This window comes from Strix uralensis, chromosome 5 (genome assembly GCF_047716275.1).
Source record: "Strix uralensis isolate ZFMK-TIS-50842 chromosome 5, bStrUra1, whole genome shotgun sequence".
NCBI lineage: Eukaryota > Metazoa > Chordata > Aves > Strigiformes > Strigidae > Strix > Strix uralensis.
The window spans coordinates 88,312,633-88,456,811 of NC_133976.1; the positions used below are offsets into that span (position 1 = coordinate 88,312,633).

A 144,179-nucleotide genomic window follows, 5' to 3' on the forward strand; every position below is an offset into this window, starting at 1 on the left:
TTCAGGCAAAAGACAGATAAGAAATTATCCCCTTTTCTGAAGGGGTATAGAGCTATTAAGTGACTTAAATCTATGCAAAAAGCCTGTAAAGGACATGGAATTAAGCCAGCCCATTATCTGAGTTCCAGCCCAGCAATCTGATCCCAAGACTAATCTTCATTGTAAAGACAACAACAGTGCCCTAAGAATTCCCTCCAAATCCTGATTTCCAAACCCAGAGCTCAGAGGGCTGGGATTTATAAAGGGAATGCATTTTGAAATCTAGCTAAAACTCTGCCTAAGACTAACTATTTGCTTTCGGAAGGGAAAAAAATAGTTCATCCTAAAATAATGAGGAAATAAATATATTCTGGAAGAGTTAGCAATCTTAAAGTGAAAATGCTGATGTGGACCCTCAGTAATAGAAGCGTAGCCTCCGATACCTCCTTTTACAAAGGCAGCTCATGAATACTGAACTTCTGGCAGGTTTGTCAGCCCGCAGTTCCACGGCTGTTCACACCCTCAGTTTCTCCTTCCCTCCCTCCTCTGGCTTTGGCAGAGCGTCCTGGCAGTTCCTCTCCTAGGTAGGCAATCCTGCTGTAGGCAGGCAAGCAGCCAATTTGCTAATCCAATTATGCAACACGAGACCTGAGGGGTGCATCATTTGTGAAAGAATAGGCTATTTTCCTTATTTAATTACTAGCCAAGTTACCTGCCTGAAGAATATTAAAATGTCAGTGTAATTATGACCTTGAGATAGTGGGTCAAAGTGAACTCCTTTCTGCTGATCACCCCAAAAAGTGGCTTCTGAGGGCAATACAGAGGAGTAAGCAGCAACTTGAAGCCAGGTAGGGGATTTCAGGGAGATGACAGCCTAATTCTGAGTCTGATGAAACCAGTCGAGTTTAACCATTGATTTTGACAGAGCAATGAGGCCAGCACACAGCATCAAGGAGAGTTCGTGTCTGCTTGTCTGCAGTATCCTGGAACCACACAAAACATTTGAACCACTTCCTAGGACTTCTCTCAATAGTTTGGGGAGTTCAATCATTTGATATAGTCTCCACCCCTCAGAGATTCCTTAATCTGCTGGAAACAGGCTGGAGCTGAGGTCCTCCAGGCCCTATGGAGGGACTAGGAGCCAGCTTGGATGACCCCAGCAGCTGCTCCCTGGAGCTCTTCTCCGCATCACCCTCCTGCGAAGGGTGAGCTGGCAACTAAGCTGCACCAGCCCAAAACCCATCAGGTGCTCTGTGGCTTTCTGAAGCCTGCTGCTAGTTAATCAAACTCCAACCCAAGTAGCTCTAACCCGAGTGGGATTTTAGGAGGCACAATAGCGCAGCTGCTTTCTTGGCACCTTCCACCCTGTGCCCAGCTCGAGGTGCTCTTCCAGCCCCAGGCACCATCTCCTCCTTCGCAGGAGAAGAACACTCAAGGAACCTGCAAACCACAGAGCACAGCAATCTGCTGCTGTTACTATCACACCACGTGAAGAGAAAGGGCTGTCAGAAGGCTCTTCAAGGCAAAATGTATTTATTCCCCTTTTCAAAGTGTATTTTTTCCTTTGTGGAAAAGTGCAAATGACTTCCATTGTAAACCAAGCATTTTATTCTCCTGGAGAGCACGGCGGCAAGGATTTGTGTACTATTAAAAAGGCTGCATGTGTGATTTGCAGCACTGCCAGCTCGATTGATATCTGAGTTTCTGCTCCCCGCCTCCAAATTTTGGTACTTAGAGAAAAGTTCTGGAATGACAGTCACACCTCTGCAGAACAGAGCTTGAAACAGCATTAAGAGCTTTCTGACATCTCTATTTCCAAGATGTTTTTACAGCATATTATCCTAATAAAGCTCTGGTTAGAGATGTAGGGACAGTCCCTTTAGACAGGTGTATTTTCATATACTCACATGTCTGTATGGTGGTCCTAGAAGAAGGTGGCCCACAGCTCTTCTGTCACCACAGCTTAGTGGTTCAGATGGCATCAGCAATTTGTTTTAGTCAAAAGCACTATCAAAACCAGCTTGCCAGGAGCTAATTGAATAATGGAAAGTCATTTTCCCCATTTCTACAAAAAAACCCCTCTATTTAGGCAGCATTATTTGCAGCCAATTCTTCTGCTACTTCCAGTTGCACTCCAGGGAGCTGGATTACTTCTCCCGAGCTCAGCAGCTGTTCATTAGGTTCATCTCCCAGTTCCTTTCACTTGCATTAATGTTCACCCTGCAGTGCCAGATGACAGGAGCTTTAAGTGCTACCTGTTGCTCTGTATTATCCCTCGTAGGGTTCTGGAACCTGTCCCAACCAGGGAAAGAGCAGAGACCTTTTGATTTTTGGGTTAGGATACAAAATGCCACAGCTTATCGGAAGAAAGGAAGGGTGGAGAGGAACATCTGGCATACGGGGAATGCCCCCTTGGGACAAAGCTTAAGTATCACTGGTGCACTGGGACACTGCCACGTAGCAGCATTTGAAAGCTGAAAGCCATCACTTCATAAATATATTTTAGCAAGAACCTGCACTATTCTTGATACACATTCTTCTTTTGTAATCACTCCATGACTTGTCTCTAAAACCACATCCCTGACTCCTCTGCATTGGGATTATTAGTAGAAGGATCACAAATTGGGGTAGTCTCACATCTGTGCAGTGTTTAAAGTCACTGAACACTGGGCTTTGATTGCCTGCAACTACAAACCAGACCTGCACAGAGGCTCAACGCACAGAGCTCGAGTGCAGCTCTGCCTACATCTTCCTCCAGAGTCCACAGTGCCCCCAGCCACGTCACTTCTCGAGGAACGAGTTGATGAGAAACGTCATCTCTGAGGACAACAGAGAGAGATGGTGGCTTTCATAGTGAACTTGCTACATCACCACACCCAGTTTTTCAGCTTATGGTCATATCTGCCTGCATATTTTAACATAAACTTGAAGGAGAGACAAAATGCCACCCTGTCACCATTGCAGTAGGGAACTTAACTCTGACTTCAGATTTTCAGGCTCTTCGTAGCAAGCCTGCTGAGTTTATAATGTTTTCTTTAATTAAAAAGTAGCCCTGAAACTGCAGCTTGAACCCCTGGAGTCAGAATACATCTGCTCCTTCTGTAGTCATTACCCCAGCAGAAGAGCTTTAGCGCAGCAGACAAAACACTTTTGTAAATACAGTTGCTAGCAGAGGCAAGTTTAGTTCAGCAAGCTCTAAACCACAACAGCAGCAGAGCTCTTCCTGTTCCATTACAGTATCACCAGGTTTACTTACCTTAGTTGAAGTCAGTTGAGATACTCCTCATCCTAAAGAGGCTCAATATAAGTCTTTTTTCAGCTCAGCAGATCATCCCAACACCTAACAACAAGCAGTGAATCCCCCCAGGGCTGAACCCAACTTCCTTAAATACTCATCAACCCTATCACAGCTGGTAATCACAGTTTTGGGGTCAGGGTGGAGCAGGGCAGGGCTGGGTTTTGCTTTGCTTTGCTTTTCTGCCCTTCTCCAACACAGCCCAGGTGAACAGGCCTCCGTCTGTATCTTCTAAAGAGTCTACATGCTAAGCCTACGTTAGCTCTTCCTGCTGCTAGAGCTTTGACCTTAAAGAGCCCGCTTTAAGAGTAAGAGTTAGAAATGTAAAGGCTGGACTGGAAGTGCTGGGCTGCGATGCCACAAGGACACTCCAGGACAGCTGGTTCCCCACGCAGCATGTGGAAAGGTGACGTGTCCAAGAACAGGCTGGTACAACAGGTGCCAGGCTGCCTCCCCCGGCCAAGAGAAAACACTGAAGATGAGACTGTCTCCTAAATCCTGCTTCTCTTTGAGGTTTTCCGAGGTGGCTGTGAGGAATACTCCTGTCTTGAACCCTAAACAACCTTTTAAAGCAGCCAGAAGAGGATTTTCATTCACTAGCTTCATGCGTGCAAGGTGGGAGAGGTTAGTTCCTCACCAGCATACCAGGGGATTCAAGGTCTCCTGTCACAGGGGAGGGGATGAACCTCACCAAAGCTCAGGTGGGAAGGGTCCTAGCAGTTCCCTTTCTCCTTTCAGCTGAAACTCTCCTTAAATATTCCCCAGTAATTAAGTAAGCTTATGACTCTTACCACATTTAATGTTCTTTAAAGAAGGTGTGCAGAGGCCTTGATCCACTTTATTTTTTTAATTTTCTTGTAGGGATTTGAATCTTTCTTCTCCTCCCTGCACTTAGAACAAGGCTGTGGATACTCTTTTTCTCCAACCTAAAATTCAGGAACGAGGGTAGAGGCTGAGGGCACCAGCACAGGAGCTTGTAACACTTTAGGACACTTGGAAATGACTGGCTCCAAGTTCAGCAAGACCTCCTCTCTCCAGTGGTTTGCACAGGGCTAAACGTGGCACCCAACGTGCCTTGAGACCGTGGGCTCATCGTGGCCCCCCAGATAGGGGAGGGTGTTTAAACACCTGTTGGTAGCACCAACCAGTTGGCAGGAACCTGATCAACCTCAGAGGTGAGGAAGCTGCCAGCACGCTCAGCCCCATCAGGAGCGAAGTACTCCTTTGCACATCCAGAGGGCTAGTTAGGTGCCTGCATCCCAAGTTGTTTATTGGATCTCAAAGATCCTCCCAGGCACTGGAGCTGCTCTCGCTGAGGGTACGTTCTGCTGCTTTTCTGCACTTGGTGCTAAGTCCCTCCGCACTGGTTCTGCCCCACAGCGGATGGTCCCATCCAGGCATGTTCCCCAGCTGTTAAGTTTCAGACTGTTGGGACATCAAAGCAATTATTTATTATCTCTGTGTGAAAGAAACTTTTATGTATGACCTAACTTCAGTGCCTACCTGTAGGGGAGCCTGCACAGCTGAACACGCCCAACACAAATAAGCAAAACAGACACCAAACCCCCTGCCTCATTTATGGGGCTCCTTCCTCCACTGGCTTCTGAAGTTCTCAAATCTTGGTGCTACAGGGAGTCTGCACATCCATCCGGAAGCTGAAATCTCCAGCAGTGAAGCAGGGCAGTAGCAAAAGACTGAGCTTACACCTTCCAAAAGATCAAGCACTGAGGCCAAAGGAAATTAAGGATCAGAAGTGGGGCCTTGAGCCTAGAAATGTAATCAAAACCTGGGGAGTTTGGCAAATGTTGGGGTCAGCAGTGCAAGTGCAGAGCGAAGCTGGAGAGTCCTTGAACACCTGAGCTAAGTGCCAGATGTGCCAGGCCGAAGCGACGACCAGTCTCTGCCGAGCAGCTCAGGAGGTACCGACTGACTCTCTCCTCCAGGGAGTGGAGTGACCTGAAGTAGCTCCTTCTTCACTGCAAAACCATCTGATCAAAAATCTGTCGTGCATCAGGATTTCTACTTCACCTCAGCATCTGTAAAACCACTCTCACACCACCATGTTACTGCGAGGGAGAATCAAGGAGCTGGGAGGGCTCAGGACGAGAAGAGCTGCAAGGTTCACACTCCCCAAATATCAATACATAACTGACAGCATATGCATTATTGTACTTCTTCAAGAATATAAATATATAATGAGGATTTCCACCGAGAGGCCATATCTTTATTTATTTAGGAAACAAGTAATAACTTGAATTCTACTGGGATCTCTCCACACAATGGATGCTCCAGGAGTTGACAGCACTCAGATTTCCTGGAAGTGCCACGTTCAGAGCAAATTAACACGGCCTTAAAGGCCAGTTTCAAGACAACTCTCCCACAGACACAAGGTACTGGCTGTGAAACAGAACATGAGACATGAGGCATTGCGTGACATCAGGCAGCACATTTCTGTTTATTTGCCTTTCTTCAAGAACTCTAACTCACTATTAGGCAAAGGAGTGCATACAAGCTGTACAAGAAAAAGATTAAAAGAGACTTCTTTATCACTTTATTCTGTGGCACAAAGGCCCACAGCCTCTGGGGTTTTTTGGTTTTTTTTAAAAGGGTATGTTTTTGCTCTGGCTGAGGTGTTACAGTTCAAGAACGACCTGCCGTCTACAGGAAATCTCTTGAGAAAATTAAAAGTGAACACAGCTATTTGCTAGGCTGTTTTACTGAACAAACACTGCCAGCTGCACTAATAGCATTTTACCAGACACTTGTCAGCTTGTGTAACCCCTAAGTTTATAAAGACAAGAGGAAATCTGACTGCAGAGCAACGGGGACAGGGAGAAGTGGCCGGAGTTCCTTCCCCCTCGCAGCAGATTCCCGCCTGCTGTAAACTCGTGTTTGTGCACTTCAGTACAGCTGGGATGACTTACAGCAGAGGTTCTGACCCAGACAGAGAGAGCTCGCCCACAGTCCGACTCAACGCGTTAGTAGCTTTCATATATAATATTAAAACCCAAGGTTTGTCTCCCAGTGTCCTTCACATGATGCTCTGTCTGTTGACATCCACATTGTACGCGGATGAATTGGAACAGCCTCGGCCAAAATCAATAAAAATGCCTTCAGAATCGGAGTCAATCGACTCCAAAATCTGATCTACTATGTTCTCAGGGCTGGAAGAGGGAACTGGTATCAAGGAAGGGTCCCTGTCCAGCTCAAAAGACCTGTGTGGGTCGTCCATGGAGTGGAAGAGTCCTTTCTGTGGCTCCGCGGTGCCAAGTTTGCTAGAGCACTGCACCGACCCAGCGCTGGGCCTCTCTTGCTCTCCCGACAGCGAGCTCTTCGTGGCTGTCATGGAGCTCTTGGAACCGTTGTCCATGATAGTGGTGAGGTTGGAGTAGCCCTGGAGCTCCAGGCAGGAGGTCATCTCCGAAACAGAGTGCCTTCGGATGCCCGTTCCGTTGGCAGCCATGCCCTCTGTTTCATACTCGGCCACTGGCGTCAGCAGAGGATTGTTGTAGCTTTTCGATCGCACCACGGGGTTCTTGGCGAGGATGTCACCCGATTTCGAACGCCTGAAGAACCGCTTCTCTGTAAGCAAAGAAAGATCCAGAGTAATATCTCCTATTTTCTTGGTACTAATAATTATGAGTGTTCAAATGAAAAGTCGAGGCCTGAATATTCACGAGCTTTTCTTGAATGACAGAAACTTTTATAAAAGAATACATTTTGCTGGTTTTGTAGATCCATAGGCTACAGGTTTCCCAGATTTCTTTCAATTTCTTTTAGATTTTCTTTAGATTTCTTTTTCTTTGAAGACCCCAAACTTACCTTTGCAAACAATAGCCAAGATTCCCTTATATTCGTACAACTTCAGCAGATGGAGTAAAGCAGTAAATATTGTGGGAGACCTGATATACAACTGCAAAGACTTTCTTTAGACGAGAACAGAAAGTGCAATTCTGTTCTTGTTCAGGCTATAAAGGTCATCTCTGATTTCCAGTCGTTGAAATTTAACTTTTCCACCCACCCTGGGAAAATCAAGTTTCTTCAGATTTGGGGCACAAGGATTAAGGCAGGCAGTCTTACTAATAATTGTGGAAAAATTTAGATTCAAAGCGTCGTTCAGAGACCACACAAGGCAAGAGCACTGAGAGTGTTTGGAAACATTGACTGGTCGAGGGCAGCACCCAGAGCAACCTTTTTGGGGAACAAACCTGCACTCCATCCGGCAGTGATTGTTTGAATGCTGCTGTTAACCAAGGGGGCTCTTTCCAAAGAATGAGCAGCAGGTGGCAGCAAGTCAGCACGGAGATCCTCCACCAGTGGGTTAGGGCTGGAGTGCTCTCCAGCAGCTCCATCTTTTGACCATCGTGCCAACTTTTTGCAGACCCCAGTGCTCAGACTCACGTGTGCTAAAAAATAAAAGTGGTGTGAACAACAGGTCTCACTTTTGAAGCTTTCTTCCTGCCACTCTCACTTTGCCATCCCCATGACAGGGGCACGGCTGGAGAAGGGAATCAGGTTACACTCTGGAGGTCAACCACAGCCACTCCATACAAATTCTCTGCTTTCAACCAGGGTGTTGGTATAGGTTCCCCTGCAAACCACACAATTCCCTTTACAAATGCCAGTCTCTTCTAAAATTATAATTATGTGCTTACCTGGACCTAAATTCCAATCACATGCTGTACTGCTGTAACAGCCATTTTCTGTACTTAAGATTGTATTTTGCAGCTGTGGCTGCCTCAGCTGTGAAATCAGCTGAGCCAAGTTCACTTTTGGACTTTTTCTTTGGTAGGAGTTTGACCTGGCAAACAGAAAAGGTTCCCTGGGGCTGCCCTGCCACAGGAACTCTGGCTTTTTGGTCACACCAAGGCTTGGTGGGAAGGGAAGGCTGGGTGTACTGGTCGGACTGGGAAGAAAGGAGGTCAATGGCCTCACCAGTCCCAAGGACAGCGTGTCACAGCTTTAAATCGCGCTACCAAAATAGCTGGACAGATCCAGATGCGTTAGTTTAAAAGCAACAGAGACTTACGTACTCAGGTCCCTTGGATCCAGGTTCACTACACTAAGACCTATTCAGGGGTGCTGCTAGTGATCTACACCCCAGACCACAGCAAGGGGAAGTGCCCAGGCCCCAAAACCTTCCTATCTTCTGCAGTCGTGTAATACATTTATTTTCTAACAATCCATTTCACCGGAGATTTATTCTCTTTGGGTGTATTTTTTTCTGTCCTGAGATACAAAAACTTGTATTCAGAAGACATCAATTTGGAGGTCCACTTAAATGCTTGTGGCCTTTTAATGGCAAGCAATGAATACAAAGGAGTAATCCTGAGCCATTTTCCATAAATAACCAGCCTCTATTTATTCACATAAAACCGATTTGCTTCTTGAACGCCTACTGCAGTACAACCATTCTTCCACTCAGCTTCAAGGGAAAATCATCTACCTTATTGGCCATTTCTGACGAGCAAACAGATTAAACTGACTGCATAGAAAACACACAATTGAACTTATTTTCCCCCATTTTCTCTGTTCAAGCAGACCGTCACAGTATTTACATTAAAATACTCAGGTACCACCACATTTCCTTTTTGATTTACACTGGTAGCATCCCCCTCGCATTTTCAACAGATTGAATTACTACCTGGGATATTCGAAAGACCTTCACCTTGGCCAAATCTTGCCTTCACAGAAGTCACTGAACACTTCAGAGCTCAAAGAATCTTAGATAATAAGCTGGAAGGGACTTAAGAAGGTCCCTCACTGCCACCAGGCAGGACCATGTTTACCCACCCTGCTCCTTAGGGATGCCTGTGTACGTGCCAGGTATACAGTGCCTCTACCAGTGAAGGTTCAACAGCCTTCAGAGGCGGTTTATGTGGCATGAAGAGATTTTTCCTTCCGTGCAATCTGAATTTCCCCTTCTATGTGTGGTCCACTCTATTTTTCTTATCTCCAGTGGGATGGAGAAGAGCTTCTTACCTTCCACTCTGCAGGAAGCTTTTACATATTTGAAGGCTTATCGGTCAGTCTTCTCTAAGACAAATTCCTACTCTCTTCCCTGCTTTAAACATCCTTGTATGATCTTTGTCCACTAATTAACAGCCACTACTCAGCACTCTAGAAATGGCTTCTTGCTTCTTCCTCTTGCTGTCCATAGAGCATCCTGTGCTAAAGCTCCCTCATTAAAAGGTCGAATGGAAATGCTAAACACACTCTAGATTCACAGATTTATTACTGAGCACGGTTACGACGAGCAAGTTTCACTGTGACTTTGCACACTGCAAAGAGCTATGGCCTGAGAAAAGGAGCCTGACCACACTGCGTTAGTACTGGCAGCCTCCTCTCGTGTGAGCCCTGGCCCTGCGCAGACCAAGGTTTTGGTGAAGTTACTCTTATTCTTATTCTGTTATTCTTACCCAAGATGCAGGAAGAGTGCGTGAAGGGTCCGTCACTGGAATACAGACCGTATGTGCCCAAGTAAGGAGAAACCACTTTCTGGATCAGGGATTCCAGTTTCAAATAATCTTCAGTCACACCTTTTGACTCATGAACCCCCTGAAAGAGAAAAAACACCCAAGGTGAGCACTGTCCCCTCCAAGCACAAGCTCTCCTTGCTCACCGGGGCAAGCAGAGAGCAGTGAGTGTTTTCGGTAAGTTATACAGCGAAGGCGCACCGCGATGCGACACTGGTTTGTTCCTACAGCCGATTCCTCTCCCTGTAAGGCCAGAAAACGGGAGTCGAACCAGAGAGACTCGCCAGGGAGGATGGAGGGTGAGGTCTGTGAAAATGAATTACAAACAACCCTGGACTTTTTTTTACTGCAACCTTCTGACTTCCTGAGCGAGCTACCGCCGAGTGCTGCACCAGCGGCTGATACCACAGGGTGTCACTGCCATCTAGCAATACCAACAGGGTTAAGAAAAAGCTGGAACTGAGACTTAGAAATATTTCTTCCAGGATGTTTTCAACAAGAAATATGTACAGTGAAGAGGTTTGTATCCCTTTCCTCATCCTCTCCTGGGCACCTGCCGCTACCTAGGCAGAAGTCACATTATAACTAGCATGGTAAAATTCACCCATAGGCAAAATCTTTTGCCCTTAGCTGTTAGCTCTGCTCTTCTACCCACAAATGGGCTTATAAGGCTGCAGAGGTGACAGGAAAACCCCGTGGTACTGTAGTCCCCCTTCCATTTACCGCTGCAGCATGTGTGCTCCTGCCTTGTCTGAGCAGAGCCCCGTATACTCCTGTGTAGGATTCCTCTTGCAATGCAAAGTACATTCATATTTTAGTGTGTGCCTATGCGGACATATGTTTGACCTATCTTGTGGCAGAACTAAGATCCTAGATGTCATACTCAGCAAGAAGGCTGATCGAATTCAGCAGAACTCCAGATCTCATAATACGTCCCTGAATTATTGTAAAAAAGAAACCTGTTGGACGAAAGCCTCCAGAGAGCGATATGCAGATCAAATGAGTAAAACTACAACACTTCCTTCAGCCTGTGAAAGGATCCCGATGTTCAGGAGGTATTGGCTGCTCAGTGTGATTCACCAACCAGTGTCTATGGGTGGCTATCAGCCTGCAAAGTGTTTGTGAATGGCTTACTTCACCTCTTGGCTGCTGTGCTGACTGAATGCCGCCAGGCCTTACTTGATCAAAGTTTATGAATGGAAAATAACAGAGAACGGACAGAATTTGGATTCCAATTCTGCAGGTTTTAAATAATGAATAAAAATCTTCGGGGATGTGCTATGTCCTGTAAAACCTTGGGAGAATCACAAATCCAAGTAAGAACCCAAGGGCATATGCAGTGAATCTGAAAGCTTGCAAACACCAGAGTAATAGCTGAATGAGCCCAGAGCTGTTCAACTCATTTAAACCAGGCAAAAATCACATAGCAATAATTCAGAAGACTTAGTGAAGGTGCATCTATTATTTCCAAGTCATCGTTGGCCTCTATCAGAGAAAACATTTCAAATAACAGGAGAAAGAGTCTCAATTTTTGTTGTGTTGCTCCAGGGTTTTCCCTCATGTCTTTCTGGGATTTAGCCAAGATCTTTCCAGCCTTCAGAAGGGCAACACACCTACCACCTTATTACATATTCATGATTGCATCAAGCTTATAACCCACTGGCAAAGGCCAGCACGTTAGGCCACCCGCTCCGGGCTCCCACACCAACCACCTCCGCAACTGGTCTCTGAAACGGGATATCACAGAATCCCAGAGTCATCAAGGTTGGAAAAGACCTTGAAGATCATCCAGTCCAACCATTAACCTAACATTGACAGTTCTCAACTACACCAGATCCTTAAGTGCTATGTCAACCCTAAATATATATAATATATAATATTATATATAATATTATATAATATATAATGCTAGTGACAAAAGCCAGGGATATTTAGCATTGCCCATGCCCAGACTTTGTAGTAAGGCTTTATTTACTCTTCTGCCGTTTAAGTGGTTTTGATACTTGTGAAAGAGGGTGGCTAAATATCAACTCTGGAGAACGAAACCCAGTAATTCACTAGTACCACACTGCCCACAAAATAACTCTTATCACTAGCAGAACTGCAATGCTGTACGAGTGATAAAAGTGTCCTTGCCCAGTGGCATCTGAACACTGTCTGATTTCCTATCGGCCTTACATACCTGAACAGTTCTGGTTTTCCTAGACTGGCTCTTAGGAAGTATTTCTTTGCAGAAGGGGTTGTTGGGCGTTGGAATGGGCTGCCCAGGGCAGGGGGGGAGTCCCCATCCCTGGAGGGGTTGAAGAGTCGGGTTGACCCAGCGCTGAGGGATCTGGTGGAGTTGAGAACGGTCAGTGTGAGGTTTATGGTTGGACTGGAGGATCTTCAAGGGCTTTTCCAACTGAGATGATTCTGGGATTCTGTGGTTCTTTTGGTTTCCCTCTTGGTTGTGAATTATCTGTTCAGCTATACACTCCTTCTTCCCTGACAAACACCTCAAAAGCCCAAGCTGTATTCTGCACTGACTGCTGCTCTGGCAGGGATACAAGGAGGCTTCCAGCAGCTCTGTTGGGTTGGGGTAGGCTCCTGGGGTGAGCTGACAGGATGGAGACTTGACCCTCAAACTCTAGCTGCTGTGACACCCCCCCCCCCGTCACAGGGCTGGGGAGCAGCTGTGTTGGGGCACCAACTCACCTCGTCCCCACCACTGCTGCCCTGCAGATGCTGTTCCTGAGAGACAATCTCTTCTCTCAGAATCCCAACTCCCTAACCACTTGCATCAGCTGCTTCTTCAGTCTTGCCCTCAGCCTTCACTCCTGCTCTCCCAAGAGCGGTGCTAATCTCTACCCCCCTTTTCACTTCAACCTCTTTTAATTCCCAACCTTGGAAGTGAAGAGGCCAGAAAATACCACCTTTACAGTGTAAAACCACCCAGTATTAACCCAGCCCGCCATGGGTCGTATTCCTCAGCTCCGCGATCATCCACGGGATGCTTTTCAAAACATACTGAAAAGTCATAAACCATCTGGCATCCGCTGGAGCTGTGGTGACTCCTCTTCTGCTCTGCACCTTGGCACAAACGTGCCGTATCCACCTGTGACATCCTTCCTGTGTTGGCCATTGTTCCAGGTCTTCCTGCAGGCGCCCGATGGGACAGTTCCCTTAAACCATTTTCTCGGTGTGGAGCTTCTGTGAGAGCAGGAGCGTAACAGGCTGCAGACCATGTCCTGAGCTTGTAAAAGAGTGTTTTTCCTGCATTTCTTTCTGCTGTGTTATTTAATGACCAACATCCTCCAGGCCTCTATTTAACCAAATACAAGTACATCCCAATATTCAGTAAGATCTACCTCAGATTTCCAAACCTAAACTTTCCGTATGACCTGAATGACACCATCACTTATTTACGAGTGGCCGAGAGGAGTGTCTGCAGGCTCAGAGCAAGCTGGGGGCACCTCTGCCTGGCCACAGACCCTGCCCGAGGGCAGAGCAGCACCACGCTGCCGTCACTGCGTGCCACTCACGAAGCCAACTGTCCCCTGACCCAGAGCCAGCTGGGTCGACATGACACGGCTGGGAAGTGTCTTGACCCCAAGGTCTGGGCTTAGGCTGTCACAGGTTGGGTCATAGGGTAGAAGGCAGCCCCTGCTCCTCTTCATGAGCTTTTAGGACCAAGGCCCAGGAAGAAGGTAGCTGCAGGCTCATACATCAGCCCACAACAGGTTAGCTGCGACACACCAAAGGCAGTTAACAGAGGCAGGGGTGCCCCACAACCCTATTGAGGAAGTGGGGCTTTCGAATTCTGCAATTCTTCCAATTTCACTTCTTTAGTGAACTCCAGGCGTGGCTGGTGCAGCTGAAGAGCAGCCAGAGGGGGCCTTGCTGTGGCACTATCTGTATGCAAATATATCTCTCTGTTAATACAGATCAACAGACAGACATGTATAGACATCCCTGCAGCTATCTACATGGATATCTATATATACTTAAACATATATGAAGTTCTTTTTAGACCCCTTCCCAAATCTGTAAGTGATTGTGCTTATAAAGGCAAAAATTAGCTTTAGAGTAAAACCAACTTGGGGTTGTTATCCGTGTCACGATAGAAAATTGATGGCAGGACTTAAAAGTCACCAATAGAATAACAGAAAAAAAAAGTATTTTCCTGTTATTTTGGCAGCTCATGGTTCTTCTTGTATTTACTGCTTGATGCCTTACTAGTTTGCTATGTCATTATATAGCAATAAGGCAAAAGTCATATCTAGCAGGCTGGCTGCTTAGCTTGCAGGCAGCTGTATTGTAATTTGGAGGAAAAAAGAAAACTTGGAGCATTATCAGTAAAACAGAGACTCTACCCTTATCTTGAATGCAATATTTGCTCTGCAGACATGCAAAAATTTCCTTTAAAAGATAACTGTGACCTTTCATGAACCCAATTTCATTTTAGCAGGAGAGTTTCATGCTTCCCTGCAAGTGTGAGATGTATCTATTAAATTCCTTTCAAAGGCCTTGCCTGACCTATTTATTTCTCAATTGAGGGCCAAAATAGCTCAATATCAAATAACTGCAAGTATCTTAGTACTTTTGGAACAGTGCAGCTGCTGGATCAAATCCTCATCTTGGTCCCACTGTTTTGAAATGCAACAAGAGTCACCTCATTATCTTTGGAAGGATTATAATGTAATATTATGACAAGAGTCTGCCCTACTCTCAAGGCCTGGATAATGGGGATTTGAGTCCTGAATATGTGAATACCATTGCAAACGGAAAAGGTCTGTGCTCAGCATCAAGAACAGAGACGTGTATTTCTGAATGTAACACAGTATCCAAGTCCCTTACTTCAGTAACCTGTAATTAAATAATTTAGAAAGAGGGAATTCTATATAGTAGTTCAAAAGCATTAAAAGGACCCTATGCACTACATTTTTTGATCTGTAAATCCGTAAGCACTCCCAGAAGGGCCATATACCCTAAAGACTACGCGTTACTGAGGTGGCTACTTTCTGAGGTTACAGCCCTGTGTGCTGGAGCACGGCACCGGCCGCGTGCGTGTCCCCGCTGCTGCACTCGAGAGTGTTGCTGGAACAAACCACTCCTTGTGTTTGGGAACAAAACCCCATGAGTCAAAACCAGAAGTCAGCGAGAATGGACATTTCCATCCCTGTTAATTCCATAAGTTAACCACAAACTCTTACTGAGTTTTTAAAGGGCACGAGGCCTTCTTAGGAAAGCACAGAGGACTGAATAAATTCATCTTTTGGCACTGCTAATAAACAGATATGTTGAGAAGAACAGCTGAGGGGTTTGTAACCCCATGTAAGGCCACAGTTTCCTTTTCCAATATATAGGACTTCTCTAAGCCTTAAAGTGGTCCTAAAGTGGAGGCCACTCCAGGCAGGCATTTAAAGGTTTGAAGAGTCCTCCTCAAACACAACCTTAAAACCTGCCTGAGGCTAAGGTTTACTACTTCAATCTTTCGCATACCGTACAACAAAGATGGATTGCTTTGAAGATTTTTTAATGAACATATGTTTTAACAAAAAATACTATTAAGCCATTATCAACATTGTATGTAAGCACAGGCTACATGGCTTGCAAAGCTGCCAGAAACCTAAAGGCTGTTTTGGCAACATTTGCCACCATTTTTATTAAAAAAAAATAAATGTCCTTGCTGTATTTTACCATGGCAATAAAACAACCACAATCACAACTCTGTATCCTATTTCTATATCCTATTATACTATAAATTTCTATATCCTGTTATGCTAAATTTTAGCACCCTGTGCTTCTCCTCACAGGCAGTGAACAGTGATAGTGGCACGCAGGCGGGCAGACCTGCCACCCATCCCACGCAGTGTAAGATGTGAGCCTGCCCGTAGCCTCTGTCCCTGCGCAGCGAGACTGTTGTCACTGCACACTCCCTGAAGCTCCGGCTCTGTCTTTTCACTCATCACCATAACCAAAATCCTTTCATTTTTGATAAAAAACAACACCTAAAATATAACTGGATAGTATCAGCGCTTCCAAACGAATGCTCTGAAGTGACCATAATCACGGCTGCCAGCCCAGCCCATCGGGGAGGCGTTCAGGCTGCGAGCTGCAAAGGAGCCCAGAAATTAATCATCCACCTCCCACCACTTTTCACCTGGTGTTGGCTTACTTCACTTCCTCAGGCTTTGCTAAAAAACCAGACATGAAGCAATCCCCGAAGAATCACAGCCATAAAAAACTTTTTACGCTGCCGATGGTCTGGTATGTTTCATTAGACATCCTGGCTAAATTAAAAGTTAAATTAAATTAAAAGTTACTGCTTTTAACAGACCTGCAGTAATTTAGTGTTTTGCCGACTACTTATAAAAGGTCACTGTACAGTTTCCAGTTCTGACTAACAGCACCCATCACTAGTAACATCTAGAAATGGTGATATCCCTCAGTTGCTTTTCGCTTCCCTCTAGCACAGAGTATTATAGGACCATTTACCTAATAAATTAGTCATTAAAAGATATCTCCAGTGTCTCTGTGTGCCCTAACAACTGGACGTGGCAGTAGGAACTCCTTTATGTCCACCTGCAACTGCAGATGTGCTGAAGTACACACTCATCATTGATTAAATGATGTAGCAGTAAACTTTAGCTTTACCGCCTCGGCTGATCAGCGTGTTCACATGAGCGAGTACTGGTGCAGAAGACTGCCTTCCAGCTCAACTGTCAAACTGCTGGGCAGCTTGTCAATGAAAAATCAAATACAACAAAAGAAAACATAGATAAAACCTGCCTTCCCCCAGGCCAGAGGGGACGCAAGCCCAGCACCCTGCCAGGAGCGGACACGACACTGGGGGAGGCAGAGCGCATCTTGGTGCTTGATGTGGGAGCAGCTCTGCCACAGGGGACACACCGAGCTGCGAGCTAGATCCTGGGTTACCAAACTTCTGGACTCAGGGAAGAAAGGAGTAAAAACCAGACTTCTGGATTATATAATGAAGTCGTTTCAGCAGTCGTTACTCTTGGTGGCTTGATGGCCCCGAAGAGCAAAGTCCTCTGTCCATGGGACAGGGAGCAGCTGGGTACGGCTCAGCTCATGGCCAAATAACACACCCAGACCCTCAGTCTGCTGGGGTGTCCTCAGCCTGGCTCCGCTGGGGTGTCCTCGATGGCTGGCCTCCACCCTGGACTACCAACAAAAAGCTGTAACCTACCGCCTGCTCAAGCAGTCCTGACCTGCTGCTACCGGGAAGGAAACGCGCTGCCAGAAGCATTTACAGGGTCAGGTCCAGATGCAAAGTGAGGTCCTGGCCTCGTGTACTGACCTGTCTTAACCACACAGGAAAGGAACTAACAAATGTAACTATTTTCTGCTTGAAAGCAGCAAATTTCTCAGAGGAAAGAAAAACGCATTAAGAACCACGTTTCTTTAACTGGCATTGGGTCAGATCAATATGACTGAAAGAAACATGCAGCGGCGATAATCTGACAAAGAGTGGGTAATAACAGTTGCCCGACTACTCCCAGGGAAAACTGAAATTAAAAGTCACAAGACATACCACAAGGCAGACACAGAGCAGTATCTATAGTGAAAACACACATGACTCAGCCAACACCGCTGGTGGAGAACTGATATGGGTGTGCAAACTGCAGCGCACGCCCTGGTGACCACATAAACGGCAAGATCTGCTTCTTATTTTAGTCAAAGAGATAGCAGCAGCCTTCCTTGGAAGAGATTTGGAAACCAGTGCCCTTACTGGCCATGACTACTTGTTGTCCCACTTCGGCGCATGTAACACCTCTGACTGCATCATATCTGGCCTTCTAAAACTTGAGCAACACAGACCAATCTGTAGAGGAGCCAGCAGTGTGCCCAGGTGGCCAAGAAGGCCAATGGCATCCTGGCTTGTATCAGCAATAGCATGGCCAGCAGGGACAGGGAAGGGATATTACCCCTGGACTCGGCACTGGTGAGGCCACACCTCGATGACTGGGTTCAGTTTTGGGCCCCTCACTACAAAAAGGCCATTGAATGACTCGAGCATGTCCAGAGAAGGGCAACGGAGCTGGTGCAGGGTCTGGAGCACAGGTCTGATGGGGAGCGGCTGAGGGAACTGGGGGGGTTTAGTCTGGAGAAGAGGAGGCTGAGGGGAGACCTCATGGCCCTCTACAACTCCCTGAAAGGAGGGTGCAGAGAGGGGGGATGAGTCTCTTGAGCCAAGGAACCAGCGCCAGGACAAGAGGGAATGGCCTCAAGCTGTGCCAGGGCAGGGTCAGACTGGCTCTTAGGAAGTATTTCTTTGCAGAAGGGGTTGTTGGGCGTTGGAATGGGCTGCCCAGGGCAGGGGGGAAGTCCCCATCCCTGGAGGGGTTGAAGAGTCGGGTTGACCCAGCGCTGAGGGATCTGGTGGAGTTGGGAACGGTCAGTGTGAGGTTCATGGTTGGACTGGAGGATCTTCAAGGTCTTTTCCAGCCGAGACGATTCTGTGATTCTGTGGTCTCAGGGCAGGCGTGAAATCACTGTGAGGAGGAACCGGGGACAAATGGGCCACCAGTCTCTGCCATGTGCACCACTGGTGGCACAACATGTGCTCCCAGTTATGCTATGGGTTACATTCTGGATTGAGGTCTGCATCCCTCCATCTTCCCTTGAACAGACACGCGCACATACTTAATATAATCTAAAAGCTAATCATCTTATTTTTCCTGCTCTTGCAATGCTCACACACAAACCTACGGCAGCGAAGTTATGTTGTTGTTGAGAAGAGGTTTCAGGAGTGGTCCGCAGGTGTGTAGAATTTCTGTTTTCTCTACAGCACTGTGGCACTTTCACCGACCAAGCCCACCCTGCCTCGTGCTTTGGAGGAGACCACAGGGGCTCTCGGAGCAGCAACTGCTGCTCAAAGAGTTGAAGCTGTTCTTCTCCGCACTGCTGTTCAGAGCTTCTGCTCCTACTGCACCGCGGAGCGTCATCGTGGGAGCTTCCCGCTCAAACTGACGCCGTCTCCAGCTGATGTGCACAGCACGCTACAGAAAAACTCAAAGATCTTGCTCTGACACACCCTGCAGGAATTCCCTAGGCTCCAACAGAAATCAGGAAGCCCAAGCTGGTGGAGATACTGCGCTCCCCCAGCCCCAGCTGCCCACCTTGTTCCCTGGGAGTCAACCCTGCAGAGCAAATCCCCCAGTATTATACAAACGGAACTACATTTGGGGAGGAGCACCTGGCCTCCATTTACACATGGAGTAAATGCAAACTCATGAGTAAACTCATGGAGGTATCAGATGTGATAATGGATTCTTCTCAGCCTTTGCAATCGTGACACCAAGGGTAACACAGTGTGTAGAATCAGCCATGCAGTGTCAGACCAAAAGTTAACTAAATTCAACATTTTCTTGCTAACAGTGGTAGCAGGAGAAGTGCACGGGCTAAAAAAGGAAATAGGGCACGCTCAGTGCAGGCTTTCTTGTAGAATACATTGGTGCTTCTGGCAAATAGTGATATAAAAACTTGCTGCATAGGACTTTGCAGTAGCCCTAAAGCATAAACAATCTGTGTTAGAAATTATTTAACCAGTAAGATGAAGATGGTCAATAATTGATAGAATAACTAGTTTCCAGAAATAAAGAACCAGCTTAACTACTGAGTCCTCTGAGCAGGGGAGAGAATGGTGACTTTGGCACTTTTCCTAAGTGCTTTTCTTGTGTAGTTGCACCTTTCCTATTTAGGAGGCGAGTGCCACGCTGAACCCTTCTGCTGTCCAACAGAGAAGGATCGGAGGACTGTTGGCAACAATTATTCAGCTTCACTCTGAATGTCATTTGCAGTTAAGTGGAACTATTGCTGACTGACATAAGCTGGCGCTCCAGCCCAAGCCAGCAAGGGTGGAAACGGTGAAAACAGGTAAGACATAAGGAGAGTGATGAATTTTTCTACTTATATTGATGAAATCCTGATGTTCACAGAATCACAGAATGGCTGAGGCTGGAAGGGACCTCTGGGGTCTTCTGGCCCAGTCCCCCTGCTCAAGCAGGGCCACCTACAGCCTGTTGCCCAGGACCATGCCCAGATGGCTTCTGAATGTCTCCAAGGAGGGAGACTCCACCACCCCTCTGGGCAACCTGTGCCAGTGCTCAGTCACCCTCACAGGAAACAGTGTTTCTTTATGTTCAGACGGACCTTTCTGTGTTTCAGTTTGTGCCCATTCCTTCTGGGCCCGTCACTGAGCACCATTAAGAAGAGCTTGGCTTAATCTTCTTCCCATTCCCCCTTCAGGTATTTACAACAATTGATAAGATCCCCCTGAGCCTTCTCTTCTCTGGGCTGAGCAGTCCCAGCTCCCTCAGCCCTTCCTCACGCGAGAGATGCTCCTGCCCCTTTATCATCTTCATGGTCCTTTGCTTGACTCTCCCCAGTATGTCCCTGTCTCTCTTGCACTGAGGAGCCCAGAACTGGGCACAGCACTCCAGGTGTGGCCTCACAAGTGCTGAGTAGAGGGGAAAGATGACCTCGACCTGCTGACAATACTTCATCTAATGCAGCCCACGATGCCATTTGCCTTCTTTGCAGCAAGGGCCCACTGCTGGCTCATGTTCTTCTACTAGCTTCAATGGGGCTCAGAAATTCTGGAGGACTCTCCATGTGAGAGCTTCAAGTCCCATAAAAACGTCGAGTAAACTCTGGGAGCTCACTGAGAGGGACTACAAGATCAATTGATCTCTTCTGAAGAGACATCTGGGTAAAAAGAAATGCCCTGCCTCAAACTAACTGGGAGCAGAAAGGGGTCAAGGACTGGGAGTTTCATCCTCCTGCTCCTGCTTCTAGCCCACTTGTCTGTGTTTGTCAGGACAGAAAATTTCAGGTACTTCCTCCCCGGTTTCCCTGATGATTCATGCCACTTTCATCCCAAGCAAACAACTCAGACATTTTTTAGCCTTTAGGAAACAGACTCAAAACAGGATCAAAACTGCTTCAAGCGGGGACTTAATTTTGCTTTGTCCAAGCCTGTGTTGACTAAGCTGAACCTGATCCACTTAAACTACATGTGCCCTCTTCCCCGTGGGGGTTTCTCTGCAGCAGTCCAAAGGCAGAACGAGAAAATGTGACTGGGCTGGGGAGAAATGGGGGCCACACCTTTGCAGACTGGAACAAGCTGGAAGAAAGCAGTTTCCCCTCTCGGAGGGCTATCTCAGCCTGGTGGAGGGGGCTAAGAATTCATAATGGACTCACTTTCAGTCAACCTCTAAGACTATGTTATGTGTGTTCACAAACAGGTATATCTCACGTGGGGGGAAGTGTGGAAAGTAGGACCGGTATGTTAAGTTCTCAAATTGCTTTAAGTCAAAATAACCCCTGTCAGGTTAATGATTGTATACTGGTTTACAACCACGGGAGGCTGTGCCCTGTGTGTTACAGGTCCATTCTGGGGCACCAGTATCTTTTTTGCACATGTTGGACAGATGCAGCTGCACAATTCATGGTTGTATCATTATGAGCCCTCGGTAGCGTTGCCTCACATTTTTTTTCCTCTCGTCATTTTATCCTAAGCCACTGGTAAAGCCTAGAATATCTGAAGGGTTAAATCATGTCTTGTCTCATCTCTGCCTCCTGCTTTTCTCATAGCAACAGTGTTCAGGGGAGGGAGAGGCAGAGAAGCTTGCCATTGCCATATTGACAGAAGTCAGCACTTCAGATCCCTGTGACTGCCTCAGAAATAAAGATCTTGTCATATTCCCTTTAATCTCCAGCAAGTGCCAAGTTATGTCAATGTCAGCGTGAGAAGCTGCTCTGTCTCTCTCTTTCTTTCATTGGTGGCACTGAGACACAGACAAAAGATAAGGAAGACAAAACACCCAGACACGGTTTGTGTTCAGCTGGTGAGAGTTTTTCAAATGGCTTGGCTGCAAAAAGATAGCAATAGGATTTTTCTTTCCCGAAAGGATCAAACACTAAGAACAAGCTAGTCTTCTCCTGACCCACAGAAATCCAATGTATTATTTTTCTTTAAACTGTTATTAAACATTTTATATGAGACTGCGAAAGACAAAGCAGGAGATGAAGACTGAAGATAAGTAAAAGATATGAAGTGATTAGAAGTAAGGAAGTTACTCTGAGGCTTACAGTGCTTAGGGTCCTGCAGAAGCTGAACAGCCAGTTTGCTAATAAAGATCCAACAAAAATAATGGTATGCATTTCTGCCTTTCGTAGTCTCAGGGCCAGAGGTTGTCTGATTCCCACCTAAGTGACTCCCCTGGGCACAGACAAGAGCTGCAATCATCTCAGTCAAATAAGCTAATGCGACTTTGAAACAACCCACCAAATGAATCTATGCAGAGCTGAGTGTCTTTGAAGAGCTGTTTATGGAATAAATTGGAGCTGGAGTTAGTTTATCTGCATTTACAAATGCTTTAGCACTGCCACATGACACTCAAAGGCAAACACACACGCGCACGGAAGCGTGTGTGCAGCCCCATGTGGAGATCACCCTGTGAGTTACCAAATAATTAGATGTGATCTTTAATGTCCAAGAGAATAAATCTTTTCATTTCTTTTTAGGCTCCCTCCTGAAGTTCTTGCTGATCTATACACATTAAGCTCATCTAACCTTGCTGGGGAATTGATGACTTTTAACTCTGAGCATTGAAGTCTTTTACCTAATCTTGGCTCTGAATGTTTTCTCATTTAACATTTATTACAAGAAAATCCATCTTGCATTTATTTTCAGGTGGGTACTCAAAGAGAAAAAAGGATGGCAGAGCCCTCCCTCAGTGCATCCAGGCTCTTTTGAAAAGACATCCAAGAAACTCTTTTGAAGAGCTGCAAACATTAACTTGACTGCTGTTACCTACTTGTGAGGATTTCTGATACTGCCTTTCAGAGCCACACTCCCCTTTTAAATCATTAATGAACATTCATCCCTCAGCATCCTCCATGCTGCTTCATCCTTTGCAGGTGACTGAGTCTACGCCATGAATTTTCTGCTCTTCTGAAATACACTTGAATAGACTGAACAGACATGTCAGCTGTGCCTTCTGGATTTTAGAAATTTTTGCTATTTCTGGTAGCGACACCATTTTCATCACCAACAACTCATCCCTGTGAGCCAGAAAGCAGCACATCACCTCCAGAGCCCCGATCTCGCCTGGCTTACGAAGGCGCGTGGTTCAGACCCCACCCGCAGCGGTGTTTGCACACAAAACCTGAGTTTACAGCCAGAGAGCACTGAGCAGTGCACTCCCCAAATGCAAACAGCACCCAGTTAGGGATGGGATCGCAGGAGTGGCTCTGAAGGACCAACCTTCCCTCCTTCATCGTCATCACCCACCCGGGACGTGCACACTGGCAACCCCACGCTCCGGCAAAATCCAGCAGCATTCAGCAATTCTTGCAACAGCTACCTGCAGTGGAAACCTGTCTGGTTGAAGCCAACAGATGCCCTGACTCACCTCTTGTCGATACGACCCTACGACTAAAACAAAAGTCGGGTTTTTTTGGTCTTTTTTTTTCCCTCTCCCCTCAACGCTGGCTGGTGCTTTAATTTAATATCACACAGCCACCTCCACAGCCCAGGCCTTCTCCTTGCTTCTGTTTTAAATGTTAACAACGCAGCTCCATATATAACCATATTCTAGAGCTTTTCGAGCAAAACTGCTTCCCAATTCCCCCTCTACTATACACAGGCTTTAGCAGAGCTGCATTAGCTTCAAACTGCCTAAACATCTGTCCTCATGTGATTCAGGCATTTTGAGAAACAATGGAAATACCCCACTGATTCTTCCAAGGTTTTGTTCTTTTCAACTAAGCAAGGAAACCACAAGAAAGGCTCATGAGTGATACAGGAGGAATGAGGGATGTATTTTTTTTTCTTGGAGCTGAACAAGCAACCCGTAACAAGAGGACAAGAAGAATCACATTGCCTCTAGAGGACATCTAGACCTCTAAGGCCAATGGTGTATTATTTGTTGTAACATCACTTGTAGTATGTTTGTCTCCTTGTTTCCTTCTGCTCATCTACTTTCTCTTGCATCAGGCTGCACAATCTTTAGTGCCAACTCATATTTTCATTGTGTTTATACAGTGCCTGGTGCATGAAGGCTCTTGCCTACCCGTGCTAGCAAGAAAGGAGGCCTGGAGATACAACCAGTAACTGAAGCAACTGACAGCTCTGAGCTGCTCAAGGAGAAGAAATTTAATTGGTTTTATGTGAGAGCCACTCCAAGTACAACAGCTGCATTCTGCAAAACACCTTTCTGACAGATTTCAACCAGGCTAAACGACAGCTTCTCCTCTTGCCAGCATCTGCTGGATTGCACCACTGAAGCGCAATCCCCTGCCTAACGACTTCAAACCGGAGGCCTCTGGATCCATTTGGAAGAGCACATGAGTGAGGAGCGGTCCCCTCCCCTCCCTGCACCCCTGGTTTCCCCCACCCCACCTCCCAGCGACACTGTGGCCAGCCGGTTCGCTGGCAGCGAGGCCGTGACGTGCCGGGGATGCTGGCCCTGACTGCCCACACGCCCGACTCGCAGGCACGACCTGTCACATCGTCGTCACCTGGTGCTGCAGAAGTTTTGCTGCAACCACCTGGTAGCTCACTGGGAACAGGAGGAGGCTCCCAACAGATAATGGTTTAAATCAAATAATGTAATCTGAATCCTGCTCTGTCAGGTGACTGTTTACCTTTTAATTGCTTGTAATAATCAGGCAGGGGCAAGTTAATGAATTTCACAGTATGTGTCACGTATTACCATGCCACTTAGTTGTTTCTTCTGCAGCAGAGCTGAGGGTCAGGCTGTGAAATTCCTGATAGAAGACAATTAACCCTGTCCACTCACCATGGGAGAAAGGATGCCTCCGAGAGACTCATTCAATCTCTCCCCTCTCTTTTGCAGACTGCAGCACACAGGCTTGTTATTATTGGAAGAAATGCACCACAAAGCAGTCACCCTCTGCACAGGTCCCTGTGCCACCAGCCTGGCACACGCTGTCCCCATGGGCTGGTGGTTCTGGCACCAGCAACCACCGAGCAGGAGAGGAAAGGCCTGGGGATGGCACTTGGGTAGCACTGCAGAGCAGGAGCTTCCACACCTTTCACAGCTCCTTCCCTTCTCAGTGCTCCTTCTAAGGAGAAGGCAGAAGGTAGAACATTTTATATAATTTGTTTTAATCACCTTGTTGGCTTAGATAGAAACACGTCTTCCCATAATAACAAAATTCTGTAACACAGACAGAAACAAGCAAACACCAAAATCCCAGGAGAAATCACTCCTGATGGAAAGCAAACAGCTGCCAGAGGCGCTTCTAAACAATTCGTTTACTCCTTTCTAATGACTGACAAAGTTGCCCATCACATCGGTGTGAGCGAACCGCTACCAGGGGACACCGCTGCGTGTCCTGGCGCTCTGCAACTGGCTGCCACTGAGTCTCGACCTGGTTTATGGGCAGAGTCGAAGTCAGGAGGGGGAACTGAGATCAGAGAAAAGAGCTGCCTGCAAGGATGAGCTCCCGGCTGTCCTCCATGTGACTAACACGACACCAGCTACTTCTCTGCCTTCCTCCCTTCTGCTCTGTGGGAAAATAAGTTGGGGTCGGGGGAGGACGAGAGTTAGAAGGCAACATTGGGAAGGTAAAAGGTGGCGAAGCAGCCAGCAAGATGATGGGAGAAGCAGCGGTGTGACCAGCAACCACCAGTGTTCAAAATCCAGCGAGCGCTGCGCAGCCCCGTGTCTGCTGCAGGAAAGGCTCAAGAAGCAGGAAAATGGGCACGAAATCTCCCAGCAGGAGGCTTCCCCACTAGCCCTGTGCTAGACCTGTGCTAGCCCCGTGCTAGCCCTGTGCTCAGCCAGAACGCTCCAGGCACTGCAAAGGCAGGGACAGGGTGGTACCTGCACAAGGGACTATCCGAGCCGCTCCACACCCAGCTTAGATCTGACTGGAAACCACGTTGTCTCATCTCTGAAAACCATGGGGAAGCTCGTGTGCGCATGTACCGGGTCTGGCTGAGCCAGAATTGGTTTTCCCCTGTAGCAGCCCTCATGGTGCTGTGTTTTATGCTGGGAGCTGGCAGGGTGTTGATAGCACACTGGTGTTGTGGCTACTGCTGAGTGGTGCTTACACAACACCAAGGCTCTTTCTGACATTTCCCCCCCACAGTGGGACAGGGTGGGCAAGATCTTGGGAGGGGACACAACCAGGACAGCTGACCCCAACTGACCAAAGGGATATTCCAGACCGTATGACGTCTGCTCAGTATAAAGCTGGGAGAAAGGAGGAAGGGGGTGGGGTCACCCTTGGTCCTCCGAGGAAACCACTATGCGTATTGGAGCCCTGCTTCCTGAGAAGGCCCGACATCGCCTGTTAATGGGAAGTAGAGAATAAATCTGTTTTCTTTTTTTTGCTTCCGCGCACGGACCTTTGCTTCGCTTTGCTTATATTAAAACTGCTGTTGTTTTACCCACAAGGGTTGTTTTGTTTTCCTATCTTATTTTCTTTCCCTTCTTTGCCCTATTGAGAAAAAAAAGGGAAAGGGGGGGAAGTGATAGAGCGACTTGGTGGGTACCTGGCATTTAGCCAAGGTCAAACCACCACAGCACAACACTACGGAACAGCCCTGCACAGTCTTTCTGGTGGAAATGATTTTTGCTGTTCTTCTCATGAGCAGGGCCCGGTGAATCGCAGCAGGATAGAACAGGAGGTGCTGCACTGGCACAAACTGTTGGTAAACAAGAAACTGTTGGTACAGAGGGTGTCTCCAACAACTCGAGTGGGTGCCCTGTGGGGGGGAAGTGGAGCGAGCTCTGCGGAGGTGGGACAGTGGGCTGTTTCTCTCCCCCTCCCTCCTGTTGTTGCCCAGAGACAGAACTTGCCAAACTGCGCAGGTACTAGCCAGAGAAAATGAGAACCTTCTGGAACAACCTACTGCACACACCTAAGGAAGACTATAAAGGCAACACCCCACGTGTGTCTGTGTCAACCCACCACCTACGGACCAGGCTGGCTACTCTGCAACAGCACGGGATCCAAGGGTGGTGATTCCCCTTTTCCTATCCCCTCTTCCTCTTTTTCCTCTTTTTGTGCTTTCTCTCTCTTACATATATTCACGAATATAAGTTTTGTAGGAACTGAACTGCAATCAGGTGATCATTGATGGGTTATGAGGAAAACAGTCTCATGGCCAAAGTGCCTATATTTGTTCTCTGGACAGTTATCAGTTGACTGTTGCCAGCTTGCCTCCATTCACTTATTAAAGCGGTCAGTTAATAAAGTCACCAGCACAATTGTTCCTCGGAGTCATTGTGGTGACTCGGCTCCCCCTGCGGCTCTGCTCTTGGGGAATTCCCAAGATTCACCCCCCTTGTAACCCACCGTGAGGGACGAGACACGCACCAGTGACCCCAGCCCCAGCACTGGCTGACCTTGCTACCTGCATGGATACAGCCCAGCCACAGAGAGCAAAGGGTCCTCCCCTCCTGTGCCGGGTGTCGCCGCTGCCATAGCTGGTGGGTATCACCCACGGTGCTGGGAGCACCTGGGATGGCTCCCTGCTCTTTGGTTGGCCATAACAGCCAAGAAGTACTTGCCACCTCCCAGGGACCCCCGGCTCTGGTGCCCTGGGCGATTCAACAGCCGCAATTCCCTTGTGGCTTTGTCTACTTGGGGACACTCAGGAAAATGAAATGATAATTCACTAAAGAACAGAAAGCTGTTTAGATAAAGGGTGCTTAGGCCTCTGATGTAGAATTGAAGTGTCATTAATTTAACTCGCCTCCCTTCCTACCCCTTTAATTCTCAGAATGAGTGTCCATACAGAGTTTTAATGAGGTTTAATTAATCTTCTTTAAAAGGTAGCTTAGATTAACTTTCTTATGTTCCCCCTGTAGACAACCCATGAATTACAGCATTAAAGCACCCTGCCTCAAAGGATTCTTGCACCATGGGAACGTTTCCTGCTCAGAGTTGTTTAACAGTCAAAATTTCTATGCTATCTTTTATGCCAGTTTTAGTGTGCTGGCCCAAAAGGGTCCACAAAAGACATTTGCACAAACTAATGCAATTAGTTAAAACCTTCTCCCTCTTACTTGATAAAAATTCTAGGGTCTGCAGGGACATTCTAATTCAAGTTAGGAATGATTTTACTGATTTAACTCTATTTTGTTATGGATTAAGGATTTGCCTGCCAATGAACTTGTACTGGTTTTAATAGGTCAGTTTCATTAATGGAGGCAAACTCCAGGGGACAGACATATATTTATCACAGAATCATCTTGGTTGGAAAAGCCCTTGAAAATCCTCCAGTCCAACCATGAACCTCACCCTGACCGTTCCCAACTCCACCAGATCCCTCAGCGCTGGCTCAACCCGACTCTTCAACCCCTCCAGGGATGGGGACTCCCCCTCTGCCCTGGGCAGCCCATTCCAACGCCCAACAACCCCTTCTGGACAGAAATACTTCCTAATATTCATATATTTGAGGAAAGACAACCTGGTTTCACCAAGGTTAAACATGTATCTAACTGACTTGAGCTGAAACAACTCACGCTTAGGTTGCACAAGTAAATTATCGCGGGCTAAGGTAGTCTTGGGTGCTGTAGGCAGCAGGGAGACAGTAACTCCATGCATGTCTGTTCTAGCCCCAAGTGTTGAGTTCTTTAAAGGAGGACAAGCAAGTACTCTCACCTCCCCCAGCGGAAGGCAGAAAACGGGCAGTAAGAGCAGAGGACACAAGGGACAGTAACAGCTTAACTCAGGGCACTCTAGACAACTGCTGCAGCGTTTGGCCAGCTCCAGCTGAAGCCGTACCTTTGGGTAACTAACTGGTGTCCTTCACTGAAGTGACATCTTACTTAACGTGAGGTACTCCTAAAATGCACTGTGAGCATCCGCCCAAAGGGACTCTGCACACTGCAAATTGCCTTCTATAACAATGGTGTTTAATTGGTATGGACAAGGTTATGGGCACGTTCCCTTGAACACTGTCTTCCTGTTAAGAGGAGGGACAAGATGCACATTTGAATTACTATGCCACGGTGTTCATGAGACAGGTTCACATATAACAAAGCAAAACAAGAACATTTTATGTTGCTTTCCTGTTTTTCTGAGGGTTACAGAAGTGGCAACGTGTAGTGTTGCCAAATACTTTGAGAGGTAGTTTTGAAGGGTACTCGATTTCCAAATTAAATCTGTTCCTTCCGTATGGCAATGGACTTCCATTGGTCTTAGGTACAAAGAGGGCCCACGAGTGCAGACCTTTCAAGGTCTGTGATGCAGAAACACGGGCTGCATTGAGTTACTATTGAAACTGCCCCGTCAGTCAGGCTTACAGAATGGTTAAGAGCAACCACACTCGTTCCCCCTATCTCTGCCCCTAGAGAAAACATACTTGTGGTGAGCCATGAAATAAGTGCCAGGTGGAAAGAGAGCTAAAACCATTATAGAGGGAAAAGGCATCTGATGTGGTTTCCCTGCTTAACTATAAACCTACAGCTTGTAAATGAAAAACAGATAGCCACCAACTGTCACCGACTCCTGCCCTCACCAGGCTATGGCAGGGGAATTGCTCTTGACTAACACGCAGGCGAGTGAAGGTGGTGCCTTGGTTAGTACAAATAGTGTACGCAGCACTCCTGCCTGGCGCCGTCGGCCCACCGAAGTATCAGCACCGCTCTAACCTACATTTAGGCCTTTCTGGTTCCCCTGCACTGCACTCAGGCTACTGCTGCTGTCACTTTTTTGAACTCTCTGGTCAGTTCCCAGGTTCCTGTCTCATACTCATTAACACGGCACATCCCAACCTGCTTGAGGCAACACCCCAACAAGTAGATGAAATAGTTCTCTCCTTGAGGCAACACCCCAACATGTAGATGAAATTGTTCTAACATTTTTGCCACTTCCATGTGGAAATGATTCCCAGCACCAGAAACCTAGCTCAATAATAAAAACCATATGAAGACATTCAAATTCAAACATGACAACTACTCCTCACTAGCAAAAAGGTCAAGATTTTCTTTCAAAAAGATCTTCTTCCTACAACAAATGAATGTTGTGCCTTGTTAAAACTCATGGCAATACAAATTCATCCCAGGATAACACAAACCCCTGCCAGTTTAATTACTGCAAACTGCACTTGCTGATAGAGACAGTAAGGCAGGATATTGCTTAGAAGTGTTTTTTCTACAAAATATTCTAAGGTGTAAATCTTGAGGGCCAGATTCTCAGTTCCACATCTGTCAACACAGAGCAATAGAGGACTCTTCCCTTTGTGTCAGGCAGTGCTCTTGCTGCAAGATTTCTTGCCTGACTCCTTACGTGCCCATGGGGCTGATGCAAATGAGACAGACAAGCCCACCCTTTCACCAGGAAGGAAGAAAACACATTTATGCACAACCCAGGGGAAGCACAGGTTTTTGATACGGTGATTTATATTTCAATAGGGTCTACGATACATTTATTTATTGATTTCTACTTTTTGTGTCTTATAAACCAGGAATTCAGAAAAAGGTGAAGAGAAATTAAGAGCACGTTGAAACCTTATGCCCACACCCCTTTGTTCAACCTGTGCTTCAGGTCTAAGAGACTTAGTAAGACCACCTCTCAAAAGCAACTGCCAAATCCGAAACCCACGGCCATAAAGAACTGACCCCAGTTGACACACACTGGAGCGTTACAGCAAATCTGCTGTTCCACAGGCAGGACCCTGCAGTTTTCTGATAGCAAAGGTTGTTTTGCTTTTAACCACGACGCTGCCTTTGGTTTGCTATGCGGCTGCTGGGATGGAAAAACAGCACTCTGCATTTTGCTTTCAGCTCTTGCAATGTGCTTTTCCACCCCTTTAAAGTGCAAGGAGCTGAGCCTACATTTAGGAACTTTCCAGAGATAACAAATAGGTCCCACTGGGCAGTCTTATGTATTTATTTTGTCTTCCTTTACAGAGAATGACAACAGGCAAGGGAGTTCAAATGAAGCTCAGAGAAGCCAAAAAGGAAACCACAGGTTTTATTTTTCTCTTCAGAGTTTATGTTTAGTGAGGCCTCATCCCTCAGCATGAGATATATTGTGCTGTGCTCTTCTAGGGGTTTTAAATACCACAGGTCACCCAGAGAGATTCTATGAACTCAAATAATCCTGATGTTAACCAAAAGATGCAGATAAACACTCTTTAATTCTTCTCTTCCAACTCTCTCAGACCTCAGGAGAGATACCTGGAGATAAGATGTTCCAGTTTCAGTGGCAAAGGTCTTCTCTGACAACATGCTTTGGGGAGTAAGTCAGATTGTTTATCCTCCGGTGGTAGATTTGCTCTCTTTGGTTCACAGATCATAAAGAAGAAAATTATTTTCTAATCTCTCCTTCTGTTTATCCCTCTCCCTCCACCTTCCTAATTTCACCCAAAGAGAAAGGTCACCGAGGCAAGACTGACAACTCCGTGTAGTTACGTGAGTTCCTGTGCGTCGCTCTGTGCCCAAAAGCAGTTTTAGTTCTTTTACTTCTCTCAGTCACGACTCTGCTCTTGAAGGCCCTGCAACTTCAACAGGAGCATTCTGGAGGCACTTCAGCTTATGTTGCCTATAAGCAGCCACAAAGGATTAACATTTCAGTTTGTAACTGGGTCAGACTATGCTGGCAACTGGAAGTTTGAGTGGTACAAGGCCCTTCTTCCAAGGTGTGATAAAACTCCCACTGACTTCTACAGCACAGGAATATCACTCCTTCCTCCAGTTCTGGGGGACTGCTGCTTTCCCGATAGATTGCTGGTTTGTGATTAGACCAGGTTATAGCACTGGTGAGAAGCAGCTCTGCTGGATTGGAGAACCCAAGTCTAATAATTAACCCGAGGACTAATTTCTGACCCTCTAAATGGAGGGTATCTTACAACAGAGCTTGAGATGTACAATCTGCTATTACAAAACCTGTAACAGAAATGGAGGTTCTTCTTTCCCTCAAAAAGCGACTGCATAGAGAAAAGATTTTCCTTCCCCCCACCCTTTTTTTTTTTTTTTAGTCTTTGATTTCTTAAACACAAAGAAATTGAGATATATTGGGCAAATTGTGAGGTATGTGTCAGGTTGGGGACCCCTTCTGCCCAATGTCTATCGTCTCTCATGTCACTGCATGCCAGAGGACTGGGGTGGGTGCTGTACCACATGCTAGGGTCTTAAATGCATGGCTGGTAGGCACGCTGCCAACAAACAGCTTACTGCGGGCAGCAAGAAAGATTTGATGTGAAGAAGGAAAAATCAATCACTCAAACAATGAAGTAAGGGGTGCAACTTCATTTCAGTTCTTTTATTCAGGAGGTCTTCAGCAGGGACTGTTTTATTCTCCTGGCCAGAGCACGGCCAGCTGAGCAAGCAAGGAATGTGTGCGACTTGCACTAGGTCAGTCACTTCACAGAGGTCAATGAAATCACTCACATGCTGAAGCCAGCGAAGCTAACCCAAGCTCAGGTAAAACGTGTTCTTACTGAGCTTTGCCAAATCAGCACCCGCCTCCTGAAAAAGTCCAAGGATTGCTGCAGCTTCCACTTCCTCTTCAAAAAGCTTCCCTTCCCCTCCAGAAGGAAAGTGTCTTCTCCTGACAAACTGACCGAGCTCTTCTCCTACACCATAACAAGCTAAAACATGAGTGATACCAGATGCACCCTGCATTAGTTACCGAATCTCTGCCGCTTTAATCCAGTCTAACAGGACAGACTGGTGCGTGTCAGCATGGGCCTTTTTCAACCTGTGACCTTCAGCTAACATTACAGCTGCTGTCCTGAAGAACACGACCTACTCCTTAATTACGTAACACAGCTGCACATGGCTGTCAAGGACAGAAACGGGGAAACTTAGCACCAAGTTCAACACGTGGTCCAGGGTCGACATCATCAGACTCATCTTCTAGCCACTGGAGTCTGCTCCAGTGTCACTGAGTTTGTTACAGCAGAGATATCCACCATAGGCAGAAATAGGGATTCGACAATGTCCATGTCAAGACATCATCTCTCAGGCTGGGAAATTCACACACAAACGTCCACCATGTGCTCTTTGAGCAGCTGAATTGTTACGTCTCTTCAGTCCTATTCACATGTTTGAGTTAAAGTAAGTCAAGAAAATTCCATTATCATGCCGCAAATGTATAAAATTTGCTTTTGTCTGTGACATTTGAGTTTGGGAAAAAGACTTTGCTCTGAAATCCAGTTACTGACTAACACTGCTAAGCATGTAAATAGCTCATTCCGAGATCTTCCTCTGACCTTTTCCTGTCATTTCCATTAGCCTTTAAACCACACGTTTGGCAGAGCTACTGCCGAGGAAGGACTTTCACCATCCCCACCCTACAACCATAGGTACCGTATGCAGGAATAAACACCGAGGGGCAAAGCCCCTCTCATTTCACTATTGATTTCCATCACCAGCTTTGCAATGAGGATGGATTTGGCCTTTTACCCTAAACAGGCATCCACCTTGTTAACACTTCTGGTTGTTGAAGAAAGCAGATTTGTGAATAAACTGTTTCTTGTAGCACTGATCCTGGCAAATGACTCCACATCACCTCCTATGAACTTTCTAAATCAGGATGTTACTCAATTCCCGCCTCACCACTGAATTCATTCAAAGCCGGATCCTGCCCATAGCCAGCACAGACTCTTATAAGAAGAAACCACAAAAAAGCTAGCAGATCTGTGAGCAACAACACTGCTGAAGCCTGGTTTCGAATGGACAGTTTACCTTGCATCTAAGAAGGGATGAGGCCTGACAGACACCCTTCCTGGGATTAATGTTTTCACAATGGTCCTCTCTCACGTGGAGTCTCAGGTGTCTATTAACACTGCTGGGTTCACAGTTCAATTATGTGAATTCTTTGATGTCTCATTATGCAGTTAAGCCCATGCTCCAGTTTTTCCCTGAGGCTCCTCTCCTCTCTCCAGACACTAACCTCCAGGAATCTTAATATCTCCGATATCGCTGTCATTGTGCCACAATCAGCCAGCAGCTTCAAGAAGCATTTGGCAAGACGGAGGCTAGGGAGAAGGGAGACAAGGGACAAGCAGGCACTCCTATCACATAAGTATCTTTTCCTGAGAAAACCAGGTTAAACACACCATTACACACTCCAACAAACGTACACTGCGATAGCAGGGGTCAAATATTATTTCTTGACCCAGCAGAGAGAATCTTACTCCTGGCTCCCTTTTCATCACTGGCCTTTAGATTATCCTGCTCTTCAGAACCATTTCAGACACAGAACTAATTCATATGGTAACGAAGGGCAAAGAAACATTTTAAGTGTGAGAAACTATATCCTTTCGTTTGCTGTGAATCTATTTGTTTATAAACAAAGTCACCAGCCAGGAAAATCTCAACTTCCTCACCCCCGAAGAATCCACTCCTGGCTCTCTCCCTCCCTTCTGCCTCATTACCCTTCTCCTCAACACAAGCTTATGCTTTTCTTTAGTTAAGCAAAAAAAAAAAAAAAAAATCTTAAACTTGCCTTTTGTCTGGAATTCCTCTTCTTGATTCTCCTCACTACTATCAAAAAACCAATAATCTAACACTGAAGGCAAATACCAGTATCCAGTCTTAATGTTTCGGTATCAACAGCTCTGACAGAATTTGGTGCCAGTGACCAAATATGACCATGATTCAACCATAAACTGCATATTCATGTTGTTGCCTACTCCAGACATGCAGCTTCATATCCAGAACTGCTAATGCAGCACCACGCAGCATTTAATGGAAGTCATGTTATTGCCACATACACTGGTCTGCTTGCAAAACCTGGTATTTAAAGGCCCACAGTTTCAAAACGAGTCTTCACTCTCTGACCCTCTGGATCTTAAGGCATGAAATCTGCATCTCTATAGTCCCTGCTTTTAGATATTAGGACCACGTTTAATTGCACAGAAGCTCTGGCATTCTGGGTAAGACGTTTTCAATGAACGAGCAAGATCAGAGACTGCTTAAGAAGACTTCAGCAATACTGTACAGAAAGGCAGATAAAAACAGCCTGAGAAAAGAAACCAATTTACCTGGAGTATTAACAGCATCTGAATAATGGAAGGTGGAACTCTGGCTCTGGAACGTGATAATGCATCTTCCAATTTAATGTTGAGGGTAATTATATTCCTAAAATGCAGAAGAGCCAGCTGCCGAACCGAGGGCTCCTTCCCCTTAGAAGCAGAAACAAAGCAAGAGGGATTATGAGCAGCGTAAAAACGAGTTCCAAATCCTCCATCAAAATTCCTTCCTCCACTTCTGAGGGATTACAAGAAGAGTAAACCTGAATGAAAAGCAAAGGAAACATAACAAAGGACACAGAGCAGCCTACAAGTCTGCACAGTGAATCTGATTTGGCTGCAGACAAAGGCTGAGTCTGGGTGTGAAGATGATGAAGGGCTGGGGAATCATACCTGAGCACAGGATATCTATGACTATTTTGCATTTTAACAGTAATGAAATGTATCATATGCTTTAAAAAAAAAAAAAAAAAGAAAGCAGGGTTGAAAAAGGGTTGAATTTTCATTATTTCTCAAGATTTTGAGTACTGGCTGGGTACTGTCTTCAAATTCTGGTGGGAATCCTGACTCAGCCCACCCTGTGGATCCTCCTTTTCTCTACAGTTTGGCAGACTTCACTATAAGGCAGGAGCAGAACTGAAGTTTCATACTGCATTTTCAAAGACACCTTTTTGCAGTTCAAGAATACCTTCTCACTGAAGAAAATCTCATCCGAAGAATACCTCGCTAGCTCTGCCTGCAGAGATTAACAGCGCTTGCCTTGCGAGGAGGTGTAAAATAATTTCTGGCATCAGGGTTTCCTCCTTGGGTATATATGGCTGTACATATATATTCTTGCTTTCAGTTGTAAGTACTGCCAGCCAAATATTAACGCTTCTGGAAAGTCTGGTATTGACTTATCTTAATTTGGAATAAAGAAGGCTGACCCAACCCCACCCATTCCATTCACTTTGTTAATTATTTATACTGAAGGAAAAAAGAAGGCCCCAAATCTCCTTCATTTGCTAATGAATAGAATTTACAAAAGCACATGAGCACCAGCTGGGCTTTTGGAAGTAACCTCAGAACATCAGGCACCTAGATCTGTTTGAAATTACATGGGACTTAGGTTCCTTTGAAAATTCAAGTAATTATTTCCATCTGAATGGTGAGGAGACTTGTGTAGCTAAATTATTTTCAAGGGCCTCAGGAACACAACAGTGAAAATGGGTATTTGGTGCAATTATCAAAAACATCTGAGTGAGTTCTAATTTAGTCAAGAGCTTTGGAAAACCAGGTTGAGAGCCTACCTCTATCTCTAGGTGCCCAAATGCCTTGAATTTCAATTATGTGGCACTCAGAAAAATCTCCCATCACGTTCTAACAGGTTTTTAATACCATCTTATTTCTATCGTTTTAAAGTTTCTACTGGTAAGACACAAGTCAATGGGTGAGGTAGCCCTGTATGTTTATAGAGGTCTTCTCTTTCCGAATCAAATTCTGTGTAAAGTTGCAGCTTTTCCACTGAATTCAGACCTCATGCCTGTAATTATCTGCAGGTGCAAATGGTAATATCGTTAACATTCGGACAATCATTTTAGGCATAAAGTCCATTTGGAAAAATGGGAGGTTTCTGAAGTTTCCCAAAATATGTTTAGGCACCAAGCTGCCTCCAAAATCTGTAGGCACCTAGGAACAACTCCAGGAGGTCACATATACCTATCTGGTACAGACTTCCTTGGGACTTAAGTGATAAAGAACACCCTGTGGCCATCACTAAATTAGAAGATTGAGCCTTCATCCCAATCAGATCAAGTACCTATTGTGGATTTCAAATTACCAGAGTCGTATTCTGTGCTCATGTAAACTGGTCTAACTCCACTGACTATTGCCGTCCACTTAGAGTAGCACAGAATTTGATCTCAGAAATGCAATTCCTTTCAAAAGTGGAGATACTTCAGAGACAAATTCATTTTGTAGAGAAGGAAATGCATATATTTAAGTCAACACAGCTCCACTTACTTCAGTTTATCATTCACAGCCTTTTTTGACTTTTAGTGTGAGCTGGCAGGAGGACTAAGCATCCTCCCCACACTCCACTTTTGTTCTCAGAGTTCCCCTTCATCTTTTTCACCCAAGCACTTCAAACCTGTTTGCATAAGTAACTTATTTGCATGACATGACTATACAGAACAGCTGCACTGGGAGGTTGGCCCAAGGAGAGAGAGTTAAGGATTGCATCAATCTGTTGATGAACCAGTAAAGTTGCTTTTTCCAGTTTTTCAAGATTCTATAGTAACAGAGTAATTTTTCACCTGCACAGGATAGAAAATAGCCTGAAGCATGGGCAGGACATCACTGAAGAAAAAATCCCAGGTTTCAGCTAAGGTATCCAGTAGTTTCTGCCCTGCAAAAACACAAAACAAACTAGTGAACCGTTTAGGTTGTAATCAGCTAACTGCAGAGACTGAAACATGGAGGTAACAACGTGAATCTGCTATTATACACAAAGATGAATCATGTACCAGCTACTATTAGCAGTATGGAATTAGTACTCCTGTCGGTGTATCAGATCATTCAGTATTTGTCTTTTCAGGTGACACATCTAATAGTCCCAGTAAACTCAGCGACTCTGAGGTTAAAGCTTACTCAGAAAACCCCTGTAAAGAATAAAGAGTAATAGCCCAGGTTACCTCCTCCTCTTCTTGAAGTAATAGCTACTCGACAAGACCGTGGAGGAGAGCAGTAGGAGGAGGAGACAGCAGGTTAAACCTGGAAGCATTCCTGCAGAGAAATCTCCCCCACCGTGCTCCCCTCTGCCCTCCAAGCTGCAAGGCAGCAGAGCAAGCCGGGTTCTGTGGAGATGCTCCACAAAGCGTCCCCTCAAATCGATCCCTTATCTTCCCTGTATCTCCACTTTACATAGAAAGTCTCACCCAAGACCTATGGAAGAAGACAATGGTGTTGCAGCTGTTTTTTACTGTAACTTTTAAAGGATGCAGACAAAACCTCCTATGATGCAAGTTCCACGTGGCCAGCAAGGCCTTCTCCCCAGTGGAAGCCTCCCCAGTGGAGACTGGAGAAGCTCTGGCCAGGCCATACAACCAAGTCAGACACCAAGTTCCTCACAGAACATTTTGTAAAACACAGAAGCAAATGCAGGAGCTGAGATCTACGGGAAGTCTGGCTTGAGAGGTGCCTGCTGGCTTCAGATCCCTGTTCCCCAAAGGACCTGTGGGACCTTGGCTTTCTGGGGAACAAAAACGCCCCTGCCCCAACTATGAAAGGAGAGCAGTGCCACTGCATGTCCATCAGCAAGTACTATGGAGAGAAACACCTCACTGACTATGAGGCGTTCAGACAAGAGTATGACTTACCAGGAAGCAAATTCCATAGCAATCAACCAATATTACTATTGGTGTCAGAATCAGATACTATTCTTAATTTTTGTATTACAGCATTACTTAGGGCCTGAGTCAGGGAACACTTTGCCCAGAATTACACACATATCACAAAGAGACTCTGCATGAAAGCATCTATGCTCAAAGTTAGCCAAGTGCCAATCCTTATTATGGGATAGTTGATCTCCCTGCATTTTAAAGCACGTCACAAACAGCACCAGCTCCGGCCTATCTGCAACTCCTGAATTATTCCTGGGTTGATGACTTTCAGTGACAAATGTGGATCACCATGCTCTACTGCAGCTGCTGGCTTGTGAACCACGCCAAGGTCTTCGTTTCTGCACCACCAGGCAGGAGTTCTCTCTGTCCTACACACTCATGCACAAGACTGAAAAGGGTGTTTTTTAAAAATTTGTCTTGCATTAGTTCACACAGCAGGGAACCAGGTCCAAAATTTCCTAGCAGCTGTAGCAGTGATAATAATAATAATAAATACTGTTGCATTATAACCTCCATATACTAGTGTCTGAAACACTGAAGTGTTTCAAAGATCTAAATCCAGTCATGAAGGAGGAGCCCAACCGCTCTATGCCTTGAGGGCAGAGTTTTAAAAAGAGTTAAATATGTTACTTGCCCGCGAGTTGAGGTTAAGTGGAAACTAAGCCCTTACAAATCTGGCTCCAGGTGTGGGCGCTGAACGTTGGTCCTTTTCAAATCCTGCTGCTAGAATTGCATGAAGTCAAATTCCCCTGTTGAGATAAACATGCCTCTACTGTCGCACACTCTTTTCATCCTGTGGGCAGCTTGGTTTGTGAAGTGATGGATCTCTGTACAGCAGCTCAGAAAGGCTGCCGAGTTAACTGCCTTTGCCAGGCAGTTTTTTGCTGGGGGCTGTGGAAGAATTCCTACGGTTTGTTGACGATGAGCATCTTTCACTCCAGGTCCTTTCAAGAATATGTTTGTTTTACCGTGTCCTTTCAAGAATATGTTTGTTTTACCGTCAGGCAAAGATCCCTACATTTACCATAAGCATTTCCAGGAAGCTGGGTTATTCTAAATGCTTATTTTAAGGAAGCACAATATAGCCAGTTTTGTGTGATGTAAAAATGCATATAGTACTTTTCACAGCGCTTCTACAAGTTAATTGAAACTTCTGAAAGAAATATAAGAATAAAAAAATCATCGTTTCAAAACAAAAGCTAAAATTTTCAAAACCTCCTGCAGGACAAAAACCCTCTAAAGTGGGCTCTGAAGTGACCTTTTTCCTCTTTTGAAAACTTCAACACCAACTGGATAGGTAAACTCAAACCACGGGATGTGGGACAACCTGAGGTTTGAGGGCAGGACCGCTGCTGCTGCAGACCCAGGAAGGGAGCCCAGCTCAGAATGGGAGCTCTCGAGATTTCTGCTCTCCCAACTTTGTCTCAGGTGTTTTGGGAGCTGTGGGGCCACTGAGTAGGGGATGGACTCTGGGGTGCTGCTGCCTCTGCTGCCAGGAAACCCAAATTCCAGCCCTGGAAACTCACATCAGTCAACAGCTAACAGAAAGCTGTCAGAAAAACCTCTGCCTCTGAATGAGAGTCCTAAATTACAGCTACCCTCTCCTGGTAACTTGCCCCTTTTAGTGAGCCGGAATTTCCGAGGATGGACTTGGAAAAAAAAAAAAATTAATTCTCACCTTACCACCATTTCTGACCAGATGTTAAAGGGCAACCACAAAATGATATACCAAATTCAAATCCAAAATAAACTTAACAGCTTGCTGAAATTTTGTATTTGCTAAACATGCTCCTACATTTGAAAGCCATTTAGTGGTCTCACATTTCAGTTTTTCATCTCAGCTTTGATCTCAAACATCAGAGATAGTATTTTTGATTTTCAAGCTAGTAAAACCAGAAAAAAAAGGGGTTGGACTTTGGTAGGTCTCTGCATCTAATTTTCTGATTTGATACCTAAAAACCAACTTCCTTTATGATTTACAAAGCAGCTATGAAGGCCTTGAGATCCTTACAGCTCCCCTGTGCTCTCCAAGCTGTTATTTCATGTAACTGAGGAATTCTGTTCAGCTTAAAGAGTCTGGGTACTTTTTGGGAGGTATTTTTTAACGTGAAATTTGTTCTCCTTTTTGCAGTGTTCAGGGCTATTGTCATCAGAAAAGCTGGGTCCCACAGCACCATCTTAATCTGATCAACTGTACTGTCAGTAATGAAAGGTCACATTTAGGATTTATAGATAGCTGAAACTAATGGAAATGGTTGTCTCCAGGCTACTGTTTAAACAGTGTATTTAGACTAAGTGGTATTATGACTGCAGCTTTGGAAAAGGAAAGATGCATTTCTTTAAAATTGCCTCAAGACTGCCCAAAGATCTTCAGGCTGTTTACATGGGCAATAATTCCTGAAGATATTCTGAAACCATTTCACCCTCTGATGACATAGAGAATCATAGAATCGTTTAGGATGGAAAAGACCTTTAAGATCACCAAGTCCAACCCCAAACTGCCAAATCCCAGTAAACCCTGTCCCTAAGTGCCACATCTACACGTCTTTTAAATACCTCCAGGGATGGTGACTCAACCACTTCCCTGGGCAGCCTGTTCCAGGGCTTGACAACCCCTTCAGTGAAGAAGTTTTTCCTAATATCCAACTTAAACTTCCCCTGGTGCAGGTTGTATGCCTACATCTAGGACACAGCGGCACATCTGAATGCTGCACAACAGCATAAGACACAAAATGAGGGTGACTGTAAAATGACACATAGGGGGGAGGTTATCCTCGATGTTTACTTCTATAAGGGGACATCTCCAGAAGGTGCAGATAGACAAATGGAGCCTTGACTCCAAAAAAGAGACAGTGGCTGACCTCGTTTATGTAAGCGTGAATCCAGAATAACTCTTAAAATAACCTACAGTGTTATTTTGGACTTAGCCAGACACTTCACCTAACTGCAATCTCGGTGCTTAGTTTTTTGTTTATTAAGATATCTCACTCTATTTTTCCACTTTTCCTTAACGCTGAGCAGGCTCTAACCGAAGGAGGAGGAGTGTCCATGCTGGAGGTCATCTTTCCTTTAGTCCCTCGCTGCTGCTCTAGGCAAGCGCCTCTCCCCGGTGAAGGGCAAGGGGAACACCAAGGCAGGACACAACAACAGACTGACACAAGCTAACCCACAGTCCCGGGAAGAGAGCGGAAAGCATCACGCTGCCTCCAGAACGCATCTGCTAAAACTCCTGCGACAGACATAGATAGCCATGCTAAAATCCAAGTTACCTTCGTAAAACCGGATCTTGTCCCTTAGGATCACCATGCCTTTTGTGAGCAGCTGATTCTGTAAATAAAATACAGACTATCTTTACTCAATTCTGTACTTCCCTACAGCCATTTCATCTCACATTTTGTTCATTCTTAACTTTTGACAATAACGGGGGTCTTTTATTTTAACAGTCAGTCATCAAAGGACTCCTCCTGTGTCCATCTTGCTTAAATCACTTGGGACACTCGTCAGATGATGATATAATCACCTACTGCTTTCAGGACACAGCACATATTCTGCGTGGTACAAAGTGCTTCTCAGACTTCAAACGGCTGACCCCCAAAGCATGTTCTCTTGTCTTAGAGAAGCAGAAAGGATACTGCTTCAATGGACAGTCTGTACTGACCACTGAATGTCTTTCCTAGTAGCTATACTGCAACAAACTTAACTGGTTTACTCGGGAAGTTCAATTTTAAATTAAAAGAGAATGTCTGGAGTCTGCTGAAAGACAGCAATGTCATACAGAAACACAGTGACTGCACAAATCCACTCCACGGCTTGGGCTTTCGCTATCTAACTATATATAGATATAAAATCTCATTAGTCAATAGATGACAGAACACAGAGAAGTCAGTGGACATCTCTGAATGGTTTCAAGGGGCTCCAGACCAGCATTTAGAGTGGGTAAAATGATTTTGCTCAGTAGCATACAACAAAATCTGATTTAAATGAAAGAAAACACATGCCTACCTGTAGATATTCAGTGAAAAAGGATCCCAGTTCTGTTTTCAATAATTGCCTGTATTAAAAAGAATAAGAAAAGGATCTGTGTAATCAACAAATCATATTAGCTGTCTACTGCATGGAAAAGGGGAAGTCACTAATAGCAAAATATTTTCATATGAGCACAAATCCTGTCAATAATGCCTAACAATAGAGCAAACAGGGTCAACAGTACCAAGACTCCCAACCAGCATTTCTGTGTGTTGAAAAATATCTGCTGTGCTCTTAGATGGCTCAGTTGCCTGAGTACATATGAAAGAAAATTGAGATTTGACAGAAAGAGGATGCTTTCCATCCTACATCTAATCCTTTTAAAAATGCTTGAATTGTTGTCCCGCTGAGCCAGGGCTTCAGTGGCACCTGGTGTTGCAGACGTGGGAGAACTCCTGGTGCTCTCTGACCATCTGTGGGGCTGAGCCAAAAACTGAGCGTGTGACTTAGGCTGACACGTTCAGAGCCGAATCAGCCCTGTCCCGCCCAAGGTGGAAAAAAAGAGCTGTGACAAAATGTTTAGAGAGAAACCTGAAGCAGGATGACATTCTGTGGGGTTTGTCGCAGGTGTGACACTCGGCCAGTTTTCACTGAAAGGGTCACGATCTTCCACTCAGGAGACTCACGACAGCTGAAGTTTCATACCGTTTCAGTGAAAAAGCAGGTAGGAATGTAACAGTTAACCCTGCCTTTCATGATCCCACTACACTAAAACCTACAAGGCAACCTCAGAGAGCAAACCAAACTCCCATGCAAAAAATCTCTCGCAAACAAGCCTCAAATTCAGAACCCGAATTCAACCTGATCCGCAAGCCCAATGTTTGTATCCAGGTAAAACTCACTACACTGCTAGAAAGCTGTACGTCATTTAAGTCCCACACGTGGGATGCTAGACGTGCTTCTCTGCGCTCAGGTCACTGCTGACTTGCATAATGACAGCTCGGACCTTATAGAAATGTAGCCCCAGCTGGGTTTTCTGAACACGTGCAAATCTGGCCTAGAGCCCTTTTGGAAACCTGTCTCTGTGTGACCACCTCAGGTCCCATGAAGAAATGAGGTCAAATTCCACTTAAAATCTAACCACACGCTTCAATTAGGGTAGTTATGTAAATTATACATTCAGTAGCATGTTATCATCTATCCCTTTGGGTTATGTCTTTAACTAACAAATAACTAATTAATCAAATTATTTAACTAGCAAACAAATACATGTCTGGTTTTAAAAGTCCAGCATATCCCTACACTCCATGAAAAAGTCTGCAGGAGCTGGAGCCATTCTTTTTAACACCAACACACTTCAGCACAGTCTCTTGAGATCTTCTGAGAGTTCAGGGAAAGGAGGAGCAGGTCAATCTTTAGGAGGCCGAAATACAATATCTTATTTATTTATCCTTAAGCACATGTCCACACTGATCTCATAGCACCCTGTGGAAACACTCTAGACATAAATGAAATAGAAAATAAACAAAAGGAAGGGGCTTTTCAGACGCCCCTAAGCATCAAAACCCTTTTCAGCTAGAAACCTGATTAATTCAGATGAACTACCTATGGACAAAAATTTTCAAAGCCAGCTCAGGCTTTGGCCATAGGTCTGTCACTGCCATGAATGGCCACTGTATGGCTAGTCCCCTGGCACGCTGTGGCAACATATGGGAGAGGACAACCCTTGCAGTGCCCTGGGACTCCATCCTCAACAGTACCTGCTGACAATCCCTTGGCAGGGGTTAAAACCGACCTCCCCCAAAGACTGTTGAAGTCGTAAAGCCTTAACAGGATGTCAATGAGTACAAGGATGCTGCAGCCAGACCGTGGCATGCTTACTGGAGGTGGAAATACACTCTCCAAGTGGTGTGATTTTTTTCTGGATTGCAAGCCATGGCACTAAAGGTTTTTCTTACTTTGAACATGGATGGATAAACCCTTTTTTGGTTGAAATAACAAGAAAGTTGCAGTTTTGAGTTCTCCTCTGGTAATTTATTCCCAGATATCTCTTTGTGTCACTATTTCAAAAAAATACTGATACTTTATGCTGACAGGTTTTTCTTAATATTCTACCCTCTCCTCAAGCTAGCAGCTCTTTGAAGTCTGGTCCTAGATTCCTCGTAGCCTTGAAGAGGTGATTTGCAAAGACTTTCTCGTTTCATATTTTAGGTTCTACTGATAATTCCTGGCATCTAGGGCAAAAAATACAAAACAATGTTCTACTTATCCAATAATTAGCCCTCTGATAAAACAAAATCCCACCACATTTTCATTTTTTCAGCTTCAGATGAACCAAATGACCAGCTTGTAGTTAATGATATGCACTGGAGTGCATCACACCAAGCAGCACTATGGCTACATTTGCATCTCTGTTTACAGGGTAGAAGAACTGACAACACAATTAATGTGCCTTGTTTTCTGAATCCCTAATAATACAGATACTTCACGCTACTTAATTAATTTCTACTGAAATAGTCAGGCCCTCAGGCCACATCAGAACACTGGTGTTTGATGTTCTCTGCACCCATATTAATCTAAAAGAGATCCACAACAAAACTGGATCCAAGACATCGCTTGCAATTTTTTCATCCTTGCTTAATTTCCTTTAACAAAAATCAGTTAGGTTGTCACCTGTCAGATCCTGGATAACTCAGATTACTGAATAACCTTATGTGGACATCATGGTGGAATCCAGGTAAAAATTGGATTAAACCTAAAAGAGATCCCTGATCAGAGAGCAGACCTCGCTTCAAGTGCATCTGATTTTGAAGCCAGTCACTTTGCGCTCCTATGAAGCTCGTGTATCACCGGTATCAGGTCTTCATTGCCTGTTTAATGACTTCAAAAGTTAAGATGATAATATAAATTCACATTTGCTAAAATATGCTAAAACAGCTCCTCACTTTTTTGTATCTTCCTGCTGCAGCTTCTTTGGTTCATTTTGAAATTAACTCTTGCAGTGTGACTCAGAATGGAAAATCTAACTCTCTGTAATATCTGTTAAATAAAATTAAATGAAGCAAATGGAAACAAGTGATTTTACTGGGTTTGAACTCCTGCTGCAAAAGAGGAAATACCACTAAAATGTGCTTTGTTTGCATCAAATCAGTATCCTGAAACTCAGAAAAGAGGCATCTATAAATATGTATTAGCTTTAATACAGGACATCCTGTTTCCACTGTGTTTCCCTTTCCTTCTTTTTCTTCCTTGATTTACAAGTGGTGTAAATAAACACTCTGAAATGACATATGGTACATGAAACGAAAAAGGAAAAAGCACTATACGATTACTACTATCACACACATGCACCAAGAGAAATACTAAGTACATGCATATAGATTTTTATTACCTGACTTCTGCATCAATCCCCTATTAAATCCCCCAGTAAGGGCTCAGAAGTAGTAACGTACAGGCCACACACTGGTGATACTCCCAGTTCCTGGAGTATCTTCTCACCTCCCGACTGTACTTCATTAGCTTTAGCAGAGTTATTCGGGAGTTACAGCAATAGGAAAGAGACTGAAACCACACACTGGTTTTCTTGGTAACAGGGCTTCTGAGTGCTACATAAGTCCATATTTAAGGCCACTTTCTAACGCCGGAATGCAAGAATGGTGTCAAAAGGCATTGGTGTAAACGAGTGGCAGCTTTTATGAGCCAAACCCAGAAAAAAAGTAAATGGTCCTGTACAGATTTGCACCCACTGATGTTTTCTTAAATAATCAGTGCACACATAATCAGAGTTCAAAGCCTCGAGACGTACGTTCAGAAAAGGAAGTTACACGTATTTGCTTGCACATGTGACACACAGTAGTGGAATGAATATACGTGACAGTCCTGAGTCAAAACAATGGTGTGCAAATATTACAGGCATAACCTAACTGTTCAAACATTTACACCTGGTCTGAGAGTCAACTTGGATATTCAGGGTTTAATTATGAAAAGTATCCCTGAATCTACTCTAATTAAAGTGGTAAAATAAAATAACTTCTTTCACTGTCCTGTAACCATTGAAAAAAGTTACTAATACTAGCCAATTACCTGAATGCTTCCACACTCAAATTCTGCCCAGTGGAAATAATGACTATTTGTTTCTTTTTATTTAGGTACTTGTGGGGAAAATGCACCTAAAACAATCATAAGGCAAATACATACTTGTTCCACTTCTGAGGTCATGTTTATGAATCAAATATTTTTGCATTCAATAACATTAACCCAAAGCTATTTTGAATTAAATAACAACAGGATTAAACCACATATTTTTGGTCTGTGTCAAATCCGTAGTTTCATAGTTAGGTTTTGAGCTGAATTTAAGGGAGGCAAAAGGGCTTTGGTTGCAAATAGTCAGGAGGCCCTAAAATGTTATCGACTGCGGTCAGCAGTAAAATGAAGCCCACAGCAGGAGTGCAGCAGCTTCTGGAAAGAAAGAGGCTGTGGCTGCACGTGGGAACGGGCATGCTTAAAAAATACCACTACCATGCCCTGCGCTAGAGACAGATCTTCCGGCTGTCGTGTGCTCCTCGCCCACTCGCGGTTTTCTCATCTGAGCTTTTTTCTGTGAATGAAGCAGGCGGGACACGCACGAGAAGCTTGACGAAAACAAACTCAAGAGTTGTCACTGAGAGGATGGACACCTTTTGACAATAAATCAGAAGGCTGTTCATGTCAAGAGGAACCAACCTCAAAGCAGCAGTAGACAAGACCCAGTCTCGAAAGCCACGCTGCACCTCGCCAAAGGCTCTCTCATCCCAGGAGAGTTACGCTGCTGATGCCTCATTTACAACAGCAGCTTTCTGGCTCATTCGAGATTTCGCAATACTTTTGTCCATCAGCTCAGGAATGAGTCACGTTGTTCTCCCCCAAGCACAGCAAACCTGAGCGATCAGCTGAGATAACAACAAAGCAGCGTTATCCTTACCCTGACAAAAAGAAATGGGCCTATCATGAGGCAGCAAAGCCCACCAAAAAATGGAAAAAAAATCACTCTGTTTGCAGTCAGCTTGCCTGTTTGGCTGCCTGGGATGTTGCAATAAATTCAGCACAACTATATTAGCAAGCATCATCATGCTGTAGGGCTTATACCCAGGTAAATAAAAGCAGAATTTGGGCACATTTCACCAAATAACATCTATGTATCTTCTATTTGTTGGTTCATACAAGATTATATTTGTCTCTGTCATATCAGCAGATGATTTTTCCTCTTCTGTCCTTCACCAGCAGACGAGCATCCTGAGGCAAGTGCATTGGGCCAGGAAATCTCAGCCCAGAACTACCATTTTTTGTCATTCAGATAAAGCTGAAGAATCCTAACTGCACTTACAGTAATAACGATCAACCATTATTCCAATAACTAACTCAAAATGATTGATGGATCATGCTAACTGACAGCCATCCTAGAAAAGCTATTCTTTATATGTCATTTTCTCCCCAGAGAAGTAAGAAATAACTGGAGAGTAAGTTTCTTTTGATTTTAAAAAGACAGAGAGAGAGGGGGAAAAGAGAGATCAGAGGCCAAATGTCATCCACCTGGACTCCTCTGAAGATATTCCCCCAATTAAAGGAACCAGACTGCACCAGCTATCCCAGACTGGGAACCACACAGGGACAGATAATTCCAGAATATCTGCATATTTTGTGGGTTTTGTCAGACTCCAGTGCCTGGATAGAGTGGGAATAAACAGTAAGGGAAAGGGAATCACTGAGGCTCTTATCTGAAGATGGCCAGGGCATGTAATAAGCTGTCTGTCCTTTGTCAGTGCAGCTTCTTTTCCACCGTTTATTCTTCAAAGCGTTGGGACAAATTTCTAAAAGGAAATCTGCTACTTTGCCCTTGTCAGTGAGAGAGGGTTTAGTAAATAGTAAGTGCTAGAAAAAGTAGTAAAAAGTGCTGTAAATCCAGATATCACCTTATCTCTTGGTAAACTTTTCTTTGCAACTCTAGCTTAAATAAACTGAATGGTAGGATTTTCACCTCTTTTTTTTTTTTTTTTTAGGAAAAAAAGTCTCCATTGTACATATCACTGGTCTGTCTTTAGTCTGTTGCGAACAGTATCATCACAATACGAGAAAGAAATAGGAACTTAAACTGCATTCCTCAGGTCACTGAGCTGACAAGACAGCTTTATGACATCTACAGCACGCTCAGCCTGTGTGGAAGTTGCAGCTCGATGCAAGGGACCACCAGGCAGGACACTATTCCTTGCCGTGTGACCCTGAGCACTTGGAGGCTTTACACCCTCCACAGATGCAAGGGAGGCACCTCAGAGCGAGGCCTGGCACCTGTGGAAGGGGCAGCATTGTTGTGGTGGACTAGGGCTGCATTAGTACAGGGGTCCAGGTTTTCCCTTCCTTAGTTTCAACTCAGTATGTTAAGACAGACTCTGAAATAATCCATCCTCCACATGGCTAAACACCTCCTCTGCAGGAGGAACCTGGCTCTCGCCAGGCAGCGAGGTGCTGACACACGTCAGCATCAGCTCTTCGCTGAGGCCAAACTGACCGTACCGGTTGAAACTACCACTGAGGAAAAAAAAAAAAAAACCAACTATTAATCCTGGTGTAGAAGTTTTCAAATGTGAGTGTTAGCAAACAGTACTGTGCACGCTGGCTAACAACACCTTGTGTAGAGACGAGTGTCTTACCTGACTCCTTCATTGAGGTTGTAAAGTTCATGGTCTGGGAGACCCTTACGCTGGAACACCGCGATTACTCCATTGTGGATACTGAAAGAAGACACGAGGAGGCATTAGCACCCGATCACACTTGAGAAGGGTATCACTTCCACAACAAGCCTAACATCTCTGCTTAGACACTGCAGGACCGTTTTAAAAGTCACAGATGGTACCCCATCCCAGATGCCTTAAAGGGAATTATTGCCTAGAAAACAGATGACATCTCTGAAAATTAGTTCTTTTTGATTTGCTCCAACTTCAACAGTTGCACACCTGTGTGAGACGGGACGTGACAACCTGAAATCGGTAATTTCAGAAAACTTAGGCTTACATATTTTAGGTGCTTGAAGTGTATGAAGTATAACTCTTAATATATTAATATATTAAATACATTTGAAAGCATATTTTTGTCTCTATGGCTCACCAGAGACAATTAACAGCTTCACTATGAGATCAGTGATGCTATTCCCAGTATTGTTGGCATATACTTGTCTGAGCTATGGTTACTTGATTTCTTTATCAGCAAATCAGCATTTATGCAGGCTGGGCACTATACCTGAACTTTAGCTCACAACTATAGCATCCCTTTACTAGAACATAATCTCAAGAATGGTTAGTTCTTTAAAAAAGAATAAAAGAAACACTGGAAAATTATGAATTTTAAGTCAATTTAACCAATCTCTCATTCATTTTCAAAAATGAAACAACAGAAAAGGGGCAATTGGTTACAAAGACTGTTTCTGATTACCACTCACTCATTTCACAAAGATTTATGCTCTTGATTCATCTAACGGAAAACCAAGGCTGTGCTGAAAGAACAACGCATCTATAGAGTTTCTAAGGAGGACGGCGAGAGAGGCAGCGATGTGCTCAGCATAAGCCAACCATCTGTCCTACCAAAAATACTCCCTTTTCATTTTCAATGTAATTTGTAACTGTGCCGCAGGCAGATGTTGCTTAAAGGTGGTGACTTTCTGCTGCAACCAGACGCAACCCAAGACAGGATTGAGACCACAAAATTCTTGAGCTCCACAGAAAGTCCCGTACCCAATGCTGTCCGTCCCTGGGGTGTATGGTCACCAGCCCCCTAAATTCTAGGGCACTGAATGGCAAAAACCTGCCAGGTACTGCAGGTACCTGACAACCACGTGCTTAACAGGGATGCCGACAGGTCCCAGGAACTTAACAAGAGTGCACCTCAAAGGGTTACTGAAATGAGTATGTGCTTCAAGATGAAGCTCTGAAATGCTCCTGAAATACACCTGACACAATTAGTGTGATGACACATCAGTCTAAATCACTGAGCTTATGTCTGAGGACAAAGGTAAAGAAATGCCGGTGAAAGGTGAGACCAAACCTGTTCCAGCATTAGTAGAAGGGAGCAGAAGTCTCCTTCCCCTTCCCTGACCCAGTGTCACCTTCATAGCCTCACCGCTTTGCCTCCAAAAGGGAAGAAGACTCACACGGTCCCTCCGTCTGTCAGCTCATCCCCACCCCTCCACTCCTGGAACCGCTGGGCAACCTCCACCGCATTCAACTATGGAGTGGAAGTTCCCCAAAACATGAAGGTCTTTTAGGTTTCAGCTGGGGTAGAAGGAGCATCTTTTAGTGACCAAAAAAATCCTGCACCTGAGTTTAGCCTTTACTCAACATGCACACAGATGCTTTAGCTTCCTGAGATCAAGAGACAAGAAAGAAGCCTTCATCTGCTCCACTGCTCCTTCTGCTGCTGCTCCATTTCCAGTACGACTGCTTTTACTGAAATGGTCATTCCCACCACTGGCAGTGACTGCAAGTTATTGCATTTCTGACTCAGTTACCCCGTGTGTCAAATAAAGATGACGACACTGACCACTAAAGGGTATTTTAAGATGCATTTATGAAAATCATAAGAAAAGCAGTGAGTGTGATTATCAATAGCAGTATTACATGTCCTTGCCACTTTTTTTCTCCTCTTCCCTCACCATCCTGCTAACTGCAAAGGGAAAATACAGATTTTGGCAAGTGGTTCTTCCCATTTAAGGCTGCATCTGAGGAGGGGAGATGACAACTTAAGGCATATTACAAAAAACACAGGGCAGAAGCCTTCCTGCTCTGCACCACCTCCCTGGGTGTCTGTCACTCTGCCTGTCCCCTGCCAGCCTGTACTCAGCAGGAGCTAGGAACACAACAACCAGCCTCAGGGATGCTCAGGAGGTATATTTAGGAGCCACCAAATTGAATCTCACCCCTAGAACATCTGAAAAGATCTTCCAAGAATGAGAAGCTACAGCATACACATCCCTCCTGGGGAGCTGGTTTTACCAGTGACTCCGCAATATCGTTTTTCAGAGCTTTGCAGCTGACCTCCCCCTGCTCACACTGCACTGGAGTCTGGTGCAACGGAGCAGCAACCAGCTTTGGAGCTCTGGAAAGCAAAATCAGGACCAGATTTGCCCATCCTGGAGGTACCAGGATTGAGGGTTGCCTTGTCTTGTGAAAAAGAGCTACAGGCGGGATCTTTGTGAGGTCTCTAGAGGGAGGAAGCCTGATTCCCACTGGCAGACAAGCTTGGTGGGCTCAGGGCCAGAGCCAGCCCCATGCGGCTGCTCCCACTGCAAGGGGATAGCATTGCAGGCCCTGGGGGGGGCCCTGGGGACCCCCAGCACCCACATTAAACCTTCCCAGGTTCACGGTAAGACAATCCCTTTCAACACTTGCCAGGAGCAGAGGGCTGGGCTGGAAGGTAAACCCGACGCTATTCCCTGAGATTCGAAATGCAGGCACACAACAACGCTGAGCGGCAGAGAGATGCACTGTTAGGAAAGCTCAGCCACATTCCTCTGTGGAAAAAGGAAATTAAAAGTGGCAGGTGAAGGGTATGACCCACTGTGGAGAAATGCACAAGCAGATAAAAATAGGAACCATTATCCTCTTCTCTCTTTCACTCCTTTGACAATATTTCCAAGGTGTTAAGCACTCCCCCTGGCACAGTGGTCCCTCTTTCCCCCCTACACCCACGTGCACAGACATAGACTCATGATCCAACCCAGCTTATTTTGGCTGGCTCAGACACACTCAATTTACGATTAATTGAAAATTGGCAGCTAAATGTCTGTAGTATACAGCGAAGCGACTTGGGTATTTTAATATTATGAGTAATATGTGAAGTACGATTAATGTAGTGAGTAAAACAAGCAGTCTTTACACGCTCTTCTGATTCGGAAATGAACTTTGCAATGTTCCCTACCAGCCTTCTGCAGAGAAGAATGACTAAATATCTCTCCTAAAAGTCAACACGCTCTCTCCCCTTCTCTCCGGCACTCCTTTCTAAACGAGGGGGAGGTTTTCTCTTTCCAGCTTAACAGGTCCGTTATTATTCCTCAAAAAAGTAAGAGAGGACAAGCTTTTTTGACAAGAACTAAGGGGGACAGGTTGAGAGCGTTTAAGTGTGTAGTAGAACTGTACCTACATAAAACATCCTGGCGGTGATCTTTTCATCTGCCTGGGATCTCCCTTGCACTAAGGGACAACTGCCTTGTCTGGAACACAAGTCCTGGCCCCGCTACGCTGACCACCCGCCCTTCCTTGCCATCGCAGCGCTGGCACGCAGGGTGCAGGCACACAGGCCCAGGCTGCATGGGAATATCGCCGTAATCTGGCCCTTCACACTTGCTCAAGAAGCAACAAAGAGGAGTCAGAATAACCAGGATGCTACCGGTGGCATAAACTGGTGTCAGGGTAATAAAAACCTAGCTTAAATCTTCTTAGTGACCTTAAGGTAATGAAAGAAACGAACCCAACCCTTGCTTAAATCAAAGTAATGCTATGGTTTCTGTGAGTGATTAAAAGCATTTAGTCAGAACGGTACAACCTTTTGGTGTAAAGAAAATCTGAGCTGCTGCTCACACAGAAGTCCTGCAAGATGCTTGAGGTGGGTGGATCACCTTTACTTGTGACTGCGACCAGCCTCCACTGAGGCTTAAGTCAATAATATATGTAATTAAACTTATATTTTAATCGTTAACCTGAACTGAAAAAGATCTGTAAACTCCCTTCTGTTACTCTTTTACAATATTTAAGTTACTAATGGGCGCTCTCACGCACTGATACTACTCTGAACACCTTCCCTGTAGTTGCTGCGTGTGTAAATGTGTGCCCAAGAACACAGCACTGCAGAGACAATAAAGAGCCCCAAAAAAGGTCAGTTCCTGAATTGCCCAAGCTCAGTACTGAATAAGGTTCCAGTCTCCCAGCAAGACTAGACCTCCCACTGTATGTCCAGGGTTAATAAATGCTTCTGGTTTGCTGTACTGTACCAACACACACATTTTCCGCAGAAGCGCAGATGTAACCTCCTACTCCTGCAGCGCTGCACTTTCTTCTGCTTAAGAAAATGAGCAATTCCTAATGCTCCCTGGCTAGTACCTTCTGCCAGAATGGGGGGGACCTGGAAGCTCTGTGCACCTGAGCAGCGCACCTTTGAAACAAGCTACAGCCACCCTCACACCGTGAGAAAAGGCAGATCTGTGATGGGATGACAGCATTTCTTGAAAGCACACCACCAATTCATTAGCCAGCTCCTCAACTGGTATGAATCAGAGTAAATTGCTGTGGCAGTTTTATTTAACCCGAGTTCAAGCACTAAGATATATTGTGCAGACACCTTTCCATTAAAAATATGCCACGGGTCACTCTTGGTTTGAAGACTATAGCTAGAAGAAGACATTCTGAGAGACCAGCAGCAGGGCAGAGGCTTCCCACGGGTCAGTGGGTGGGCAGGGAAGAGAGAAGCATGGCTAGAGCAGGCTGGCTGTAGGAGGGGAAAGCAGGACCAGAAACCTGCAGAGACCAGGGTTGTTTTGGGAGGTTGCCTTTAGAATGAAGACAGAATGTTAGACGGCTCCGGCAAGGTATTGTACTTATCTATCCCACAGTGGCCACAGATTGCCAAAAAAACCCTACCTACAACCAAGAAGGCACTCACAGCAACAAAAATCAACCCAGCAGCCTAAGAAATGTCACCTCTTTGGAGAGACTACTCATTGCAGATTTGCCTGATCCTCCAGAGGAGACGGCGGCTCCACGACTCACATGGGGAATGGCAGCTCCAGCACACACAGCTCAGACCTTCCCCACCGTGTGCTTCAGCACAAAGGGATCCGGGACGTGTCAAGCCCCAGAGCACAAAGTTAGATGCTCACTGACAGCACTCCCAACCAGCCTAACAGCGCGACTGCCAAGACGGGGAGGGTGGGGTTTATTATTCTGAATTTTGCATAATAGAAAGCCACTACCTATGTAGCTCGACACCACCAAACCCTACATTTCCCTTGAGCTGCTATTTGTCCAGGCAGACACCACTGCCTTCGGTGGGTGGCAGGGTGGCTCCCTCCAGCACTTCATGAACTACCACCCACCCCTGTTCTTTCACTGACGTTTTTAAGCAGCCAAGAAGAAAAAACTATTGTGATTAAAACACAGTTTTCTGCCAGGTCAGAATCAGTTTGTCCACAGAGTTGAGGAACAACTGCAAAGTTGGGCTCACACGTGTCTGTCTGAATCCTGACCTTCTGTTTGCTTCGACTCTGGCCATGGCTCTCCCAGCTCAGCGCTTCCTGGCCCACGTTATCCTTCATGCACAGCACGCAGATGATTTTGGTTCTCTAAAGCAGTCACTACCTTTGTACGCAAACAGCACAGGTGAAAATATCGCAGTGTTTATCATTTAGTGTTTGCAAATTCTCCCTTTTCCAGAGCTCCAGGTGAAGTCCCTGAGCAAAACCAATACTGTGTGAATAATCACACCCTGCAAGTACCGGGTAGTTAAAGGCAACATCTTCATTTTCAAAAGGGACTAAGTGAATTAGGGTTCATTTCCTCTGGACAGTTATGGGACTAGCTAATTAACAATAATTAACCTGATGGACTTGCATCAGAACCTCCTTGAAGACACCCTCGCTCCAAAATAAAACCTCATTTATCGGAATTAGCTTAATCCAATTGGGGAGAGCCCATTTTCAGCACAGCTTCAGTCCAGCTGCTACTCCACAGGCTTTCCATGAGGCCTCGACTCTTTCAAAATAAGCTTGCAGCTGCTCGTTCACTTATGTTTCTGAAATTTCCACCCAAGGTAGAGCAATCTGCAAAGAGGGATAGGCTGCAATTACACACTGGATCATACAAGTGAAATTAAGCCGGTTTGCAAAACTCCGTCTTCAAAGAGTTTGAGAGGCATTAGTTCACTAACATCACCAACTGTAAACATTACTCTTACGTGTAAAGAAGTTGAGACAGACAGGTGAAGGGACTTCCCTGAGGTGTACTAAGAGTTAATATATCTACGGAGCAGAGGACTAAGGAGAATTTGGCTTCCAATTATACCTGCATTCAAGCAAGTATAAATATGTCTGGAGGGCCACAGGGAGCAGCAGTTCTCCACCACCACCACTTTCTGTTACTGCAGTCAAGGCTGGCACGTGCTCCACGGTGCAGCGGTGGCTCGACCTGCTGGGAAGTCCCCTTCACCCTCCCCGTTCCTCCTCCCTACCCCACAGCTCGGCTCTGTCTGCCCCCCGTGCACACACACGGCCAGATGCTCCCAAGAGAGCTCCAAAGAAAGGGTCAAGAAAAAGAAGGTGATCCTCAGACAGGCAGAAATATTTCAAAATATTTCTAAATAAACACTAAATGTTGGAAGAAAGAAAATATCCCAGTAGAAGTCGTAGATAAATACGCTGGTCTGGAATGTTTTCTCCACTAGAAAAGCCTCCCTGTGATCTGAAAAAACATTCATTTTTAATTACAAGATGAAATATGGTTCCCATGACTGTAAAATTTACTTTACGGCAAGTTATTGTGCTTATTACAACCCTGTAAAAATTAGCCCAAACCATAAAACTCTTTCTGATTCCGTACGTCTCCTTGGATTTACTGCTGATCTCACTAATGTCCCAGGCATCTCATCCGTGTTTTCTTCGCCTTTCCTTTGCTATCTCCTTCATGTTTCCGTCAATTTTCCCCATTTTCTTACACCAAAGGGGATCTAAGTGCCTTTGACTCGAGGCTTTCCCCCGGCACAACTCAGACAGTACCAGCTCCTGATTAGGCAGTCTGTGCTAGCTCAGTCAGAATGAAAACCTCACGATGGATTTTATTTGCCCTGAGAGGGCCCCCCCCGCCCCCCAGCTTTCAAGCTCCGGATTAAAAACCCTGGGTTTCTCAGTCCAATTGGTTTAGTCAGCATTCAGCCCTCATTTTTCGCCTGAAGCAGTAAAGGAAGGGGGAGAAAAGGAGTTGAAGACAATGCTAGTGAAAAAATCGAAGCTATTTTAATCCAATGCAAATTCTGTGAGCTGTAACGAAACTGTATTGTTCCACTATGTTGCTGTTGGTTGCTAGTTAACGTGCACTGCCGGTGTGTTGATGTACAGATCTTTTGGGGTTCCTGGGAAAGCAAGCTCAGAAAAAGCCGTGCTCTAAAGTCTAATTTGCATAGTAGCAGACAGCTGCTCGGCACCGATTTCCCTTTGATTTAACAGCATCGAGAAGTTTTACAGCATTTTAGTTTGGAGGTGAAGGAAAGTTATCAGGGAGGAAGAGACCGTCCTTGCTAGCACTGAGTGGGACGTGCCCGCTGCACCCTGAACCCTGCGATTAGGCTCCTGCAGTTTGCCCTCCCTTGGTGTAAGAAAGCAGCAGGAATCCTCCGATATAAACAGTCTGAGGGCTGAGACAGCGCAGTGGTGGCAAAGAGGACGTGGCTGGGCAGCCAGGCTGTAGCCACACGCAAGCCGGCTGCAGAAGGGGAGCCACACATCCTCCTCAGGAAAAAGCCCACAGTGACAGAGCTGCTACCTGGCAGAAACCCCCCCCAGCAAAACGCAGTTTCAGCGGGGTCCCCGGCAGGGCCGAGGCAGCGTCCTCGCTCCACCTCGGACCTTCAGCGTGGGACCCGCAGTTTCGTGTGGGGCCGGGCCTGCTCTGGGGTTGTGCTTTTGACTTTCCCCACATCAGTTTTGATGAACTTGGTTCAAAGCCTCTTTCAAAAGCAGATACACACGTGCCCCACCCAGGCACAGCTGTTAACATTAGGCAAGAAACCAGCAGACATTTAAATATAGAACAGCCAGGCTTGGTGAGAGGGAAGAGCTCTGCTGGTGCATCGTCACTTCCTCCATCAGCAAGCTCTTACGCTCGATGTGGCACAGAACGAAACAGCACAGGCAATCCTTTCATTCGGAAGAAATATTCCCATAAACCAATGTATGGCGTGCTAGTCCTCTGTTGGGGCGTTTTAATTTTGCAGGGGACAAATAAAAACCCAACCACAGCCCAAGATTTTCAAAACCCACCTGAGATTCTTGGGGAGTCCAGGTTGAGACGCCCAGTTTGCCACACCAACATTAGGGTCTCTCTAGGAGAGCTGAACACCGACTCCCTCAAGACCAGACCCTGTTACTGATGCCAAGATGGGCATGCACTAGTGATAGGCAGAAGCGACAGTGGATAAATTCTTAATATAACTAATCCAACATCATTTAAGCCCCAGCTTTCCTGAGGATAAGCTCCAGCGAGGATACAAGTCTTTTTGCGCCTGAAAGAAGAATTACCCTCACTCTCTTCCACCCAGGAGAAAGCCTTGCACTATTAAATAAGAAAGAAAGGGCCTTCCCCTTGCTCATGCGGTGCAGCGGGTTCATAATCCGCGGTACTGGCCATAGCTGTGGGCAGCTCTTTGTGCAGGCACGCGATGCCCACCGCAGGACAGCCGCCCTGCCAGCCTCCCGAGGCGCTTCAGAGGCCCGTGTCACCAAACGGCAGGGATGGCCCGGCGCTACCCGCCCGGGGGAAAGGTGACCTGTGGCAGGAGAGCACGTTTAGGCCTGAGTTCACACCAAAAAATTGGTGGCAGGACGACTGGCGGGCACCTATTCCAGGAACAGGCAACGGGACAGTTGGCTAATTGTTCGGATGAGATGTGTGGATGTCTAGCCTGCTGATCAGCAACCACTTCTGGCCAGAGCGCTAACCGTCCTGTCCAAATTAAAAATAACAAACTCTTGCTCCGGCTCACTTAGGAAAACCCTCTGATGTGAGGATGAGCAGCCCCTCAGCCTGGAGCAAGCCCAGTGCTTGACCTGCTCTCCATTCACATCCGCCTGCACAGCTCCCTCCCCGCAAGCAAGACCTGGAAACGCTAATCCCTGCCAACAAAAGCTGTCAGCACACCATCACAAAAAGGCTTTGGGGATCGTATTCTGTCACCTTGGTTCACACCAAGGAGCATTTGACTCCCTGCTGCTTCCCATGGGGCTACTGGCCGAGTGAAACCCCAACTGGCATAAGCCAAGGTGGTCCAACCCAGCCTTTAATTACCATCACCATCCAGACCTCGGGGGCAACTCCGCGTCATACGAAGAACACAATATTTGAGCAGAAACTCTTTTGTGAACGGTGCAGTTTCAGTGCTAGGTGTGCTGCTGGCAGTAAACAACTAATTCATAATGCAGGCATGAAACCACAAATTGAGTGGTGAGAGGGACAGATGATGTGGGATTTTGTAATTATTTTTTTTGTGCTCAGAACTCAAATACCTTTCATAAACGTGTCTATAGTTCACTCGTATTTTTCGTCCTCCAGCTGTACTGCCATATGATTATAAAACATTACAAATGATGCTTTCCAAGCTGTGACCCAGGAGATGACATTTCATTTTCAAAAAGGACATAAGAATATAATTCCTAACAACTGAGAGATTTAGACTCATCTTTAAGAGTCTCACCAAAACGGTCATTAAGATGCTTTCTGAATATCTGTGCTAAGTGACACATTCTCAACAAAATATTTGCGTGGGTTTTTTTTTTTTGTCAAACTAATAAAATTCAGATGTGTAAACACAATAAAGAAAACAATCAGGGCTTATTTTTCCCTGTCCAAAGCGCACGTGCTTGCTTGCGCGCGCACGTACACAGAGATATTTGTATTAATGTGAGTAAACTGAGTAGACTTTGCGTATCTGTACCAACAACCAGCAATATATATAGATATGCAGATAAAATAATGTATTTTAATAGTTGTGTATATAGAATTTTTTTAAAACTAATAAACCAAATCAACCTCAAACGAGAATATCTAGTAGCTGGACCACGTGAAGTAAGTCCTTGTCCTGGCAGGGAAGAACAGGCTAAGCCATCTGCAGGAAAAGGCTCTTTGCTCTCAGCCTTCAGAGAAAGGTTAACAGCAAGGGGAAAAAAGCCGCTCCCGTCTTTTACTCGAACGCAAACTCGGAGACGCGTGACACGCTAACGCAGAAGCCCAACGTGCCGTCACCTTGCCGAGCTGGGAGCAAGGAAGCCCAGCCCGCGAGCCGACGGAGCGGCTACTCACACGTTAATCCCGGCCGCGGGAGCGCGGAGAGGCTACGGGGGAGTCGGCACATCGTGCGAGACCTTACCTGTTCCAGGTAGCGTTGGAGCAGGCCCGTCGCTGCTGGGTCCCCCGCTCATCCAAGGCTGCCTGCTCTCTCTTGCCCAGATCACTGAGGCTGGGCGAACTCATGAACTTCAACCTGCGAAGAGTCCTCATGGTCAAATGTGTGTTTGCGCGTGGCGGCTACAGATACACCATCCTGTTTACACACACACACACGCAGCTGGAGCAGCAGCAGCGGCAGCAGCAGCGGCAGCAGTGCGAGCAGTTCCCTCCGTTTGCTGTTCAAAAAAGAAACTTAAAAAAAAAAGAAGAGAGAACCAGTCTCTACGGAGCACACCTCTGCCAGCAAGAAAACAAACCTTTAATCAGATCAACTCTGACGTCATCAACTGTGGTTAATAATTTCTCCAGTCCTTTCAAAAAAAAAAAAAAGTGGAACTTCTGGCTGCTGCTGCAGCACTTTGAAGGGGCCCCTTGCAACCGCAGCTGCCCCGAGTGCGAGGGCGTCCCCTCCCCCTGTCCCCGGGCACCACGACCTGGGACTCCTGCTCAGCGCCGCGGCGGTGGCGTGTTCCACCTGTCGTGGGAACTGCTCGGCTCCCCCAGCGCCCTGGGGGGGTCTGCTACCATTTCTCAACCTCTCCCTCTCTGCCCTCATAAATGGAAATGAAACTGGAGGGCAACGGGCAGAAAAAAAAAAAAAAAACACCACCAACAAAAACACCCAAGCAACCAATACTGACGCACTGAGACTTTATTGGAAAGTTTCATAACTGCCTGTGCCCTGCCACGTTACGACACCGCACACACGCGCTCTCCCTCGCTCATACATATACATACGCACACTCCCGCACTCCCCCTCGCCCGGACGCACACAGACAGCCCCACGGCTCGCCCGGGAGCCTGCTCTGCCCCAGAGTGTCACGTAAGCCACAAGATGGAAAGTATTCGCAAGCAACACAACTGCAGAATGAAAAGTGCTCGGTTTCGCTTTTAGCGTTTTGAGGAATTTTTGGTGGTGCGTAGAAGAGCCAGACGCTTTGTCTTTCTCTGTCTTTTTTTTTTTTTTTTAAAATCGAGATAACAGCTGCACGACTCGGGGCATACTTAATTTCTACAAAAGCCCCAGGTGTCTTATCTTCAAAGGAAAAATCTTTCTCTCTCTGACTGCAGCACTGGAGCTGAAGGATATGCTGCTACAAGACTCCAGCCCATGCTTAGCTCGCTGTCACTCACTTGTGGTTCTGTTTAAATTCAGAAGCGCCTGGCTCATCTGCTAGGAAGCAATGTAACAAAACAGCGATTAGCTTTCTCAGAAAAGAAATTGTTTGCAATAGACTGAGCCGGAGCATAAGAGCTGCTCTTCTGTTGCTACGGCACTGGTCTGCAAATAGTCGGGTAAAAGCCGGGAGGGCTCCTGGCAGAGTCACCTTCCACTCACCGGAAAGGGGCTGCAATATAGAACCTACCCTTTCTTTCCCCCCCGCCCCTTTCCTCTTACTGTTTCAATCTGTGATAACTTATTGTCTAGATTCAGGCTCTAATTGAATTTGTTCGTGTCCAACTAATATGGCAAAGCTTACAATACAGGAGAACTGAATCTCTCACAGCGAGATCTGCCCTGTGTGCATCATTTACTGACACATCTCAGTAAAAACTGATTCCTCTCACTACTCACCCAAACTCAGCTAAGCTTATTGCATATAAGTATTTACTTCCAAAATTTATATTTGGTATTACCTCCATGGGAACCAGCTGCAGAACCACCTAGGGAAATAAATCCATTTTTACCTTGTGCTAGTTTGAGCAGCAGTGGTTTCATCCAGCTGCTTGCATGAGTGTTCTATTGATTGTCCTTCCCACACCAAAACCCCCGAGTATACAAATGAGCATCACTGTAGATGCCACGTAACGTTTCGCTTCGAAAGGGACCTGCAGCTCCACTCTAACCTGTGCACAAAGACACCGCTATCCCTGGCCTCTTCCAGATGTTTAAATCCTTCAAACAAACAAACAACAATCCACTATGTACGCAGCAGCAAAAGGAAAACAAACACAACAATATATGGCTGTATTCTAAGGAATGAGAGGGCTTCTACAGCATACAAATCAGCGACCAAAAATAGATACAGCAGAACACTGCTTTGTTCAAAGCGGATGAAGGGCACTCCATTCCTGGGGATAACGCAGCCTGCGAGGGCAGGGGAGCACAACTCCGGCTGAGCGTCTGCTGAGAGCTCAGATGAACGTGCGTCTACCCTGTTAAGTGAAACAACTAGTTAAGATAAACCTGTGGCCATATAATTCCATCTAATTTCATTTTCCTCCTCACTCAGTTGCTTTTCTGCTTCTCACTTGCTGTGAATTTGATGGGCCTTGCAAAATGTTGTTATACTGGATTAAACCCTTGGAATTTTTAACTCTTTGATCCCACAGCAGCGCCGGAGACTTTATAAACTGTACCCTGATGACGCCAGTATGTCAGCAGCTACATAATAACGTTTCATCTGCTTTCTTCCTAAAATCCCCAACTAGCTAATTGACTGAACCCAAGGAGCTGCTGTGTCAACCTTGGACGCGTCAGACAACGCTGCAAAAAGCAGCACTCTGCCTCCTCATAAAATGCTGAATCCCAAGAGAAGAAAAAAAAAAAAAGGACCTCTTTCCATCTGTATGTTGAAATATTACACCTATAGAAGTCAGACTATTTTTATGCCACCCCATCAATCTCAGTAACCAGTACTAGATTCAGAGTCAGCGCATGCACAAAACACATGGGAGAGGCAGCCTTCCAGTTTCCTGAAAAATTTCAGATTGAGGTAACAGGACGGGCTTTCGCTACACTTCTTCCTCTTTCCTATGATTCCACCAGATCAAATGTTGATTTATGAGAAAATAAATCATTCTCAACAAGGGCTACCTCCACCCATAATTACAGAGCAATACTTCACATTTACATTGTGCTGTGCTTCCACGGACATCCTTGACTTCACGGCATTCATTAATTCAGCCTGAGCAGCTCCTGGGTACGAACGTAAAAGCTGGAATCCGCACTTCGGCGTTAAGAGGGAAGAAGAGAAAGGTGACGTGACTTGCCCAGGCCACCTCGCGAGCAGGTGGCGTAGATGTCAAGAGATCCCAGGACCTCGACCTCCCGTTCCAGCACGCTACCGAGGGGATGCTGCAGGGACGGGGCAGCCGGGGACGCCTTGGGCCCGGGCGGCCGGAGGGCGGTGCAGAAGACAGAGCTCCTCACCGGGGCTGGCGGTGCGACCGTTCCTCTGTGGCCACTTGTGAAGAGAGTTGTCGCAATACAGCACTGCTTCAAGATCGAGAGGCTAAGCAGCAGAGATTGCTCGCTATTGGTCATGGAGAGGGATAAGAGCACTGACCGGACTAATTGGGAGGGAGGGGAGGACAGGGGATTGGCAGGGGCCCTCCCGTAGGCTCAATAACAAGCACTACAAGCTTCTTAAATAGAACAACTGCACTCAGCACATTTACAGAGCTGAGACTGTAAAGTACTGTTACGTTAATTCAGTTAATCCCAGCATGCCATGCACAGTGCTAATGCCACTATTTCACTCACATGAAACCTGCAGCTCAAAGGTTAAGTGATTTAATCAAAGCCACACAAGCACCTCAGTGTGGAAGGCACATCCAGCCCTACCTCCTGCTCCCTCCCTTCTCTTCCAACATCTCTCCTCATAAAAACAGGCCTGTCTCTACTAGAAACTGTTCTTTCATCTGTGGGGCCCACATCCTGCGGGTGACTGCAGAGTGAGTCCCGGAGCCGCCATGGTGCCGGAGACATAGGGGAATTCTGCTCACCTGGACTGACTTGCTATCTGGAGGCCTAAAACAACGTACAGGTACATGAATATAGGCTGACAGCCCAAGAGGATTTATGCTGTTATTACAAGACGACGTTGGTATACAGATCCAGGACCTCGTAGCAAACACGGCTTTTAAAATAATCACCAAGGGTAACTCCATAGTTACCTCCTGGTATGCCTGTAATGCCTGCAACAACGTTCTCACTGGGAGCCGTGGTTTGAAGACTGCATTGCAGCCCCTAGCAAATGCTAAAAAAAATACACTTGGTTTCAAAAGAATGAGATTTTCTAAAAAAAAAAAACAAAACCAACAAATAAAAGAAAACCCCCCATCATTTTATTCACATAACGCTATGTTCATTTTTACAGTACAATCATATAATTTCCTTACAAGTTTCTCTTTGACCATGATGAGAGGGGAAAGAAAGAAAAAAGTAACATTCATGAACGGGAGCATGAAGAAATTCACAATATATGAAATTCGTAACAAAGCTGCCAACACTATGACTGCTACAGGTCAACGTGTCTTTGGCTACACCGTTCTGCTACTGCAATGACAGGTTAACGCTGCAGCGATACTGGTGCCAGTGGGAGGATATAATCAGCAAGAGAATTTGCTACCTCAGCTTTATCCACCAGAGCTTTGCCGTGCAAAACCCAAGTCAATAAATATAAATTTTAATTGGGAAAAAAACCAAAACAAACTCGCTGCTTCACTTTATCTCCCCTCCTCTTTTGGAGAAGAGAGCAGAAATCCCTATGGAAATGCTGAATGGTGTACGCTCTGCAAGCGAAGAACAAAGAGGTGAAGTGTATCTACAGCAGAAAGGAGTTAAAAACCTCCCTAGACAAATGCACTTTAGTTTTTCATAAACCACACCACAAAACTTAGGGCATGCCTCAACACATGCCAAAGCTGAGGAATTAGTCTTCTGAAAAACCACACTTCTTAAAGGCACAGCACGTCCTGCTGCGCCAGCAGAGGAGGGGCAAGGCGGAAAGGAAGAGGGAGATGTGACCATCAGGAAAAAAATAAAAAGAGCAGGGGGGGAAATGAAGTTGCAAACCTTATGACTCATCAATTCTTCTCCTACAATATCCACATAAAGCTCTTTTATCATCAGAAAACAAAGAATAAAGAGAATACAGAAAGTATGAAACCAAACAGGCACTATTTTGCACCCTTCCCCCTCCATCCCACTGACTCTCTGCAACCTTGAGATACAGACACTCTCAAGGACAGTTTCTGCCTGTCCTTTATTGAGGCTGCTCACGGGACAAGCATTGCTTTGCTAGTCCTTTGCTTTATTTCTGCCCTCACCACAGTCAAACACTGATTTATAGGAGGGCACTTGGGCTCCCTGGGCCATCTCCCCAACCTCTGAAGCACCTCCTGTGTACTCCTGTACTTCTGTTACTAGTTGTTCCCACATGACAACAGTTGTCTCCCTTTAGGCAGAGCTGGGCTTTCTGCTCCTTCAACTCACGCAGGGGTGTTGTCTTTTGTGCTGTGAAAAAGAAAAAAACGCTCAAGACGCAAGTATCTCCCTCCTAAGCAAACAGAAGGTGACATCTAAGAAGAGTCCTTTGCTGCCAGAAAGGGATGCTCTGCCCCCCTCACCATTTCTGCAACAACACCTGCCTGTGCAGCCCGTCCTACAAAGCCTCAGCCCTGACCCGCAGGCAGCCACGGCTGCTGCAGTGCCTTGCACCCCACAAGGCCACCCGTAATCACGGGGGCCCATTTCCTGCACCTTCCCTTCCCAGAGTTGTTCAGTGGGAGGCAGCACCATGTGAATGTGCCCAGGAGACTTTCCCAGCAGAAGAGAGAGACCTGTGTCTGAGCAAAGGACAGCCGGGCTGCAGCAACCATCCACATCTAGCTTCTTTTCACGGTTTTCTGCTGCACGTTTCATATCTGGTCACTGACTGAGCTTCTCAGTCTCCTCACCTTGCTCCCTTCCTACTTCTCTGTCACCCTTTGCTCCTGTGCTCCCTCTTCCTTTTTTTGCCTTTCTTGGTTAGCTAATTCTTCCTCAGCAAAGTTTTTAAATAAAAAGGAAGGGGAAAGGAAAAAGAAAAAAAGAGACCAAAATGCTGGTATTAACACAGTGTTTGCAAACCACTCTTTGTCTGGCTCTAAGGGAAACAAGTCTTCGTCTTGCCTGTTTGGACTATGAGCTCTTCTTTAGCTCTTCTTTACCCTTTTCACTCGGTGTTTGTACTCCAGCAGGCAAAACAGGGCCCTGAGCTCAGAATAAGTCCCCAGTCACCAGCATAATCTAACGCAGGTCGTAAATCTAGCAATACCTGTAAGGAAACCTTTGCTCAAAGCATCCATGAAATCCCTTTGCCAGCAGCAGATTTTAGTTTAGAGCGTAACAATACAAGCAGTTCTTAAAATACAGCAGATAGCTAAATCTTTTATCTTTGTCCTTCAGGTGATAGGAATTAGGAGAGAATCAGGATAGGAATAAGCCTGTTACACCCCCATCCAAAATATCAAGCTTTCCATCAAATGGCAATTCCCCTAGCTTGCAGTATCGTTCCTCATTATCTCTTTATAGTTTCTGGGAATTAAAGATAGCGCAGTGATCTGAATAAGCATTATGGTTATGTTGGAGGAGGTGAGGATCAATGCCCTGGATGACAGGACCTACGGCACTGTCACCTTCCATTCATGTCACCTCCAGGGAAGGAGGTGGGTTTCTGAGCATCGGACGGGCCTGTTCCAGGTTTCACTGTCGCCCACCCACTGAATTCCCAACCCACTGCAGCCAGCATATACTCCAAGGCAAGCCCACAACTTTGCTGTTAAGTGGAAGTCAAACCTGTAACTGTGATTTAGAAAGCAAGGTCTCAAGAGTTCTGATCAATAAGCAAATCAAACGTTTAAAATAATTCATGCTCTTATTACAAGATCATGAGATAGTCGAAAATTAATCTTACAAAGTAACTGAGCTCATAACGCATATGATTTTTTTTTCTTTCCTGAGCTCTATGTGAATTCTTTCCTAAATTGCCTATCTTGCATAATTTTAATTGGATCCCAGAACACCATGACCTTGATGCAGCAGCTACAGTATCTCAGTGCTGTCTTCTACAGTTATATATGGTACAGCGCCTTCCAAATCTGTGAACCCTGGGAGATCAGAATGGTGTGCTGCGCAGTGCTATTTTTCTTATATCCAAACATTTCTGATTCAAGGTCTTCCAAGAAGGCTCTGATTGCCTTGGAAGGTCACCAAGACAAAGAACCCGCTTCGGCAACTAGCTAAGTTTCTAATAAACTGCACTGGTGGCCAGCTGTTAGTTATGAGCAATACCCTGGTTTTACACTCAAAGCCATGATACCACTGGTGAGATACTCTCTGGGAGAACGTGAGCACGGCTGGAAACACGAACCATGCCTTGAGATTACTGCCACCTCCTGTGCGTAAGTCAGGGAGGTCACTTCAGCACTGAGCAATGCAAGACACAGCTCTGCAAATTTGGGGGATCTTTGACTCTGGTGGTACTACGCTTCTGTTTCTCAAACAGTACTATAGCTCTCAGGAACAAATCCTGAAGTCCTGTAAAAGTCACAAAAGCCTGGCCTTCCATACAAATGAATTCTTTCAGAAAATTTATCATTCTCCCTTGGCATCACAAGGATATTTTTCTGAATGGAAGAATCGCCAGACAGCTTTTAAAGATAATTCAAAATTGCAGCATCTAGCTATGTAGCGGGACTCCGTAGCCTTCGGCAGAGTGGAGCTTTCATTACGAACTAAAAAATGGGGACCTTTTGCCATCTTTTTATACACACATGCTGAGACAGTCCCTGCAGACTGAGATACCGGGCAGTGGAAACAGCAAGGGTAAAAAAGGCCTTCATCACACAAATTATTTTACACTCGTACCTTTAAATCTTCATTTCACCAGGTCAGCAGGTCCAGCACTGACCTCCCAGTGTGTATCACGTCAGTGTTTTTTCAGGATGCTCTGGGAAATAAGTTATCTCAAAGGGCAGAGTGCTGGAATTTTTTAGACTCCACGGCAAGCTTTGGAAAAACTCCTTTCACTCTCCAGCTCATTAGCCAGTCTCAATCTTCAATCAGACATCAACATGACATCACTGTTTGAGTTATCATCTGGAAGAAATGCCTCGTTATCAAGAAGGTAAGGCAAATTACATTTCCTTCCAGAAAACATTTTTTTTTTTTTCTCACAAGGTAGCAACCACTAGACAACTAGTTGAGGTACTCCTCCCTCCCTAAAGTCAGCATAAACACCAGCCTCTTCAAGCTGCTGAGGGACGTGGTGGAAGAACGGAGGTGTCATTCAGAAGGTTTGTGCATCTTCAGCAGCTTTGTGATATCCTTCCTGTCATTCCTGATGAGTCCTGCTGCTCCAGCTTTCTCACTCACCAGGCTTCCTTTAGTCATTTCCAATGATCTGTTCTCCAAACTCAGGCTATATTAATTAACTTTCCATTGCAAAATAGCTCAAATTCTCTAAATGTATGGAAAACTAAAATTCCTTTTTCCCCCTCTCCCTGCTGGGACCACAAAGGTTTTAGGCTTCACGACACCTGGAGCCGCGAGCCATCCAGGGTCTTTCAGGCTTGCTGCTCTAGGGCCAGCAGTTTGAAAGCCCATGAAGACTGAGCTCCCCCACTCCGAAGCAGAAAGGTTGAAGGACCTAGCTCAAGCAAGGCTCCCAGATGCTCTGGGATCGCTGCGATCCTGGTACCAAAAGGCCTGGGCCATGTTTCTAGGATGCACAGCTCCTTCATACAGAAAGCTGTAGGCCAGGTAGTCCCAGGTTTTGCAGGCAGCACTTGCTTAAACCGCTTCCTCCAGAGCATGCTCCATTTTGGGAACATCACTGGAAAAAATAAACTGAAAACCTCTCATGAGCAGGGAAGCCTGGACTGTGGTGAGCTCCACACTCAAATCTCTGTCTCGAGTCCTTCTACGATACTTTGGCCTTTATAAACAGGTTGGTACCAAACCTCAGCGACTTGGCATTTTCAGTGAGGCAGGGTGATCGCTGAGGGGAGGATCACAGGAGGACGGATGAAGCTCGGCCTCATGGAGCAACTGCAGCCTTTGCTCACCCTGACTCTTAAAATCTGACAAACCCATTTGTGTCCGCCTACCTTTTTTTTTTTTTTTTTAATTTCAAACCCATCTGAGCAACACGCCAGGTTTCACCCTAATGATACCTGAAGGGCCGAAAACCTGAAGTGAAGAGGACATCCGGGAGGGCAGCCGGGCTGGGCGGGGCCTGTGTGTCCCCCTCAGCAGCGCGGGCTGAGCGCTGAGCGCTCCCACCGCTGTGTGCGTGGGGAGGAATCCCTGAAAACAGCCCTATAAACCACAAAAACCCCAATAAACACTGCACCAAACCATTTGTGAAGGCATGCTCCCAGGCACATTGCTTTTAACCAGATTTTAAATTTTTGACAGACCCCCTCACAACTTGTTATGGCTTCCTTCGGGTGGGATGCACATGACCGCTGCCCAACCTGAGGAGATGCTGCCAAGGAGCCATTTTGTTACTGCCTGCCAGAGGCCATGGCCCGATCGCCCCGATGCCGGCGGCAGGGCAGGGCGTGCCGCCATCGCAGTGCCCCGTGCTGGCCAGGCGCCTGCACTGGGCTCAGAATCCCAGAATAATCTCGGTTGGAAAAGACCTTGAAGATCATCCAGTCCAACAATTAACCTCACACTGTCTCCAGGGAGGCCACACAAAATGGCAGCCAGGGTGGCCCGCTGTGACCCCACTGCCTGACAGCTAGGCTGGCAGCCCCGTGACTGAAACTGCTTAACTCCCACAAACGTTTATAAATCAACCACTGTTCTGTCACGGAGAGTTTTTTTAATAGGAGATGTCCATCTTTTGGTTTTCCAGATAGCATGAAAAGGGTAGCAGCAGCAGGGCAAACGCAACAGGCAGGGCCCATCCCTGGTGCCCTGTTCCCTCAGGCAGCTCACAGGAGCAGTGGCGGGTCACTCCGTTTAGAGGGGGACAAAAATCCCTCCTTGGGGGAAGAGTCTTCCCGCAGGACACTCTCGTGTCCCTGGCAAGCAAACAGAACCTCCTTGCTTCACACTTCTGCTCTGTTCTCCACAGCCCGGCATTAAATGGGGGGCAACCTAGCGTTATGTTTTTAAGCGCCGCTTTTCTCGTTCCTGCTCTTTTGAGCCACAGCCGCCACCACAAGCGGTGGTGGTGAGGTGGGTCAGAGCTACAAGGTGTTAGCAGCAGCTTCAAACCAGCCAGGGCATCTGGGAACTTCCAGGTGGCCGCAAGTGTTGAAGGATAAACTTTTAGAACAGTGTAGCAAAATTATGCTTAGATCAAGAAAGTTGTTCTTTGTATATATTAAAGCCAAAGGCATCCCTAAATCAGAACAGGTAGGTAGCCACCTGTGAGCAAGGACATCACAGAGCAATGAGACCTTGAAGAGGATACAGTGCCAACTTGGCAAGCAAGCCCAAGGTTCATGTATCCTTCGCTGAATACCCTCATTAGAATACTAAAAAATCACACCCACAGGTCAAGAAGACCCTTACCCAGGCAAAGACCCTTCCCCTGAGCATGCATAGTAGTAGAAGCATTGTGTCAGCAGTATTACAATTGTATGTAAATTACTAACCAATCATCGTAGAGAGGATGGACTTGGAAAATTACTAACTCTGCGAGTTGTCGGCTTTCTAAACTATTATTTGATTTGGACAGTTTTCTTGCTTATGATTTTTGGTAACGCAGGGGCTCCCCCACCACGCTCCTGGTGCACACCTAAGGAGCAGCCATAGCACTGCGAGTCTTCCAGCTTTGCCATTCATCCGCTTTTCACCAGGACACACATCCGTAAAGCTTTAGTCCCTGCCATGATATTTTGGTGCTTGCAAATTGTAGGGCACCAGTCAAAAGAGAGAAACATGCAACCTTTTTTTTTTTCTTCTTTTCTTTTTTTTCCCTTAAGACTCAGAAAGGTCAGATCTGGAATTAATTTTGTCCTATGTAATGTTTTGGCTTGGTTTGTATTTATTTCAAGTGAGTTCACCCATTTCTACTGCAGAAATAAAAGGTCAGGAAACCAGTGAATTCTCTCTCCTAAAAGGGGTGAATCCCTTCTAGAGAGTCAATCACCAAAAGAAAAGAAAATGCAAAAATGTTTTGTCTGTGGGACTGTAATCACAGTTGAATGCCATTATAAAATGCACCGTGGCACTTTGGATGCCATTTGTTTCCATCAATTTTTAAGTCGTCTGTTCAGTTTGACTGATGAACACGGGGAAAAAAAAAGTAAACCAAAACTTTAAACCTTTTTGGTAAAAAAAAAAAAAAAAGCCGCCATCTTCCTTTCTGCAATATTTGCCTATGCAGAGTAGGAACCAGCACAAAGATTTGGCTGGACAGGGAGGAGGACAGGGAAGGGACAGTTGAATCACTTTATACATAAAATAAATCTAAACCAACCCTGGCCCTCAGCTAATACTCTGCATGTTAAAAAGGAGATATGTGTGTCATGATGTTGGTTTTATTAGTCATCTCATTTAGAGATTGGCTCCAACAGAAACTTTTGGATCCAGATTTGAACACTCTGAGGAAGGAGAGTATCCAGAACTGAACTTTTGACTCAGACTGGCATAAAGATAAACAGGTTTTTTAATCCAGTTTTTTGGTTCATTGACTCCATTTGGGTTTCCTTAGTTTTACCACAAGAATTTAGTGTGTACATGAAACGTAAATGGACCTAAACTTATTGTACTGGAATAAACCAAAAATTTTCACTGTTCATTTACTGTAGTGTATTGCTTCCTACCTATGCTTTCAACAGAAAATCTTCTTGGTTCAAATGTTTTGAAGCTTTTTTTTTTTTTTTTTTAAAGTCAAAAGGCTTTCCAACTCTACTGTTGGTAGCCTGTAGCGTTAAAAAAAAAAAAAAGTATAGAAGACTTGATTTTTAAAGACTGAATCCTTAATACTGCGTAACAATTATTCCCTATGAGAGGGCCAAACCGAAAGGCATCCAAAATTATTAGATACTTTGTTAAGTCCTAGTTAGGAGGTTTCATGAAAATATGACCAGGACCCACCTGCATTTAGCTACGTACTTTTGCTAGTACTTTATCAAGAAATGCTATCTAGTCTTCAACATCAGGTGCTGAAACAGTCCCATTTCAGTTCAAAAGCAGAACACAAGTTATAAAGAAGTAAAAAATAATCAATTTTCAAGCCCACATCATGATTTTTTTGTGCCTGGTATATGATTTTTTTAAGGCCTTATTTCGGTAATGCTCATTATGTAACTTTTGGAAGATAATTCAAACCTCAGTGAGGTGACTCCTCCTCCTTTGCTCAGCTCTATGAGAGTTGTTCACATTTGTGTAAAGTTGGGGAAAAGAGAGGAATGAAAGATACTATTTTCACCTTCCTTTATTTATAGCAAAATTAAATGTAATAAATGTAAGACTTCAGCTGTTATATAGTTGATAGTTATTTTACGTACAGATAGGCAAACCAATAGACAGAATACTTATACTGTGATCTACACTTTACTACTGCCTGTATTTTACTGAGATGGTAAATAAGAAATGGGAAGAAAACTGGGAATAACATTTTAAAGAATTCCTACTTTTTGACTAAATTCTCCGTAAGAGCTGTGAAGAGAGACAAGACATGACCGCAGTGACAGCAGCGTAGTAACCTGCGAGGTCAGAACTGTAAGGTGCTATTAAGACACTCTTGTGATAAAGTTCGGGTCCCTCTAGCTCGGCCTTCCATTTTTTAAGCTCATTCAGCACTAGCTGCTAGGAAATGAGGTGACGGACATCAGGAGTGGGGTATGTACTTCTCACAAGTAGAGACGTACAGGAAAATCCAGACCTCATTCTGGAGTTGGCGAAAACTGGGCACATCCAGGGTGCGCTTCATCGCATCCTACAAAGGGTATTTAAGCCTGGTCAGGAAAGTCCTGCTGGGGACGTGCCTGTTCTCTCCACAGACTATAAAGAGAACATAATGCGAGTAGTTCAGATACGGATATGATATTCCAAGCCAAAATACCTAAAATTAGATGAGATGAATGTCATCCTCAGTCTCTTACTGCCTGACTGATCATGACACAAGTGTAAATAATCTGGCATCCAATTAATGAACGTTTTACTTCCTCAAGTACATGCTCTGACCCTAGATGAGGAGGCCTTTGGGAGATGTCTTCAACTTACAAGCTCAGTTGGTATTTCAAGTAGGGAGATACTAAATTAGGAGTATTTCTAGGAGAGTCTGCATTGTGGGATTGAGAGAAAAGGGCAAAGTTTGCAGCCTTCGTGGAACAGCCTCAACAGAAAGGCAAATGGGATTTGCTGGTTAAGAGCATCTTCTGTCTACGGAATCAGCTGAAATTTTAGGGAATAGCTGAACTAAGAGTGACACCTGCTCCAGCAGTGGACAAGGAGAATTGAACAATAAATAAAAATACTGTCAGCTTCTCCTCTTTGTATTGCAGGAGGAGAAAAAAGGGAGCAAACCAAGAGTTCAAACTTTACCAGGAACTTCTCATAATACTAATTACGAAAAGATTGAGTGCTTATCAGCTGTGACACAGCAAATATTGCTGATGTCCTTTGTTACCTCAACACTCTCCTACTGTCTCCTTGTGAGCACAGCAAACACATTACTTTGCTGTTTCTGATTAGGTCCTGGCCATGCCAAGGCTTCTGCATGTGCTGGATTTGAAACCTGTGACATTTCCATGGAGTAATATGGGACTCTACACATCCAGAACGTAAAACCTACATACAACTGTTTGGCAAAGGCCACGGCCCACAGATGTAAACTAACGGGGACCTGAAACCTTCCATACGTGTTTTCTGTGGTCCCTGTTACAGTAGGACCAGACTTCTAAAACCTTTAAATTATATCATACCACAAGGAAGAGCAAATAATAAATGTAACTGTGAAAATATGCACACTGTTGGAATATAAAATTCGAATACAATGCTGCACTGAAATCCATAAGCATCCCTTAAAATCTATTATATTGCCAGTAAGTGAGAAGCTATGACTTTTGCAATGAAAAAACCCCAAGTGGTTATAAAACGCTGGGTTGGCAGCAGGCAGGCAGTGTTTTTTCGTAGGCATTGGTATTTCCAGCCAGCAAACACTCTGTCAGGGTGGTGCTAAATTGCTCAAGACATAATAACGTCTCCTTGTGTGGTGGGAACTCTGATCTGACTGCCCATCATAGTAAGGTCACGGATTACACAGTAATCTATAAACAGTTTACAGTGGGATAGTTTGCAAATGCTCTGCTAGAAACAGAAGGCATGCACATGGCTCTTCGTTTACTCTGAGGGGCAGTTATTTAGAATACCAAGAATAAAAAGTTTAACAATGAACAAAAAGATGGAGTGATCACAGTGAGCTTTTCAAAATATTTCAGTGAAGCATTACAGCAGCTTTTAATTCTGCTGGCAATGGCTGAATCCTCCTAGCAGCTGTATTTGGAGCTGCTGCTGACAGAACTCATGTTTGGTAACAGATTAGTTGGTAGGCTGCTAACTTAGTTAACAGCAGACGTGAGTATTTGCTTTAGAAAAGGTTGTAAACTTCAGGAGCAGAAATCTTCTGGGTATGCTTGAAATAACATGGGCAGAGGTAGCAGGGATCTCCCGACTGAGTTATACCCAGATTCTTCCCTCAGCTTTTCCAGAGGAATCGCTTAGAAGGAGAAGAGCGGTGCCTCTACCCATACTCTTCACGACCTGGGACTATCAGGTTCCCGTTGTACAACACACAGCTGTCAAATACCCCTCTCGCTACCGGTGCTGCTAACACACTTCTCAGGGAACGCAGGCTGGCAGTAGGTAACAACACCCCGGAAATCCTTGGGGGGACAAAAGTGCAGCGCAAATAAAAGTGATTTCTCTCCCTTTTAAACATCTGTGTCGAGTTTAAAGACCAAGCTAAACTCTGCTGTAGGTCACAGCCTTGCACTGGATTACAGCGCAAGGCCTCGGTGGGAGCTGAAGATTATAAGGGACCATTTACCCCTGCAGCCTGAGATGAGACCAAGTAGCCACCATAGCAAAATCCAGCTACCACTGCAACGAGGTAGCACGGAATGGGCATTCCCATCATTTCCCACCTGACACTAATTGGGAATAAAGCATGCAGTACCGCCAAGTAAATCACAACAGAAGTTTTCAAGGCCGAACCCTTTAGAAAAGGCCTCTTTGCTCAAAACACAGAAAAAAAAGTTGAGGCCATGGCAGAGGTTAGATTCTGCAGCTTAGTGATAAAGTAAATAAATCTTTAAGAGAAAATAAGTCTCTTAATATATTTAGAAAGAAAATTCTTTTGGAGCAGGAAACTGGCAATTGTTTTCTGAGAAAATTTCTAAGTTGCTTTGAAGAAATAAGAGCTACTACATGCGATGACAAAGCTAAAAGAAAAACAGAACACCACCAAAGACAGATTAAGCACATTTACTTTCCTTTCACATAAAAGCACACACACACACACCCCCGCACACTCTACTTTAATGACTAGCATTTACTGAAAGTGATTTCAAGAAATCTGTAAAAATTTCCTCCTTCCTAAAAACACTGTATCTCAAACGCAATTCTAGCAAAGAATATTAAGGAACTCGGGAGGGTTGTGCCAAGCACCTCTGCAGAAATAGCTGCAGCTGTGTAAGATATTACTACCGCTCAGCTGTTCGGTGCCACTTCTTGCCACACCCACATATACATCAATCATATATAGGTCATTTGAGAATTCCTCCTCTGCTTCAGTGCACCAGCAGCCGGGGCGGCTTAATCTGTTTCTGCAACGGCTGTCTGACTCTGATCTTGGTGAAGAGTATCTGAACGCTCTCATTCAGCTCCAGGTCGTCGCGATGGGTAACACCCGGGCTTTTGCATCACCCATTCTGGCTTTCTACTTCAGGGCTTTTTTCCCCAAGGACATAAAGTTATTTAGAGGCTTCTCTCAGAGAGCAGAATTTCAAGCAATTTTCTATATAGCTTGCTCACAACCCTGATTCAGCTGTAAATAGATTCACAGCTGAAAGTTCATGCATACCATTTTTTAAGCTGCGCTAAAGCTACAGGGATATAGACTGACACAAGCTGATGTTAAAAATCCTGAAGTACTGCATTGTTACTCAGATATTTTTCTATGGCAGAAAATACAGCGGGTTCTGTGGGAAATTTTGGAAGAGATGTTAACCCTAGTGAGTCCAACAAAATGAACTCTCCGGGTGTCTGAAAATGGAAACATTTTCCAGTTGCAAATAGTATTGAAGAAACATGTGCTTACCTGCTAAAGGGAGAAGAAAACAGGACTGAATAGCAAATAGGGAAGACTCCACAGCAGGTTTCCGAGAGTCACATGAAAATTCTTGACAGACGACACAATTTGGTTGGAAAAAAGTCAGCCCCTTGCAAAAAAGGCAGCTCTGCAACAGAAGATGAACAAAAAGTAGTATTGCAAATACTTTTATTCTACAAATTGTTTCTCAAGAGTCCACTAATATGCCCACACATGACACATACAGAAGTAAAGTAAGTGCAATAATCAGTGCTGTTCCACCTCATCACTGACAGAGCTAAACACTTCTTGCACTCTTCCCTTTTCTGTTTTATTTTGAGGGGAGTGACTCGTTGACACCAACACCAGGAGTTACACTTAGCACTAAAGAGGACAAGAGAGTTTCCGTGAGCACACACAGTGCAAGTGTTTCTGGGTTCCAGAACTAAGGAGGTGACAGAAAAAGGTTTGAAATGTTCTGCATGATCTGCAGTGGTCACCCTTGGAGAGCAGCTGCTCTATAAGGCCCAGAACAGTCTTAAATGCATCATTTAGAAATAGCATAAATGCATTCTTTAGGGCTTCAAATGACAGTTGTAATGTCACCGCCTGGGTCTCGAAGTGCCCAAGATGACTGTTAACACAATAAAAAACACCAGAGTGGGTATCTTGGTGCAGCACAGAATTTGTGATTACGTAACTTACAATACAAACATGTTCATAATTTAAAGCTTTTTTTTTTAAAAAAAAATCACTGGTCAATATAAAACACAATTATAAAAAAATTTCTATACACATATACACAGAGTGCAGTATTCACACACATTGTCATTCTGAGCAGGGCTCTTCACGCCTTGCACTTTGCCTAGAGTAGTACCAGCTCTAACACACTGCTAAATCTAAGTAGGAATATATAGATGTCCTTTTTGGCTCCGTTTATCCCCCGTACAAACCCCTCTTGCTTTTGTTTTGTGGTATGTCAGATCCACTTTGCAATGATGTAAATAACTGCATGTGTTTAAAAATATATATTGTAAGGTTAATCTTTCCTGTGTTTGAGAGAAGTAAGTAATCCCCTTATACTCCCACCTTTTGTCTGCTCTATGGGTGTGAGCTTCATTCTGTTACCACTTATTCTAGTCAAAATCAGAGGTGTTAGTTTAAATAAGGGTCTTGTGCAAAGTCAGTGCATTTTGACTGCAATGCGTTAAGGAGCTCAGATGACAGCCTGCAGAATGGGAGAAACTATCTGCAGCTTGTGGGCTACAGAGCCACGAACTGGTATTTTTGAGTACTGGGTGGGGGCAAGGTAGGGAAAGCAACTTTTTCAGCAACACACGTGCAGCTGGGAGACGACACGTGAACAAATCTGCAGCGAGGGACGTGTAGCAAAAGCACAAGATACGAGCATAGCACACTGGGTACAAAGATGCTGTGCCAACAAAAACCCCCCTGGACACAGCGAGGTGTTGGACTCGTATCCAAAAAACTACTCCAAGCAAAGCAAGCTGTATGGGAGTAGAGCCTTCTTGATGCAGCTGGGTTTGTATGAGGAGCATCTGCCAAAACTGCTAGAGCGGTCAGGACCTTGAGGGCTTCCAAAAGCTGTGACCAACTGATCGCAGCTGGAAGTGGATACTATTAAAGTACGTACCTAAAATAATAGGTCTTGAATTTTGGCTTTTTTCTCCTCTCTGCTTAGAAGGCAAATTGAGGAAGATTCTTAATCTTCTAATTTAAAGTATAGGAGAAATCCCACTGATTATGGACAAAAAGTGTAATAACAACTATTTGGTTCTCAAAAGATGAGATGCTCATGGGTATGAAAATAGTGTTTTGCTTGGAGATCCTGCTTTGACATTTCTATGCTAGCAGATTAAAAAAAAAATCCTCCATTTTGCCTATAACCTGTGATAATTTGATTAACCAGGATAATAAACCAACATCATAGTGCTATTCTTCAGGATTTGAGGGGGTTATTTCAGAATAAAATTCCGCTGCCTTTTTCATTTAAATCAACCTAACTTCGATGATCAAAGCTCAGCAATTCTGTCAATACGTGCATGAAGTATACCTTTTCTTTTTTTTTTTTAACTTTCTGAATTACATTTATCTTGCTTTCATCTAATATCCTCTATGAAACTATTTATAGTTCAGGGGAAAGGGAAAAAGAGAATGCCTGAAAAAAGCCAACCCCTGATGCTGTTGTACAGAAGTTCCAGGAGTCTGTAATTAAGCATATTCCTCACACCAGCTGAGCAATCAGTGTGTTATTTTGGCAGGTAAAGCAAATCAAGAATTCATACAGCCTTTTGTTATCAAGTTTTGATACCACGCCTTAAAGCAGGCATTTCCCAGGGGCAGAATTTCAGAACTGCTTTACAGTTTTCTCAGGGGCATACTACCTCCCCATCCCTCCACCTCGCTATGGGGAAAGCAGCAATACAAGTCTCTGAGGAGAATCACTGTGAAAGGCCTAAAATACTTTTGCAGATGTACCCATCGCATTGTAGCTTTAGAGACCTCCTGACCAGCATGGAAAGAAACACACTCCAGAGGTTTTTAGACCCCCAAAGCTACCACAAATCCAGATTCAGCTCAAACTGCTCTGGGCCACAGGGCAGTGTGATTTCCAGGTATATTCTGTGTGTGAGGCTCAGGAGGAAAAGCTAGTGATGCAGCTCAAAAAGCAGTTATTTTGGAATTTGTTCAAATCCAAAATGCTACTTCTGGCAGAGAGGTTAGTTGTCCAAATGCTAGAAAATATTCAAAAATATCGGGTAGACCACAGGATCATGCATCACAGGTGCATTATACATAATACATTAATATAACTGCCCTCCTTTTCTAAGTGACTGTACTTTAAAATTATTTGTGAGTGCGGGTGAAATTCATTTGTCAGACAGCATGAACTTGCTCAGTGAAGGGAGCGGCAGTTCCTTCTCAGGACTGACAACAAGAGCTGCTATAAATCAGTATTTCAGTGGAGCTGACGCAGTTGCCCCACTTACACCTACGGCTCAGCCAGCTACGGCCAGAGAAATCAGTCACACGGACTCTAATTTCGGGTATGACTGCGTATGTCTTTCAGCCCAGCCGTGAGCGGCCGGCAAATCAGCTCTATCATTTCAGTGACTGCAGTCTACAAAGGTGCAAGCCAAGAATCAACACACTGGCTGGAAATGGTGATTGCAATTAAACTACAATCAGCCTGGCAGGCTGACGTGATCAAGGCCTGTTGTGTGAAAACCCACAGCAGCACCGCTACGGACCGTTTTCCACCAGAAGATTTTAATTTGGGGCTGCGATGACCAGGAAGCATATCGATGGCTGGGAACTGCAAAGGCTTGGTCACTATTTTCAGAGTTTTGCAAGCTCGGCTCAATCAGCCAGAAGCGTGGAAAAAAGTGCATAGGAAGAATGAAGTGAAAAGACATCAATGTAAAATGTACCATCTGTACTCTTGGCTTCATTCCTCGAGTTGCATCGTGTAGATTTTCCTGTGGGCTAGCTAAGCCTTATTTCAGTCTATGAAGCAAGTGGCCTTCTGCGCTCTCGGCCTTTCCCTCCTCGGCCATTTAACAAGCCAGTCTACAACTGGTCCCAACAAGCAAGACCGTGGGGTTCAGCCTATGCTCTACCCAGCTTCGCAAACACCTGGTTCACTCTTTCAGACCTGTGAAAGATTTGTAGGTATAAAATATTTTTTCTTTTTTTTTTTTTTTTTCCAGAGATAAAAGATGTCAGTATCTCTTCTGGGCTTTACTTCCCCAATCTTTCTCCTTTAAAAAAATATTCCACTTCAATGGAATTAAAGCTCATACTATAAATTCAAATTATAACTAAAGGATGCATTCTGATGAATTCTGGCTACAGAAACAGATAGGAAAGCCCCTATTGACTTTCCCTGGGGCAACATTGTACCTCAGACAAATAAGAAGATTGTTTTTAATGCTGACTTCTCACAGCTGAATTTTTTTTGCTGACAGTCTGTATCTGTTGTGTGTATTGCTGAGTTTCTTTTCTGCTCCAACACTGACACTTAATCTCTTTTTCCATCTCTGAGGACATCAACTTATGAAGATAGAAACCTAAAGGCGGTAATTTATCCCAAAAATCTTTGGTGTTACTCTTAAAAGAAGTCAGATGAAAAAGTTATAGAAAGCTCTGCATTAAAAAGTGTCAAATTCAACTCTATGGAGACAAAGAAAAAGAACATACAAAGACCAAAAATGAAACTAAGGGGCTAATTACAGGATCAGCTTAGTCTGAAGGCCCCAAAAGATCTCCCCCTCTCATCTCAGATTATGACTTTCTCCACACTCAAAACTCCTACTTAAAACCTCTGCCCACACTCAAAACTCCAATAATTCATATTTAAACCCTCTCTCATTCTCCATTTCCCACAGACCAAACCTTAAACATAAGGACTAACGGATGGCAGGGACAAGCAGCGCGCAGATAACCGCCAGCGTGCGTGCCCAGCCACCGGTGGCGATGCTCCGTTTTGCAGAGAGCACCTTGTGAACTGGATTTCACAGCACCCCAAGTTTAATTCATATTCAGCTACGTGAAAACACCTCCCAAGCAAAGCTTGCAAATGCAACTGCATCACTGCCAGCATCTTCACACCGCAAGCAGGCTGTGAATTTAATTGTGGAGGTAGAACAGTAACACATTTTTCAAGGGGTGACTACAACTTAACAGACAAAACAAAAATCCTGACAGCAGCGCCCCTCAAATTCATAAATGTCTTTACAGATCGAGATTTTTACATCCTTCTGCACTGCCCTGGCTCTGCTTTAATGAAAATGATAGAAAAATATTCAACATTTTCAGCAGGAAAAGACTGGAAAATCCTATTCATAACGTGCACCATTTTAAGCTAAATTCATATTTGATGTATTAGTGCCTTGGTTTTACAGGCTGCCCATTTGCAGGTCTCACTTGAAAGTCAACATCCCACAGTAATTTCAGTAAAACATTAAAGCTTCAGATAGCTCCAGGAGAAGAGTTTTTGGGTGGGTGAACTGGACACTAAAAATTCCCTTTGAACTTTCCACGGGCCGTTTCAGGACAAAACAGAAAGGTGTCTCCTTTGCTTCCATTAAAGCACTCAAACTCATGAATTTTTGAAGCAGCATTTGAAGGGTTTTACTGGGAAAGGGTGCAGTGAGTGTAAACGAGGGCATTTTGGAAGAATTTCACTTGAGCACCTGCTGCGTTTCCTTTGCTGGCTCAGTCACTTTAGGCAATCTCACGGACAGGGACTGTCAGCTCCGACACCCCTGTAGTTGAAAACCAAGCAAATCCAGGCAGGACTTTTTTTTTTTTTTTTTTTTTTTTTTTTGCACAGCAGCCTGGCACGATCTCTACAGCAACATTTCTCAAAAAAAGAGGCATTCTCCTTCAGCTGCCTTTGCTTTTCACTAAAATGCCAACATGTCTTATTGGCCTCCTTCCTCCTTCCCAAGAACTGCAGGAGATGGAAAACCAAAAAGGGAACCTTTCAATTTGTCTTCCTATTTATAAGCAATCGCTGTGCGGCGGGAAGGTGCTGCCCACAGCCATCCAAACCCCGGCCCCTCTCCCAGCCCAGCGCTCAGCCTCTCTCTGCAGGGGTGCCAGATCACATTTAAGGCAGCTGCTTCTGAAGCCGAGGTGAAAAACATCCGCCGTGAACAGGAGCTTCCTATTAAGAACAGCAGCAACCCTCTACGGAGAGATTAAAAGACCGATGGATCCCGGGCAACTGAGACTCTTAACCAGCTCAGGGAAACATATCTCAGCCTTCTCAGCCGACCCTTCGCTCCCTGGCACGGCCAGCGAGAAGCAAGCTTTGAAAGAAGCAACAGGAGAGGGGGAGAGAGGCACCGGACAGCAAAGCAGAGCCAGAAGCGACTTCCCATGCAGCGAGAATTTAAAGTCTGCATGGCAAAAAGAATGACAAGGTCACAGCCCACAAACACCCTTGGCAACTTTATCTGTCTCATTTCACAAATCTGTAGACTTTGCTGGACGTGCTGTAAGGGCCACCAACACCAACACGGACTTCTCCGCTCAAACCACCAAGCTCAGCACCTTTCAGGCACACACCAGAGCAAAAGCCACTCGCGCTTCTCTATTTTTAGAGCAAAGCTGGGGTTACTTATGGCCACAGTACGGATAACCAAGCCTAATGATGCCAGCATTGCCTCCAGATTAGAGACATATGCATGACCTGTAGCAGAGTGTTACAAGAGATGCTCACAAGTCCCTGGCTGCAAAAGAAAATTTTGGTTGGGTGGCATGGATTAGGAAAAAGGAATGTGAAACTCCATAATTCTCAGTTTCCAGGATCACATGACTGCTGAGGGGGGAAAAAAGAAACAACAAAACAAAACAACAACAACAGATAGTCTGATCCTTACACAGGTAGTTCTCTACAGTCATACACCCTGAAAGCAGAATTAATTGCCAGTTGCACTGAATAATGTGAAGGAAGAGAGGGAAAAAAAAAGAAAAACCAAAAGAACAATAAGTAGGCAGTTCATCCTAGGGTCACTACAGATGGTTTCCGAGATGGTGAAGAGAAATTTAAGAAACAACGACACTAGCACCCCTTCTGCCCCTTCCCCTGCTCTACCAAAGCAAAGCTGGCAGAGGGAGCGTGTTACACTCTGCTTTTGTGCAAAATCCAGTGGTGTCAGCTCCACTGCCAGGGAAGGTGAGGTGCCGGGGAAGCTGCCAGATGCAATACTGAGATAACTTTCTGCTCCACCAGCCCTGCAGATTTTGAAGAAAGGTAGCAAATAGCTGGAGGCAGCGACTTCTTATATTTCCTCTGACGTTTCTACTACACTCTCAGACTCAGCTTCTGACTATGCATGAGACAGCAGCTGCTTAGTCAAAAGCTTCCCAAGGAAACGCAGTAACACGAGAACACAGCTCCCCAGCCTGCATCTGCTGCCGTTCTCAAAGCGGGTACTGCTGCCTGAACCCCTGCAGAATAAAAGGGGGAAAGGATATGAAAGCAGTTTTGGGCTCCTCTCTAGTGAGGATGACGTGCCTGGACAGCAGAGGATAAACTACTGTTGGGAGAAGACAGCCCCAGTCTCTAATCTCTCCGTTGCCAGAGTTTGGGGGATGTGGATGTTGGGCTTGGACTTACCCAGAAGCTGGCAAGTTCATGTGGCTCCATCGATCCTCCACCACTGAACCAGCCCGAGGCGAGATAAACTGTGCAGCAGCGTCAGGAGTCGGTATGCCGGAGGCAGTGCATAGGGAAGGGTTTATGCAGGAAATAAACTGACTTCAAAAAAAAGGATGTGAATAGAAGCAGCAGCAATTACAGAACTATCACAAAAAGCACCTGGATTCAACTCAGCTGTGTTTCTGCCATCAATAAAGTCCTACAGTGCAAATACTGGGGATGTAAAAACTGTCGTCCCATCAGCAACTCTCTAAACAGTTGTGAGAGACACCCTGAGCCTCTAAACAACATTCAATTTCTCAGTGATGACTCGAGTGCAGAGCTATTCTTGGGGATTAACAACGGCCTGAATGGTCCTTCAGGCTCAGGAAGGGACACTTGTCAGTGACCAAGCTCTGGAAAATCTCTATGATCATTCGGAACACCAGGAGAGGAAAACAGAACACAGTGCTGCGCTCGGTTTTTTTATACTGGGTACACAAGATATTTTTCTATCGATGTCAACAGATACTGGATCAGGACCCAGGTGGTTGTGAGACCACCCTGAAGAGCCTGCAGCTCTTGGAGAGGAGAGGTGGGCTCCACACACCTTGCACGGGGGAACCCATTTTTTTTTTTTGCTTTTGAGTACTGAGATACCTTGAAGTCCACGTTTGCCTGTTTTCCATGTTTTCCACAGCAGTTGATGCAAAATATATATTCTTAATAAATAAAAGGAGGGCATCTTCCACATACCCCTGGAGCTGGGACTGCCACAAACCATGCAGCCCCAGGTAGCAGATGGAGGTCCTGAGCTAACGAAGCATTTAATCACATCCTTAACTAATTTTAAGCACAGAAGTAGTCCCGCTTTAGCTCTGACTGGCCATTCCCCTTTGCTTCTAGATAACTTTCTAATGTTCCAGACTGCTGCATTCAGAGGTACGGGATTTGATCCAGAAAAAGCACATGTACTGAAATTCTGTTTGGCTCCCAAATTCTGGGGAAATCTTTGGTGGAGAGAAGGGAGAAGTGAGAGAAGAAGGAAGAGGATATTGAATGTTTTTGAGCAGCTAGAGTCTCTGCCTCCGAGTACAGTTTATTCTGACCAGGCTATTTACTCCCAGATTAATCTTCAGTGGTTTGTGTTCATGGTGCAAGTCATTTGGCTGTCTGTGCTGGGTGGGGAGACAGCAACCTGTCAGTGGCGGAGCAGCTGCGTGCGTCCAGGCGGACAGATGGCGAGGATGCAGCTCAAGTCTCTCCTCCCTTTATTTCCCTCCTATAATTTTCCTTCCTTCCCCCCCCCCCCCCCAATTCTTTCGGTGAGGGGAGGGAGAGATTCTTGGACCTCAACATGCTTGAAGAGCAAATTAAATTCGCCTTCTAATTACTTCCTGAGCCTCTGTACCAGCAATCTGTCCTCACCCCAGACAGATGGCAACTGCTGCTGCACAGCTGGTCTGGCACCGGCAAAGTCGGCGGGTGAATGGCAGGCAGGTGTGATGCTGGTTTGTCTCACCAGCTGCAAGGAAATCAAGGAAGAAAACCCAGCCTATCGGCTGAAGAGAGCACAATTTGGAAGCTGTTCCTGCAGGACGCCTGGTGATTTAATCAGAGAAAAATCTAATATATATTTGTCCGTTGAGATCATTCCAGTTGACACTGGGCATTTAGCGGAGGACCGAAGGAGGCTGTAGCACTGCTGCTGGCTCTAGGTATCACAGAATCATCTGGGTTGGAAAAGCCCTTGAAGCTCCTCCAGTCCAACCATGAACCTCACACTGACCGTTCCCAACTCCACCAGATCCCTCAGCGCTGGCTCAACCCGACTCTTCAACCCCTCCAGGGATGGGGACTCCCCCCCTGCCCTGGGCAGCCCATTCCAACGCCCAACAACCCCTTCTGCAAAGAAATACTTCCTAAGAGCCAGTCTGGTATCTTCTCACTCCAAGGAGTTCCTACCAGACCTCTTATTTTTTACTAACTTAGAATATGTATATGTGTATATATATGTGTGTGTGTGTATATACACATTTTAAGTGTCTATTTCCATGTACTTACATAAAGTCGAATACAATGGTTCTGCTAATAAGTACAGTCATGATCAAGTAACACCTGCACCAGCAGCAATATGACTAAGAGCCTCCCTTTGGTTATTCTACAGCCAGAATACAACGTCACTTTATCAACCACCACGACACTGCTTTGTCCCAGGCTGCCACTGTTGTGAGCATACAGACATGAAAGCCTCAAGACCATCTTGAGGGCTAAACTGGTATCAGCTTAACCAAAAGGAAACATCCTGACTACAAAAAGAAGGAGGAAAAAAGGAACCCTGATTCATCAGTAAAAGAAAAACCTAAAACTTCTTCCCCATTCTCCTCCACTTGGTAAAAGCAACAAGTTATCCTGGACCACCCAACTAGTTCGCAACTTGGCTAAAGTTCTACACAACTTTAAACTTTTTAAAATAAGACCCTTTTCAGTCTGGGTGGTGGTCTCTTTTTCTTTCCCATTTTAATTTGCCACGTTGTCCTGAGAGACTTGCACTGTCATGTCTTCACTCCTACCAAAATTTCCATGGCTGTTGAGATTTTTGCTCATGAAGGGATGGATGGGTTTGTTTCCAAAGGAAGAGTTACCACCTGCTGAGAGACCACGGGCAGCCTGCTGCCTGCACAGCACCCTGTGAGCTCTGGGAGTGTGTTCCCTGACACGTGGACAAAAAACCCACGAAAGCCCCGAGTGTTCGCCTCTCCCCAGGCAGAGGAGAGGAAAAGAGTTGCTGGAAAAACAATACCAGGCAATGTAAAGGTGAACATTTTGCAAACTAACACGTTGTCCAGGCTCACGGAAACTCTAGTTCTGCCAAAACATGACTGCTGCCCTAGTGTTAAATGGATTTATTTAAACCAGTCTAAGCTTCTGCTTAGATGCTGTCACACTGTGCAAACAGATCCCTTTGCAGACGCAAGCGGGAGGATTAAAGCAGTCATGGATCCAGGGATCCCTCCTGCCTGGGACAGATGAGGAGCAGCCACACCAGCACTAAGAGAAGCCATTCTATTTTGAAGTTAAGCCTGAGCTTTCTGATGTTGCCTGAAGTGGGTTAGGGAGGTCTCACGCAGTCTAAGCAGACACATGCAAGACTTAACTGCTGGCAAAGGGGCAGAATGAAAGAGCTGGGGCAAAGGATGCCTCTCCATGTTCTAACCAGCAGCAGCAGCTTGTAGAGCGGGTGGCAGCACAGCATCTTTGCTGCGCTTTATCTGAGTCATTCAGCAAAAGCCTCAACGTAATTTTCTGGTGGTGCAAGGAAAACACAAACCTACGAACTTTTTTAACACTATTTCTGCAACCCTTTTGTAAGTGGGTAACAACCCTACGCAAGTAGGAGGCATTTAAAACCTGAACAAAATTGCTTCTTCAACAAAAGATGATAGGGTCGGAGAATTTCCAAGCTTCCATGAAAACAAATGCAACACTGGAGTATCACAAGTAGTTGAAGGGCAACACGATTTAGATTTCAGATCGCAACCCAACCAGATCTTGCTACATGTGAAACCAAATTTGGGGAAATCTTATGAAAACTCTGCATTACAACAGCAAAATTTAAGTGATAACCAAAGAGAAGGAAGAATGTGGATATTAAGGCACATTGTAGAGTTTATCAAAACCATGCTGGCGGGCACTAGTGGCTGTTAAGTGCTTTGAGGATGAAGTTACCTGCAGTCTTGTTTGTCACTGTTCTGCATTATACAGAGACACAATCATCTGTGTAGGGTTTATAATGAAGGGAGAGACAGAGCCTTTTGCCAGGGCCATAGTATTTACACTGGAGCATCAATTATTCCACTCACGCAACAAAAAAAACCAAAAAAAAAATTGCAAAAAAAATGTGAATCAGAAGAATCCTGAAGAGCAATGGCCAGCTTTGGTAGCGCTTCCCTTCACTGAGTAAGAAAGAGGCACATAAAATGGGGAAGAACCACAAGCTGAGGTGTGTGGGCAGGCGGGGGACTCTGAACCTATCCTGAGCCAGTGCCTCTAACCCTTCCCAGAAGTTATCGCTCAATCTCTGCTGGATTAGCGGCGAGAGCACCGCTCCTCCACGCCAGGTTGGAGAACAATGCTGGAAAGCTGCCAAGGGTTCAGACGCAAAGAGAACGAAGAGGGGGAAACCCCAAAGAACACAAACCCCAAATCTGAAAGCTGCTCGAGAGACTGCACGAGCCTGAGCACAGTTTCTCAGAGTTTTTACTTGGGGAAAGCGCTCTCTGAGCTTAAATGGCAACGGCACCTCAATAAAAATTAACTACAAGTTGGACAATTTTTCCTCCCAAGTTTTATCAAGCAGGCTCCCAAGCACCCACAAAACAGCGTAAAAGTAGTTGTATTTAAAGATTTTGAACTATTATTTGCTGGGGTTTTTTGCATTATTCTCAAACTATGGCGCCTCGGTCATAGACTCACAGACCAATATCTGACTGAGGTAGGTGCTGTGGGAAGGCAGCACAAAAAAAGGTAATTAAGCATAAGCAAAACCAGAAGCGTATGTTCTCTCAGGATATGTTCTAGGCACAATCATTCATGGGTAACTAAAGAGTAGCGAAAGCGTTTCAACATAATCTCATAGCAGCAAACCAGACGACTCAAAAAATTTCTCCCTATTTCCCTTCATTTTCAAACAACGAGGGAGAAAAAGGCTTTTACAAGACGCCACAAAAGGCTGGCAGACTCCATTTGTTTCACACAGAGTTGGTATCCGACTCTGAATACTGAAGACCTCACCAACACAGCTACAATGCAGCGGTCCCCAAGGAAAGATGGTCTGAGTCGTTGCTGCTCCGTTCCCCACACAGAGTTAAGGCAGCTTTTTGTATTCCTTAGCGCTCTATTTAAAGGTAATTAAAAAATTACTTCCCTGCATCGAAATTAATTCTGAAGCCTCAGAAGAAGTTGAAAGCCTACTATTAATATTATATGACTGCTATAAAAAACTCCTGTTTTTTTCCTTCTGTTTGTTTACCTTATATATACACCAGGAACGTCCCGGGTTTGCTGAAATGTTCATGGGATGATGTTTGGTAGCTCTCATCTGCTAATTAAAGGGCAGGAGAAGAAAGATACTCTAAAAAGTTAGTTTCTGAGATGATAGCGATGCTCAAGGAAGTGAAAAAAAACACACGAACAAAAATAGCCCTCAAAAGTGAAAAACAAAATCAAAGACAAGGGGAACACTCCCTTCCCCACAGCCCCCCAAGTGCATCTTCCTCAGTGATGGAGCAGCCTGCAGGCAGGTCCTTCAAGAGCTGAAATAATCTGCTGCCTTTCTAAGGTTGGTGGGATTTGACCAGAAGGCTACAGGTTTTGCTGAAGAAAGAAATGCAAGAGCCTGTCTTGCTGTGATCACAGAGACTCACAGCCTGGGCTGGATCTGACTTCCTATAAAGAAATCAAACAGAAGTAAAGAAGGGCATAACCCCGCTTGGTTTCCTTTCACAGTAATTCTCAAGTCTTGAAAACTTGGGGTAATCCCCCTTACACATATTTGTTCCTCGTTTTTACCAAATTTGACTTCCACCTTGGAAAAAAGCTGAGAAAAAGGAGGCGGCCAGAGACTGGAAGAGAACACTGACCCGCCCGGAAAATGAAAGATTAACACAGATGCCTTTGTGTTCACAGAAAACATGCAAACCAGGCGCTGCCAGGGAGCCACGAGAGCACAGCAACTGAGATGCTGCAGCAGTCACCCAGCGAACACACCGGAGACGGGGATTTTCGATTCAGTAAAAAGCTCTGCTTCTTTCTATTTCAATATGAATGTCCTCTGTGGACTCAAGGGACTCTCCAGGCTTGGTATCCCTCGTCAGAGGAAAGCTCTTCCCCCAAGAAGGCGTTAGCCAGACTGGCTCTTTAAAATAAACAGCTGGAATATCACCCTAAGGGCCAAATACAAAGGGCGTTTGGTGGCTGAAGCAGAATTAATGGAAACGAAGACCAGATTTCTGCTCTCTGGCAAGGGTGATGGGTTGACTTGGTGAGTTTTTAAACTGCTTTAGCTTAAGGGTGACGTCACGAGGCACAGGTTTTCCTGGGAGGGAGGAAAGAAAACTGGAAGGTCGTTTCCCTGCTGCCACTGTCCCTTGCTGGGACAAGGCAGGAGGTCACAGCCACATCAAGCTGTGCTGTGCCAAACGCCCACCTTCCGCTTCGGTACCAGGGAGCTGCACTGAGGTACAGCAGGGCTGGCGAACTGCATCCCCTCCTCAAGACCAGATTCATCCCCAAAAACTCAATGCAAAAGTCTAAACGCGTGAGCGTTACTCGACTTCTCCACGCTTGTTCACATAAACCCTGCACTTACATTTCTTACTCAAGCGCTCTCCCAGAATTTACTCAAGTCTGTAAGATGACAGGGTAAGCCCCAGCCCATCACACCACGCTCAGCAGCTACAAAGCCATGAGCACCGAGGGTTGTTTGTGACAGCGCCGGACTCACCATTCCCAGGCACCCCCTGCTATCACCCAAAGCACCACAATCCATTTGACTTCCTCTCAGGAAGCAAAAAACTTAATAAATTAAGAACCAAGTGTTGGTCTGAGAGGGAACTGCATCACTAGCATACTAAAGGTTTTGTACTTTGTTTCTGAGGTAGGAAGATAAGGGCTTTGCTGTAGAGTCAGCAAAACAACAAGGTGTTTTTAAAACATAAGCAAAGTGAGTCTCTCTTAAATTACTTCAAACATCCCCCGTGACTTTGGACACCATGACCAAGGGCACCATCTTTCAGCTTTATTCCAGCACACCATGCTGTGCTCCTCAGAGGTCAGAACTGTCTTCAAATTCCACTAAATCCACTGTTATTTCCTGTTCTTTAATCTATCAGCTTAATAAATCTGCTCCGTTACTTTCTCATTTGTAGAGGCAGGCAGGAGACTGCCCGACACAGCAGATGCAGGAGTTTAAAAAAAAAAAAAGGCGAGGGGGTGGGGAACCTAAGCAAAAGGCTTTTATGTGCTTGTATCTGGGATCTCTGAACGCGTGCTCGGAGCTGTGGGGGCCAGCCAAAGCCTAAACTCCCTGTGCCCCTCCAGGAGGAGTCCTCCTCATCACTGCGGCCATCCCAAACCATGACATGATGCCTCTAGACTTTACATGGGATCATACAGCGGCAGAGAGTTGGGTCATACCCAAAGCTCAAACCACCGGGGCCCCTGCCCCGAGTTATGCAAACATTGCTCAGCAGGACTCGTGGATAAATAGCCATTCCGAGCTCTTCAGGGCTCTAGCAGATATATCTCACCAGGCTTTGGAAAGCTCAGGCTGAAAGAGCAGGAATTCCAGCAGATGCGTCAGCTGCTCCATTGGTCTTCACGACTACGTAGCATTCCCCACGTTCCCTGTAAGAGCATGAAGCAAGAGGCATTCGGGGGTACGTCCTAGCAGCACAAACCACATCCACCCTTCCCAGAACCTGCTGGCGACAGGATCACCACACGGCAGCTGTCCAGGGTCTGTCTGCACCAAAAGAATGTCCTGGATCAAAAGAATGGCAAGCCCCATACCTTCTGGCCACCAGCTGTGTCTGTATGAGAAAGGCATCATCTAGATCCCTGATGTATCCTTCCGGAAGTCACACAGAATCATCTGGGTTGGAAAAGCCCTTGAAGATCCCCCAGTCCAACCATGAACCTCACACTGACCGTTCCCAACTCCACCAGATCCCTCAGCGCTGGCTCAATCCAACTCTTCAGCCGACTCCCCCCCTGCCCTGGGCAGCCCATTCCAACGCCCAACAACCCCTTCTGCAAAGAAATCCTTCCTAAGAGCCAGTCTGACCCTGCCCTGGTGCAGCTTGAGGCCATTCCCTCTTGTCCTGGCGCTGGTTCCTTGGTCATGTTCCATTTAATCCCCTGAACAAGGCACTCACTAGGGAGGACATGGGGCAGAACCTGCAGAGGGGTGGCCGCTGTTTTAAGAGCAGCGGGTCAGCCTTCACGCTCGGTCTGTTAAACATCGTGGGCTGCCTGGGTATCTATGTCTGCATATGTCTAAGCACCGGTACAGAAGACAAAAGGAAAACCAAGGAATGCTTAGAAAAGAGCCTAGTTCAGTTAATGGCCCTCTGACATCCCCAAGCCCTGCCTCCAAACCTCTGCTGCTGACAGAAATCCCACTCCAGGCTGTAGCCTCCAAAGGGCACGGAGTGCTCCACATAGAGCAGCTCGTGCTCAGCCATGCAATGATGTGTAATTTCAATGTGCTTTCACCATTCTTGTTGCCATCACAGGTTTTAAGGCCAGCAAGGAACCGTTCTACTTTGACCATTTATGGGGGAAGAAGAACATCCTAATATCATGCAATCCTGTGAAGAAGAGTATCTTCATTTGCAGTGGTGGTTTTCTTCTCCTGTTGTTTAACACTGAATAAAGAAGCTGTTCAAAGAAGGCAAGCAAAGAAGACAGACAATAGGAGGGGCACATTTTGCCTGAGCATTCATCAGCCCATTTCCTTCAGTGAGAGGAAAAGCAAGGCAAAGAAGAAGAAACAGCATCCCATTTTTGCCTAAGCACACAGATGATAGGTAGGCTTTAGAAACTTAAAATTTTTACAGCTTCCAACAAGAACAAGGCTTGTTTTTGCAACAGTGATGCTGGGTTTTAGATTGCTTTCCCTAAACTGGAGATTTACTCTCTAGGATACCTAAATGCTGCTAAAGTGGCAACTGAGAGCCTGGAGAGGGCTGAGTACAGATCAGTTAAGAGGAATCTCCCGCCTTTAGTCATAAAAAGAAAGTGTTAATGTGCAGGGCAGGGACTGTCCTTTGTTTTGTGCTTGTACTCTGCCTAGCACAGGGTGGTCTTAGCTCCTCAACTTAAAGGTTTAAAGGCAGAAAAAAATTCCAGTCATCAATAAACAAGAGATACCGAGGCAGATAAATAAGGGACTGGAACTATTTGTTAAATAAGCACGACAAAGGCTACCAAAGGCTACCAGACTTAGCAGCTACGGGACTTTCCATATGCTACAAAATAATTATGAGGGGCCAGGATTAAAATGTGAACAATTGGGAAACCTTCATGGGAATTCAAGAAAGACCTCGATGTATCCTGGGGGAGAGAATGGCTCTGCAGTTCAGTTGCATCTCTCATTGAACGCTGTTAAAACTCCATGAAAGGGAAATCAAGCTAATCAAATTTAAACCAGCTAATAAATATTCTTTTGGCTACTCTTTTCCCAGCAAAAGAGTGAAAAGGGATGATGCCAGTAGCCTATTATCAATGTTAAAAACTTGAGCCTAAAAAGAGCAAAAGGAATTTACTATACCCAAATAAGCTAAGCATAAACCTTGCATCTTGTTCCTGGCTGGGACCATTTTTCAAATTAAACCTTCTGGTAAACTTTGAGAAATCCTCGATGTCTGTAACAAGGTATTCACAGTGCTGTAGATGGGAAAAAAATTATCTTCTAACCTGCATTAATATTTTCTCTCCTGTCTGTATAACCACAGACAACTCTGGTAGTCATGCAAACACATACTTCAGCCTGAGTATCTCCAGGAAATTGTTTCATAATGATGAATGAACAAAAGTCATGCAGAATAAAATGGAAAATCAACTCATGCTGGAATTACACACTACAGAATTAATTGGGAAGCATGCTGTAATGCCAAATTTGATCCGTGCAAGCAAATATCACAAGTTTGGGCCAACATCTGGCTTCTTATCTGAACTTTCCAAGCTGCTTCTCAGTTATACAAAACTGGCTTGGATATTTTATGAGAACAAGCGCTCTCAAGTTTTCCAATACTTTCTATCTTCAGGGATGCCAGAATTACCACAAGAATGCCTTTTTCCTGGCACTCTGAATTCAACTGATTCAGACCTCACTGATACGATACACTACAGGATTATTTATACCGGGAACGATGCTTTATTTAAGAGTAGAGGTTTTGCTATGCCAAACCAACCCAGTTATTTGTTAAGTCCGATAACCTGCCAACAGCAGCCTTTGCCTAGTCCTCCAGAGCAAAAATTAAAATAAATTAAAAAACCCCAACAAATCAACAAAAAAGAAAAACCACACCACAAAACACAGCAAAACAAACAAGCAAAACCATGACCACAGAGTCATGGTAACCACCAGTGGAGCAGTCAGGAGGGAATCAAGACTCTCTGTATGTACTTTGAAGAGTAACTGATACTATAAACCCAAGTGATCCGTATGAACTAACGCACACAACAGTGGGTATTCCTCCTACAGCGACAACTGGATGGGAAGTTAATTTACTTGTTGGAATCAGTGAAAACTGCCAAATTCAACCAGTTCGCTGGTATTTCTCTAGATCAGGATATGAGTAGTTAATCAAAGGAAAAAAGAAGTGGCCCTCCATTCGTCCTGGAGAGAACCATAACAGAATATTTTACAGAAAGAAAAATTAATATAGCGGTGAAAGGAAAACCAGCAGTACTGGCTGACGGAGGGGCTGGATGAGCACATCCAAGTTGGGTTAATGCACCTTCTGGAAGAACGCTTAACTTCCCTCATCTTTCTGATTTCCTCTGCAATCAAGACAACACAATTTCATAGTTTATTTTCTTCTGACTTTCCACTTCAAATGGACAACACAGGAAGCAAAAACCTGGTACCAAGTCAGCAGATGAGGAGATTTTACGACTCAAGTTACACTTAATTAAAGGAGAGTCATCCCTAAGCCAGCACTGTAACTGTTTGTCAGTGTTTTCCCTGCCTGACCTCCAATAAACCATTCACACTGAAGACAAACTGTCTCAAATCTTTAATGCAGCCACTATGAATCAGGATAAAAATATCCCTCCCTATCTAGCAACAACATACCATCTTCAAGCACTTCTAACTCCACCTGTTCTGCAGTAGGAACATGTCTAATTTATACAAACTCTGGTTTATTCTGGGATACAACAAGAAATCCGGTGGAGGGAAGACTGTATGTTAAGACACCAAACCACACGGGAGAGGTACGTTATCATACATCACAGTATTGAGTGAATAATCAGAGTTTTCATGAACTGACCCACCTCGTATCTGAAGACAGACCTGGAACACTATCACTAGTACACAGTAACACCACAAAACTAATTAAGTTCAAAATTGCAACCTCTTTATATTCTTGGAACCACATTCTAAAAAATACCTTAATCCTGAAGAAACTGATTAAATCCAAGCAAACATAAGAACTTGGACTGAAGAACTGCTGGAGCTGATCCAAAGCAGCAGCCTCTCCCCCGACTGCGGCGCATTTTGGATCAGGGCCCTCAGCCCTTCGAAGCCGTTTGTGCATCACCTACAACTCCAGCAGAGCTACGCAGCCCTCGGAAGCTGCTCTTGGCATTTCAGCAAGTACACCAGGTTGCGTCTACCGCAGGACTCAGCAAGGGAAGAGGTAACTGCTGTCCAAGAATATCTTTTTTTTTCCCCCCCCTGATAACAGCTTAAAAGCAGGAAAACACCCTGAGCCTGTTGCTTTCTAGCTTTTCTTCAAGAGGAGGATTCAACGTGGGTCCAAGGACACAGATTAACAGTCAGTGTAGACCAAGCAATGTTTCTAGCCCGGCCTGCTGTGCTCACCACAGGAAAGTGTCTTCCATCACCTCCCTCCTCCCATCCTTCCTCACTGCCTGGTCAGAAAGGCACACGAGATGCTGTAGCATTTGTTTTACAGAATAACAGCATGCGTGTCAGCTGCCAGCAAGGTAAGTGTTCATGTATTTCCTGGAACACAGGCTAAAAAGATAGAATAAGACCTACTAATTCACGCAGTCCATCTCCCTCCCCACAGGCATCTAATCCAAGCTCCAGAGAACGCCGCCGTCCCCTCCTGCAGACCACAGAGGGGAGCTGAGAAGCTGACTCTGACTGAGTTGTCCTGCTTAACTACAGAGCCTTGCTCCTAAAACCTCCACCCTAATCCCCAGGCACAGTTCAGCCAGGGGAGATGCGACCCTGAGCTGCCAGCCCTGCAGAACACTTTCCAGGGCTCTCTGGGAGCTTTACAAAACCCCAACCAACAAGGCTACTAGCGTTTTTCATGGAAGATTATTTAGCTTCATTCCATCAAGAAGCTTTTCTTGATGTTCAAGCTACCTTCTCTTTTGCAGCCCGTTAAGTCTAGTTGCACCCTCTTGCAAAGGCTGAGTGATTATCTCTTGAGTACCCACACCTGAAATTGTTGGTATCTTTGCTTCTTAACCTATCTCTACTAAGTGTTTTTACTCATTCCTCAGAAATCAGTCCCCTCACTCTCCTGATCAGCTCTTTCCCTTCCCTCTCAAGCTTTCCAAGGGCAGGTGTCCTGTATTTAAGCCAGGGAGCCAGACGCATCCCCGTTACTCCTCTGTTCATCACCGGGGTATTGGGGACAGCTGAGCTGCCTTGTGTTACTGCCTCACTGCAGCAGCCGTGGCCCTTGATTTGTTTCAGCCCGTGACTTTGCGGGTGCTCTTTCACACACATTAACCTACCGTCCATTTTATTTTCCTGTTTCCACCCCTCAGCCTCCTCGGATTGTTCTGCACCCTCGGGCTGTCTGCAGAGGGACACTTCATTGCCAATAACTGCAGACACCCAAGAGGGAAAAACCCACCCAGCTCTTCTGATGCCTTTCACGTTCCTTCCTCGGTTGTCATCATCCTGGCTTCTACATCACGCCACCATGGAGCATAAATAAATTTAATTCTTGTACAGGAGATGCATCACCAAGTTCCCCAGAAGAGCAGCTGCTTCGCCTGCTCGCACGCGCAGCATGGAGGGTACCTCCCTGGTGACACCCAATATCTTTCAGATCAAAACTGTGCCCCGAACCACTCGTCAGTCCCCCCCAGCAGATTGAATTTCAGCCTGAGCGACACAAAGGAGTATATTGTGGCTAGTTGATGGGCAGGAAGGGACTTGGGGTTTACAGTTCCTGTGAGTCTTCCAGCAGTCACAGCATAATGTGACAGAAAGTAAACATCTTTCAAGAGAAAATAGCTCAGAATACAATCAATGCCCCATTTTTTTCCTGCGCCTGTCTTTGTTTCAGAGCCACAATCTTTACAAGAAACAATCTCCAACTCGATTGTCCGAGCAAGGGAATGCCCGGCACCGTTCCGTAGCGTTTTCCCAGTTAGCTGTCAGGTTTCATTTAGCATTCTGCACCGGCCCTACGGTTTGGCTCACCCGGAAATTTTAAATGCAAATGTATTTGCGGGGTGGCATGAGAGAACAATATCAGAATTTTACCTCACACCACAGCTCCTCGCTCGGCTTCGTTCAACTCCCTTTTCCTCCCTCCCATATACACAGATTTTGCAGCTACTAAAAAAAAAAAAAAAAAAAAAGGCTTAAACAAGAAAATTTTTACCTATTATGTTTTCCTACTGAAAGACTTTCCCTGGCCCTTCTGCTTAAACAGACCTAAACCAGAGTTGAAATAATGCTTTAAAATCGCCTACGACTCCACTCGAGACGCAGAGCAGGCAAGCAATTTCTTTAATAGCAGGGAATAACAGCACTTAATTCAAATCATCCCCACACCATATTTTCCATCTTTCAAGGGCTAGATATGCACTAGCTAATTAGTCACTGTTTTCTCCACACCCCAAACTCGCCAGTCTTACCCTAAGAAACAGAGGAGAAAGCAAACATCTCCAAGAGGACGTGCTTCTGGATGAGTATTTGTCATTTTCTTCTCTTCTTTGTGCTCAGTGTCAACGAGTCCCAGGCCACAGATGTAGGCAGATAATTACCAGCTCTCATAATTCAACAGCTCCTTGAGAGGCTGTGGCCAGGGCTATCGGAGAGGCAAATTCTTCACTGACCTTAATATGAAGGCATTTATCTAGCAGTGATGCTGAAACACTTCAAACACTGTTAAATAATCAGAAACAGACCTGATCATTTTCTTTCTGGTGCAAGGATGCTCTTGCCCACGCGTGGGACCAACCACTCGTGCAGATCGAGGCACGACCTGAATACAGCTCAGCAGTCTGTGCTGAGCTACACGAGACCAGGATAAGTTCTAGAAATCACCGTGAGATTATTATGCAGTAAAAAAGCTCCGATTTTCCCTTTAAAGAACAGCTTTTTGGTTTGCATTAGTGGTTTATTAGCAAACACACATGCAAGAGTGGTACTTTAAAGGAAAACAAAGAAGTAGGCCAGGAGGTCAGTGGATACGAATGGTCAGAGCCTCCAGCTCTGGACCAGTCTACCTTGTTGCAGTTAATATCCATCACAATATTTAACTCTATTGTTGAAACAGGAAATACTATTTTTAGCCATTACCTATTATTTTTGTTCAAAGATTAAGTGCCACTTCCAGTTCTATTACCCATTTTGCATTTTATCTCGTGTATTTATGGAGCTGTTCATTAATCCCGCTGGCTTTTACATTAAAAAAAAAAAAAATTAAAGTCATTTTACTGGCTTGCTTTATTGTGGCTACATTTTACAACTATAATTCTATCTGTCATAAAAATTAAAAGGAAATGCCTCTAGAATGGAAATAGGGGGAGGTACGACTGTAACCCAAGGCTCAGACTTTCTGCAGTGCTCAGGGCTTCATTTTCTTAAGTGCTAAAGACTCAGAATTTGGTTTATACAGATACATTTCCCTCAAGGTCCCCCAAAGAGCTATGGATACAAAAGTTTGTGAACTGAAAAGAAAGACACTAAAATCTAGGCATTTACTCTAGAGTCTAAGCACAAGCCTAAAGAGCGTTCAAAATCTGGCTCTGTCTTGGGTGAGGAGTACGTCTGGAAATTCCTCTTACACTGTCTGCTTTGCAGTGCCTTTCTTACTGCGTATCCACTGGGAACGTGTCTTAATTCCATATTCCTTCCAGAGTCTTCCCCTAATTAGGTTATTAACGAGAAAAAGAAAGATGGAGCATTAAGTCATGCGATCAACAGTGTATCCCTGTCAATACATGCTTCGTAGTAAGTCACATATTAACAGTCCACCACAGAGAAACTAGAGTTATATTCAGGATTCACCTGACTCCCAGAACTAAGTTTTAGATGCACTGTGCTTTGGTTCTGGGAGAAGTTAGGAACAAAGAGCAGTTCTGGGAGGCAGCACCACAGCTCTACATCCAACCACGCACTAGATGCCAAGCATGTCCATGATCCTATAGCTGGCCTATACTGAACTACTTCTTTTATTCAAATTGTAAGAAAGCTGCCTAACTATCGCCTCACAGTCTTTGTTTTCCTCAAAGCTAATAGGCATGTCAGACAGAAGAAAAGCACTTCTTTTAAATGAAGCATCAAAATTTAGCTTTAGACCTATGTTTCCATTATTAATCAACATGCTGGTAAACACAAAAGCTGATTGTTTCCTCTAATTTAAAACGAAATGCTTAAAAGTACGCTGGCTGGAAACGATGAACACCAGAAAAGCTAAATCATTTCCTCGATCCTTTTTCTAAGGCTGTCTCTCGTGTTGCTTCTACAATATTAAAACGCTGGCGCACAGCCAACTTAATGTATTCTTGAAGAAAACGAAGACACCGGACCTTCACCAACGATCCCTTACGAGCTGCCAAAATTAACAGCGACTGCACACACGCACACAAATTAAAACGGACAAGCCCACCTTCTGCAAAAGCCATCAGAGATTGTACACTTCAGGGTGAAAACGTGCAAAATCATTCTGCAAAAAAATATCTTACTCATGCACACAGATCTTACTTGCGTGAATAAGGCTCAGAGCAGTCAACCCCCAGGAATCCCGTTTGGAGTCAACTCCAGTTACCTGGCAGAGCTATTTCAGACTGTAAAAAAAAAAAAAAAAAAAAAAGGGGGGGGGGGGGGGGGGATGAGCGTCCGCACCAACACTGATTTAATATTCACGTAATGTGCAAAACCTGTGAGCCCGAGGTCTGCAATGAACCGAAATCGGCTAAACGGCCCCGGGGCCGCCTTCGCCCGCACTTCCCAGCGATGAACAAAGCCGGGAGCCCCCCCTCAGACCCCGGGGCCGCCCCCCCCGCAGCCTCCCCCTCCCCACGGGAGACCCCAGCCCTGCCACGGCCCCCCGGCGGCAGGAGGGTCCCGGAGCCACCCCCCCAGCAGAACCCCGTGTCCGCTGGGGGTGGGACGACAACCCAGGGACAGACCCGCTTTGCCACCCCAGCCCCCCAAATCCTCCGGGGCGAACCCCCGGGCTGGGCACAGCCCCGGCGGCGGCCGGTTCCCCCAGACCCCGACCGCCCCCCCCGCCCCCCAACTCACCGTGCGCGGCGGGAAGGAGCCGCAGGCCCAGCCCGGAGGGTGGGGATGGGGATGAAGAGGAGGAGGAGGACGATGGGGATGGGGTGGGGTGTCCGGCGGCCCCGCAGCGGGGAGGGAGCGGGGCCGGTGCTGCCGCCCGGGGCAGCGTCGCGGTGCACAATGCGCGGCCGCGGGAGCCGCGCCGGCGGGGCGGGGCGGGGCGGGGCCAAGGAGGAAAACGAGACCTCAAAACCCCCAAATCCCCCCAAATCCGCCAGAGCAGCCCTCGGCACCCCCTTCCCTCTGCGGTGGGCGGGCAGGGTCTGTGTCCGTGGCCGCCTGGCAGGGGAGCGCAGCGCGGAGCCGCTTCGCGCAGCCCCGCGTTGTTGCGCGGAAAAAGCGCGGAGCCGAAGCCCGGCCGATGGGCCCCTCTCTGCCCCAGCGAGCTGCGGGCGGGGAGGAGAGGGGAGGAACAGCCCGCAGGAGGCAAATCCAACCTCTCATCCCTGCGAGGAAGGGGCAGGAGCACAAAGGAGCCCTCCGCAGGTTCCCAGCCAAGTGGCGTTTCTCACCGATGCTCGGGGACCGGCAACCGTCCCACCGGGGGCCCCCGGCACAAGGACCCGCGGGCCCGGGCCAGGGTTTTACTGAAATCCCACGCGGGGCCGGCTGGAGTCTGCTCTGCGGCCGGGGGTCTGTCAGAACTTGTGGTTTCGCCCGGTCCGGAGTTGGTAGTTTTGATCTGAGCGATGGGATTCAAAGCGCGTCCTGTGGGGATTCAAAGCAAAGGAAGTTTTACACAAACCGATGCCACCACCAGTTTCAGCCACATCCCATCGTAGCTCGTTGCGGGTAGCGGGCAGGCACCAGCTTTGGGTTCTGAGCCGCCCCAGGGAACGGCAGTGCCGAGGGACGGACTCCAACGATGGCTGTGTTGGGGTGTCAGGGCCACAAGAGCAGGTCACAGCACTGTCAGCTTCAAAATACGGGGCCTGATCTCAGCAGGGGCTGCTCGTGCTTCGCTTTCTTCCCATCTCAGTGGAAGTTGGACACCAGAGACTTGCTATATTGATTTAGTCCAGTTTGTGTTCAGACTAATGAATGGCCTAATGGTAACGCTGGGTGAAGGAATCGAATAGAGGAGAAGTCAGGACCCCACAAAGGAGTCCTCCCTCACCACGTCCAGGGCACACTGTTACACTTTAAAAGCAATTAATAAACTATGTGCCTATTTCCTGACTGCAAAGACAACAACAGCAGTGCACAAGTTGTAACTGGGTATTTATACCTGCAGAATTCATTGTGTCTTTTGCAATTAAACTGTGAAACAATCAAGTTTGTGACTAGTCTGAGGGTCGTGTAACCTATCAAACTCTACTGCACGGAAGAAAGCCATGATTTCTCACAGCTGAACTGACCCAGAAATCTGGGGAAGACAACTTTGCCCTCCTAAACTTTTGGTGGAGGAATGAACGGAATGTCCCTGATCGCCCTTGTCCCTGCATGCAAAGAAGAGTTAATCTGAGGATCAGGGAGCAGTTTCTTCCCCAGATCTGGCATTTTTTCAAACAGTAGGTCCCTAGGACAAACTAAAGCCCTTGGAAGAGACATTTTCATCACGACCTGTTTTCTTTTAAGTTGTCTCCTTTTTAGAAAGTCTAAACTGAATGATTAAAACACAATTCATTAACATGCAAAGGAACCTGAGCTGGGTCTTTGATCCGTAAGTGTTACAGAATCACTGTTAAACGATGCTGCTTTGGTAGGAACTGGTATCTGAATTTGTCATCGGAAGCCTCAAATACATTAATTTGTTTACTTAACAAAACAAAAATGTACAGGCTACATTCTCTCTGGAAGCTTTCTGAAAGCTTTGCTTTAAAAACTACATACTCCCTCATAAGCATAAAAACAAGAGAATCAGTACTTATAGTTGATTTTAACGATGACTACGAGGGTCACAGCTACAGCAAATGAGCGACCTCTGCCCCCTTCCCCAGCCCAGCTGATTTCCACCAAACACTGCACAGGCACAACCCCCCTTCTCTTAGGGAGCCTTATGGGAGCACTCTCATTTTGCAGTATTACTTTGTGTAAATACCACCCTGATATGGTATCTGGGTGTGAGAAATATTTAGTTATGCTTGGTTTTCACAACAGGAAAAAAACAAAGGTTTCAAATTAATTTCCGTGCCACAGATGACGTGACATCCATCAGAATACACTCAAATCCTTTGCTAACAGCCAAATACATCCACTTGCTTCAGAAAAAAACAAGCATATCACTAGCAACATCTTACTATTAAGCTCTGGTCTGTATGCTTACACTTTTTACTAGTGTAGGTGCAAGAGATGATGGGCAGAGTTTAGCTACACCAGTAACAGTTCTAACATGGAGAGAGCAACAGTTCAGAGAAAGCGTCAGCTGGTTTTCCTGCTCCCCACCAGTTCAACACCGACATAAGTGCATCAAGGAGCAGACTAGGAGTGTTAGAACTGTAGTCAGCCCAGGTGCCCAGGCCAGCAAAACGGGCTGGTGTAGAGTTATCTGTACACAGGGACCAATTGTTAGTTTTTTTCCCTGTCTTAAAGGACACAGCCAGAGAGAAAGCGAGTCCTCTTCAGTACCTGTATAAATCCAGAAATGATCAACCAAACCAAGCCCTGGAAGGCAGCAGAAGTCAAATCAACAGGCGGCTCGGCCCCATTCTTTGTGTTTCTGTTCCTCCCTCCCCAGGGCCAACTTTAGATTTCTGTCCAAAAAGGTACTTCCAGCAAAACAGGAGGTGCGTGGGGCCCGCCAGCGGGGCTGGCAGTGCAGGAGGAGCCCCTCACTGCTCTTCACCTCCCCGCCAAGGCAGCTTTGCTGCAGGCCACGTGCCAGAGCTGGCAGGGCACGCTCACGCTGCAAAAGCCTTGTCTGCCTTCCACCTCACTTGGTTTTCCTGCACTGGGTGACCGATGGGAGCAGCAGCATCACACACAAATAGACCGAGATGTGGTTGTAACTTAGATCACCAGGTTGATGAGCTCCATTTCCCTCCTGCGGGTGGTGTCACCGAGGAGACTTCATCCAAGGGCAAAAATCAACTGGAATATGTGCAAGGAGCAGGGCCACCCCTGCCAGCGACGTTAACCACCGGGGATGCGACCAGCAGTGGGTGCAGCCGGCAGAAGCCGCGCTGCTGAGCTCCGAGACAGCTCTGGGAGAAATGCCATCATCCACGCCGTGCTGGACACTCCGGTGCTGCCGAAGAGACAGGAGAGATTGGTAAAGTTAATTTTAAGCCAGCGTTTCCTGGTGCCTAGATATGCTGAGGCAGCACGGGGTTTTGATGTCTCAGCTCTGGCAGCAGAAAGAACATGTAGGGCTTTTGGAAATGTAGGGCATTAGTGGTTAGCGCTTTTTTTTTTTTTTGGTGCCCTCAGCAGTTCACACTTATCAGAACAAGGGCAAACCTCTCACCTCCTGAAGTAGAAGCTGCACAACAAATTTGTGGATGGAAGGAAATTCACACTAGAACAAGCACAGGAAACCACAAAGCTGCAGAAAGGATGAGTTAATGGAAAAAGGTTGATGTCCTGATAGTGGGTAAAGGCTGTGGAAAACTACCAGCTCACACAGCCGTAGCATGCCCACTCCGGGCAACTTCATTCCACAGATATTACTGGAGGCAGAAGTTTCCCTCCATCTGCAAGAACAATACCTCGCCAACCAGTCATTTTTCTAAACAATGAAGTAAGAGCACAGAGAAAGCTCAGTTTTCACCAGCTGGCTAAAATTAACACGAGGCCGGATTTACTTTATTGCACACAGCGATGGGGTTTGTGTGCACACCCGTTTTACGTGTCTCTGCTGTTGCATCTCCTCAAATTACACAAGGGATCGTTGTCAGAGTTGCTGAGGACGGAAGGCTCGGGGGAAGCGAAGATGAGCCATAATCACAAAATTTTAAACAGGGTAGTACTAGTACAAACGTACAGTCGCAGCTAGTGGTAAAGGAAACCTACCTAGAGATGACTAAATGACTTTCTCGGCTGTGGGAGGGCTGGGATAAGGACCTCTAACTTCTGATTCTTAACGGAGCCATAGGGCTTTGGCTTCCTTCAGAGCTTAAGTGGCTCACAAGTGGGATGCTTGTCTCAGCCTTCTTCCCACACCCCTTCTCTAGCCGCAAAGTAATTACCACCTATTTAACTTCGCATGGGAAGCCTTTTCTTTATTGTTTCTTGGCTAGGGAAATTGTTCACTGTAGATGTCTTTTTCATCTGAAAAGGAAAGATCTTCCCTGATTAAGGATGCCCTCAGGCAACTGTATCTTACCTTTTTTTTTTTTTTTTTTTTTTTTTTTATGAGCTTGTTGGGTTTTGCTATCAGCCTTAGATATAGCAACTATTTAGGAATGGAGTGGAATCCAACTTACAACATCAGGGATAATAATTTGTTTTTCTGTAGTGCCTTTTATCCAAGAATACCAAATGCTTCACTAACATTAATTAATTGGCTGTCTCAAAGCATCCAGTTGAGACACTGTGTCCTGGTTTCGGCTGGGATAGAGTTAATTTTCTTTCTAGTAGCTGGTATAGTGTTGTGTTTTTGATTTAGTATGAGAATAACATTGATAACACACTGATTTTCTTTAGTTGTTGCTAAGTAATGTTTATAGTAAGCCAAGGACTTTCCAGCAAGCGGGCTGGAGGGACCCAAGAAGCTGGGAGGGGGCACAGCCAGGACGGCTGATCCCAACTGGCCAAAGGATATTCCAGACCATATGACGTCATGACCAGTATATAAACTGGGCAGAAGGCTGTCCAGGGACCACTGCTCAGAAACTGGTTGGGCATTGGCCAGCAAGTGGTGAGCAACTGCATTGTGCATCGCTTGTTTTCTATATTCTAATTCTTTTATTATTTTCATTATTATTATTTTCTTCCTTTTCTGTCCTATTAAACTGTCTTTATCTCAACCTGTGAGTTTTACTTGGTTTTTTTCCCCCCTGATTCTATCCCCCATCCCACTGGGTGCGGGGAGTGAGCAAGCGGCTGTGTGGTGCTTAGTTGCCAGCTGGGGTTAAACTACGACACATCGATAGCTATTTTGCAAAATAGCTGCAATAGGTAAAACATCAAAATACGTGTAAGTATACTTACACCAAAATAGATGTAAAAGCAGGTATGAGTTGCTGAAGGGCACGGAGCAAATCAGCGACGTACCACAGAGATGCATCTTAGACGTCCTGTATCGCATCTCATGTGGCTTCTCAGTGGTCCAGGAACTTTCCAACCTCAAGATATCTCCAAGTGTTCTGGTAAATTAAATCTAAGTGCAGCAGTAGCTGGCTGCCACCAGGGATTCAGCATAAACAAACAGGTTTGAACAGTAGAACTGTTTTTTCTTTTGGAGTTGTTTTGGCCAGCGTTGGAGGATATACGAAATAAACCAGATGTTTCAAGTTGACAGTCAGCAGTGAAGGAAAAGGAGCTGCAGTTCAGCTGACATTTCAAAACCCAGCATCTCTGCTGATGCAATTCAGTGCAATGTCAGCCCCGAGCACAGTCACTGGTAGCAGTACTGCAGCACTCTGCAGAGATGCCGACTGGGATCTCGGCTCTTTTTGCACTCAGTGTTGCTTAAACACATGCTTGGGCGAAGTCTGGCAGGAACCCACAGTCCCAAACCCACCAACCCACATATGAGATGGCTGTGAACCACCGAAGGGAGAGACACACTATCCTTCCTCCTGTTTTTATCTTATCTTGTAGACTAGCCAGGATTGGGTAGTTTTCAAATGAAGTTTTCATTAGGAAAAGAGTCTCAAATCCAGACTGAAACTTTTTGATCCAAATCAGGGAGGCTGCCCTGAGAATACACGATGCACCTAAAGGCCGAAAACACTTTTCCAGGATGCCAGGGACCCACGTTCCTGCTTTGATTCAGTGTTGAATTTGCAGGCGGGTCTCCCACAGCTTCTGTAGGAGCAAAACTACAACTGTGACTTCAGCTGCTTGAGGGAGGACCTGTCTCTGTCTTGTCTCTGGAACTGCTGAATCTTGTGTGAATCATTAGCTATGAACTGGGCAAAGAAACAGGCTCTTGATCTTCCTGTTGGGCATCAGGGAACTGCACAGCGATGACATGAATCATGGGAGTACCCCCATCCGATCCAGAATCCCAGAATCATCGAGGTTGGAAAAGCCCTTGAAGATCCTCCAGTCCAACCATGAACCTCACACTGCCCGTTCTCAACTCCACCAGATCCCTCAGCGCTGGCTCAACCAAAGCACAAGATCCACCAGCAAAAGGCACCTCTCAAAGAAGCTGTTGCTGCCCTCTCACCCTATTCCCACCCCTTTTGGCAAGGGCTGCGGGAGGCTCACCCTCCCTTACCGGGTAACGGGGCTGCAGACACCGCTCTCCCCTCCCTCCCTTTCTCCATTTCTCAAACCTCCATCTTGCTCCACATGGGTCTAGACTGCTCCTGCCTCTCGCTGCTGGGCAGGGACTGGGACTGTAGCCGATGACTTCCTCAAAGCGCTAAGAGAAGTGGCTAACAAAAAAAAAAAAAAAAAAGAAAACAATATATAGTATTTTGAATCTTGAAAAGTGTTGCAGGAAGTAAAAACTGTTTCTGCACTGCTCTGCTGCAGGGAATGATGCAGGTGGTTTCCTGCTGTCATGCTCTTGCTCTTCTGAATCAGTAACTCGCTCTGGTCCAGGGAACTAGATTATAGGACTTCTCTGGCCACCGTTTCTAAGATTTTAGGTGATGAATAAATTGGGACCACTGTTTATTTCACCACTGGATCCAATTCAGCTATTCCTTCCACGACTGTGATGCACATTTGCCTTTCTACTAAGCAGTCACCACACTCCATGCCAGTGCTGGCTGCATTTCCCTCTTGCAAAAGTGGTTCTCACACCTGATAATATCATTAAAGGTTTGTTAAGTGCTAAGGGTCTTTGTCAGAGAAGAGATGGTACATAATCATCACGATTAAATCTCCCAGAACAATGAGACACTCAGAGGCAAGTGTGAAATGACAGATACTTTAAGGAAAAATGTTTGGCTAAAAGAACCCACATGTATTATTTACAGTGATTTCAAGCACTTACAATAATACTTCCATTTTATTATTTTTCACTTTATATTTTCTGATGTCCTTTTTAAAGACTTTATTACAGTGTTGAGGCTCTTCCTTAAGAGAGTCTGTTTTCTTTTTTAAGTACTGTTTTGAATACCCTGAAGATCAAACTCACAGCAGTCCTGTGTAACAGATTTTAAATATTAATAGCAGCACACCAGTAATGCTGTAGGGAATAATATCTTCTTTAAAATCCATATACCAAAATGACTTTAATAAATAACACTACAAATCTGATGCTAGACTAAAAGTAATAAAATTACAATTCCTATGTATTTGCAGCCTTATACCCATTGTTGTAACAGTTCTTTCAAAAACATTACCATAAAAAGATCTGAAATTCCTGTAAGACTCCAACAGCATATCCTATTTGTCTTTGCACAGCCACTGCTGCTTCCAATAAAAAACCCCAAGTTTCACCTCTCAGTGTACCCAGATACATTGCTTGCATGATGACTGCCTGCCCAGGACTGTTTAGACCCACTCCATCTCATTTATACCTTGCCTAACGTTTGTTTGCAGCAGCACCCGTAGCTGACCTCTCTCCAACAGCAATGACAAATTAACTCAATATATTTGTGGGTCAGGAGTTTCTCAGGTTTAAGCTGCTGGCCTCTACTGGGTATGTAAGGCATGGAGGCAGCGTTACAGACACCTTGATACAGCTCATTTTGGGGGAGAGGAGCAATAAATATAGACTGGGAAAATGCCAGCTGTTCATGAGCATCCTCTCTTTTGGGGAATGGCTGAAGACTGTGGGAGTTGTACAAACCAGAATGTCAGGAGGTAGTTTGCTACTCGGTCAAGATTCGAAGTCTGCAAGTGTTATATTTTCAAACTGTCAAGTGGCATATCCATGTGGTTAGGTAGATACACAGGGATCTATGCTCCTGCTTAAAGGACAGCTTTTCTATCATGTGCAACTCTGCTCCCTGGTCAAAACACCACAACATTTCAAAGAACCGTTTTGTGGAAGACAAATATCCTTGATCAGGGGGCAATGTGCAGTCATCAAGGGGTTTTTGTCTTTCAAATTTCCTTGAACTGTCTCTCTTCAAGCTATCCACAAGAAAAACGTTTATCAATACAGAAAGATGAACAACCTATGCAAATAACTGGAAGAAAGGCTTGTGTGCCACTAGAACAGTAAACACTGCTGATGTAATTCAGTTCCTTTGGAGAAGGCCTTTGCTCCCATCCAGCCATTATCAGGCAGCCAAAACATACACAGGTACAAGAATCATTTCTGCTTTCATCTAAACTGGGGTTTTCAATCTCCTTTTAGCTGTGCAACTGTAAAGCCTTCCAAGTGACTCTACAGCCTCCTACGTGCCAAATGTAAGCCCGCTTGCCAGCAGGATGGCTTTTTTATTTGTACCTTTGGGTGGACCCCTTAAAATCAGAGAAAAAAAAAAAGTGAAAGGCAGGGATTTAAAAGGCTGCCCCTCAGGAGCACTTGGAAGCCCACTGGGTGGAACCTGCAGGAAAACAAGGTAGAAAAGCACACTAAGGGCAACAGTCATAGAGGAATGAGGTGGGTGGAAGGAGTAATAGGGCATTTGCTGGCTCCCAACTGCTCCAAGAGTGGAAATCCTCCCTGGACTCCTCGGGAATACGTTGTCCCTGCCGCTGGAGGAGCAGTACCTGCCATTCACACAAAAGCAAGGTGTGTTCTAAAGAATGGTTAAAGCTTTTTTTCCCCCTGCACTAGAGATGTTATCTATGCCACGTGCTGCAGTTTCTGCTCTAATAAATACCTTTGTTTAATGAATAATATGTAGGGGAAGATTCCATGATGTAAAAGACTGGTTAGACCAGCTACAAACCCACTGAAGAGTTTCAGAGTGATATTGTATAACATTTTTCAAGTTCATCTGCACACTGATGTGTGGTTTGGTTTTTTTTTTTTTTCCTGTGGGAGGTACCTATTTTCCTTTTACTGTGCTTCTGTCTCACATGGACAGTATGGACTTAATATACACCAGCATGTTTGTGAGTATGGGCAGAAAAGAACTTCTCCACAAGAAATTTTCCTCTGCCTTTGCCAAAGCTTAAGGCCGGTGCTAAGTCTAAACTCAGAGAGGAGGATGGAGACCCAGAGCTCTGCTGATGCCTGAAGAAGCAGTGGAGGGTGTGCTTCTGCCTTGCTCAGGGCAGGCTCAGTCCATAGAGAGCTGTGGAGACGGGAGGGGAGAGCAGAGCTAAGGAAGCAACCTTTGGAGAGGTTGATCATTCACTCCTGCCTCACAGGGCTGGATTTGCTGGCAAGTGTCTGGGGGAGGCAACATGGGAAACGCAACCGCAACCGCCTGGCTTACCTGGGGCAGCACAACTGCAGGACACCTGATCTGCCAAAGTCAGAGAAAAGAAAAGCTCCTTTTTCCTCTTCAGAGCAGCCTCAACCCAGAGCAAGACCATCCGGTCGATTTGCATCACACAGTCACACAATGCAAGACAGTTCCTGCCCCAAGGGGTGCCAGCTGAACAGAGACAGGCAGAAAAAAAAAAAAAAAAAAAGCCACACAAGGAAGCATTATTCTTTCCATCACACACTTCATCTGACCATAGCCCAGGCCCCTGGCAGTGCCCTCTACTCCCCAGGACAGAGGAAAGCATAACCTACCCCAAAGCGTTGCAAAACTTGAAGATACATTTTGGGGAGGCTGTTTCTCAGTGTTAGAGATGTACAACACCCTGATGAAGGAGAGAACTGAAGTGTCCCCCGCTTTGCAAAGATGAAGTCCCTCCACCCAGGCAGAGGCAGTCCAACTGTGCACCTGAGAGCAGATCTGCAGAGACCAGGCACAGAGGATGGAAAAGCTCCTTACCTTCATGGTGATCTAGGGATTCAGCCTCAGGATTTTCTGTTAAGTCTGGTAACATGAGAACAAAGTGTCATTTCCTACCACGATGATTCAATTCAAATCAGGTGAGGGTGCTAACTCATTTTATGAAAACCACAAGACTGTGTGATGGGATACCAGACTAGCCCAAGCTCCGATAGGAATCTGTCAAGACCTTTTCTTTCACAGGGAACTCCTCAAAGACAGTCTAGAAGGCACTCAAATTTAGAAAAAGCCAGTCTTTATTAAACCAAAAACCCGGTTTGTTGACTTTTTAGCTCAGAAGATGCCAAGTGACTAGGTAAGACAGTAGGTAAGACAGGCTTATAAACAAATCTCGCCCTGCCCACTGTATCCTAGAAAGACAGGCCATTGCTCTCAGGCTGTATTCTGGAGGTTTTTAGTGAGTTGCAACTGTCTGCAGAGTCCCCTCAGCTCTCTAAGAAGTTTTCTTACATCAGCACAGAGCTTGTGGCCTGCTCACTGCTTCTCTCAGCACTCTCGCTTCCTCACTGTGCTGCAAATCCCTGCCTTGCCAAGGCCTTGCTGCCACTTCCTCCGATCCCCCCTGTAACCCTGGGGCAGAGCCAATCTCCTCCTTGAGCAGATTCAATCCCTCCCTAAAGGAAGGAGCATCCCTTCTCCTTCCAGAGGCCTCTTCACCCAGCTGCTCTCTTCTCACAGGGACACAATCTACAAAGCAAGAACAAGCAAAATAGACACTGTCTGTCACGGGGAGCCGTCTCTGCTCGTCAGCAGATGGCAGTTAATATTTGTCACTCTCCAAACTGCGCTAGGCAATCCGGTGACTCGACTTGACTTCCCGGCCTTTGCGTGTGGTAGTGACACAGGCGTGAAGTCCTGCTCACAGGAACTCCCTTTCCAGCCTCATTAGTACACAGAGGCAGTGAGGGCTCAGCCATCAAGTCTGCAGGGCAGGAACAACTGATATGCTGCAGATGAAGATAAAAAGAGAAGACGTCATCAGATCCTCCCACAAGCTAGACTTTGTAAATCTGAAGAGGAACTTTCAGCATGCAAAACTTTGAAAGAAGACATTTCTAAAGAAAGCCACTTGCTCTGACAGTATTTTGGGGGTGGTGGGTGTGAGATTCACAGTGTTGAGACACTGAATTTGTCAAAAGATTGGGAAGATGCTTTAGCCAAGAAGCCCCAACAAATAACTGTTAGGAACAGACTCCTTGTCAGATCTGATTGAAGCTATCAAAGGAGTCAACATTAAAATGGTATCGCCACATCTGCTGCCAGTAAGTGTGCTGGGAGAGTGATATAAAACTAAAACACATGAATTTAAAAGTAAAGGAACACAAGACTTACTCTATTATTTTCTGCCATGCTGGTCATCAGAGAAGGCTGCAGAATCAAACACCAGCACAATCCTCATTTTTTTCAGGAGACTGCATAAATGTGTGGTCAATCATTGTCTGTGTGTTATATGTGCCAAAATAATTGTCAGCAAAAGCCTGAGGACTGAAGGAGTAACTAACAGGCTCTTCCTTGTTCTGCCAACAGTTCAAGATTTTAGTACTTCAGAGCCCATTTTTTCCAAAAAGGACTTTTTTTAACCTATGCTGTACATGCGCATGAGGAAGTCATTCCCACGCAGGCAGCCACATCTTTCCCAACTCTTAACTACTCTATGGAGATCTCTGGAGCACCACCACAGCTGCAGTGTGTAGAAGCTGTTCCACATGCACATGCGCCGTGTTGTCTCATGTTGAAACAGAGACTGACCAGAGCAGTCAGAAATTCTCCAGTCTCAGAAAAGCACCCCTGTCCAGCAGTAAACCCTCTTCATAAACAGCTCTCATTGCCCGAGGGAAGAGGTTCTTGCTCAGCCCCAGTGGTGAGACTTCTGCAAGGTGCCCTTGAATGAGCAGCAAGACACAAGAACCTGTTGTTATTATTAACAAGAATGCATGGACTGCCCCCTTGACTCTTGGGTGTCCTTCTAGGCTGAGTAGGCTCTTTCTGCAGTTCATGGGGAGAGAGCATTATACCCATGCTGTAAGCCAGGCGAGGCCAGCAAAATCTGGAGAGAACCACCCAAAGCAGCCAGGCTGAAGGTGCCCAGTCCCCCCAGACAGTGATTAGTGACAAATGGCCACTGCAAGATAAAGGCTGTGGGTTCTTACACACACTCTTCACACCACAGTACCACTCCCACGTGCAGTGGGTTCTCAAGAGTTATTTCTCCTGTGCTAGCATGTTATTAACATAGGCAATAAACTCCCAGTCCTGACAACACGCCGTGACCTTCCGCCTGCCTCTGTGCCCATTTCATCCATTCTGCCTCCCGTGGGTGTGCAGCTTCCCTGCGGGAGGGCTTGTGGTGGTACTCTTAAGGATGCATGTAACTGTCTGCAGGCCCGGAGCAGAAAACCCCAGTGAGTAAATGAAAACCATCCATGCCAACAATCAGGCACACCCGAAACTCAGGACTTTTGTGAGTTCCACCCATCTTGCTCCTCTGGCATTTTCGCCCAACAACACTAAATGAGTTGAGAAAGCTTCGGAAAAAAAACCTCAGCAGCGCACAAATCTCACTGCAGAAAATTATTCCTTGCTCAGCAAAAAAGCAAAGGAAAGTGAGTAAAACAATGCGAACGATTTATATCATTCCACTTAAACAGCTTTTCAAAGGGCGGTGTGTGGGCATGCCACAATTATTCATTTTTAAGCTGTATCTCACTACTGGTATGAAGTGGATTCTGCAAACTGGCTGGCTGAGGCACCACAGGGCTGAACCCGCTGGCCCCCAGCATCCTCCCTAGCCCTGGCCCGCTGGAAGCCTCTCTAAGGTTAAACTCAGAACCTCGCCACATTATATCCTGGGCATTGTTTTCACAACAAAAGTAGTCACTGTCTTATCGATGGCGTTACAGCTGAAACAATGAGCTGTGGGCATTTTGTGTGCAGAAGTGCTGGCGCCAGCTCTCACAACACCCAAATTTTATTTTTTTGTATCATGTGGCCATGAGACGTGGGGCTACGAGGTGCAGCTTGTACTTTCAGAACTTCCTCGACCTACCGTACACCCACAACAGGGACAGCACTGTGGAAGAACTAAAGACCATGGCCTTGAAAAGACCTTTTGCTTCATCTTACCATCTATTTGATGAATCACACAGGTACGATTAAGCACACACACGTGCAAGTGCCTGGGCCCAGAGGGCTCAGTTCTCAGTGAAACCAACCATGGGGAATGTACACACCCTTCTGAGCCCCTTTTCACTTCTGGAACAGTGTTTAATAGCCCCAGCATAAACAAAAGTTTTCTCTTTTCCTGAACTGCTTGGGCCGTAGCTCACAACCTGTGTTATGTGATGGGTGCTGAATATTTAATTTTCTTCCCTACAGTCTTGGCTATCACTCATGGGGGTCTCTGCTCGATAGCCTAGTCCTTCTGTAAGCACCCTCTAATGAGCCCCTCTGCTCACACAGTGCAGTTTTCAAATGTGCATGAAAGAGCTGATCAGAATCTTATATTTTTGCTTGAGCTTTAACTGATGTTTTCCTTAATTAGAGCATTCTTTCATTTTTGAATGATTTTTTTTCCCAAATGTCAAAGCTGGTTGCTTCAAAGGATCATTTCAATCACCCCTGCAGGAAGAGAGAAAATTGCTCAGAAAGATTAAAGAGAGCATGAGAGAGGGAGGTGCAGACAGATAGACAGAGTGCAGAACAAGATATCTAACGAAAGCCTGATCCTACTCCCACTACAGTGAATCTGCAGAGAAAGTGGAGAGATCAAATATAATTTTTGCATCTAAGACACATTCATGACAATATACCAGAATAGTAAATGTGACTTTTGTGACATTCATGAGATATATTCTGGATGAAGCTCCTCTCCTTCAACAAGGAAGATCACAGCAATTCTGTGCTCCAGGTATCATATTGCTGATACACGTTCCAGCTCAGAAGAGCTCCAGAAAAGCCAATTTTAATTCTGCATTCTCAATTCCTTTCTTCTTTCCCCAGCAATTTCACTTAAATGGGATAGGCCTTAAATCACAATACCTTTTTTTTTCCCAAATACACACCACATAACGTGTCAAAGCTTTGCGATAGAAATGTATTATTTGACATATTTCTGAAATATTTTCATGCTCTGCAGTCACTTCAGTGTGTTTCTGTTTTAGGTCATACTGACAAACAGAGAAATGTGTAAATGAAGAATTCAGAAGAATGAAGTTTAGCTGTATCATTATGCACATATCAAAAATACCAATCTTCCTTCAGCCTAGGCTAGAGCGAAGCATCTATATATTTTAACAACCAAAGCTGAGGACCTGATGCTTCAGTCTGTAAATACAGAGCCACTGACTCTGCATGGAAGTAAGAATATCTCCACACAGCACTGCGCCATGCCATGCAGATGTATCCAGAAGGGAAAATTCACACCAGCTTCTTCAGATATTTAGTTTAAGCTCCTTTCGTATTTGGAGTAAGAGCTGCCTATGGAGCTAGTGAATAACAGAGGCTACATTTCCTGGTGGGGGAAGGGATGATTCAAAGCACTGAGGTTTAATGCCAAAAGCAGCTGATTTGATTAGCCTTTCCAAAAAACATTCAGTTAAAGTTCTGTGAAGGACTAGGATCTTTTAAGACACTAAATAGCCACAGACAGCTCCTAGCTCTTGGAGGAAGAACCTACCCGCTTTTAGAAATGTTCTTAGAAAAACATAGCTACATGGTATTGCACAGAGACATAAATAAATCTAAGAACCATGGATATTCCTAGCCTAAGTCTGGTATTGCCCAAATACCCAGACTCCTGCCTGAAAGGAAAAGACAAATTCAATGGCAAAAATTGAAAGGTTCGAAAATCATTGTCATTTGACTTTTCCCTTTCCCAATTACAAGGCAGCAGTTTATCTGCTGGTGTCCGTATTTCAAAAAAGTCAGAAAAGAAGGTAGAAGGACAAGATGGGTGACTTGAGGACTGGAAAGCCTGCCTTCATTCCGTGACGCAGATAAACACTTGAGGAGACCTGATAATGATCTCTTAACAAGGTCCATACAGAAAAGACTTGTGATACGGGATGGACAATTAAACTAGTAGCAAATAGCACTACAAGATGCATTGACTGGAAGCTTTGAAAGTTCAGAGCCAGACAAAAGACACCTATCTAAAATGGTGACCAGTCAGGGAACTGCTGCACTGACATCACCTCCCAGGTCCCTGCTCCATAGTGACCTAAACACACTCCAACCCCAAACACGTGTCTGAGATGTGATTTGTTTGGCTTACAATTAACTTTTTGGATTTGTTATAGGTGTAAACATATGCATGCAGTCACATAGAGCAATCTCACAAGCTTACTGCTTTTCTTGGCTCTAGCCAAGGAATACAAGAAATACGTGGTCTAGGCAAAGTAAAAAGCCCAGTAAACATCCTTGCCTCAACTTCCTTGCTCTCTCATGTGTTCTTTAGTTTGGACCCAGGTCCCCTGGAGAGCCAGGGCCTCCTACTCAGAGTTTTTCTTGTGACCCTTTGATCGTTCTTCCATTTCACCTGAGTATTCCTGGTCCTTCAGCAAGGTCACAGGCAAAAGTCTTGACTCAGGGAATTTTTATTTCATACAATTTATTGCCCATTAACACAAACTTCTGATCATTAATTCAGGTAATTAGTCTGAGGGGAAAAAGGAGTGCAAACACTTCAGACCTTTCTTCTTTCTAGAGGTGGGCATTGTAGCAATCTGAGCATAAATCTGTTATACACTCCGCCCCTTGCTTCTGTCATCTTGATCATTTGGATTAACGTTATCATAATACCTACTGCAAACTTTGCACCTTGTTGCTGTAAAACATACAAGCAAGAACATGACACCACTTTAAACTATTCACTGTACCTTAGCATAAAAAAATAGAAACTTAATTCAAAGATTAACATAACTAGTAGGTTCATAAGTCCAATAGGGCTTCATCCAGGCCCCAAATGGATGGTGAACACTGTTCACTCGATAAGCATAAGCCTTTCCTCTTTTGAGGAGCTCCCTCCATGTCCCATAGCATTAACTGAGCTCTCGCCTTGCTCCAGCACTTGAAATCCCTTAACCCTCACCTCTTAAACTCTGAAGGGCTTTTTGTTTCACTTCATCTTAATCCTCACCCTCTCCATTCAGCAACCTACACGAGTCCCTACACATTAAAAAAACCCAACAGAAACACTAAAATTGCAAAATATTTGCTTGCATTTACAATTCCAAGCAAAGGAGAAGTTGCAGAGAGAGCAGCTATGGTGTTCCACTTTATTTCTTCTTACCCACTGTTAAGCTGAACGTGCTAGAACCATGCTTGTGTTATAGAGCCTCGGCTCTGTCTCAGCTGACATGCTTTCGGAAAGACGTGCACATTTAGTTAACATTTGAGTTAAACCAAATGGGATGTTGCAGACAAAGCTCTGTAGAAGGCGACCCAGGCAATGCAATTAGATTTAATTAGGCTTACAGCGGAAGAAAGCTATGTATGCACCACACAAACACACATGCAAAAATAGAACAATAATGGGAGGGGAAGAGAAAACACGGAAAGCATGTCAGAAAAATGAATGGGAAGAACTGTGAGGGAAGGGGGTGACCAGGACAGGCCTGGAGCCCTGCCTAGTTGAACAGTACAGGGAGAATCAGGCTCGTTCAGAAACATTCTTAGGGCAAACAAGAGCCTAAGATTACCAAGACACAACATCTTTAGCTCTTCAGGGAATTTGGGGCACAGCATGAAAACAGATTCCTGGCTGGGATTCATAACGCATGTGTAATCTTTACATCTTTTTGGCCTCAAAGAATTGCATTGAGTGTGCAGGACAGGTTTGCTTGGCTTTTTTTCCTTCTGCCACTCTGAGGATGGCATGCTTTTCACAAACTGAAAAAAATTACATAGGAGAAGCAGCTGTAGATTATCTAAGTAGTAGCTGTGAACTTGAAAAAAGTGAGGCCTTTTGATCCATTGCTGCAAAAACTTGGGCTGTTTTGCTTGGCCACAAGACCTGAAACCATCTGCAGCCAGAGTGGAAATTCTAATGATATTGCAGGGAAATAATCATTGTTTGCTCCACAGCTACCTGCATTTATTTCTGCTAAGGAAGGAGAAAAGTAATCAGTGGAGGCAATAGGCTTCATAAACCGTTTTCTAAAAAAATCTACACGGTTGAAAACACAAATGCACCAGAAAAGCCAAAAAAGGTATTTGTCCTAAAAAAACCCCATAGCTAACAAGGCAGAAACACTTTGCTGCATTTCTTTACTTGGCACGCACATATGGCAAGTGACATTCCTAAATCTTTGCTACACTTACTAGTTCTTTACATGTGCCAGCTCTTTGCTTTTTCCTGTATTCACAGGAATTCTCTCCGAGCCAGCCCTTTTTCCAACATGCCTCTTTTAGAAAGCTGTGCAGATGAAAGGAACATGATATATTTTTAGAAGACCTACATCACTTCACGCAGGGCTCCTCCAAACTCTCCTAAGTCGATGCATTCTTCATCTGAGCTGTTTGTCATTAGATTAGGCAAAAAACCCAAACCAGCAAAGAAGAAATATGATCATGACCAGGAATGCTGACTTGCAAGCAGATCAGCCTGCAGGGTTGCACTGCTCATCCCTTGGGAACACTTCGATGACCTAAGGGTACACCTATTTCTCTGAAGAGAGGCGAGTTTATGACATCAATGAAATCTAGATACGAGTCTAAATTATAACAGCGACAAAAACACTTGCTGATACAAAACTTTTAAGAATGGCAAAAGAAAGGATTGCTTTCTACAAAGTGAAGAAAGTCTTCTGTTCCCTGTTTGGGATGAAATTCTATATGAAATACAGATTTCATACAGTGAGCTCTTGCAAAAAGAGGGACATAAACTTTACACAACCTTTCCTCCTTTTTTTTTGTCCACTTGTAGCTTGGACTTTAGATTGCATTCTGGAAACCACCATTACAAGTGAGTAACGAATTACATCATTAGTCACTTGTTTGTTGTTAACTCTTCTTCTATTTCTTAGTCTCCTGTTGAAGGATTTAGGAGCAACTCATCAGAGCACTTGCCTTTAAACCTGCAAATAATGTGAGTAACATCAGTGGGACTCAGCGGTATATTTTAACATTATTCCTAACCTTGTCTAACTGCAGACACTGGTCTCTCCTCTCCTGGCTGCACCCTCCCACTATTTTCATTACATCAAATACAGATTTTGCAGCCGTGGGTTGAACCAAATCACTTGGCAGAAATAAGAAAAGGCACTTCTTGTCCTTGAGATGGGTGAGGTGATCTCCTGCCTGCGAGGCTGTAGGCCACCACCACATTCAGTGCAGAGAGGCTGATGGGGACAGGGCTGCCCTTAGCAGCAGATCATAAATCAGAAGGGGTGTGATGTGAAGTCCCACCCCTGAGTATTCAAGGAGGGAACAGAAATTGTTATGCAGCCCATCTAGCACATCTCTTTCATCCCCATGAAAGTAGCAACGTAAATCCCAGGTACAAACATTAACGTCAACCACCAGTAAACAGAAGGCTGGCGATGTAAGCTGCAGAAGTTCTTTGGTAAGTAGTTACGAAGCACAGAGCCAGTGCTCTAAAACTGAAATCAGTTCATCAAACATTCGGAAGCCAGCACAAAAAACAAGCCCAGGAAGGATTACTCTGGAATGCAATGCATTAACTATGGTTGTCAATCCGTTTTCAATGATAAACTCCTTAAGACATCTAATATGTCTTGTCCTATTTACAACAGAGCAGTGATCATGCTATTAGCTTTCAACAATACCTAAATGATGAGCATGAAATTAAAGCAGTGAGTAAACTAGACTGGAATAACAATTGTAATCACAAAGAAACAAAAAAAGAAATAATTGCAGATAAATTGTCAGGGCATAACTCAGAGACAGGCATGGATCTGCCACATAAAATGCCAACATATTTTAAAAGGGAGGAGCTGTAACACACTCTTATGAAGTTGTAATGATGAAAAAGATGAAATAAATTCCTTACTTCATTGCACAGTAATATTTAGCTGCTGAGGAACAGTAACAGTCTCGCAGTACGTCAAAGATACTAAAGTTGTAGGAACAGGAGACCTTGGTTCAGCAGGGCCCATGGTAAATAGGGACACCTTTGTGCTTAAACTTACCAATATACATATTCCAAAGGGTATTTTTGTTGCAGTCACTGACCAAAACCTGTATTCAGCAGCCTGCCACTCTGAGCCACAGCACACCTGGCAAATAATACACTAATAAAGACCGTGACCCATAATAAAAGATATGAAATGCCCTTTTTTGGGTCACAGAAATAATGGTTATAGCAAATCCATCTTCTTGATGATAAATTCCTTTATCATTCGTCTATAAATTGAAATATAGAATTCTGTCCCATGCGTTTCAGGACAGATGCATTGAAAGTGAACTGCTACGCCTGGTTTTTGCGTGACTTGCATGCCATATATGCAGTGAAATATTTTTCTTTTATTAAAAAAAAAAAAAACTTTCTAGACATGCCTTTTTCTTTTCAGACTGATTTTTCTAACAGCTCATTATTGCCATATCAGGACAGTCTGGAAATTCCTATACAAGCAGAGGCACCTAACAATAGACACCCATATGTACCTGATAAATTCCACATGATTAACTAGTCTGTGACTTGCATTAATTCACTCTGCATTGATCATTGTTGATTTGCTCTGGAAGCTGTTCAGCTGCCCAAAGTTAGAGTGCTGAAGAAGGCAAAGAGACTTTATCGACTTATCTTCCAAAAAATGTGAGCAAAAAGCAAGTCTAGTGACAGGCATTCATGAGTAATTCAATTTTACTGCCTTGGCTGAAATTCAGATGATTTTTGAATGGGTGGTCTGCCTGCATCCCACAGAATGATGATACTACATCCTAGGGAAGAAGTATTCACAGGACATAGTAAGGTATGAGTAGTGTATCAGTATAGCCATGATTGCATCAGCTACATCAGATCACAGAATCATCTAGGTTGGAAAAGACCTTGAAGATCATCTAGTCCAACCATTTCACACAGGAAAGATCTGGCAGTGATGGATGTACCCACAAAAAGGAGCTGGCTGCGAATACCGGCACTGCTAGAACAACCAGGGCAATATGAGAAGTCTGTAGGCTAGATACAAAATGCTCTGCGGGTAACCCTGATGCATTGCATTTTGACTAGTGATAGGTACCTGACACACCCTGAATTCTCATTTTTACCTCAAGCATTTTCCAGTTTCTGGGTGTTCTGTGGCTAAGTTTTAGAGTTGGCTGGTGGGACGTAGTCCTCTGTTGAAGCTGTGAACGTTACTCCTACTGTGTAAAGGAATAGTGGGCTAAAAATCAGGTAGTCCACCTCTGTTCACAAGCAAAGAACAAAGATGTTCGAACTGAAAGTTTGGCCATAGGCTCAGTAAGCCCCCTAAGACAAAAGCCAAATGAAATGCAACACTTGGATGGTGAATGGACTGTAAGTGATGAGCAAGATGCTTGACTCAACTCAGTAGAGAAAGTGAGGAATGGAGAAGTTCCAGAGATAAAAAAGATTTCAGTTACAGCCCTTCTAAGCAGAAGTAGACCTCTGTCTAGAGGAGAGGAGAAGAAAACCTGGACTTCACCGGTGCCAAATTTAGAGTCCTGCAACCCAGCACAAGCGTCATCAAAGCCTGACCCTTTTGCTCATTTCAGCCCAGCGCTACACTTACCTCCTTTAGCATTCCCTTTACTCATATTTACAGCAAGTAATCAAATGTTCCCAGCTTTCAGCTGGATGGAGCATTCTGCCTTTCTGAGGATGTCTCTGACAGTCGTTGGCACTTCCTTCCAAAAATGTCTGGAACAAGCATTTGGCTAAACATCAAATTTGATGTCTGTCATCATTAAGACAGCGCGGTGGCTGCTGTTTTAACTGCTTTTCTTGACTCCCGTGGTTTCACATCATGTCTACAGCTGACCTCTACCAGACACACAGTCCTGTTACTTGCAAAACACAGATGGATTCACTTCATCTTCTAAAGTGTAAACAGTTATTTGGAAGGTAAAAATGAACAGCAGTGGCAGGAGAAAACAGCTACATTTGTATGACTTGGTACAGAAATGTCATTTGTAGCAATAACATTTGTTCTGACAGAACATATGGAGAAGGAAGATAATATCTTTGCATTGCACCAACATTAATAACAACTTTGGTACCCTATAATTACACAGGGAAATATTGAACCAGGATGAGTTCCTCTGAGTCACCCATGTAAGAGTTAGTCAGCAATATTCAGCAGAGCTGGCTGGAGCAGGAATAGGTGTGGGAAGGGAGCAAGATGAAGCTGTAACAGTGAAAACACCTGACAAATCCATCACTCAAGTGTTCATCCCTTCTTTCTGCTAACACGATAGGAAATGGAGGAGGCTCTGAAGTCTCATCTGGCCACAAGTTGCCGTTTACAGAAACTGTTGGAGCTCACAGTCAAGCCTCACTAGGACATACCATCAGGAGTATTGTAGGGAGGGATTCTCCAGAGCCTTTCCCTACACAAAGGTGGGAATCAGTTGCAGAAAGGGAATGCCGGCTAGTTAGACCACAGTACTATCAGCTGGAGCATTTATAGGATATAAGTAGGAGCTGTATATCCAGTTTGTGTTTGCGTCACTGCCCATGACGTGCCTGGCACCTCACCACCCTTAACACCGTTAACCGTTCTTTTCTAGATAAATTGTGGAAAACTTGCCACAGCCACTGTTGGAATACTTTCCCTGAAGGAAAGTCAACTGTAGAGTAAGTTCTCTGAGCTGTTCTCTTAGCACACTTATACAAGCTTTTTGCCAGCATGTTGTTAGAGGCAACAGCTGCAGATCAAGTTTTAAAGCATCACTAATACAACTCTGGCTCAAGTCTCATCCAGAGATCTGGAGAAGTTAAGCTAAACTTTCCAGTTCTAACGATTTACTCTAGAGCCAGTCCTAGCCCCCATGCTCCCAAGGAGACCATACAGGCTGATATACAACACAATTCCTCAAGTACAGCTCTAGGTGTTCCAGAGCTCTCTCCTCTCAAGAGATGGCCTGCTGTGATCAAGTTGTTTCCTCTCCCAATCCTCCCTGTGGGAACTGCTCTACAGTCTGGGACTATCAAGTGGCACTCGATAGTCAAAACCTGAACCAAGATACCCCAGGTCTGGTGGTGTGAGCTGTTGCTCCTGTGCTACTCACTGCTTCTTCTGCCAGCCCATCTCCACCAGCTGCAAATCTACAGAGACGAGGCAGTTCCCACACCAAACCAGGAAATCAGTCTGTGGCTCAAAGCCCAGCTCAAGAGTGGTTTTATCAGTGAAGTAGCACTTCTCCAACACAGTTCAGGTGGGAATAAATGCCTCAGAGCTGATCTTAACTAGGGTCCATGGTTGTGGGTGGAGGCCCCAGCGGAGGCTGGTCAGGGTCATTAAGGCCTACTACTGCCCTCAGGGCCCTGACAGAAATCCTCTCAAGTGCAATAAAACCATAAAACTTTTTTCAGACCTTCCTATCTTCCTCCAGGCAGAGTCCTGCTTGCTTTTGGGCCCAGGGAGAGACCATCACTTCTCTTTTAGGCTTCTGCTGAGGAGTATTCCTGCTTCTGTCTATATTACCATCCATAGATCTGTGCACAGGTGTGTTCATGTTTTAGATGTGATTGGTACTGCTTAGCAATGGAGTAGTAACTATCACAGAGAGAAGGTGACATTGAAAACATTCCTGATGTGCTGACATGTAATTCCAAAATAACCAGCTCTAAGGTACCTGTTCCCCCAAAGTGCTGCAAACTGGTTGCTGCTGCTCATGGTGCCCGGTGGATGCGTGTTCCAGTTCCAGCACAATTCTCCACTGGGTGAGGAGCATCAGCCCCCTCTCCTCATGGGCTGGCACTCTGTTTCAGATCTAGACTTACCTCTCTTCCCAGAACTACCCTGAGAGTACAGCACCATTCAAACTATGAATGAAGTGTTTGTGTTTAGAGCGTGAGTCAGTGTGTCCCTGTGTCACAGCTGCCTTCCTAATGCAGCATGACAACCCGCATCCCTGGGGGAACGCCTCGACAAGCCCCTTCCTCTGCTTTAACCCCAGCCCGGCTCTGCATGCAGTTAATCCCCTCTCCTGTGAATCAATTTGTACCTAACAAAGCTCACTTTTGGCCAGAAATCCCTCTCACCGCAAAATTGCTGGTACTGTCACCAGTGGAAAAAGAGGACCGCAAATGAAGGGTGCAGCAGGGTGGATTTACACCCCCCGCAGCTGAATGTGCCACCAACCCCTGATCTATCTGGAACACTGTGAAAGGGGAACAGGAGTTTAACTCTAGTGCTGAGATTCACCTGGGGGGCCTTGTTTCTCCCCAAGCTCATCTACTTAACCTGAGAGCCCTGCCCTGCGGCTGTACTGCAGGGGTGGGCTGGAGCCCCCTCCTTCTGGTTGTGCCTCTACAGAGGACAGAATGAAATTATGCTGTGGTGGTGGGGGGAGGAATTAATGCCATTAATTAATTAAAATTAATGTACAAATTATCAGCTAAAGACTTTTTAAGAGAAGAGTGGTTTACCTCTTCTTCATCTCAATTTTCTGCTTTTTCTATAGCAGAACAGGAGAAAATGTGCAGTTTTTTGTCATCATCCCTTTCCTTTAAAAACCTGTTTTCTACACCTTTTAAGTTTTTCTCTCCTTATTTCTTTCCTTTGCTTAGCAGCATGCTAAGATTGGGAAAGGATACATGGAGAGACAAAAAGGATATAAAAGAGGGAATATTGGATGGAAGACAAAAGAACATTTTGTATGAAAATGTTTGCAAACTGTCAGACACACATAATCATTTCCTTTCAAAACCTGTAGACTGAAAATGACTTAAAAATTAGCCAATTTTTTTCATTTTGAATTTTTCTACCAATTTTGTTATTAATGTTTCCAGAGACACATTGGTGTAATAATGACTTTTCAGATGACAAAATCTTGCAAGAGGCAGCCTAGCCTGAAGCAGAACAATTCCAGGAGCACAGCCCAGCAAGGCAGATAACGTCTTCACTGGGCCTGGGTTCTTATGGTCCTCGCTGTCACTTTTAATAAATATGTTTCAGATCAAGTCTTACAGGGTGTGAAATACAGGAATAAGAAAGGAGGAGAAATCATCATGTGGGTGCTTTTGAATATAATCAATACATGTGAAATATTGTATTGCGACAAGCAGAGAAGGGATAAAATGAAGGTAGTTATAAATTTTTAATAAACTGGTATTAGGGTACGTGAAAACAATATGAGTTACATTATCACGCAGAGTTAAACCATGAATCCCAACTATATATTTCTTCTCCTTGCATTGAAGGTATGCTTAAAGAGTCTCTGACGCATGAAGCTAGTTTAAAAGGGCCAGAGCTTCAAGCAGCATAAATAGAATTGTCTCCTTGCCATTAAAGTCCTTTCTGGATTTTCCATAAGTCCCAAACACGGGTCTGGATCATGTATATGTTTTTAAGCATGGTCAATCTTATTGATCCTGTTCTCACTCAATACCAAACGGAAAGTTGAGCATAAATGTGTAGAACTTACTTGGCCATGGGGAAGTGTGGAACTTGCTCTTGCTGTGGCTTCTTTTGTCACTTTATATGATGGGTTAGAAGGTTCAGGAATAATTGAGATCCCAGATAATCAGCAGGTGGGGTTCTCCAGCCAGTCCTAGGAACATAGGACAAGTCTTTGACAGCAGGCTGTGCCTCTGCCTGGATTCTCCTTGTCTGGAAGCAGTACTGAATAAAACCAGGATTGTCGTAGCTGTATTTGCCTTGGGATAACTCACCTGCACAAGCTACTACAATGTAAACATAAGAAAAGCAAATGTTAGCACTGAAGACAAAAATATGAGCTATTGTCATTACGATCTTACAGCGGTACATTCTGCAATAGCCTAAACCCATCTTTGATCTCATAATGTGTAAGGTTCAAGCTTGTGCCAGCCCATCCAGCTGTGAAAACCCTGCCTCTGTCCACAGGGGTATCATAGCTGTCTCTAGGATGTAACACGGGAACAATATAGCCAGGAGGAAAAAGCCTTACAGCTTTCTGGCATGAGGTCTTGGACATTCTGAAATCCCTTCCAGTACCAGAAATAAACCCGCAGCTGCTAGGTGTGATAACTAATGCTGCTGAACAAAAAATAAGGGACAGCAGAGCAGTACCAGGGAGCTACAAGACACATTGTTTGCTGCAGAGGAAAAGAAATAGGCATGACAGTCATAGGCTGCCAGAGTTGAGCACATGAAAGCCTATCTGAGAGCAATCAAAAGGAACGGCCTGCTATCAGACACCAACAAAGAGAGCAAAAATAAAACAACCCCATAACATTTTCTCCAGGGATGGAGGTGTAATCTGCCCCATTCTATGCACCACACCAGACTTTAAACCAAAATTAACTTAAATTGATCAATTTTCTATAAAAATATGGTGTCATTGAATTTCTCCATCTGTGCCAACTGCTCATGTTGTTTTCTTAAGCCCACGAACAGGCGCTCTTGTTATCTCTAAGGTATGCCAGCATCCTATCGAGCTTTGATTTTTCATCTCTAAGGGAACACAGGGCACAAAGTGCCATGCTGGGGGTTAATAGTCATGCTGTGGAGGAAACCAAGGCAGCATCTCACATCAGTCGCTAGCCCAAGGTGAATGCCATCCTCGATACTTGCGATCGTGGTTCTCCTAAGATCCACTCTTGGTTATCACTGCCCTGCCCACGTCAGCCCTTGCCCTTGGCTGGGGATCGCCTTCCCTTGGCCCAGCATGTGCTGCTGATACTGCCTGTGGGACCTCCAGCACTGCCCAGCTCTGGTGTTTGAAATATTTCCCAGCCGTGGCCCCAACAAGCCCATTTATCCTCACGTAGGCAGCCGCCTGGCCTCGTGGCCGTACCAAGCCTGAGACCTCAGGTCTGAGTCCTGATGATTACACAGGGAGGTGAATGCATCTCCTCAGCACACGACGAGAGCCCAACACACCAGCTGGGTTACTTTCAGGTCCCTCCTGGGCCGTGTCCACCCACAACTCCAACAAAGAACAGGCAACTTTTCCCTACAGCAGTCAGGGCAAAAGCCCTGTGAACCTGGCAGGGCACAAACCTCAGCAGAGCTGCCTGGCTTGCCTCAGCTGCACACAGAAATGGCGCAAAAGTTTGGAGGAAGAGAAGAGAGGGTAACAGCATTATGTGAAAACCAGGAAAGGAAATGCTCTGAACACCTCACCCATCGTGACCAAACATATGGTTTATTTTTCAAGATGTGCAGAGCTGAAGGCAGCCTGTCTTTTGCATTTGGGCTGCCTTAGGCAAGAGACAAGGGCATGAGAAGCTGTGCCCAAAGGAGAAGGAGGCCAGCAGGACCCCCTCGCTTTCCAAACTTGTCAACTGGAAGAGCTTGGCGTTGGATGGCTGCCACTCTGGGTTACCTTGCAAGGGCCATTCTCACCAATTCTTCCAGTAAAGGTAAAACCCAACTCATTGTTCAAGTCCTTTTCCAAACTTCCCTTATTCTGAAGTGATGCAGTGAAGTGGCCTGGCATGACTGACTACAGCTGGGGAAGCCCTTTCATTCCTGAAGCCTAGTTTTTACATGGTGTTGGTTCAGACCAGGTGACACATTATGAAGAGACTCAACCTCAATAAAAATTGCCCCAGTGTCATTCATTTCAGTGTAGTTTTATTTACCGAACATTGGAAGTAAATGTGTATTTGTGCTATTCAGACTGGAAACATACACTGAAAAGATTAAAAAAAAAAAAGGTATCAGAGCTCATACGGGAAAAGTTTGAGCCTCTATCGCTATTAATACAAAGACAAAATATCCTTTTTGATGGTGAAGAACATTGACTTTCAGTAACAGAGCAATCCACAATAAAACCTATTCTTGTGTTTGCAAACATCTGAACAACTCTTCTTAAAATGCAAAAAGTGCTTACAGTGCCCACAGTCCCACTCCTTCCTATGCACTCCCACACGTGTCTTGTGATCCGGACAAACAATTTTTTGCCACTGTTCAGTCATTCTGATTTCAAAAAGAATCAAACAGTATTTGCAGACTTATTTGTTCCATAAATTTATGTCTATTTTCCTTTAATTCTAATGCTCTTAACTCTTCCTCGGGGGAAGATCTGTGCTTGCATAGCACTGAAGTCAGATGCACGTTGTGCATAACAAATTCCAGGACACAATGTCTAGCCTGCAGGTACCTGAACGAGCATGCTCTCAGAATACAATAACTAACTGGAAACTAAGAATAATACCACTTACTATGCATGGAATATGCATAGAAAAATATGACCAGCCATAAACTGACTATCCTCTAACTACTCCATAATAATATATACAGTAAGTTGTTAAAATGGCCTTGGGGCAGCAGTGGGTGTTGAGGGCCGTTCCTGGGTGATGGGCCAGTGGGTGTCTTGTGCTGGGCGTGGGGGCTGAAGGCTGCCCTCCTGGGGACCCTTCTCCTGGGCCACATCACTTCCCAGAAAGGCTGCTCCTGCACCAGAAAAGTGCTCTCGGCCTCCCTGTGGGGGTCACGGGCTCTTGCTCAGGGTTCATCCCCTACTATGTTGAAGGTCATGACCACAGACGTTAATGGGTACAACGGGCCCTAGGCCTGACCCTGAGGGCTCAGGGAGCAGCCTGGCGTGGGGGGCTGAGCCCAGCATCAGCCATGCCGTGCCCTTGCCCCCCAGTGTGCTTTTGGAAAGCCCCAAATCCAAAATCAATTTTGTTTTCTTCATATAAATCAGACACCTGGAGATACCAGACTCTTTCAGTATTTGCTTCTGCTTAATTTAAAAGTATTTTTCTGGCCAATAAAAATGACATTTATTTCATACAAAATATTGGCTTCACTACTACTTCAATCAATGACAGCATCTTTTCAGAGGAATTTACCTAATCACAGCTCTTTTATCTAAATCAACAATGCAGTTGGATAATTACAGTGTAGCAGAGCTAGTTAAACCAGAGCATCTAAAACCAGGACTGCTGAAATCAGAAAACTGAGATAGTTTCACGATACCTCCTATTTATTAGTCAAAAACCAAGTGAGAAAACCACAGTTGTTCTGGGCTCAGTAAACAGCCATCAGGCACAGTCTGAAGAAGAAACTGTTGTTTTCTCTACAAAATTCAGCAGCTCAGAAACGCATACACATTTACCAAGTAAAATCATTAGCTGGTGTTATTTCAGAAATGAGTTTCCATAAACACACCAAAAAGTGGATTTTTCTGCCTCAAGAGGCTGATTGATATACTGACACGGGCAGGTATTTTCCATTTCATTCTCTTTACTATTGCACTGGTGCTCTGAACTCCCACCAGTGATGGGAGAAAGAAAATCCACAACAAAAAAGTCTGTGCTTTGGAAGAACTAATAATAAAAGTGGCAGATTGTTTAGGAGAGGTGAATGAGTTGCTTGGTGAGAAACAGCATCACTCAACATTAGACATGGGGTCTCTCAAGACTGGAGACAGAAAAAGACATAATGTCTCTGACAAAAAGTCACATGCTTTTGTTCCAGGACTATGACTGCAATTCAGTAGGGCTTTGGATCACACCTGGTCAAAACTACTGAACACCTTTGGCAGCGATGCAGCCGCTCATCGCCATTTGTTTATCCCACTACCACATGCAGGGTTGGGGTTGTTTCCTTCCATTTACAGTTCATTACCACTGGAATGTCATATTTGCACTGCTCAATATTTAATACTCCCAAAGTAGTTATTTGTGGTGAGCTCGGTTTATTGGACTGAGGGCTTCTAAATGCCAATTTGTGTTATTCCTCTGCAATACCCTTTCATGTGCAGGGCTGTAAGCTGGTCTGAGACCTTCCTTTGCCTCTATGTTAATAATTATTCATCTAAACACGTAATTGGAGAGCCTGATGTGCCACTGATCCATGGTTTCTTCTAGGCAATAAAGTGTGATGATATTCCCCGTCCTTTTTGTACTTCAGTTAGCATCAAAAGTGCCATCATAAAGCTAACCTTGCAAAGGATACAAAAAAGAAATGAAACTATTACTGCCTGCTGCCTTGTATCCTTTGAGCAGTTCAGGATGAACCGGGGAGGAGGGGAAAGAAAAAACCCCAAACTACTTTGCTGTAAATGTATGTTAAGACTTTTTTGTGGCTTAAATTTTTGACAATATTTGTGTGAAAAGAAGAAGCAGCTGCCAGAGCTTCCTTGACTTGCAGATCATGTAGCACGGGCTGAGTACAGGTGTTAACTTGTATGTGGGACACAGTTTTCTTTGCTGTTATGTAAAAGCAGTGTCAGTGTAAAGCATTTGGCAAGATGTGTATTAGCAAGCCCGTGACTCCATGGCTTAACGGTTCCCACTGGGATGGGTCCCACTGACTGAACCACAAAGGTCTCTGCTGGTTTCTGCACAAGGTATCATGTCCCTGCGGGAGTTCCTGTTGCTGGAAACACAGAGGAACTCTCCCATGTGAAGCAGAAGTTATCTTGGATGTTTACACAGTTCAAAATTTTTGAAAAACAGCCTGGTTCAAGATTATGTGAACACTGTCAGTATCAGAGTTAACGGCTCATAACTTTTCTTCATGCATAGCAGCTGGAACAAAGAAGGAGTAATAAAATGTTTGGTTCAGCCTTGTCCAGCCACACCGGTTACAATTCAGAAGAATGGCAGGGTGGCATATAAATAAAATTTGCAAATTGTGCTAGATTGGGAAGAACTAGAAAAATACCAAAATTAAGGAGATGATAACAGACAAGGAATCCTAAGGTCTTGTAATGGCCAGGATGCACTTGCCAATAGATATGATCATTACCTAGGAGCATTTGAAGCATGTAACCATCAAAAGTAAAATCCCAGCTCCCTGAAGTCAACAAAAACATTCCTACTAAGGAAAGTGAAGCCACAATTTAATCCTGAACATGAAGATTAATTTCCCATTAGGTAAAGAGGACTAACAAGGTAAGGAGAAGAGAATTCGCTTAGGAATTATGAGACTGTATCAGGGAAAACTTCCTCTTAGCGACATAGATGAGACAGCATTATGCTCTGCCAGAGGAATTACTCAAATCTCAAAATGGACTGGACTAAGCACTGGAAAACATACTGTCCTGGTAAATCGCTCCATAGCAACAGATTGGCTTAGGAGCTTGAATTATTCCTTTATATTTCTGAACTTGTTTAACAAACATAAAAGAAAAAAGTATCTAGGATTTGCTCCTAAGTTTATATACAGGCTCCAACATAACTGGTGTAATTCTCATAGGTGATTTCAGTCGCTGTACATAGCACTCGGCACACTGAAAAGCAAGCACTGAGGTTTGTACATTGAGTCACAACAAATTTTTATTTTGGCCTTCAAATTTCAAATTCTGAGTTGTCCAGGTTTTCAAAAAATGCTGCCGCTAAGCCAAACAGACTTCGATGCTTCAATTCATTGTCCCCAGCTGCAGCCAGCTGAAATGGCCGTTGCTGTGTACAGAAAAATGTTGCATGCTACATGTTGAGGATATGGAAAAACTAGCGACAGATTAGTACTGCTGGAATAAAGTCTTTCACAACAGTTTTCTGGAGTAGTCAGGATGGCTGGAAAAAGCCTGCACAGGGGGAAAAAAAAATCTGCTCTGAGATGGAAACTAGCTACCAGCATTTAGATGAAAACAATACAAATAGGAAAACAAAAGAACAAATGAAAAAGAAAAAAAAGTGAAAAAGATTTGGGCAGGGTGTCTGTCTCCATTCCACAGAGGATGCTCTGTGATCCATCTGTCGCCTGCCCGTGCGTCACTCCCAGACATACCTGTGCCCGTTGTTAAGGTCCACGGCCCGGGGATGTTAGCCACAGGGAGAGTTTGGGCGTGTGGCTCATGGGATGGAGGAGGCTCATTGCTCTGTTGAACACAGCACGTCGTCCTGCTTCTCTCCACTAGATACATCAGGACACCCCTCCAAAAGTAAAGGATAATCACACAAACAATCTGATTGTTCTTTGGGAAGTTATGTTTTCTCAAGAGAGACAGATAGATCTCATTACATACTGTTTTCCACATTTCAAGTACTTGTGGCCAAAATGTCCATTAATTAAATTAGGAGAAACAAAAGTGCCGTCTTGCAAATGTTCATTATAGTCCCCAGCCTCCTGAGGTACACAAAATCTCTCTTTTGCCGAGTCTGACTAGGATTATATTTTCTAGTACTTCTTGCTTGATGCAGACCTGCATGTTGTAAAAAAGGAATATATTTTTAACCTAAGAAAAAAACTCCCTGCTCAGAAAAGAAAGAAATTCCAAGTCTTGTTAAGTGGTGTTTTTCCACTGACAGCACTGGGCATTTGAGCAGCTCTTTAATTCTTCTGCTATAGTAATTCTGAAAGAATAGAGGCAGAATTGCATTTCCCCACAGGCCGACTGTGGATTGATTAACTTTTGCTGCTTGGATCCAGGATCACAGAACCAAGAGAAGGCACTGAAGCAATTTTAAAACCTCATACCTGCAAACCTGTAAATGTAGTTTTGTCTAGTATTACAAGTGAGCTGATATAATATTTTCTCCTTATTACGTTAGATATTCATAAATAAGAGCTTGAAAAGGTTCCTTTTTAAAATCAGTGACAAACTGATTACTAATGCGTTTAGTATTAAACACACTTAGAAAATCTGTCTTTGAATCTGCAAACTTTTACAATGTCTTGAGTGTGGATCACACCCATGAAGCAGTTCCTTCAGCCCAAGGACTTACATGTACCTGAAAACTTGAAGGAAGTGCTTTGAAAATTTTTCATGATGTCTCGACTCTTGTTTAGCTGAAATCCAGAACTACTGATGATTTTAGTGATTAACTCACCTCAGCAGGCTCAGGATGCTATACATCCAAAATCCCCCTTCCTTCCTATATTGCATGGGAACAGAAAATGCAAACTCAGTTTCTGGAGATAAGTGGGTTTGAACACAACAGGTTACAAGCAGCGTAACCCAGTAAATCAGAGCTTGCACGAGGAATAGTTTTCTTGATCCCACAATGCTGAAGTATAGCAGACTTTGACTTCTGTCAAATTTTCTTCCCACTACATGCTGAGAAGAAAGCTGTCTATTTCTCTGCTTGCATAAAGGTACTCATTGTAGTGGAACTGAAAGTCAAATCTAAACAATTACAGTAAAAAGTGAAGCAAATCACAGGGCCCCACAGTTCATGAGATCTGGAAAGGCACCAAGCTTTTGTAAACAAATGCAGTATATTACTCTTGTTATTAGCATACAACACACCAAAGTTAATATTGCAAAATACTCTAATTGTAACTTCCTGTTTTCACTCCCTAAAACTGCCTTCAAAGGATCAATTTCACATAAAAGGTTTCTTAAGTTTAAGGAATGTCTTATCATTTATATTTAAACTTGCATTTCACCAAGTTATACCTCTAAGCAGTACTATTTTTCAAACTTTAAGTGCTTGCCAAACATGCTAAGATAGCAAGTGGCTGTGACAATGAACTCTTGGATGTGTTAAACATTAAAAATAGATGCTTTCTGCAGCTGGTCTGAACTGTAAAGCACTTGCACCAGATCAGAAAAAAGGCAGAGGGACTTGCCCACCCCACAACCCTCAACTGAAGCGCATCATTGAATGCTGCCTGTGAGGTGGGTTGATGCTGGCTGGACACCAGGTGCCCACCAAAGCCCCCCATCACTCCCCTCTTCAGCTGGACAGGGGAGAAAAAATATAACAAAAGGCTCGTGGGTTGAGATAAGGGCAGGGAGAGATCACTCAGCAATTACTGTCACGGGCAAAACAGACTCAACTTGGGGAAAAAATTAATTTAATTTATTACCACTCAAATCAGAGTAAGGTAATGAGAAATAAAGCCAAATCTTAAAACACCTTCCCCCTACCCCTCCCTTCTTCTCAGGTTTAACTTCACTCCCAGTTTTCTCTACCTCCTCCTCTCCCTGAGCTGCGCAGGGGGACAGGGAATGCGGGTTGTGGTCAGTTCATCACCGGTTGTCTCTGCTGATCCTTCCTCCTCAGGGGGAGGACTCCTCACACTCCTCCCCTGCTCCAGCGTGGGTCCCTCCCACAGCAGACAGTCCTCCACGAACTTCCTATGGGCCACAGTTCCTCACAGACTGCTCCAGCGTGGGTTCCTGTGGGGTCACAAGTCCCGCCAGCAAACCCGCTCCAGCCTGGGCTCCTCTCTCCACGGGCCCACAGGTCCTGCCAGGAGCCTGCTCCAGCCTGGGCTTCCCACGGGGTCACAGCCCCTTCGGGCACACCCCTCTGCTCCGGTGTGGGGTCCCCTCTGGGCTGCAGGTGGGTCTCTGCTCCCCCGTGGGCCTCCATGGGTGCAGGGCACAGCTGCCTCACCGTGGTCTTCATCACGGGCTGCAGGGGAATCTCTGCTCCGGCGCCTGGAGCACCTCCTCCCCCTCCTCCTGCCCTGCCCTTGGTGCCTGCAGAGTTTTCTCTCACATATTCTCACTCCTCTCTCCGGCTGCAGTTGCACATTTTTCTTCCCCATTCTTAAGTATTATCCCAGAGGCACTACCACCGTCACTGATGGGCTCCGCCTTGGCCAGCGGTGGGTCCGTCTTGGAGCCGCTGGTGTTGGCTCTGTCGGACACGGGGGCAGCTTCTGGCAGCTTCTCACAGAAGCCACCCCTGTAGCCCCCTGGCTACCAAAACCTGTCCATGCCAACCCAATACACCGCTTAGAGAGAAAAGCTCTAACTACATGAAGTATGTGAAAGGAATTTTCCAAAAATAGTTGAAAATGGCAGAGACGGCAAAGATATTTCTTCCTTTGGCCCATGCTGATGACGCACGGGGGATACACCCCAGCTGAAACAACGAAGCAGCACACAAGCAAGCAGGACACTGAAAGTCCAAAGGTAGTCACAACAAGCTACAAACTTCCCCAGCACAGTGCAAAAGAAGAAAATTAAGTGTATCCAAGTAACACCAAGCTAAAATGACGAGACCGCATGTTCCCAGCATTCCTACAGTAATTTAAATTATAAGCAGGCTACCTGGAAAAGAGGCAGAGATTTCACTCAGTGCTTACAACACAGAAGTTAGTGATGACAGCTGAAATAAGTGAGTTCTTTAATTTGGTGGCATGAAAACTGGCACAAATGAGTCATAGGACGGATGCACAAGGGAAACCAAAACATGTGCCCACAACAGACAATGCACTGTCACATCCTTGCAAGAGTTGCTAAAAGATTATCAGGATGTTTTTGCATAAAGAGGATAGCTTCCAAATATGTTTCAGCTGGGATAAAATGATTCAGATGGTTAAACAGCTGCTGCTGAAAATAACAATTACATGCAAAGAAGTAAGTAATGGGAGTAATAAAGCCAATGGAATAATCAGAAATCTTTCCTAAAGTGCTGCGGCCCATGTTATCAGCATATTAGATATTGAGGTGTCAGGCAGCTTCACCTTTGCAAAGATCAAGCAATTCTGTGCCCTAAAAAGAGCTCCTTCCCCGAAGTCAAAGGACTATGGTGTAATTTGGCCCAACCCAGGATATTGTCAGGAGTTCATGCCAAAGAGAGCTACTGGAGAAAAAATATAGTTATATCATCAGATTTGGACATTGCTCAGTAGATACAGATGGTTGAGAGCGTTGTTTAGAGATCAGATTGCCAGCAGAAGACTGTCAGTTGCCACAAAGATATGGTAACAGGTCTCACAGGGATCAGCATCATCATTTATCACGTTCTTGTGTAAAAACATCGGAAATAAAGGAGCAGAAGGTCACGATCATAGTACCACTTCTCCCACAGAAGAAACTGGGGAGCTAACCAGACACTGAAGAAAGGAAAGGTAAAATCACAATCAAATGCAAAGCCATTCTGGCTCACTTTTACAGGTTATATTTTAGCCCCCTCAAATTTAAAAACTGCACAACGGCGGTCTGTACCTAATGATAGTAAATCAATTAGGGACCACTGGAGTTTGTAAATTATCAGACAACTTCTCTCCAGAGTCTTTTAGATGTGTGTGATCACTGAAGAAACCCCTAGACAAAGGTGCTCTGACACAATTAGTTTACAGCAACCCCTAGTAATAGCAATGAAGTGGCAGCAAGACTATTTCTTCAGAAGCTAAAGAAGGAGACTCCAGTGAGAAGGGACATCTCTCACACAGAATACCAGCTTATACATCTACATCTAGATGACTGCTGTCAAAAGAGCCAGTCAAGATGGCAAAGAGGTATCTGCAAGAAATTTGTACACCTGAGGTCTGACTAGTATGTCCAAAGGAAGGTTTTGAGGAAAGGAAAAGCTATTGTAAATCACCACAGGGATTTTATAAAAGCCATCTCCCACCAAGTGCCTTTGAAACACCTTGAGCTGTTGATGCTATGCTTAAGAGCAATGCCACTTCCTTACCAGTGCCTACACACAGCACAGAAATAAGACAGCTGTGCAGGCATAAGATAAGTTTTATATGATGCCCTTAAATAAGCTGCTTATATGCCATTTTCATAGCAGGAGCCAGAATGAATATTTTATAATGCAGATTTTCATGAGTTCATGTCCAGGTTGGCATGCCACTAGGTCAAAATGCCTATTTGCATTTCAAGAACATTTGAGCTGTTTGAAACAAATTGAGCAAACCAGACAAAAGTCAGATCAGAGAGCTGCGAAGGACAGACCGCTGCTAACTCTTGACACACTAGAGCATTTCTAGAGCTGAAGAATTTATCTTGATAAGCAAACTGTGATTCAAGATACTGGAGATGAAGCCACGTGAGGGAAATGCAGGCCAACTGTGTTTCCAGCAAACCTTTACGCAAAGCAGAAATGGTCTTTTCCACTGAAAACTGTCCAAGTGATTTCATTACTCTACTTTTCTTCTCAGATGCCTGGGAACCAGGAGTTGGAGTGTCCGTGACTACTACAGTGCTCACTCATGGTGAGCAAAGCAATGATGTAGTTGCCAACCAGTACAGTTTTGCAAGACAAATGGAGGGACAGCTTTTTGGTAGTATTTGCTAGGAAGTAGGAGCTAAGTCACATCCTCTCACCCCTAAGGCATTGCTAATCACAAGGCCACAACAAAACTAAACTGGCAGTTTTAATTACCTTATTTTAGAAAGCTGTAGGCTGATCTTGTCTAGGAATAAGACCAGTATTGCTGATTGTTTGATGAAAAGGAACAACTATACCTTATTGCCTGTAGGAGCATTACTAAATTGGCACTGGTGGCTTGCTTATCAGGGAAGAGTAGCAAAGAGGTCTGTGTTGCACACAGTGGACAAGCAAATCTCTCCAAAATCTTCCTTTTCAGTTATGTACACAGGCAGAAATAGAAATATTATAACCCGTGAAATATTTATTCAGTTTAATCTGATCACTTATTGCAATCCATGAAAGATACGTTCAATTGAAGCTAACCACTAGAAAGCAACGAAGAGAAAATGAAGAATAAAGAAGGATCAAATATACCGAAGAACTACAGAGCTGTGAGTGCCTGCCATGCCTGTCACATAGGCGACTACCCCTAACTGTCACTATAGATCAAAATGCAGTTCCCGTTTCAGCCTTCCATCACACAAGGAAGCAGTGCCCAGAGATTAAGGCAGAGCAAAATTCTTTCTGACTCATAACACTGCCTGGAGCACTGGAGCAGGGTACTGGACATGTCCATAATCTTCCCAGCTCTGCTACTGATGTGTTGGAGACTGGAAAGTTGCCCATTTCTAACCCAAAGAGTTACATTGGTTTCAAGCATGAAATGCTCTGAAATCTGCTGCTGAAGACTCTTAAGAGTCACATGTTACAATGCTGAGTTATGACAGTACAAAAAAACCCCATTGTTGAATGCTCTGTTCATACTTCTTTTGCATATCCACAAAAATGGGAGATTTAAAGTCTATAAACTTCTTATTAAGAAGTATGCAATTTGCAAGTTTTGATTTTTTAAAACAAAAAATACACAGAGTTAATTTTTCCCAGAGTCCAGCTAAGCCTTGCCTACACTGTAAGCTCTGTGCATTTTTTTGTTTCCCAACTTGTTGCTACAGCTGGACAAGACAGAAGAGGAGGTCAGAAACTGTAATGCTTCATGTTTTAACAACGACACTAGCTTGGCTCCATTGCTCACATCCATTATTTTCTCCTCCTCCTTTTAGTTATTTCTCTAGCATGGAAACACCTCTTAATCTTTGCTGAATGCTCACATTGTTTGTGGCTCAGAGGCCAGTTTTCTCTTTGGAGCACAGAGCAGTGCTGTGCAGACAGGTATTTCTTAGGGAATGTTACGAAAAGTGGACACATCCATCTCCCTCAGGTGGGGTAGTAATGATCGACAGTTTTTCTTTTTTGCAGAAGCTTCAGCTGAATGTTTCAGCTTTCTCCTTAGAGCTACTCGGCCCCTTCACAGTCTCCACAGCTTCTCTCCAGTGTGAACACTTTTCTCTGCTCCTCAAGGACGTGGCTACACAGTGCGTGCACTACCTTGCACATACTGGAGACAACTTCACCCCGACCGACCTCTGGCTCCGGGAGAAGTCCTGCCGCAGCAACGCGGTGTTCAGACGAGGCCACTGCCTCAGCATCTCCCCAGGCTCTCCAGCAGCTTTTGCCACTTGTACTCACAATGTTTTTGCAGAGAAAAAGAAAGGGGTAGGAAGAGGCAGCACCAACAGCCTGAGAAAACAATTAATAGCCTTCGCTGGGATCTATGGACCCACCCCTTTCTTAGCCAAGTCCCTCCTTTCTCCTAGAAACTTGTTCCAGTTGCAATAAATGCAAAGCCATTCATTGCTTCAGAAATCTGACTATTTACAATTTAAATCTTTTGTTTCATATGAACAAAATGATCTAGGAACACAGAGAAGAAAAAAGAATACTAGAGGAACTGGATGCGTAAGCGGTCAGAGACTCAAGTCACAGCTGCACAACCAGTGTGACAGTTGGCACAAGCAGTCTACCCAAAAAATCCGCTAATATAGCTCTTCTTATACGAGCTGTTAGAAAACAAACAAAAATTGAGTCCAAAAAGATTCTAGATACTTTCTCATGGCTTTTTGTTTGTTCATTTTTAAATTTGACATTTCCAAAGAAAATGTGAGTTCACATGTAAAAGTCAATCACAATAGTCTTCTGAAATGTAGAAAGAACAAATAGTAAACAAGCAACTGACAAACCAACCTGATGCAGTTTTTCTTCTGTAAGTTTAACAAAATATTTTCAAATGTTGTAAATTAACACTTATCTGTATTGTCTTTCCCAACAGGATCTCAACAGGCTTTCACAAACAGTAAACAATAGGATGTCTCAGCATCTTAATGAAATTCATAAGGAACTGATAAAAATCTTTACACATTCAGTAGAGCTAAATACAGCCATTTCTTGGATGAAATACAGCATGTTTTCAGCACATAATGGTACAGTCCATCTAGTGAAAAGGCAGAATACCATGTCCTATTGAAATTTAAAAGGGAAGGCGTATGGGAAGATTACATTCACCCTTGCTATTATTATGTGTTTAGGTAGCTAATGTTAACATTCTGGTTATTAGTAATGACTACAAAATCTCGGTTCTAGTTTCACTCTGGAAGACTAACCCCCAGCACCAGGATGAAAATATCATTCAGGAGAGATTCTGGTAGAATCTGTGTCACTGTGAACACATCCTGCAAGCACAGACGCTGTCCCAGGACCTCACCTGTCTGTCCCAGCCTGCTTCTGCATATTCTAGACGTGAGATCACACACGCCTGCCAGATCCTCCGTCAGGAAACCTGGGTCTAATTAGGCTAGCATATCTTTACTCCAACCCTCCTGTGATTGCTTTCATCGCATGGTTTGACTTCTCCCCACTGCAAAAGTCAGACTTACCATCATTTGATCATCATTAATGGGTCAAAGATGAGTAGATAGAATCTACTAATCAGGCTGGGAGAAACCTGGGTCAGTTGTCCTTAGGGACCGCAGCTAAACTTTCCAACCGTAAGCACACAAAAGTGGAAGTTCCTTAGACAGATAACATCTATTGATCACCTTTCCATCTTCAGGAGAAAATGTGCAACTTAGACCTCCAAGCGTGGTGTAAAATGGCAATAAATCGCCATGCCTCACCGCCCACAGCATGGGGGCATTCTTTCTTCCGTGGGACAAAATGGGGGGAATGAGGCATGGTGATGCTTTGCTCCAGTCACGTTTGAAGATAAGCGATATGAGGGAAATACACTTGCACACACACGTGAACATTGCTAACACTGGAAAAATAAACTTTGGCTTTGGGAAGCTTCCCAACTCCATCTAGAGGTGCAGAGGCATCACAAAAGCTTCATCCACGTACCTTCTTCTGGAACACACCTCATCTTGTGACAATATCTAAGTATATGGCTAAGAGCACAGTGCACAGGGAATGTAGATAAACACTCATCTGGTTCATTACTGCTGTGAACTCTGTAGCCCACAAAAAAAAGGGATTGTGTTTCTTGCCCTCTTCCTGACACTCCAATGTACGAGATGATTGTTTACAGGTTAGAGGAAGCATGGCTCCAAGTAGATACCGAAGCAGCCATGCTGTGAAGCACAGATACGTTTCACATGCTCACTCTGTTTAGTCATATGTTATTTTTATATTGAGTTAGAATGAAGTCTGTCCTAAAAATCATTGATGTGCAGTTGCCGTTGCAAATGTGGTGGTACACTGACAGCACGCTTCAAAATGTCCCTGAAAAGGAGCAGGATGTAGGAGGAAAGAGGAAGTTCGAAGGATTCAAAAGGCACAGGAAGGTGGCCGGTGGTTCAAGAAAGCACTGAGAGCCCTCATATGTGCTGCAGCATAATTTCTTTCACTGTAACGAGGAAGAAACTTGCAGCACATGCTCTGCTATGTCCTTCTCAGATCTCAGGATGCAGTTGTGGCCAATATTAAAATTGCATTGACTTCAGCAGGATGAAGATTTTACCCCAAGCCAATTGACAAGACAGATGCATTTTGAGCAAAGTGGAGCTGAGGCCAACAGAAAATGACATGACCCCAGCATCAAGCAGCTAGAAGGGATCTCCAGCCACCTCAGAAGAACCGAGGAATAACCATTTCCCTTTTACATCAGTGCACATGTTAGACGTGTCTTAATTTGAAATGATGGCAAGAAAAAAACTCTCTGGGAAAAATAAATTCCACAGGGCAATGAGAGACATAAAGAGAACTTTTCCAACTGAAATCTTATGAATGTTTTCTTCTTTCTGGTTTCAGAACCCTATATATTCTGCCAAACTTCTGGAAATCATTTTGTGCACTGATAAAAACTTGGTTTGCTTTTCTCTTGTGTATATATTCCTATTTAATTTAGCTTGGTGTTAACTTAGGATGAAAAAAACACAAATTATTTTCATCATGAATATATAGAATATGGAAAGTAATCATAACAGCCTTTCTAAAAAAAGAAAACTGAATAAGAAATACACGGAGGAATAACATTGGATAAAATTGGTAAAAATGAAAACTGGGAAGGTATTTGCTCCCCTGAAAATAGAGACTATCTTGATCAAAAACCTGAAATATTCTCAGTTTTATTCTGTCTTTTTGACTGGTTTTAATATCAGGAATGAAATACTGCACCCTCCAAATGGCACCCAGTATTTAGCACCACACTGCTTGTTACATTTTCTACATTTTCTTCACACAAACAACCCAGAAGCAACTGAGAAAATAACATAAGGCAATGCAGGCAGAAGTACTATCTTACCCAATTGAGATATGAGCTATCAGAGAAAGAAAATTTACATTTTCTAAGATCCAATAAAAATGACAGGTCCTGTGCAATAATTTGAATGCCTACTGAAGTCTTCATCTTCTTGTTGTTGTATTGTTGTTACTCTCTTTTGTTTCTATTCCTTGCTTGATTTGGACTTTCATGTCTCATGAGTTGATGCTTAATAAGAGATATAAGAATCCCAGGTATATCATGAAATGCATATTAGATTATTTGGATTATAATAAATAATGTTTAGGAGAGTTCTTGGGAGAGATTTTTGAAGACAACACTTCTAAAATCCGTGCAGCATCTAGCTTGATCAGGCCAAAAATCACACAAGCATCTTCTCCCTGGTGTTGGATGGGGCTAACTGGGCGATACTACCACATGAGAACAAAACCGCTCGCACCAGTCTTGTAACACCCTTTTCCTTGCTAAGAGGAGATGGAGGCAACTCCTCTGGGGCCTTCTGCTCCTCTAGCGCCCGTTCCTGCAAGCCTGCACCCACAGCACACAGGGGGAAGCAAGAGCAGCATGGATGCCTGCACAGTGGAGGCTGCAGCAGAAGAGGAAGACCCTGGAGCTGACCTGCTGCAAGAACTTTATTCGGGCCATAGGGAAGCTCGTCGGGACGCTAATAAGGTATTTAATGCAGGTCCAAAGCGCAGCGCGTGGCAGGTTTGGGGAAGTAGAAGCTAACCTGTATATAGGTCTGGGCTGTTGCAAGACCAAAGGAATCTGTTTTTTAAGGCCCTGTGAAGTATTTCTTCTTATGATTGGTTAAAAAAGGGTGTGTTTTCTGTGGAAGTTCGGGTGAAAACTGGCCTTTTCTCATCAAAAAGGCCCCACAGAGCTTTACTCTTAAAAAAATTCATGGAGATACTACCACTGCTCTCTGCTGTAACTCTTGCTTTAGAACTTTTTCATGGTGATTACATTTTCCTACTGAACAAAATTAAGTTCATAATTTTTACTTTTTCAGAGGTAAACTGAAGTATTTAATGCTGACATGAAACTTAGAGTAAACATGAAGTATAAACAATGGTACATGATCCACAGCAGTATGAAATAGGAAGCACGACCAATTTTATAGTGGACTTCTGTACTTCCTCTCATTCTTCACTCTTACTCACATCTCAGATGCTAGCCAGATACATTTGCACCTCTCTTCAAGACTTTTCCTTCACTGTCTGTTAATAAAACATGGCTGTCATATAATTTGTTAAACTGCTTTTGTTTAAAAAAAAATCTATCGCTTGGATGTGATACAAGCTTATAGATTTGCTTTTCATATTTTCTGCCACAAAATTTTCATGTGAGACAAGATGTTTCATGAGACATTTTATAGCCACTGAGAGGTTAGTAGCTTTTATTTAAAAAAAAAAAAAAAAAATTGTTTCACTATAAGCCATCACTTATGTAATGACCTAGTCAACCATTTAATAATTTTTTCTCCTTGTCTAAATACAGCAAGCTGTTTGCTTTATGATTCCCCATAGTCTTGGGAATATTTACTACTGTAAGTTTCCCATTTCTTTTATATTCCTGAAAGGAACCTTCTGAAGTCTGGTCCAAAGAGTCAGTTCACTAATCCCACTCCTGCTTGTAGGTTAAATAAACATTGCTAAGGAATTTAAGGGTGAAAAAGCTGTTTGTCTTCACCAAGGCATTGTGAAATTTGCATGTTATCCTGTCTGGGGATATTAAACTGCCCTGCTAATCTGTAATACTAAAATATATTGGGAGGACTTGAAAATTGGGTGACATGAAAATGGTGAGGAAAGATTCAATGATTTATGTCTTGTTTCATGTACATTTAGAGAGAGAAAGAGGGAAGAATGTGAAAACATACCTTCATAAAAAATTCTTTTGCCATAGAAAATACAATTTTTTCTTGAGGATTTTTTCTTTTTTCTCTGCTATTCAGCCATTCTGCTATAAACAGAAAACAGACCTCTGGGGAAATGGGATGGGATTGTGTGGGCTTTTTTAGGGAGGGGGCAAATATACTAATATTTTGATAGAAGTGTTACCACGTATTCCATATATCAATCTTTCTCTGGCATAGAACCAAGAAAACGGTATTTCTTCCAAGCTATGAAGATACTCCCAAGCAAGAATAATGCTGGCACTAGGTATCAGTTCATAAATAAAGATAGACCATAATAACACCTCGAATTTAACTGTTCACATCCAAATAGGAAAGCAAAATAACTTGTAGGAATTACTACATATTGCCACCTCAAAGGGTTGAAAGTATAGGAGGACTCAGAAAGGTCATGAGCGACAAAACACAGTGGAGTCAAACAGGTTTCTACTTAAGTTCATAGTTCTGAGCTTTTCAGGATTCCTATTAGCAAATTCTTCTCTATAACCATGCAAATTAGAAAATTTTGTTTTTAAAGGAAAGTTCATGTTGCCATATTACCCGAAACACTACAAAAACATCATACTCATAAGATGTAAGGTATTATCTAGACAGGGATAGGCCTTGCTATATATGTAGAATCTCTCATTAAGAACCTTATACATCACACATACCCTGACAAGAAAAGAGCTCTTTTATGTAATTGGGAAGTATTGCTCCCAAATTAATTTCCATGAATGAAAAATACATGCTTTGATAGTCATGACTCACAAAAAAATCCTCCAACACTAGCACCTGAAAATGGGGAAGGAATTGGAAGCAATTCAGGCCTTTCAAAACCAAGTTTATCTTGGCCACTGTCCAAAAGTGTCAAGAGTCAGACATAGTCCTTGCGTAGGAGGAAGACCAAGCAGGAGGAGATGAGCCATTTAAGACTCGGGAGGAATGGAATTCATGGCAGAGGGGCAGCCAACACGTGTGGCAGTTCAGTAGGTGAGAACAGTCAGTGTGAGGTTAATGGTTGGACTGGATGATCTTCAAGGTCTTTTCCAACCGAGATGATTCTGGGATTCTGTGTACTTGGGCTAGAGCAGGTTTTTAACGGGGCAGAGCCTCAGCTGCTCTCCAGCAGCCACAGTTCAGCTGAAGGCCACTTGACATGAGAGCAGCACCCTCCACCACCCTGCTCCTGCTTCTGAGCTCAGCCACTGAAAAGTGCTGCTGAGATGCCCTGAGTGCGTTTTCCAGCTGTAACTTCTAGAATTAATTGTTTCTGTGCACCCAGCTGAGCCTAGGACTACCATTCACATAAACAAACAAAACTGGTGCACCTGTGAGTAGTTGGTTGGTTTGTACATGATGGTGCATGAGGAATTGCTTTTGAAAATGAATCCTTCACAAAATTTTGTTTCCAAAACAATTGCAAAGGCTGAACTAAAGGCTGGTGTTGAATTTTCATGGGTTTAAATTGATCATGTTCTGGTTCACCGCAGAGATTGTCATGATGAGTTTGCTTTCTATAACCCATTCTGGTTCTTGATCTTAATGCTTAGCAGGGAATTTGGAGTGACTGTGGAAAGCTGAGAACCTCAGTTAGGAACAGAGTAACATCAACTGAGCATTTTCTCTCCTTTTTGCATAGAAGCTGCATATGCAATATGACTTAAATGAGGCAGCCACTAGGATATGCAAAACATTACACAGGCATAATTTATATTTCATGAGATCCTTCACAGAGAATGGAATGGTTCAAGGGAAGAGTAAGTTATATTAAATATTTAAGAATCTGCTACATTCCATAAAAGCATTAGCAATGCAGTAAGCAGCTAGTAGATGCTTATCATTGTTCTTCTGCTCTTAAATTACTCTTTAACTATTTAGATTACGATAAAAATAATGCATACAGCAGAAAGCAAGCGGTGGAATTTAACGATGGAGCAGAATGAAGTCGTATCTTCTGAGGAAGAAATTTATTGTTCAGCAAATAATTGCTAGTCCTAGATAAAAAGCTAAAGAAGTGTATTTGTTACTCAAACAATGAGATCCTTGACTGAGAATCAACTCAAAGGATCCCACAGAGATCAAATACTCTACCAAAACTCACTGACACTTTCGCTTCTATTTCACTTGGGCTTTTTGCAGAATGGAGATCTGACAGGTTCTTTGGTGTTTTGAAAACATCCTTGTTTTAATTGGAACCTTTGCAGTATCAAAGACTAGAAAGAACAGTTTAGGTTTTAATAATAATTTAAACATCTTTTCCTCAATTCTTCAAACTTTGTACTAAATCAGTTTTTAAGATCACGTCTTTTCTAACTCAGGATGTGATTTAACTTCTTCATTAAATACTTCTAGTATTCCCCTACAATGTTTGTTGCCCTTTGATAGTGTGTGCATTATGTACATCTCACATGTATAAGGAAAAGTATTAACTACCGGAAAGTAAACATTTTAAAAATGAGCTAGGTATTGAGAAAAGAAATTCTAAGCTTTTTCATGTTTTCCTGTCAACAGTTAGCCAATCCGGAGCTAAAAATATACTTTTGACATTGCCACAGCTTGTACGTGTGAAGCGCAAGGGATGAAGTAGCAGCAGTGTTTATCTGAAACACGCCCCAAGAACTGCACACAGCTCTTCCCAGCCGCCTTGAGACAGTCACCCTGGCAGCTGTGCTCTGGCTTCCCTTACGCTCTTTGTTTGAAACCAGAATTAACTGAAAGCTAGAGCAAATGTCTGAGAAAGCATTAAACAAATTTCATACTCTTGTGAACTTCAGAAGCGAGTGCAGGGATTTCCTAAATGCCACCTTCCTCCAGAGTTTG

General features: G+C 44.7%; 1 protein-coding gene across 4 annotated transcripts; it reads right to left on the bottom strand.

Annotated features, from left to right (window-relative positions):
* Positions 1 to 5,705: 5,705 nt before the first annotated feature.
* On the bottom strand, positions 5,706 to 99,153 carry PRR5 (proline rich 5). 4 transcript variants are annotated; one of them, XM_074872143.1, is made up of 14 exons: positions 98,779 to 99,153; positions 98,236 to 98,318; positions 97,317 to 97,397; positions 96,162 to 96,411; positions 95,785 to 95,859; positions 75,356 to 75,494; positions 59,221 to 59,334; positions 48,756 to 48,836; positions 42,109 to 42,157; positions 41,376 to 41,433; positions 37,021 to 37,112; positions 34,739 to 34,879; positions 9,694 to 9,832; positions 5,706 to 6,856 (listed from the first exon to the last, which is right to left on the bottom strand). In XM_074872143.1, the coding sequence occupies exons 7-14, from the start codon at positions 59,322 to 59,324 to the stop codon at positions 6,306 to 6,308; spliced, it is 1,215 nt and encodes a 404-aa protein (XP_074728244.1). In that variant the 5' UTR covers positions 59,325 to 59,334; positions 75,356 to 75,494; positions 95,785 to 95,859; positions 96,162 to 96,411; positions 97,317 to 97,397; positions 98,236 to 98,318; positions 98,779 to 99,153; the 3' UTR covers positions 5,706 to 6,305. The 4 variants fall into 4 exon arrangements, with proteins under 4 accessions (XP_074728244.1, XP_074728245.1, XP_074728246.1 ...); XM_074872144.1 differs by lacking the exons at positions 95,785 to 95,859; positions 96,162 to 96,411; positions 97,317 to 97,397; XM_074872145.1 differs by lacking the exons at positions 75,356 to 75,494; positions 95,785 to 95,859; positions 96,162 to 96,411; ... (1 more) ...; positions 98,236 to 98,318; positions 98,779 to 99,153 and adding an exon at positions 59,558 to 60,044.
* Between the last annotated feature and the right edge of the window lie 45,026 nt (positions 99,154 to 144,179).

Coding starts and splice junctions, on each gene's coding strand:
- PRR5 (XM_074872141.1), bottom strand. CDS start 59,351: ATGAGGACTCTTCGCAGGTTGAAGTTCATGAGTTCGCCCAGCCTCAGT. Junction 37,113..41,375: donor CAAGATCCGGTTTTACGAAG/GTAACTTGGATT, acceptor GTGTTTTTGCAG/GGCAGAAACTACTGGATACC. Junction 9,833..34,738: donor AGATGCTGTTAATACTCCAG/GTAAATTGGTTT, acceptor TTTCTCTTTCAG/GGGGTTCATGAGTCAAAAGG.